The 144,179-nt window shown below is 41.1% G+C and overlaps 2 protein-coding genes across 2 annotated transcripts; both read right to left on the bottom strand.

Moving 5' to 3' along the window:
• Window positions 1-423: 423 nt before the first annotated feature.
• LOC115114719 (C-C motif chemokine 2-like) lies at window positions 424-1,501 on the bottom strand. The gene is made up of 3 exons (XM_065013595.1): window positions 1,301-1,501; window positions 974-1,088; window positions 424-758 (listed from the first exon to the last, which is right to left on the bottom strand). Exons 1-3 carry the CDS (start codon window positions 1,476-1,478, stop codon window positions 512-514), a joined length of 540 nt encoding a protein of 179 aa, XP_064869667.1. The 5' UTR covers window positions 1,479-1,501; the 3' UTR covers window positions 424-511.
• Window positions 1,502-32,195: 30,694 nt separating this feature from the next.
• On the bottom strand, window positions 32,196-115,428 carry LOC115114715 (uncharacterized). Its single transcript, XM_029643188.2, has 19 exons — window positions 115,386-115,428; window positions 110,421-110,487; window positions 110,297-110,323; window positions 109,437-109,607; window positions 106,790-106,938; window positions 106,261-106,356; window positions 106,069-106,147; window positions 105,737-105,900; window positions 88,917-89,117; window positions 85,900-85,919; window positions 81,857-81,917; window positions 75,813-75,879; window positions 75,695-75,721; window positions 75,322-75,492; window positions 73,476-73,624; window positions 71,431-71,526; window positions 71,240-71,318; window positions 70,907-71,070; window positions 32,196-33,476 (listed from the first exon to the last, which is right to left on the bottom strand). The coding sequence occupies exons 2-19, from the start codon at window positions 110,485-110,487 to the stop codon at window positions 33,111-33,113; spliced, it is 2,154 nt and encodes a 717-aa protein (XP_029499048.2). The 5' UTR covers window positions 115,386-115,428; the 3' UTR covers window positions 32,196-33,110.
• Window positions 115,429-144,179: the final 28,751 nt, after the last annotated feature.

Raw genomic sequence — 144,179 nt, 5'->3', positions numbered from 1 at the left:
ACCCTTACAAGGAAACATTATACATTATTTAGGCATACTGGCAAATAGTCAGCAAATTTAAGTGAATTTGGAAGTGAATAGAAGTGAATTTAATTGATTAATTGATAAATATATTAAGATACTCGGTAACACTTTATTTAGATAGTCCATCTGTAGATGCTCTATCATCAACATTTCAAATAGCTATTTACTAACCTTAACACTTATTCTAACCCAAACCTTAACCCTTACCCTGACCTTTATTATAAACCTAACCATTACCCTAACCGTCACCTTAGAAAGCACTTGCTTATCAAAAGATTGTTTGTTGATAGTATGTCCATCTTAAACATCTACAGATGGACTACACAAATAAATTGTGACCAGATATTCATTAAAGTGACATAAATATTGTACATTGTAAAACAATTAATTTTAAAAAAGTGTTATAAGCACAGCATTTTGAGAATGTTCAAATATTCAAAGTCAATAGTCTCATTTACTATGAGGTAACTGGAACATTCTATGTTCTTCATTGTCTTGTGGTGAGAGTCGTTGGCCATTGAGATGCAATTTTGGGGTTGTGAGCTGAAAATGTTGTTTTGTGAGGGTTGTATTTTGCTGGTTGTGCGGCGGTGGTCGTAGTAGTAGTAGTTGATGTGATGTGATGTTTTTTCAGTGTGTGAGGCTTGTTCTTATTGTCCAGGTACTGCATGGTTTTCTTTGCCCAGGGGTTGGAAGGGTCAGAGCAGATTCGTATGCCTTTCACTGTGACAAACCTGGGGGGGGGGGGGGGGGGGTAATGGTCACAACAGAGACACACAGTCAGGACTTTAACACTTTCCTTGTACTCGGTGCACCTGTATGTAATGTATATGAACGCATCATGGTGTTCTATCCCCCGTAGTGCATTTATAAAATGTTCACTGCTTGACTTGATTGAAACATTCACAGCAGCTCAAATAAACACCTATGAGAGGTTATAAGTACTTACGTCACTGCCTTGAGGTTACACATGGCTGTGTCTTGTATGTAGTAGCGCTTGATCAGGTCACGACGCACCATAGTGCCTTTCATCTCTATACAGCACGGAGTTACTGCTCCACTGGCTAGAAGCGAGAGAAGAGTTTCATCATCATCATCATCATAATCCTCCATTTACATTGTAGTTAAAACGCATTATTTTCAAGGATTTTAACATAATCATCGCCATTATCATCAATTTGAAATAAATAAATTTACTTCATATGCTAAAACAAACAGCATCTTAAGTGAAATCTGACACGATCTAATACAATGCATGATAAGAGAATACACGCACCATGAGAAGAAGAAGTGGACATCAGTAGAGTTGTGCTGAAGAGGAGCAAGAGAGAGCGGAGGCCCATCATTCTGTCTGAATCGCTCACTCTGAGAGTTTGCAGATGTGTGACTTTCACCAGAACTGCAGCTCTTTTTAAGCCCATCAACACCACAGACTCATACACAGAGAGAGACATGCCATACACAAATACTTTCCTACACTCAGACAGCATCAAAATCTGATTTCCTCCCACAGACCCCCCTAACTGTCTCCCCCCCACTCTCACTCTCTCTCATCACTGATGACAGGACAGATTTCCATTCCTGTAGCAATAGATGTCTAGTTATACTGAGAGACTGGTTTAATGCATGTGCAGAAGGAAAAACAGAGAGAAGTGCTGTTTTGGTAAGAAATGGCATGACAAAATGCATGACTGTGTCTTAGTATTGGTGTTGGTAAGAGGGTTGAATGAAAGCCCCATGTACTATAGCATTTTAGGCTCAGCACAAGGTAAGGTGAGAACACAATTTTAGGAGGTATCACACACTCAAATGGAAAATTGGGTTTGAGTGGGACGTTAAACAATTCACACCCCAACCCTGACAAACTGAAAAGATTAAGGGAGATTTAATAGTGTACAGTAGTGGTGTTAGTTTCTACTGCGGCAGATGACAAAAACTGAAACTTCCCTCACTGTGTGGGTGTCAGTGACTTACCACAACCGTAAAACAAGATGTCAGAAGTTGCCAATTACCTTTTCTCTTCATATCACCAGTTTGCAGCAGTGAAAATACATGTAATTAACTCAAATACAGTATGCTACAATTGTAGGATCTTAATTTGAGCACTTTTGTTTCAGATCATTTTTGCTGCATGGCAGGAAATGAAAACTTGCAGTGTATTCAATGTTTTAAAACTTCTTCAGGCTAGGGTCCTTTTTTCTGAATTTCCGACTGACTGACGTGCCCTAGGTAAACCGCCAGTTACACAGGCCCAGAAGCTAGGATATGCATATAATTGATACCATTGGATAGAAAACACTGATGTTTGTATAAATGTTAAAATAATGTATGAGACTATAACACAATAGATATGGTAGGAGAAAATACGAAGAAAAACCAACCCGAATTGTTTTTTTTTGAGACCCCATGCTCTTCCGATGGAACGTATAGGGTCATATCCAAATCCAGCTCCCAGATTGCAATACCTACGGCTTCCACTAGATGTCAACAGTCTTTGTTCAAAGTTTCAGGCTTGTTTCTTCCCAAATAAGGAAACATTTAGCATTTTTAGTACAGTAAGTCAGAGTTGGAAATCAGTCTGTGCGTGCGCGACTTTCCTATTGAACATACTTCTTTCCGTATGAAATATTATAGTTTAATTACGTTTTAGGTTACCTGAGGATTGATTAGAAAAATATTTTGACTTGTTTTAACAAAGTTTAGCAGTAGCTTTTTGGATTCCTTTCTCTGCATGTTGAACGAGTGGATTACACAAATCAATGGCGCCAACTAAACTGACTTTTTGGAATATAAAAAATGATTTTATCTAACAAAACGACCATACATGTTGTAGCTGGGACCCTTTCGATTGCAAATCAGAGGAAGATTTTCAAAAAGTAAGTGAATTTGAATCGCTATTTGTAATTTTATGACGCCTGTGCCGGTGGAAAAACATGTTGATATGGGACGCAGTCCACAAACAATCACATGGCATGCTTTCGCTGTAATGCCTATTGTAAATCGGACAATGCAGTTAGATGAAGAAGAGTTTAAGCTTTTAAGTACCTAATAGTTTAATATCCATAAGTTTATGATTATTTATTTGAATTGCGCGCCCTCCAATTTCACCGGGAGTTGTCGACAGGTGTCCGGCTGGCGGGACGCCTAGCCCCAAGAAGTGTTTTAAAATCCCTTTAAAAATGTCTAACTTGTTTTGCCATAACAAAACATTTAATAATTTTTATCGACATAATAATTAACATCTCCTTTTGCTGCAGGATTATTTTCCAGCTGTAGCAAACTGGCTCAAATGAAGAAACTATATCTGTACTGTTACAATATAAACCGTTTACCAATAGCTAATTTACTATTTCATAATGGTTTATCAAATCAAAGTGTGTTTGTCACATGTGCCGAATACAAGAGGTGTAGACCTTACAGTGAAATGCTTACTTACAAGCAGTTGTAAGAAAATACCCCCCAAAAGTAAGAGATAAGAATAACAAATGATTACAGAGCAGCAGTAAATAACAATAGCGGGGCTATATACTGGGGGTACCGGTAGAGAGTCAATGTGTGTGGGCACCGGTGTCGAGGTAATTGAGGTAATATGTAAATGTAGGTAGAGTATTAAAGTCACTGTGCATAGATAATAACAGAGAGTAGCAGCAGTGTTCTTTGGGGGGGGGGGGGTCAAATGGCTTGGGGGTAGAAGAGGTCATAAGGTGAATGCACCAATTTGTAAGTCGCTCTGGATAAGAGCGTCTGCTAAATGACTTAAATGTAAATGTAAATGTAAGATATTTAGGAGCCTCTTGGACCTAGACTTGGTGATCCGGTACCGCTTGCCATGCGGAAGCAGAGAGAACAGTCTATGGCTGATGTCTGATCATTTTTAGGGCCTTCCTCTGACACGGCCTGGTATAGAGGTCCTGGATGGCAGGAAGCTTGGCCCCGGTGATGTACTGGGCGTTACGCACTACTAGTGCCTTGCGGTCGGAGGCCGAGCAGTTGCCATAACAGGCAGTGATGCAACCAGCCAGGATGTTCTCGATGGTGCAGCTGTAAAACCTTTTGAGGATCTGAGGGAAATAGGTTTTGTCATGCTCTCTTCATGACTGTGTTGATGTGGTTGTTGGTGATGTAGATGCAAAGGAAGTTGAAGCTCTCAACCTGCTCCACTACAGCCCCATCGATGAGAATGGGGGTTTGCTCACTCCTCCTTTTCCTGTAGTCCACAATCATCTCCTTTGTCTTGGTCACATTGAGGGACAGGTTGTTGTCCTTGCGCCACACAGTCAGGTCTCTGACCTTCTCCCTATAGACTGTCTCATCATTGTTGGTGATAAGGCCTACCACTGTTGTGTCATCAGCAAACTTAATGAGGGTGTTGGAGACGTGCCTTTGCTGTGCAGTCATGAGTGAACAGGGAGTAAAGGAGGGGACTGAGCACACACCGCTTAGGAGCCCCCGTGTTGAGGATCAGTTTGGTGGATGTGTTGTTACCTACCATTACCACCGGGGGGGCGGCCCGTCAGGAAGTCCAGGATCCAGATGCAGAGGGAGGGGTTTAGTCCCAGGGTCCTTAGCTTAGTGATGAGCTTTGAGGGCACTATGGTGTTGAACACTGAGCTGTATGAATAGCATGAATGAATAGCATTCTCACATAGGTGTTCCTTTTGTCCGGGTGTGTAAGGTCAGTGTGGACTGCAATAGAGATTGAATCATCTGTGGATATCTTGGAGTGGTATGTAAATTGGAGTGGGTCTAGGGTTTCTGGGATAATGGTGTTGATGTAAGCCATGACCAGCCTTTCAAAGCATTTCATGGCTACAGATGTGAGTTCTGCGGGTCGGTAGTCATTTAGGCAGGTTACCTTAGTGTTCTTGGGCACAGGGACTATGGTGGTCTGCTTGAAACATGTTGGTATTACGAGGTTGAAAATGTCAGTGAAGACACTTGCCAGTTGGTCAGCGAATGCTCGGAGTACACGTCCTGACAATTTGTCTGGCCCTGAGGCCTTGTGAATGTTAACCTGTTTAACCTCTTGATTCTAGCCATCCCGGATCCGGGATCGTGAATACAGCCTCAAGCTCATTACCATAACGCAACGTTAACTATTCATGAAAATCGCAAATGAAATGAAATAAATCTATTTGCTCTCAAGCTTAGCCTTTTGTTAACCTCTTCAGTCGACCCTCTACTTTTTTGAACATTCTGTTAAAAATCGCGCAACATTTCAGCGCCCTGCTACTCATGCCAGGAATATAGTATATGCATTTGCTTAGTCTGTGTGGATAGAAAACACTCAGACGTTTAAAAAACTGGTTAAATCACTGCTGTGGCTTTACCAGAACGGCATTTACATCGAAAAGCACAGGAAAAACTGATCACTGAAAATGGGAAAATATATCCATGCGCTACTTGATCCCATTGATAAAGGTGAACCACAATTAATTGACTGAGGTTGCAGTACCTACAGCTTCCACACGGTGTCTAGAGTCTTGTCATTTCCCATCGAGTTTTTTCTTGGTCAAACACATGCAGGACACCGTATCTAATCCGGTCTAGGACCGGATATTTTCGTTGAGTTTCTAGCCGGACATTTTTCCAGACGGACAGCTAATGATCTTTACATCGCCTCCTGATGAATTTTATCGCTTATTAACGTTTACTAATACCTAAAGTTGCATTACAAACGTATTTCGAAGTGTTTTGTGAAAGTTTATCGTCGACTTTTTGAATTTTAAAAAATGACGTTACGTTTTGAAACAATGTTTTTTTCGTTTATCACACAGTCTACATATAACGATATCTAGGCTTTATATGGACCGATTTAATCGAAATAAAGACCCAAATAGTGTTTATGGGACATCTAGGAGTGCCAACAAAGAAGATGGTGAAAGGTAATGAATGTTTTCTATTTTATTGTGCGGTTTGTGTAACGCCGAAATGCTAATTATTTTGTTTACGTCCCCTGTGGGTCTTTTGGGGTGTTGCATGCTATCAGATAATAGCTTCTCATGCTTTCGCCGAAAAGCATTTTAAAAATCTGACTTGTTGCCTGGATTCACAACGAGTGTAGCTTTAATTCGATACCCTGCATGTGTATTTTAATGAACTTTTGAGTTTTAACTAATACTATTAGCATTTAGCGTAGCGCATTTGCATTTCCAGAGCTCTAGTTGGGACGCAAGCGTCCCGAGTAGAGGCAACAGGTTAACAACACTGTCATCTCAGATTTTCAAAACATGCTTTTGAACCATAGCTAAACAAGCATTTGTGTAAGAGTATTGATAGCCTAGCATAGCATTTAGCCTAGCATTCAGCATGCAACATTTTCACAAAAACAAGAAAAGCATTAAAATAAAATAATTTACCTTTGAAGAACTTCAGATGTTTCAATGAGGAGACTCTCAGTTAGATAGCAAATGTTCAGTTTTTACAAAAAGATTATTTGTGTAGACAAATCGCTCCGTTTTCTTCATCACGTTTGGGTAAGAAAAAACCCGAAAATTATGTCATTAAAACGCAAACTTTTTTCCAAATTAACTCCATAATATCGACAGAAACATGGCAAACGTTGTTTAGAATCAATCCTCAAGGTGTTTTTCACATAACTATTCGATGATAAGTCATTCGTGGCAGTTTAGGTTCTCCTCTGAAGAAATGGAACGCGCATGGACCTGGAGATTACGCAATAATTTTGACGCAGGACACCGGGCGGGTACCTGGTAAATGTAGTCTCTTATGGTCAATCTTCCAATGATATGCCTACAAATACGTCACAATGCTGCAGACACCTTGGGGAAATGACAGAAAGGGCAGGCTCATTCCTGATGCATTCACAGCCATATAAGGAGACATTGGAACACAGCGCCTTCAGAATCTGGGGCATTTCCTGTATGAAACTTCATCTTGGTTTCGCCTGTAGCATTAGTTCTGGGGCACTCACAGATAATATATTTGCAGTTTTGGAAACGTCAGAGTTTTTTCTTTCCAAAGCTGTCGATTACATGCATATTCGAGCATCTTTTCGTGACAAAATATCTTGTTTAAAACGGGAACGTTTTTTATCCAAAAATTAAAAGAGCGCCCCCTATCTCGAAGAAGTTAAAAGGTCTTACTCACATCGGCTGCGGAGAGTGTGATCACAGTCGTCCAGAACAGTTGATGCTCTAATGCATGTTTCAGTGTTAATTGCCTCAAAGCGAGCATAGAAGTTATTTAGCTCGTCTGGTAGGCTCGTGTCACGTGGGCAGCTCTCGGCTGTGATTCCCTTTGTAGTCTGTAATAGTTTGCAGGCCTTGCCACTTCCCACGAGCGTCGGAGCCTCTTCAGTACCATTCGATCTTAGTCCTGTATAGATGCTTTGCCTGTTTGATGGTTCGTCAGAGGGCAAAGCAGGATTTATTATAAGCTTCCGGGATAGAGGCTCGCTCCTTGAAAGCGGCAGCTCTACCCTTTAGCTCAGTGCGAATTTAGCCTGTAATTAGTAATCTATAAGCAGACCTTAATGTTATGTTAGCAATATGTTGAGTTTGATTACATTCCAAGCTGTTCTGCAAGGGCTTTGATAAAAAAAATCTCCGCCACAGATTCTGTCTGGCCATACAGATACTATGATGATAGGTCAACTGATGATGTTATGCACCACAATTTTGAAGAACACACTTTGAAGAACCCTTTTAAGTTCCATGTAGAATGTGTTTGGTTCCAGGTAGAACCCTTTTGGGTGCTATGTAGAACCCTTTCCACAGAGGGTTACACATGGAACCCAAAAGGGTTCTTTCTACCTTGAACCAAATAGGGTCCTACCTGGAACCAAAAAGGTTTCTCCTATGGGGACAGCCGAAGAACCTTTTTGGAACCCTTTTTTCTAAGAGTGCAAGGTGGCCAGGAAACTTTGAAAGTAAACTGACAGTGATAATTCTGGTCATAATATATATGAAAAATAAGATTATTACTAAACAGATGAATCATTGGTTATTATTAGAGTTGTGTTTTGTGTTGCTGTGGGTTTTTATCTGACAAGTGATGTAGCTACTCATCTTGTCAGCTCAAGTTATTTAGACCTCTCTGCGTGCACACATAAAGGATGGTGCTGCAGTGATACATTTTGTGTGTGTTCTTAAACTGATCCTAACGTCTTTTGTACATAATGTATCCTCCATTTCATATGACCAAAAAACAGTTTCTGGACATCAGAACAGTGATCAATAACATTGATTTGGATGACAACTTCTACTTCAACGAGTCGACAGCTCTGTACATTCTGCTAACTCCGTACCAGGCCCTAATCCATGGGATTTGAAGGAGGATGAAACAGCACAAGCAAGACGGATGAGCCGGCAACCTGACGAAACTACACTGGTGAGCAAGTAAACCACCTTTACCTTACGTTCTATTGGCGAATCATTAGACAATAAACTGGACGAGCTCTGTTTGAGACTATCCTATCGAAGGGACCAGAAGAACTGTAATATTCTATGTTTCTGGCTGAATAAGGACATGGACAATATAAAATGTACAGTTTTTTCCATGCATAGTCAAGATCGGTCGGCAGCCTTGGGTAAGAAGGGGTAGGGGTGTGTCTCTTTATTAACAACAGCTGATGCGCAAATCTCTAATGTTAAGGAAGTCTCCATTTTTTCTCGTCTAAGTTAGAATACCTCATGATAAGATGCAGACCATACTATTTAGGAAAGAGTTTTCATCTATGCTTTTCATAGCTGTCTATTTACCACCATAAACTGATGCTGGCACTAAGACTGCAATCAGTGAGCTATATAGCGCCAAAAGCAAATGCAGAAAATGCACATCCAGAAACAACGCTTCTTGTGGCCAGTGATTTTAATGCGGTGAAACAGAAATCTGTTTTACCTCATTTTTACTAGCATGTCACCTGTGCAACTAGATGCAACAAAACTCTAGATCAGCTTTACTCCACACACAGAAAAATACATGGCTCTCCCTCACGCTCCCTTTGATTCCTGCTGACAAGCCAAAACTCAAACAGGAAGTACCAGTGACACGCTCAATACAGAAGTGGTCAGATGAAATGGATGCTAAGCTATGGTACGATTCGCTAGCACATTAAATAACACTGTGGGGTTTACCACATCAGTCATGTGTTTCATTAATAAGTGCATCAATAACATCGTACCAAAAGTGACCATACGCACATTTCCCAACCCGAAGCCATGGTTTACAGGGAACATCCGCACTCAGCTAAAGGTTAGAGCTGCCGCTTTCAAGGAGCGGGAAACTAATCCGGACGCTTAAAAGGATTCCAGCTACAACTCCGACGAGCAATCAAAGAGGCAAAATGTCAATACAGGACTAAGATTGAATCCTACTATGTCGGCTCTAAAGGTCATTGGCTGTGGCAGGGCTTGCAAGATATCACGGATTACAAAGGGACACAGCTGCGAGCTGCCCAGTGACACCAGCCCATCAGACAAGCTAAATGCCTTCTAGGCAAGCTAAATGCCCATCAGACAAGCTAAATGCCTTCTAAATGCCTTCTAGGCATTTAGCAGGCAAAACTGAACCATGCATGGAGCACCAGCTGTTCTGGACGACTGTGTGATCTCGCTCTCAGTAGCCTTTAAAGTAAGACCTTTAAACAGGTTAACATTCACAAGGCCGTGGGACGAGACAGATTACTCAGAGCATGCCATAACTAGATGGCAAGTGTCTTGTCTTCACTGACATTTTTAAACTCTCCCTGACCTATTCTGTAATACCTACAGTGGGGCAAAAAAGTATTTAGTCAGCCACCAATTGTGCAAGTTCTCCCACTTAAAAATATGAGAGAGGCATGTAATTTTCATCATAGGTACACTTCAACTATGACAGACAAAATGAGAGAAATGAATTTATTTTCAAATTATGGTGGAAAATAAGTATTTGGTCAATAACAAAAGTTTATCTCAATACTTTGTTATATACCCTTTGATGGCAATGACAGAGGTCAAATGATTTCTGTAAGTCTTCACAAGGTTTTCACACACTGTTGCTGGTATTTTGGCCCATTTCTCCATGCAGATCTCCTCTAGAGCAGTGATGTTTTGGGGCTGTTGCTGGGCAACACAGACTTTCAACTCCCTCCAAAGATTTTCTATGGGGTTGAGATCTGGAGACTGGCTAGGCCACTCCAGGACCTTGAAATGCTTCTTACGAAGCCACTGCTTCGTTGCCCGGGCGGTGTGTTTGGGATCATTGTCATGCTGAACGACCCCAATCATTCTTTCCTTTACACGGATCAGTCGTCCGGGACCATTTGTAGAAAAACAGCCCCAAAGCATGATGTTTCCACCCACATGCTTCACAGTAGGTATGGTGTTCTTTGGATGCAACTCAGCATTCTTTGTCCTCCAAACACGACGAGTTGAGTTTTTACCAAAAAGTTATATTTTGGTTTCATCTGACCATATGACATTCTCCCAATCTTCTTCTGGATCATCCAAATGATCTCTAGCAAACTTCAGACGGGCCTGGACATGTACTGGCTTAAGCAGCACACGGTCCCCCTGTGTGGTTCTGGGATTTTTGCTCACCGTTCTTGTGATCATTTTGACCCCACGGGGTGAGATCTTGCGTGGAGCCCCAGATTGAGGGAGATTATTAGTCGTCTTGCATTTGTCTCCCATTTCCTAATAATAATGCTTACCTATTGCAGATTCAGTCTTCCCAGCCTGGTGCAGGTATACAATTTTGTTTCTGGTGTCCTTTGACAGCTCTTTGGTCTTGGCCATAGTGGAGTTTGGAGTGTGACTGTTTGAGGTTGTGGACAGGTGTCTTTTATACTGATAACAAGTTCAAACAGGTGCCATTAATACAGGTAACGAGTGGAGGACAGAGGAGCCTCTTAAAGAAGAAGTTACAGGTCTGTGAGAGCCAGAAATCTTGCTTGTTTGTAGGTGACCAAATACTTATTTTTCACGACACTGGTGTGGTCGTGATGTATCTGTGGTCACATGTTCTTAGGCCAGGCCCCCAGGTGTGATTCTGTAAGAACAGAAGACGCATCCGTTAGTGGAAGAGACAAGCTCGTCCTTTCCTTTACAAGAAAGGCAGTGGTGGGAGTATTGGTGATCGTTGTTGGTCAACTCAGTCATTCCATCATTTTTTGCATACAATAAGTACCAACATATTTAAAGAAGTACGTACAGGAAGATATGTAAACAGCATTCACACTTTTGATTGAGTATCCAATTCGCACTGTCAATGCAAATAAGGCAGACCATGTAGATACATACAGTGTAGGCATGTATGCATGCGTCTGTGTAGAACAGAAATAAAGGATGAGAAAAAGAGAGAGTGAAAGAGAGAGAGAAAGAGAGCGAGAGAAAGAAAGCGAGAGAAAGAGAGAAATAGAATGCAAGAAAGAAAGAAAAATAGAGAGTAAGAAAGCGAGAGCGAGAGAAAGAGACCGAAAGCACGCCTGTGAGAACAAGAGTGAAAGAGAGCAAGAGAGATCAGAGGACCGAGGTGTAGACTCACCACAAACATGTAGGCCCAGGTGAGTTCAGTGTGTAGGAGAGACTGGAACTCTATAGTCTGTTCTAACAGTCAGTGTTTGATCAAAGAAAAACTGCATGTTGCCCACACACACACACACACACACACAGGCTTCTGTTCCAAGGCTGGTGGTTGCGCTCTGGCTGAGAGACACAGAGAGTATAGCCTCGGGGCTAGTCTATGTTAATGTGCCTCCAGGCTACATTAGCTAAGTCAGATGTAACATATTACATGTGCAGAACATCTCAACTGCAATAGAATTATCGCTGGCCGTCTTGCATCATATAACAGTCTTTGTAACTGTATCTCCCTGTCTGTTCTAATTCTGTCTGTCTGGGGATTCCTATGGTGGCATAGACATTAGGAAACTGTGCATAACTTCCCCTCTATCTTTCTTGTCCTTCCCTCTCTCTATCTTTGTTGTTGTTATCAAATGTTTATTTTATTTACATTGAAAAAGGGTACAAAGAAAACAACTGAAACTGTGCACATGTGAACAAGCAGTATAACTCTTCCTGAAAATTGGAGGAGGAATAATGGTTTGAGACTGTTTTTAATGGTTCGGATTAGGCCTCTTAGTTACGGTGAAGGGAAATCTTAATGCTACAGAATACAATGACATTCTAGACAATTCTGTGCTTCCAACTTTGTGGCAACAGTTTGTTTCAGCATGACAATGCCCCCCATGCACAAAGCGAGGTCCATACAGAAATGGTTTGTTGAGCTCAGTGTGGAAGAACTTGATTGGCCTGCACAGAGCCCTGACCTCAACTCCATCCAACACCTTTGGGATGAATTGGAATGCTGACTGCGAACCAGAACACATTGTAAATAAGAATTTGTTCTTAACTGGCTTGCCTAGTTAAATAAATAAAAATTAAAAAAATATATATACTGCTTACACAGACAAGTTATATTTACATGATTTAGCTCATTCATTATTCATAATTAATTAATTAATGTTTGGTTAATGACTGACCAATACCTCACAAGGCTTCTTCTCGCCAAGCTGAGACCTTGAAACTGAGATATCCCTTTCCATTCTCCCCCAAAAATTCTGGGCGTACTGCCAAATTGCAGATACCTATAGTGAGGATTCCTCTCAGGCACGTTCAGTCAGTCACATGCATGAACACAGAAATTGGTTATTAGAAAAGCACAAATGATCATGTGTTTGTATGTGGCTTCTATGAAAAGGATCAGGATTGTTGTCACGCCCTGACCATAGAGAGCCCTCGGGGGTCCCGCTCCATGGCCAGAGCCTTCCTCTGTGCCGGTGCCCCATCTAGTTTCTGGTTTTGCGGTCGGAGTCTGCACCTTTGGGGGTGTACTGTCACGCCCTGACACAGGGGTTCTCTATGGTGTAATAGGTCAGGGTGTGACTAGAGGGGTTTCTAGGTATTATATTTCTATGTTGGTGTGTGTGTATGGTTCCCAATTGGAGGAAGCTGATAATCGTTGCCTCTAATTGGGGATCATACTTAGTGTGTCCTTTTTCCCACCTGTGATGTGGGATATTGTTTTGTTTTAGTGCCAATGTGCGCCACGTATTTCACAATTGTTATATCTTTGAAGTTTCACTATCATTAAAATGTGGAACTCTATTCACGCTGCGCCTTGGTCCAATTATTCATACAACGGTCGTTAAAAGTGTATTCATTTCGCCAATTCGGTTGAAAAACATTTCTTCAACGGAAGCTACATTTGTCCAATAGAAACTCTACTTTGCAACTGTTGGACTAACGATTACACCCTAGATCAGCTAAATGCAGGCCAGAGTGTTTAAGGCGGTATTGAATATGTCACTGCACTGTCTCTCTATGAGGTTAAATCATTGACATAATGATTTGAGCGTGTAGAAAAGATATATAGTTGTGAACACAATTTGCATGTGTGTAGCTGATGAGTTGTGAACATGAAATAATCTGTAGTTATAAATGTATTCTTAAATGTGTAGCTGATGAGTTATGAACATGAAATACTCTGTAGTTATAAACGTATTCTTAAATGTGTAACTGATGAGTTGTGAATATGAAAAAAAATGGATGTGTAGCTAAATATTTGCAAGCGATAATTGCATCTGTTCATCTGAGCATGTCAATTTCACACGCTCAGACTGTTGACAGTGCTTTAGTGCCCTACCGTGACAAAAATATTTGTAGATGTGCAAACAGCGATTTGCAAGCAAGGAGAGAGAGAAGGAGAGCAGGAGCTCTGGGATCTGGGACCTGTTTCTTCTAACCAATCAGATGAGGAATTCATAGACCAACAAACTCTGCACTTGTTGGTTGGTGACAGCTCATATTGGCTGTCAGCCACAGCCACCTGTAAATAGTGACGTGGATTACCAGGTTACTACTGACTGATTGTGCAATATCCACCAAAGAAGCCCAGCTGTTTGCTATCATGGTGGGTAAGTTTAAATGTCTAAAAATCAAATCAAACTTTATTTTTCACATGCGCCAAATACAAGTGTAGACCTTAACATGAAATGCTTACTTACAAGTCCTTAACCAACAGCGCAGTTCAAGAAGAGTTTAGAAAATATTTACCAAATTTACTAAATTAATAATAAAAAGTCTTCTTTCAATTTGAATGCACCATATTAATGGGACTAAATTCATTTCATCTTGATGTTCTGGTGCCGCACGGGCACTTTAAAGTATTGATTGGTAAATTATTTGTGGAGGAATGTAACTGTTTTCTTGGTGATTTGTGAGGTTATTTATTTGTGCTTTACAGCCACCTGTAAATAGTGACGTGCATTACCAGGTTACTACTGACTGATTGTGCAATATCCACCAAAGAAGCCCAGCTGTTTGCTATCATGGTGGGTAAGTTTAAATGTCTAAAAATCAAATCAAACTTTATTTTTCACATGCGCCAAATACAAGTGTAGACCTTAACATGAAATGCTTACTTACTACAAGTCCTTAACCAACAGTGCAGTTCAAGAAGAGTTTAGAAAATATTTACCAAATTTACTAAATTAATAATAAAAAGTAACCCAATAAAATAACAATAACAATGCTATATACAGGGGGTACCGGTACTTAGTCAATGTGCGGGGGTACAGGTTAGTCAAGGTAATTTGTACATGTATGTAGGGGTGAAGTGACTATGCATAGATAATAAACAGCGAATAGCAGCAGTGTACAAAACAAATGCAGGGGGTGTCAATGTAAATAATTTGGTGGCCATTTGATGAATTGTTCAGCAGTCTTATGGCTTGGGGGTAGAAGCTGTTAAGGAGCCTTTTGGTCCTATACTTGGCTCTCCGGTACCGCTTGCCATGCGATAGCAGAGAGAACAGTCTATGGCTTAGGTGACCGGAGTCTCTGACCATTTTTTGTGACTTTCCTCTGACACCAGGTCAGGTCCTGGATGGCTGGAAGCTTGGCCCAAGTGATGGACTGGGCCTTACGCACTACCTTCTGTAGCGCCTTACGGTCAGATGCCGAGCTGTTGCCATACCAGGCAGTGATGCAACCCGTCAGGATGCTCTCGATGGCGCAGCTGTAGAACTCTTTGAGGATGCCTCTCTATGTCTCCTGAAGGGGAAAGGGTGTTGTCATGCCCTCTTCACAACTGTCTTGGTGTGTTTGGACTATGATAGTTCGTTAGTGATGTGTTAAAACTACAGTCAGATTTTATAGCTATGCAGGAATCCCTTGTTGATAGACTAAACTAAATAGATGTTGCTTTTAAACTCTTGTAGGAATGATTCAGATGAATGACATGTTCACTTATTAGATGGTTCTCTAATGGAACGTGTTCTCACATATAAATAGGCATTTGAATATATATGGAAAATATGTTTAAAAAATATATAGTTGAGTTGGTTAAGAAGCTAAGATTTTAAGTTGGCTTTTTCTATAGAAACAGATAGTGACTTTCTCTAAGCAGTAGGAAGCAGGTTCAGTTAACCTGTTCCTTATAATGCTGATATTATTTATCAAAGTGCAGCTGCTACTACTCTTAACACTTTGGATGCCATCTACCATAGAGCCCATCATTTTGTTACAGTTGACAGTTTTGATAATCACTGCATCCTGTATGAAAAGGTTGTCTGGACTTCACTAAAGACCCATAGATATTTACATTACTCCCTTATTGGGAGTGGGATTGTAGCTTAGTGGGGTGTTCTAGGAGAGTCTATGGCTGTCTGAAGTGGTTCTCAATCAGAGGCAGGTGTTTACCGTTGTCTCTGATTGGGAACCATATTTAGGCAGCCATATTCTTTGGTTGTATTGTGGGTGATTGTCTTGATGTCCGTGTTAGATGTTAGTTGACACATGTATAGGCTGTTTTCGTTTCGTTTATTGTTTTGTAGTGTTGTTTAGATTCGTGTTACGTTTGTTTATTAAAACATGAATCGCAATCGACACGCTGCGTTTTGGTCCGACTCTCCTTCACCATTAGAAAGCCGTTACACTAGTTAGCTTAAAAATAGCTTGCCGGAGCCTCCCGCCTGTCCGGCGCCGCTGCCGGAGCCTCCCGCCTGTCCGGCGCCGCTGCCGGAGCCTCCCGCCTGTCCGGCGCCGCTGCCGGAGCCTCCCGCCTGTCCGGCGCCGCTGCCGGAGCCTCCCGCCTGTCCGGCGCCGCTGCCGGAGCCTCCCGCCTGTCCGGCGCCGTCTGAGCTACCCGTCTGCCCAGCGCCGTCTGAGCCACCCGTCTGCCCAGCGCCACCAGAACTGCCAGTCGGCCAGGATCTGCCAGTCAGCCAGGATCTGCCAGATCCGCCAGTCAGCCAGGATCTGCCAGTCAGCCAGGATCTGCCAGATCAGCCAGGATCTGCCAGATCCGCCAGTCAGCCCAGCGCCGCCTGAGCTACCAGTCTGCCCAGCGCCGCCAGTCTGCCCAGCACCACCAGATCTGCCAGTCGGCCAGGATCTGCCAGTCGGCCAGGATCTGCCAGATCCGCCAGTCAGCCAGGATCTGCCAGTCAGCCAGGATCTGCCAGATCCGCCAGTCAGCCAGGATCCGCCAGTCAGCCAGGATCTGCCAGAACCGCTAGTCAGCCAGGATCTGCCAGTCAGCCAGGATCTGCCGGAACCACCAGCCAGCCAGGATCTGGTAGATCCATCTACCTGCCTGAGCTTCCTCTCACTCCTGAGCTTCCTCTCAATCCTGAGCTTTCTCTCACTCTCGAGCTTTCTCTCACTCTCCAGCTTTCTCTCACTCGAGCTTTCTCTCACTCTCGAGCTTTCTCTCACTCCCGAGCTTTCTCTCAGTCCCGAGCTTTCTCTCAGTCCCGAGCTTCCCCTCAGTCCCGAGCTGTCCTTCAGTCCCGATCTGCTCCTCAGTCCAGTGGGGTTCTGGGTGAGGACTACTAGGCCATGGTCGGCGGCGAGGGTGGACTATCCAGGGACGCGAGGAAGAGGGACTAAGACAGTAATTGAGTGGGGTCCACGTCCCGCGCCGGAACCGCCACCATGGACAGACGCCCACCCGGACCCTCCCTATTTGTTTTGAGGTGCGTTCGGGAGTCCGCACCTTAGGGGGGGGGTTCTGTCACGCCCTGGTCGAAGTATTTTGTGTTTTTCTTCATGTTTTGGTCAGGCCAGGGTGTGACATGGGTTTTTGTATGTGGTGTGTAGCTTAGTGGGATTGTAGCTTAGTGGGGTGTTCTAGGAGAGTCTATGGCTGTCTGAAGTGGTTCTCAATCAGAGGCAGGTGTTTACCGTTGTCTCTGATTGGGAACCATATTTAGGCAGCCATATTCTTTGGTTGTATTGTGGGTGATTGTCCTGAGTGTCTTGATGTCCGTGTTAGATGTTAGTTGACACATGTATAGGCTGTTTTCGGTTTTCGTTTATTGTTTTGTAGTGGTGTTTAGATTCGTGTTACGTTTGTTTATTAAAACATGAATCGCAATCGACACGCTGCGTTTTGGTCCGACTCTCCTTCACCATTAGAAAGCCGTTACACTAGTTAGCTTAAAAATAGCTTGCAAAATAACTTGACTTAGCTAATCGACTTCGGTAGCTAGTATCTGACAACAATGTTAGAGTTATAAACACAACAATAACAATGACTTGGACAATAGCTTCCAATAACACATTACAAAGAAGAAAAAAAAAGTTTTCTACCTAGCCATAAAATAAACACATTTAAACATACTAGCCATGACAGCTAACAGTTGGGGTTTGGTGGACATTGCACATTCGGTCTCAGCGGTAACCTGGTAATGTACGTTGTGATTGACCGGTGGTTGTGCCAGACAACATGGACCATGTGAGCTGTCACCAACCAACCAGTGCAGAGTATGCTGGTGTACTGAAAGCCTCATCTGATTGGTTAGAATAGAGGTCCCACCTTCCAGAGCTCCTGCTTTCTCTCTCGCTCTCTTTGCTTGCAAATCACTTTTCACATCTACAAATCTTTTTGTCATGGTAGGGTGTTAAAGTACAACCGAAGTCTTAGCACACGAAATTGACATGCGCAGGTGTACAGATGCAATTATATCTACAAATGAGTTTTTTTTTCATGTTCACAACTAACCAGTTACAGGTTTGAGAATGTGTTTACAACTACAAATATATAAGCTCAAATCATTATAAACTTCATAAATCTCACATCAAGTTCCATTTTTATATATACCAATTTATGTGTAAAAACTGGCGCATGCATGTTTTGGGGTATATTTCTTACGTACACAACATTTAAAAATGAGGCTCCTGAATGCAGAACCTTTACCCCCACACCTTAGTGTAGGTTACCATGTCCCTTAGTTTTATGCTACTTATCATTTTATCTATACAATATCTCGCACAACTAGCTACATCTATTTGTACTACTTTACACATTTATTTTGGGATTCCACCCCTGTAAACATCATTTGCATGATGACGTGGAAGTACCAGCGCATTTGTTTCCACATTTCCTCTCCTCACCACCTCTCCTCAATTACCTTGAACCTTTTTCAAAAGGATCCAAGGAGAGGATGGAGGAGGGGACGAGAGGAGTCAAGCGAAACCAATTGAGAATCTGCCAAGGAAATACAAGTAAGATTCACCCATAGAGAATGATACAGGACTCTAGTGCCCAAAAGCCCATTTTAGCATGGGCAGCACCATTGAGGACTTTCACCATTTTAATGTAGTCAATTGGGTGGGAATTCCAATCAGATAAGGGAGAATCACATAATTCCCTCCATGTCATCAGGAGGGATCAGCCATTAATTATACTAGTGAGCAAACATTCCTTAACTACAGGTGGCAGTAAATCTCCAACCTTGGCTTTAACCGGTTTAAACAACACACTAGAGGTGGCAGTTTGCACCCTTTCAGTTTGTTTAGCAACTCAGAAGTACTAGATGAAAAAATGGACTACTTAAAAATGGAGATGGTCTCAACTGCGCTTCCATTGCGCTCAGACACACAAGGAGATCTACAGGACAGATACAAAGATGAGTCCTCTATTGTTCTCTATGGTTTCACCCTTTGTCTTTCCCGCAGGGAGGGAGGAGAGCAAGCCTAGAGTGCACCCTGGTGGCAGTGGTGCAATTCCCAATTACCCACTCCTGCCCAGTCCTTCACCTCCAAGGCCAACAAACACTGAATGGAGCAAGAGAGAGTTAAAGCAGCTTTGACTCTGTGGAAAATGTTAAAGGAGAGGTCCTCTATTTTTAAGGGTAAGACAAATAAAACACTAGTGACACTAGCATTGAGAATGTGTTTACACAATTACACAAACATACATGCTTAGTTGAATGGCCTATTTTGTCTGCAGAATTACCTTCTTAAAAAACTAAATCTATCTTATATTGACAATGAAGAGGTTATGTAAATGTGGTAGTATTGCCTCGGTGTGCTCATTAGCTAAAAGGGGTTGCCTACATGGGCAGAAATATTGCCCAGAAATGAACTCATTGGACAGAAAGGGGCACACCTACCCATGCCTATTAGCAAACACATATTGTTGGTCTAATAACTAAGGATTCTGCAGTTTCATGATTTGAAACATAGATTTGTGTTATATTACATATGAAACACAGGCAACACTGAAGCCCAAATCTGACGTAAACAATTAGCCGTTCAATTTCCACACAGCCTCTTTAAATGTGTTGCTTGTTTCAGGTCCACATCTCTGGAGGATCCAGAGGACTAGTTATCTGTCCTCCCTCAACCCAGCCCTGAGTAGACATTTCTGGATGGGGCTCCCACTGGAACCAAAAAGATCGATGCCTTTTACGAAATGAAGAGCAACAGCTGGTAATCCCTCCCTGTTTCAGTCTGTTCTCTTCCATTTGGTGCCGAATGAACATGTCTCTAGTTAGAGTTAAAAAACATCAGAACTAAGCCGTACTACAGTGGCTAATATCCTTATGAATGTGGTTGTTCTTGTGTTGTAAATCAAAGGTTTCCCTCCTCCTTTCTATGCCTGTGTAGGTGCTCAGTAGTGGGTGTTCAAAGACGCTGTGGCCCTCCCCAGACCTCTGGCAGAGTAGGGGATGAGGTCCAACGATGACAGGGTGGTGGAGAGAGTAGAGGCTGCCTTTGTGTGGGCCCACAACAGGAACACCTACCTGTTCAGCATGGGCGAGTTCTGGAGGTTCCAGGAGAGCCGCTAGGAGGAAGCCGAAGAGGGGCTACACCAGAGCTGCCGGCCTCTGGAGAGGAGTGTCCATGGACACTGATGACAGCATCAGCTGGAGAAAGACTTGAGACTTGGTGAGCTCAAGTGATAATATTGAAAAAGTGACACCCCCAGACCCCACAAGTGCCCACACCCCACCTTCTAGCAAAACATCATCTATGTGGAAGAGACTAGAGCTGTGCCTTGAGCAGAGCATCTACAAGGCCCATTTGCAGTTGGCTGATCTGATACAAATACAGTGTCTCTCACCTTAGTTTTCACCCACTGTAAGGGTTTTCCTCCTCATCGTCTGAAGAGGTGTAGCAAGGATCGGACCAAGATGTGGCGTGGTAAGTGTCCATGGTTGTTTATTTAAAAACATAAACTGAACACTCAATGAATACAAAACAATAACCGTGAACAAAACCGAAACAGTACCGTGTGGCAAACAGACACGGAAACAATCACCCACAAAACAACAGTGAAACCCAGGCTACCTAAGTATGATTCTCAATCAGAGACAACTAACGACACCTGCCTCTGATTGAGAACCATACTAGGCCGAACACAGAAAACCAACCTAGAAACACAAAACATAGAATGCCCATCCAACTCACGTCCTGACCAACTAAAACAAACAAATAACACAAGAACTAGGGTCAGAACGTGACACCCACTGGATTTGTTTAAAAGATGCAACACGCAGAAATTGCTGCGGCATTTCGCTTCTTGCTAAAATTCTAATGGTTTGCCTAATTTCAGTTTATGTGACAAAACAAGCAATGTATAGTGTAGAGACTCAAAGTACCATCTGAACTGCTGTGAAATATATTTTCAATAACCAGAAATATTGTATTTTCAGCTGTTTGAAGCTGGTGTATAAAACTGAAAGTAAAAGACGCAAAAATGAAACTCAAGAATGGAAACCATAGAAATAGCACACACAGAACATATCTTCTTAGACTTACTTTCAATGAATGACAGATCTATAATTCACATTTCTATGTGAATTTGGTCTGGTCGTCCCAAAAAGTTACATACTGCAGCTTTAAATTAAAGAGTTGGTAGTGTAACACAGTCATGTCTACTCCTTTGGGAAACGTTGAATGATCATTTCAAATGGATGTTTTCAATAAAGAGGGATTCTCTCTCTTCTGTAGTCCTGCCCTTATACCACTGGAGGGTAACATTGTCCTTTAAGGTAAAACATAGGCAAATTTGCAAATGTTGATACTAATGATTTTTGAATGTATCCTGTCCTGGGGTGTGTTTTAAAGTCCCCAAAAACATCTGAACCCTATGTTAGCCCTATTTAATTTGGAGAAAAAACAAACATTTCAACCCCTCACATCATGCTTATATGGTTTCACTCTCCTACTGTGAAGCATTTTATTATATTGTGTGTAAAAGGTAATGTTTTAAAACAAGACAGAAACACTGCAGTCTCACAACTCCTTAACAACAACATGGCCTTATGTTTGGGGCCCGATATAGCCATGTAGGACAGGTCTCACGCCCTTTTCACACTATTGTGCAAACCTGAACCAAACTGTGCTGGCTAAGGTTCATCCAGCAACCATTTATTTACTTTTGTTATGTTACCCAGTTTGCTGTCCCAGTCTCTCTCCTAATCTCTATTTTATTTAATAATTCTTAGTCAGTTAAGAACAAATTTTTATTTACAATGACGGCCTACCAAAAGGCAAAAGGCCTCCTGCGGGGACGGGGGCTGGGATTAAAAATAAAAATAAATTAAAGAACAATAAAGGACAAAACACAAATCACGGCAAGAGAGACAACACAACATTACATAAAGAGACCTAAGACAACAACACAGCATGGTAGCAACACAACATGACAACAAAATGGTGGCAACACAACATGGCAGCAGCACAACATGGTAGCAGCACAAAACAAGGTACAAACATTATTGGGCAAACACAACAGCACAAAGGGAAAGAAGGTAGAGACAACAGTACATCACACAAAACAACCACAACTGTCAATAAGAGGGTCCATGATTGAGTCTTTGAATGAGGAGATTGAGATAAAACTGTCCAGTTTGAGTGTTTGTTGCAGCTCGTTCCAGTCGTTAGCTACAGCGAACTGAAAAGACGAGCGACCCAGGGATGTGTGTACTTTGGGGACCTTTAACAGAATGTGACTGGCTGAATGGGATTTGTATGTGGAGGATGAGGGCTGCAGCAGATTTTTCAGATAGGGGGGAGTGAGGCCTAAGAGGGTTTTATAAATAAGCATCAACCAATGGGTCTTGTGACAGGTATCAGAGATGACCAGTTTACAGAAGAGTATAGAGTGCAATGATATGTCCTATAAGGAGCATTGGTGGCAAATCTGATGGCCGAATGGTAAAGAACATCTTTCTGCTCGGGAGCACCCTTACCTGCCGATCTCTAAATGATGTCTTCGTAATCTAGCGTGGGTAGGATGGTCATCTGAAGCGGGGTTAGTTTGGCAGCTGGGGTGAAAGGGGAGCGATTACAATAGAGGAAACAAAGTCTAGATTTAACTTTAGCCTGCAGCTGTCAAAGATTCTCCCGCTTCTATAAATAACTGTACACCTTAATTTTAAATCCGAACCAAACCAGACTGTCCTTTCGGAAATACAGTGAAAACCAAATATAAATGCAACGTTAAACAATTTAAAAGATTTTACAGAGTTAAAGTTCATGTAAGGGAATTAGTACATTTTAATACATTTGTGGTTACAGATACCTTTAAAAAATAAGGTAGGGGTGTGGATCAGAAAACCAGTTAGTATCTGGAGTGACACATCTCCTTCCCATAGAGTTGATCAGGCTGTTGATTATGGCCTGTGGAATGTTGTCCCACTCCTCTTCAATGGCTGTGAAAAGTTGTTGGATATTTGCGGGAACTGGAACATGCTATCGTACATGTCAATCCAGAGTATCCCAAGCATGCTCAATGGGTGACATATCAGCTAAGTATGCAGGGCATGGAAGAACTGGGACATTTTCAGCTTCCAGGAATTGTGTACAGGTCCTAGCGACACGGTGCTGTGCATTATCATAAAACATGAGGTGATGCGGCGGATGAATGGCACGACAATGGGACTCAGGATCTCGTCACGGTATCTCTGCACATTAAATTGCCATCAATAAAATGCAATTATGTTTGTTGTCCGTAGCTTATGCCTGCCTATACCATAACCCAACCGACACTCTGTTCAAAATATTGACATCAGCAAACCGCTCGCCCACCCGACGCCATCTGTAGCGTAGAGTTGAAACCTGGATTAATCCGTGAAGAGCACACTTTTCCAGAGTGCCAGTGGCCATCGGAGGTGAGCATGTGCCCACTGTTACAATGCAGAACTGCAGTCAGGTCAAGACCCTTGAGGACGACAAGCTTGCTTCCCTGAGACACTTTCTGACAATTTGTGCATAAATTCTTTAGTTATTCAAACCCATAGTTTCATCAGCTGTCTGGGTGGCTGGTCTCAGATGATCCCGCAGGTGAAGAAGCCGGGTGTGGAGGTCCTGGGTTGGCATGGTTACAGGTGGTCTGCGGGTGTGGAGGTCCTGGGTTGGCGTGGTTACAGGTGGTCTGCGGGTGTGGAGGTCCTGGGCTGGCGTGGTTACAGGTGGTCTGCGGGTGTGGAGGTCCTGGGCTGGCGTGGTTACAGGTGCTCTGCGGTTGTGAGGCCAGTTGGACGTATTGACAAATTCTTTAAAATGACTGTGTCTCTAACTGGCAATGAATGGGCGACATAAACCAAACAGAAACTGATAATTGAGCACAACTTCAAAATTGAATTTCAATTAAGTTCAATTCCTCTGTCCTGCAGCGCACACCCGGAAAAATACACATATTTGTTTGTTACTACTTGTCAGTATTACTTACTAAAACTGTTTTTAAAAGGTTTTAATTCTAAGAGAAATTTAGACTACAATTAGGGTGTGGGAATATTAGGATTACCTTGCTCTTACTGTAGTTCTGTTGCCTATTCCCTACCGCTCATGTTGTACATTGCCAGAGTAGTGCAGTGGTCTAAGACACTGCATCCCAGTGCAAACTGAATTGCTACAGATGCTGGTTCAATACCTGTCTGGCTGTGACCGGGAGACCCATGAGGTGATGGTAGGCTTTTTATTTCTCTCCCACTATAAACAGAAATAAAACATTCTAAATAAAAAACTGCCTTAATTTACAAATTAGTAACAATGTCTCACCCCATGTTCAAGAAGGGCCTTTTTCTCGCTCACTTCACATAATTTGAAAACAAAATAATGTCCAAAATATTGTTATTTTTAAAACAAAGCTATTATTGTTATTATTATAATTCAGTCATTTAGAATGATATAAAAGCCCCTTAGATATTCTCACAGATATATTATTTACCCTGTTTTGCAGAAGCATAGCAGGCTGTGAATTCTTTAAACAACGTTTTTAACAGGACAATATACAGTGGGGAGAACAAATATTTGATACACTGCCGATTTTGCAGGTTTTCCTACTTACAAAGCATGTAGAGGTCTGTAATTTTTTATCATAGGTACACTTCAACTGTGAGAGACGGAATCTAAAACAAAAATCCAGAAAATCAAATTGTATGATTTTTAACCTCTCTAGGGTATGTGGGACACTAGCGTCCCATCTGGCCAACATCCAGTGAGGTTGCAGAGCGCCAAATTCAATTACAGAAATGCTCATTATAAAAATTCAGAAAACAAAACATATTTTACATAGGTTTAAAGATTAAATTCTTGTTAAACCAACCACAGTGTCAAATTTATAAAATGCTTTTCGGCGAAAGCATACCTAGCCCAGAACATACTTAGCCCAGAACATAGCCCAGTTGACAAATTATTACAAACAGCAACCAGCCAAGCAGAAGCGTTACAAAACTCAGAAATATAGATACAATTAATCCCTTACCTTTGATGATCTTCATATGGTGGCAATCAGAAGACATTAATTTACTCAATAAATGTTCATTTTGTTCGATGAAGTCTCTTTATATCCAAAAACCTCAGTTTTGTTAACGCGTTTTCTTCAGTAATCCACAGGCTCAAACTCAGTCAAAACAATTAGACAAAAAAAATCCTAATTGTATCTGTAAAGTTCATAGAAACATGTCAAACAATATTTATATTCAATCAGGTTGTTTTTTTTTAGCCTAAATGATCTATAATATTTCAACTGGACAATAACGTTGTCAATATAAAAGGTAAACAAGAAATGCACATGCGCCTGAAAAAACTCTGCGTCACGTTAGGGTCCACTTGTTCAGACTGGTCTTACTCCCTCATTTATAAGAATACAAGCCTGAAACGATTTCTAAAGACTGTTGACATCTAGAGGAAGGCATAGGAACTGCATGGAGTCCTAAATCAATGGATACTATAATGGCATTGAATAGAAAACTACAAAACCACAAAAAAAAACGACTTCCTGAATGGATTTTTCTCAGGTTTTCGCATGCTAAATCAGTTCTGTTATACTCACAGACACTATTTTAACAGTTTTGGAAACGTTAGAGTGTTTTCTATCCAAATCTACCAGTTCCATGCATATCATATATTCTGGGCCCGAGTAGCAGGCCTTTTAATTTGGGCATGCTTTTCATCCAAAACTTTGAATGCTGCCCCCTACCCTAGAGAGGTTAAGTAATTAATTTGCATTTTATTGTATGACATAAGTATTTGATACATCAGAAAAGCTGAACTTAATATTTGGTACAGAAACCTTTGTTTGCAATTACAGAGATCATACATTTCCTGTAGTTCTTGACCAGGTTTGCACACACTGCAGCAGGGATTTTGGCCCACTCCACAGACCTTCTCCAGATCCTTCAAGTTTTGGGGCTGTCGCTGGGCAATACGGACTTTCAGCTCCCTCCAAAGATGTTCTATTGGGTTCAGGTCTGGGCTAGGCCACTCCAGGACCTTGAGATGTTTCTTACGGAGCCACTCCTTAGTTGCCCTGGCTGTGTGTTTCAGGTCGTTGTCATGCTGGAAGACCCAGCCACGACCCATCTTCAATGCTCTTACTGAGGGAAGGAGGTTGTTGGCCTAGATCTCGCGATACATGGCCCCATCCATCCTTCCCACAATACGGTGCAGTCGTCCTATCCCTGTTGCAGAAAAGCATCCCCAAAGAATGATGATTCCACCTCCATGCTTCACGGTTGGGATGGTGTTCTTGGGGTTGTACTCATCCTTCTTCTTCCTCCAAACACGGCGAGTGGAGTTTAGACCAAAAGCTCTATTTTTGTCTCATCAGACCACATGACCTTCTCCCATTCCTCCTCTGGATCATCCAGATGGTCATTGGCAAACTTCAGAGGGGCCTGGACATGCGCTGGCTTGAGCAGGGGGACCTTGCGTGCGCTGCAGGATTTTAATCCATGATGGCGTAGTGTGTTACTAATGGTTTTCTTTGAGACTGTGGTCCCAGCTCTCTTCAGGTCATTGACCAGGTCCTGCCGTGTAGTTCTGGGCTGATCCCTCACCTTCCTCATGATCATTGATGCCCCACGAGGTGAGATCTTGCATGGAGCCCCAGACCGAGGGTGATTGACCGTCATCTTGAACTTCTTCAATTTTCTAATAATTGCGCCAACAGTTGTTCCCTTCTCACCAAGCTGCTTATCTATTGTCCTGTAGCCCATCCCAGCCTTGTGCAGGTCTACAATTGTATCCCTGATGTCCTTACACAGCTCTCTGGTCTTGGCCATTGTGGAGAGGTTGGAGTCTGTTTGATTGAGTGTGTGGACAGGTGTCTTTTATACAGGTAACGAGATCAAACAGGTGCAGTTAATACAGGTAATGAGTGGAGAACAGGAGGGCTTCTTAAAGAAAAACGAACAGGTCTGTGAGAGCCGGAATTCTTACTGGTTGGTAGGTGATGAAAATACTTATGTCATGATATAAAATGCAAATTAATTACTTAAAAATCATACAATGTGATTTTCTGGATGTTTGTTTTAGATTCCGTCTCTCACAATTGAAGTGTAACTATGATAAAGTAGGTACACTTCAGGAAGGAAAACCTGCAAAATCGGCAGTGTATCAAATACTTGTTCTCCCCACTGTATATTGGTCATATTGGTCATGACTCCCGAGTAGCTCACAATGGGATTGCCTTGCAGTTATCCAGCTTTATCCACTGAGATAGTGGTAGGCACACGCGGTTCAAGGCATGAGGGCAGGAGGCACCTGACTGGCTGCATAGCAGCACACAGAAGACGGACCTACCCCATGGAGAAGGGAGGATGAAGGGGGAAGTGGACTCCCACCCCGCCCCACTGGGTAGCACAGAGCAACACTTTAAGGGGCATGACATTAACCTTTTATAACTAGGGGGCATTATTTTCATTTTTGGATAAAAAACATTCCCGTTTTAAACGGGATATTTTGTCACGACAAGATGCTCAACTATGCATATAATTGACAGCTTTGGATAGAAAACACTCTGACGTTTCCAAAACTGCAAAGATATTGTATGTGAGTGCAACAGAACTGATGTTACAGGCGAAACCCAAATTAAAATACAATCAGGAAGTGCCGGATTTTTTAAAACCACCTCATGCCAATGACTCCTTATATGGCTGTGAATGAGCTACGAATGAGCTTACGTTTTCTACGTATTCCCCAAGGTGTCCACGGTATTGTGACGTCTTTTTACGCATTTATGTTGAAGAATAGCCGTAAGGGACCACGTTTAGCAAGTGGTCACATGATGGCTCCGGCAGAAAATCTTGCGTAAAGTACACAAGTAGCCATTTTTCCAATCGCTTCTTATGAGAAACCAATTGTCCCGACGGATATATTATCGAATATATATGTGAAAAATATTATGGAGCTAATTTGGAAAAAAGTTTGGCGTTGTAGAGACTGCATTTTCCGGTCGATTTCTCAGCCAAACGTGAAGAACAAACGGAGCTATTTCGACTACAAAAATAATATTTTGGGAAAAAAGGAACATTTGCTATCTAACTGGGAGTCTCCTGAGTGAAAACATCTGAAGTTCTTCAAAGGTAAATTATTTAATTTGATTGCTTTTCTTATTTTCGTGAAAATGTTGCCTGATGCTAGCAGAACCTAGTTGAAGACATACCCAAATCTAACTGCCTGTAGCTCAGGCCCAGAACCAAGGATATACATATTCTTGGTTTCATTTGAAAGAAAACACGCTGAAGTTTGTGTAAATGTGAATTGAATGTAGAAGAATATACCACAATAGATCTGGTTTAGATAATACAATGAAAAAAACATACATTTTACATTTTATTGTTGTCTTATCATCTTTGAAATGAACAAGACAAAACAAACATTCAGATAGGATGATGGAGACAATTTCAGTGAAAAACATAAGAGGGCAACAGTACTTGTGCAATGTTTCAGAATGATAACTTCCAAAATGAGTGTGCTACATGACATTTATCATGAAGTCACCCAGGTGTCCCACACAAGTAGCCCAAATGTACCCAAGTGGCCAAATTGGTGAAGTTATACATTTTGAATGGAATAACTATATACAAAATACCAAAATGGTATTCTAACACACCCCCCCAAAAAATGGAGAAAAAACATGAAAAAAATATATATACATTTACAAAATAACACTTTCAATCTTTGGAAGACCCTCAGTCCTCTACACAATATTGTGCTGCTGATGCCAGGTGCCATAGCAGTCTCTTTCTGCTGTAAAGCAGAGGGTCACCAAGCATGTGGTGCAGGTGATGGGGACTTCATTTTGCAAAGAACACAGCGACGCCTCCATGCTGTGCCCTTTTGGCCCTGAGGCACATCCATGCCTGCAGAAATACATTTGGGCAGATGAACACCACTTGTGGCAGGAGCAGAAGGGACAGAAGTAGAGGGGCCAGAACGTGGTGCAGTGGTGCTGTGGTGCTGTAGCCATCAAGCTCCTTGATGAGCAGCTCTCTGAAGGCTAGCAGTGAGATGGGGGCTTTCCACAGCTCTTAGCCATTTCCTTGTGTAGGATGAATGCATTCACCACAGCAATGTCGATGAAATGATAGAAGAAGGTCTTGTACCATTTCATCGTCTTATGGAGAACATTGTAATAGCCTATCAGAGCATCTGACAGGTCCCCACCTTCCATGCTCTTGTTGTAGTCCTTTATTGCAGTTGGAATGGGGATATTTTTTGCGGTCCATGCCCCAGTAGCGCTGAGACACAAGGTATAATAAACATATATATATAGAGTACTTGGAACATAAGGTTGAATATATTATTATAGACCTGCTAGATCTACTGTCTCATTTATATTATGACAGACCACCTAGATCTACTGTCTATTTTATATTATGACATTTCAGCTAGATCTACTGTCTCTATTATATTATGACAGACCAGCTAGATCTATTGTCTTTATTATATTACAACAGACCAGCTGTATCTACTGTCTCCATTTCACTTTGGCCATTGTTGTGGGCCTGCCCTCCACTCAACAGCCTCAAATAGGCTATTTCATGTGGGGGTGGGGTGGAGCGGCAGACACACGCATCTCGGCCATGCTCCCTCTAATCCACAATATGTATATATACACACACACAAACATAGGCTATGGGTCATACACATACATACAAACATACCCCCACCCACAATGTATAGCCAACATGTACTTTTCACATTTCATTACATGTTAATATATATCTTCTAAAATTTAAAAAAATCTAATAATATTTTATATTATTAATTTCAAACAATGGCATTAGCATGAGAAGAACTTACCAGTCCAAAACGATGTCCCCTCCGTTCAAAAACTATTCTTCCATTTGGGAATCATAGCTATGCTAGCTAAATTAATCGTCCTCCAACAATCTCTGTCTCACTTTCCCGATCAAATTCTTCTAAAATTGTGTGTACATCTGTATATCTAGACTTAGATTTAGCTTTCCCTGACTTAGTCGCCATACTGATTGATGTACAAACAGCTGAAGATGCACTTTACCAAAATATTGCTGTGCGTAACATGCGCGGCTCCTTCCAGTATGAATCTTCAATGGCAAATTACCCTCTTTACGCCGGAGTTTACTACATGGGTTGGTCTTCCAACACATAACCATTACATATTGCCATTTACCTCAGATCATTGGCTATTGACCAAGCTAGATTTCAAGACGATCCCTGGTCATTGGGTTAAAATACAGTCAATCAACGAAACAGCGGTCATATCATTGGTGCACAATGATGTCATTACTTGTTGTCTTCAAATCGGTTTCTTTCAGTCAATATGTCCTGCGAAATGACCCATCACGTTTGGTTCTGTTACAAACAACCAGTTGACTATAATGAAACCAAACATGACTGGAAAAGTCACGTTTAGTGTGTGTATTTACATTGAATGTGTCGTTGAAAATTGAATGAGACGGAATTCACGACACAAGCGGTTCACAAAATGTTTTGTGTTAGGCTATAAAAATGTATTTTATCAAACAAAAGACCATTCATTGTGTAACAATGAGCATTGTGATTGCAAACCGAGGAAGATCATCAAAGGTAAACAATTTATTTTATTGCAATTTGTGATTTTGTTACGCCTGTGCTGGTTGAAATAGTTTTTTATGGGGCTCTGTCCTCAGATAATCACATCGTATTCTTTCGCAGTAAATCCTTTTTTAAATCTGACAAAGCAGTTGGATTAGCAAGATTCTAGGCTTTCGAAACATGTGAGACACTTGTATTTTCATGAATGTTTAATATTACTATTTATGTAGCGATCACCGTATGTTGTCGAATTTAATCCCGCTAACGGGTTCGGTGCGCAGAGAGGTTAAGACTGTTTAAAAAATTAGCCAAGCGATTGAGAAACTCTTAAACCCCAATTAATTATACAAGCAAAATCCAGAATGACATTGCTCAGTGATTCATATTGGTTTTATCACTCAAAATGAGAACCCTCAACTTTACTTATATGTGACAGGGGGCGGTATTTTCACATCCGGTTGAAATGCATGCCCAAATTCAACTCCATGCTACTCATCCCCAGAAGATAAGATATGCATATAGTAGGTTTGGATAGAAAACGCTCTGAAGTTTCTAAAACTGTTTGAATCATGTCTGTGAGTATAACAGAACCTATTTACCAGGTGAAACCCAGAGGACAAACCTTTCAGATTTTTTTGGGGAGGTCACTCTCTTTTCAATACGTTTTCATTGGGAATACAGATTTCTAAGGGACCTTCTTGCAGTTCCTACCGCTTCCACTCTATGTCACCAGTCTTTAGAAATTGGTTTAGGTTTTTCCTTTGTGTAATGAAGAAGTACAGCCATCTTGAACGAGGGTAACTTGAAGTGTACTGTTAGATAGAGGCGCGTGACCAGTGTTGTAACTTTAATGTGTTAGAGTTCATGTTTAAGTTTATTCTTTGAGCTGTTTCTGTAAAGATATTTCTTTAGATTTATTTGCATATGTAATTGTATTGGGTTGTGTTGAATTACGCTTTTTGACTTCAAGTCCCAGAATGCCTTGCGAGATGAATGAGTGATAACACGCCAATTATGTGCAGGTGCTAGTGATTGTAGCTGACTTTCCGACAGCGTCTTACCTGCATTGCTCTGTACCAAAACAATTGTTGTTAAATGTAACGTGAACAAGTATTCTTACTAAAAGAAGCTTTCGTATCAAACCCGACGTCCCGAGTCATTACTTTGAAGTTAGTTAATCTAAAAACCAGAAAGCATGCTACAGTTTGTTTTCCTCCTGTATTGAACACAGATCATCCCGTCTTCAATGTTATCGATGATTTACTTGAAAAAATACCTAAAGTTGTATTACAAAAGTAGTTTGTAATGTTTTGGCAAAGTTTACAGGTGACTTTTGAGATATTTTGTAGTCACGTTGCGCAAGTTGGAAAAGGTGTTTTTCTGGGTCAAACGCGCCAAATAAATAATAATAAATTTTGGATATATATTGACGGAATTAATCGAACAAAAGGGCCATTTGTGATGTTTATGGGACATATTGGAGTGCCAACAAAAGAAGCTCATCAAAGGTAAGGCATGAATTATATTGTAATGCCCAGGTTGTAGTGGAGGAAGGAGTCAGACGCAGGAGACAGAGAGTTCAGAGTAGCGCTACTTCTTTATTCACCAACCAGGTGAAAACAGACGCCACTCAAAACAAGTGCCCCAAAACACAGGGGAACTAAACAGTCCCGAAAATAACTCCCGTACATGAACAACCGTGACTTACAGGCGTGTACACAAGTACACATAAAACAATCCCGCACACCCAGTAGGCGGGCCGGCTGGCTAATAAAGCCCAACTAGTAAACCTAATTAACAACAGGTGTAACTAATAAACAGACGAGGGAGAGAAAAATATCAGTGGCAGCTAGTAGGCCGGTGACGACGACCACCGAGCGCCACCCGAACGGGAAGGGGAGCCACCTTTGGTAGGAGTCGTGACATATATTTTTATTTCTGCGTTTTGTGTAGCGCCTGCAGGGTTGAAATATGCTTTTCTCCCTTTGTTTATTATGGTGCTATCCTCAGATAATAGCATCGTTTGCTTTCGCCGAAAAGCCTTTTTGAAATCTGACATGTTGGCTGGATTCACAACAAGTCTAGCTTTAATTTGTTATCTTGCATGTGTGATTTAATGAAAGTTTGATTTTTATAGTAATTTATTTGAATTTTGCGCTCTGCATTTTCCCTGGCTTTTGGCCAGCTAGCATCCCACATATCCCAGAGAGGTTAATTAACACACATCAATACTGGCAGAATGTACATTTATATTAACATACACTATATTCATGTCATAATTAACCCAATTAACTCTCTTATCGGGGTTATAATTATCCCAATGCATTTTTTGCCTAAATCATTATACATTTAGCAGTGTAGACCTCAATCAACCTGAAACCCCACCATAACAATTTCAGACAAGACTAAATCAATTACGGGCACAGTTGACGCCCCCCCATCCACCGGCACTCAATCTTCTGGCATTTCTTCATTTTCTTCTTCAGATAGCTTCACAGTTCAAAGTGGATGGCCCATGACAATGTCCCAATTTGAATGTCTCACCTGAACCCAACCACAACTCATTATGTCTTGTCCATTTGCCAACCAGTATACCAGCAATATGAGAGAAGTTTGGAAGGGATCTTTCTCCATGCTCCCTCCACGTGGACTTCTGTTGCACTCCTGAGAGAAAAGACAGTCGATAACTTCAACTTGATGCTTTACACCGGTTGCTGGCTCAGACTCAGGTCTCTCGATAGAAGTGGTGCAGGACAAGGCCGTAGTGAATGCCATTTCTTCAGCCGGTTTCGAGGGGGTTTTGAGGTCCATACCGTTTTTGGTTAAATTGTCCCTGCTATTGCTCAAGACACCATCTGCAGTAACCTTTGGAGAGATAGCATATCAGAACAACAGTTTAGTTCAGTACATTTCTGATTCAGGAAATCCAGACAAGTTTCAAGAAATCCAAACAAATGATCTACTGCATGACAAATTATTACTACTACCAATTGTCCTAATGCAAATCTCTAAAGCACATGTCAACGAAAAAATAACATAACATTATGTTGTTGAAACAATGTTTCAAATTTTTCTTAACTGACTTACCTAGTTAGATAGAGGTTAACAGGAACAATCTAAGGTGAAACAGCTATTACATATGTTGTTGGTCAGTGGTCTTGAAATGATGCTAAGATAATCTTACATGATTATGGTTATGGAAAAGAGAGACCAGTCATATAATAAGGGAGTGAATTGTTAGACTCGGTGGCGAGATACATGTTGTCGTGTCTAAACAATTAATGATATGAGTACAGTGGGCTTATTGTTATCATGTTTTGTTTGTAGTTAGAACCTTTTGGTTTCCGATTATGATATTAGTATAGTGAATGCTAAAGCAATTGGCATTTATCTTCCAGGAGAATGGGGGTAGTCATGTTCTCTCTCTTTGAAACGTTTTCGGAGGCTATGGTCTTGGTAGAGCAGTGAGTGAAATTCTGCAGTGTAGTTAGTATAAAGGTATCCAGATTAGGCCGTAAACTAAGAAATGAAATACGGCCTGGCCATTTTTGTTTGTTTTTGCCATATGATTTACCACACACACACCAGCACACACACACACCAGCACACACACACACAACTTACTGGTTATGATATGGGTTAGTGGCGAGGTATTTGAAAGACACACACACATTGACCTCGCGAATGATTTTGATAAGAAATGTAATTGAAGAAACGTACTGTAAACGTGGGATACGAAATGTATGAAATGTTTGACTGGATCAGTCTAAAACTTCGCACATACACTGCTGCCATCTAGTTGCCAACTTCTAAATTGTGCCTGGGCTGGAATAATAGATTATGGCCTTTCTCTTTCATTTCAAAGATGATGGTACAAAAAATATATTTTACCAGATTTAATGTGTTATATTCTCCTACATTCATTTCACATTTCCACAAACTTCAAAGTGTTTATTTTCAAATGGAATGCATATACAGTATATATACAGTGGAGAGAACAAGTATTTGAAACACTGCCGATTTTGCAGGATTTCCTACTTACAAAGCATGTAGAGGTCTGTAATTTTTTATCATAGGTACACTTCTGTGAGAGACGGAATCTGTGAGAGACGGAATCTAAAACAAAAATCTAAAACAAAAACCCAGAAAATTGTATGATTTTTAAGTAATTAATTTGCAATTTATTAATTGACACAAGTATTTGATCACCTACCAACCAGAAAGAATTCCAGCTCTCACAGACCTGTTAGTTTTTCTTTAAGAAGCCCACCTGTTCTCCACTCATTACCTGTATTAACTGCACCTGTTTGAACTCGTTACCCATGTAAAAGACACCTGTCCACAAATTCAATCAAACAGACTCCAACCTCTCCACAAAGGTCAAGACCAGAGAGCTGTGTAAGGACATCAGGGATACAATTGTAGACCTGCACATGGCTGGGATGGGCTATAGGACAATAGACATGCAGCTTGGTGAGAAGGCAACAACTGTTGGTGCAATTATTAGAAAATGGAAGAAGTTCAAGATGACGGTCCATCACCCTCGGTCTGGTGCTCCATGCAAGATCTCACCTCATGGGGCATCAATGATCATGAGGAAGGTGAGGGATCAATCCAGAACTACACGGCAGGACCTGGTCAATGACCTGAAGAGAGCTGGGACCACAATCTCAAAGAAAACCATTAGTAACACACTACGCCATCATGGATTAAAATCCTGCAGATCACGCAAGGTCCCCCTGCTCAGGCCAGCACATGTCCAGGCCCGTCTGAAGTTTGCCAGTGACCATCTGGATGATCCAGAGGAGGAATGGGAGAAGGTCATGTGGTCTGATGAGACAAAAATAGAGCTTTTTGGTCGAAACTCCACTCACCGTGTTTGGAGGAAGAAAAAGGATGAGTACAGCCCCAAGAACACCATCCCAACCGTGAAGCATGGAGATGGAAACATCATTCTTTGGGGATGGTTTTCTGCAAAGGGGACAGGATGACTGCACCGTATTGAGGGGAGGATGGATGGGGCCATGTATCACGAGATTCCCTCAGTAAGAGCATTGAAGATGGGTCGTGGCTGGGTCTTCCATCATGACAACGACCAGAAACACACAGCTAAGGCAACTAAGGAGTGGCTCCGTAAGAAGCATATCAAGGTCCTGGAGTGGCCTAGCCAGTCTCCAGCCTGAACCCAATAGAAAATCTTTGGTAGGGAGCTGAACATCCGTATTGCCCAGTGACAGCCCTGAAACCTGAAGGATCTGGAGAAGGTCTGTTTGGAGGAGTGGGCCAAATTCCCTGCTGCAGTGTGTGCAAACCTGGTCAAGAGCTACAGGAAATGTACGAGCTCTGAAATCGCAAACAAAGGTTTCTGTACCAAATATTAAGTTCTGCTTTTCTGATGTATCAAATACTTATGTCATGCAATAAAATGCTAATTACTTACTTAAAAATCATACAATGTGATTTTCTGGATTTTTGTTTTAGATTCCGTCTCTCACAGTTGAAGTGTACCTATGATACAAATTACAGACCTCTACATGATTTGTAAGTAGGAAAACCTCCAAAATCGGCAGTGTATCAAATACTTGTTCTCCCCACTGTATATATGTTATAACATTTCCTACCGAGCCGTGATACCCGTAGATTACGGATTGCCTTTGCAGATCGCTCATCATCTTCATTCATCAGTGAGTCAATGGCTTGAACAGTCATTGACTCACACACTCATTGAAAAGGGTGATGAAGAGATGGAGTCACAATCCATGCCAGGCACACCTGTGAGCTCTGGACCTCCACCTCCGACAGGCAGAGTCAACATACAGTACGTGGCGGGTTCATCAGGTTTTCGGTTTACCCTTTTATTTCGAGGGCCACCCGGACCGTTATGGCAAGGGCCACCCGGACCGTTATGCTGTTCTGCTATTCCAAGGATGTGTAACTGAAGAGAGATACCACGAGTGGGCACAGAATACATAGCCTTCCCACCGTGGCCATCTATTTCAACACCATTTTGCGCTGCTCTGGTTTCTCGCCCTCTAGAAACAGAAATAAATCATTCTAAATTACTGGCTTTATTTACAATTTAGTGAGAATGTCTCACCCCATGTTCAAGAATTGCCTTTTCTCACTCACTCTTAGGTTAAATGAAAACGAAATCTCCAAAATATTGTTACTTTATAAACAAAGAGATTATTATTATTATTAATTCATTTAGAATTGTATAAATGCCCCTTATATATTCTCAGATATTCTCACAGATCCTAATATAAAATGCCCCTTAGATATTAATATAGAATCCTCAAATGTAATTATTGGCGGAGAGTCAAGTAATTGAAAAAAACATTTTTAGATATACTGTTAAAAATGGTGTAGGTCTTCTTGATTTAAAGAGTAAATTGAAGTTAGAAGCAAAAGCCTACAACGTCTATGTATGGGTTGTTTAAGTTGCATATCATTATATTCCCAGTATTACTTTATCAAATCTCTAGTAATCGATTATACACACATACAATTTCTTATTCATTTTTTCATGTCTTCACGGAATCAATATAAACCTAGGAAGTCTTAGGTTCTCACATGAATGATTCACTCTATTTCCAAGGACTCTTCATCCATATACTCCCAGCAGAGCCCAAAAACATTAGTTTCTCGGACGCTGCCCTATGGGAATAATGCTCAAAGGTTCTCTAGTCTTCCAGAAATTATAGAATAAGATCTAGCCCTTAATAATTCCACCCGTGATATTCTATGATGGACAGTGTTGGACGGAACACAAAGACAACGTTATATCAAAACGTATTATCCAAATTTCAATCATTTTATTTAGCAAATATCTATATCTTATTATGTAAATGTAAGATTAACACATATCTACCCTCACACACTCTCATATCACATTCACAGAAAACACAAACAAAAAACACAGAGGGGGATGAGACAGACAAGGCAAAACCGTTTAGAGATGTTTTTAGATTTCATAACCCTGTCTATATTTACAGGGAAACCCATACCTTTGTCAAAATATTGCCTAATTAGTGGTCCCACAACGGGGTATTGTATCCACACTGGGTTATCGCCTAATGCGATTACTATGGTATTGATTATTTGATGTCTATCTGTCACGTTCTGACCCTAGTTCTTGTGTTATTTGTTTGTTTTAGTTGGTCAGGACGTGAGTTGGGTGGGCATTGTATGTTTTGTGTTTCTAGGTTGGTTTTCTGTGTTCGGCCTAGTATGGTTCTCAATCAGAGGCAGGTGTCGTTAGTTGAGAATCATACTTAGGTAGCCTGGGTTTCCCTGTTGCTTTGTGGGTGTTTGTTTCCGTGTCTGTGTTTGTTCACCACACAGTACTGTTTCGGTTTTGTCATTTCACGTATTCGTTTATTGTTTTTGTATTTCATAGTGTTCAGTGTTTTTGTTATTAAAAACGATATGGACACTAACCACGCTGCGTTTTGGTCCGATCCCTGCTGCACCTCCTCTTCAGACAAAGAGGAGGAAAACCCTTACACTATCCAAACGTGCAAAACTACCCACTGAGTACCCATGTCTCCCATCTAATTGTGTAACAACGTAACAAAAAACCCAAACTTTCCATCATATTTTCTCAGCACCAGGAATAACAAAACACTTACAATAATAACCCTGGGCATACCTGTTTACCTCATTTATCAAACATTTCATCAAAACATTACAGGTTATAATTAGACTTCGCAGGGGCCAGTCTGCATTCAGGTGTCACCGGGCGTGTGCCGAATACAACAGTTGTAGACCTTACAGTGAAATGCTTACTCACAGGCTCTAACCAATAGGGCAAAAAAGGTATTAGGTGAACAATAGGTAGGTAAAGAAATAAAACAACAGTAAAAAGACAAGCTATATACAGTAGCGAGGCTACATACAGACACAGGTTAGTCAGGCTGATTGAGGTAGTATATACATGTAGATATGGTTAAAGTGACAATGCATATATGATGAACAGAGAGTAGCAGTAGCGTAAAAGAGGGGTTGGCGGGTAGTGGGTGGGACACAATACAGATAGCCCGGTTAGCCACTGTGCAGGAGCACTGGTTGGTCGGCCAAATTGAGGTAGTATGTACATGAATGTATAGTTAGTGACTATGCATATATGATAAAAAGAGAGTAGCATCAGCCTAAAAGGAAGGGTTGGGGTGGGAGGGGCACACAATGCAAATAGTCCAGGTAGCCATTTGATTACCTGTTCAGGAGTCTTATGGCTTGGCGGTAAAAACTGTTGAGAAGCCTTTTTGTCCTAGACTTGGCTCTCCGGTACCGCCTGCCTTGCGGTAGTAGAGAGAAGAGTCTATGACTGGGGTGGCTGGGGTCTTTGACAATTTTTGGGCCTTCCTCTGACACCGCCTGGTGTAGAGGTCCTGGAGGGCAGGCAGTTTAGCCCCAGTGATGTACTAGGCCATACACACTACCCTCTGTAGTACCTTGCGGTCAGAGGCTGAGCAGTTGCCATACCAGGCATTGATGTAACCAGTCAGGATGCTCTCGATGTTGCATCTGTAGAACCTTTTGAGGATCTCAGGACCCATGCTAAATCTTTTTAGTTTCCTGAGGGGGAATAGGCTTTGTCATGCCCTCTTGACGACTGTCTTGGTGTGTTTGGACCATTCTAGTTTGTTGCTGATGTGGACACCAAGGAACTTGAAGCTCTCAACCTGCTCCACTACAGCCCCGTCGATGAGAATGTGGGAGTGTTCGGTCCTCCTTTTCCTGTAGTCCACAATAATCTCCTTAGTCTTGGTTACGTTGAGGTATAGGTTGTTATTCTGGCACCACCCGGCCAGGTCTCGGACTTCCTCCCTATAGGCTGTCTCGTCATTGTTGGTGATCAGGCCTACCACTGTTGTGTTGTCTGCAAACTTAATGATGGTGTTGGCGTCGTGTCTGGCCATGCAGTCGTGAGTGAACAGGGAGAACAGGAGGGGACTGAGCACGCGCCCCTGGGGAGCTCCAGTGTTGAGGATCAGCGTGGCAGATGTGTTGCTGCATACCCTCACCACCTGGGGGCGGCCCGTCAGGAAGTCCAGGATCCAGTTGCAGAGGGAGGTGTTTAGTCCCAGGATGCTTAGCTTAGTGATGTGCTTTGAGGGTACTATGGTGTTGAACGCTAAGCTGTAGTCAATGAATAGCATTCTCACATAAGTGAGAATGCTCTGGACCCTCGTTCCCACAAACCTCACCAGTCCTACTGTGATCAATTCGGTACCACAGATTTGAACTTTTGGTTTCCCGCAACTGGCTAATGAACAATTATGCCCAAGGATATCTCACTTAACTTCTTCGAGATAGGGGGCGCTCTTTTAATTTTTGGATAAAAAAACATTCCCGTTTTAAACAAGATATTTTGTCACGAAAAGTATGCATGTAATTGGCAGCTTTGGAAAGAAAAAACTCTGATGTTTCCAAAACTGCAAAGATATTATCTGTGAGTGCCCCAGAACTAATGCTACAGGCGAAACCAAGATGAAGTTTCATACAGGAAATGGTCCAGATTTTGAATGCCCTGTGGTCCAATGTCTCCTTATATGACTGTGAATGTGCCAGGAATGAGCCTGCACTTTCTGTCGTTTCCCCAAGGTGTCTGCAGCATTGTGACGTATTTGTAGGCATATCATTGGAAGATTGACCATAAGAGACTACATTTACCAGGTGTCCGCCCGGTGTCCTGCCTTCGAAATTATTGCGTAATCTCCAGGTCCACGCGCGTTTCATTTTCTTCAGAGGAGAAACCAAACTGCCACGAATGATTTATCATCGATAGATATGTGAAAAACACCTTGAGGATTGATTCTAAACAACGTTTGCCATGTTTCTGTCGATATTATGGAGTTAATTTGGAAAAAGGTTTGCGTTGTAATGACTTAATTTTCGGGTTTTTTCTTACCCAAACGTGATGAACAAAACGGAGCGATTTGTCCTACACAAATAATCTTTTTGGAAAAACTGAACATTTACTATCTAACTGAGAGTCTCCTCATTGAAAACATTTGAAGTTGTTCAAAGGTAAATGATTTTATTTGAATGCTTTTCTTGTTTTTGTGAAAATGTTGCATGCTGAATGCTAGGCTTAATGCTATGCTAGGCTATCAATACTCTTACACAAATGCTTGTTTAGCTATGGTTCAAAAGCATATTTTGAAAATCTGAGATGACAGTGTTGTTAACAAAAGGCTAAGCTTGAGAGCAAATATATTTATTTCATTTGCGATTTTCATGAATAGTTAACGTTGCGTTATGGTAATGAGCTTGAGGCTATAAATAGGATCCTGGATACGGGATTGCTCGTCGCAACAGGTTAAGAACACTCTTATCAACTCTACTCAATCCTGCTAGTCACCTCAGCTATGGCCCTCTTAAGGAAGACCTCGTTCTGAGCGTACCCTCAACAAAGGCTTTTATTTAATTTATTTTTATTCATAATTTCATCACTTATTGATAGATTGTCCAAGCCTACCTCTCTCAGTACTCTGTCCAGATCTGGTATCCACCCGTGCCCCCTACCTTTCAGATCATAGGCAGGTGCAGCTGCTCAATAATAAATGTGGTTTACCCTGAGATCCCAATTTCTGATCCCCTGTGGACAGTTTACCCTGATCTTCAGGAGCAGTAAACAGGTGAAGTTGCAGATCTCATCTTTGTTGCCAAAAATGTTGTGGAAATTCAGTACTGAGAGATACTTGGTAATTTCTTTAAAAAACATCTTTATTTAATATCGATTCAATATTGCAATCATGAAAACCGCAGCCCAACAGTCTTGACTGTTAGGCTGAGACCCTACCCTTTTATATAGCTGATAACCAGAACGCTTGGTTCCACCCCTCCAATATGGATTGGGGGGCACCATAACCCACTTTGGGTTCATCCTCTGGTCATCTGGTGCTGTCTCCCAGATGCCAGGATAATAAGAAATACTGAGGCCTTTCTTCTGTTCCTCCAAGATCTCTATCTCGGTTACAAGCACCCCACATCCTATCCATGGAATACATCTCCCACAATGCACCACTGATCAAAGAATGGAATGTGTCTGTAAAGGTTTATCAACCTCTAGTAAAACCCATTTCCTCCGACGCCCAGACTAGCTGCAGTAAGCTAGAGTGGACAGCATAATAACTCAGCCTTAGCAGGCCAGTCTTACTCTTAGTTAAATATATTATTGTTTACTATTAATATCAAACCAATTCAGGTAAGTAGGTACATTTTTCTATCCCACGGGTTCGTCAGGTCGTCTGTTCACCCTGACATTTCCATTCCTCTTCTGACAACAGAACTTCACCAACTGTTCACCAGGCACAGCAGATTGTGTTGTGCAACCAGTGGTGGAAAAAGTACATTTTCATACTTGAGTAATAGTGAAGATACCTTCATAGAAAATGACTCAAGTAAAAGTGAAAGTCACCCAGTACAATATTACTTGAGTAAAAGTCTAAAAGTATTTGGTTTGAAATATACTAAAGTATCAAAAGTAAAAGTCTAAATAATTTCAACTTCCTTATATTAAGCAAACCAGATGGCACCATTAATGTATTATTTATTTATGGATAGCCAGGGGTACACTCCAACACTCAGACATCATTTACAGATAGCCAGGGGTACACTCCAACACTCAGACATCATTTTCAAACGAAGGATTAGTATGCCAGATCAGAGGCAGTAGAGATGACCAGGGATGTTCTTTTGATAAGTGTGTGAATTGGATCATTTTCCTGTCAAAATGTAACAAGTACTTTTGGGTGTCAGGGAAAATGTATGACGTAAAAAGTACAATATCTTCTTTAAGAATGTAGTGAAGTAAAAGTAAAAGTGGCCATAAATATAAATAGTAAAATACAAATACCCCCCCAAAAACTACTTAAGTAGTACTTTAAAGCATTTTTACTTTAAATGAAATCATCTCCAAAATATTGTTAATTTTTAAACATAGCGATTATCATTATTACTATTGTTAATTATATAAAAACCCCTCTCACAGATCAGATTTGCCCTAACAAAAAAATGCCCTTTAAATATTAATTTAGAATCCTCCAAACCTCTTATGCTTTTAGTGCTATAGCCTACTCCCGACTGTCACGTTGTATCATGCCCTATTTTCCTTTCCATCCTAATGGGAACCCTGAGGGTTTTGTTTTTAGTTTTTCTTGGAATAGAAACACCATAATATTAAATCAAATTAATTAAGCTAAATATCTTAAAATCAAACCCATATACTATGTTCTTACAAAAAGGTTTGAATTGCTCTAGTAATACCAATATTGAAGACACTTATCAAATTAATAACAGACTTTCAGCATGTTTATAGGGAAGGATATTCAACAAGCACGGCACTTAAATAAATGACTGATGATTGGCTGAGAATAATTGATAAGTTTGTGGGAGATGTTTTGTTCGACTTCAGTGGGGCTTTTGAAATGATCGATCATAGTCTGCGGCTAGAAAAATGTATGTGTTATGGCTTTATATCCCCTGCTATATTGTGTGTCAATAGTTACCTGTCTAATAGAACACAGTGGGTGTTCTTTAATGGAAGCTGTCTAGGCCCCTTACTTATTTCAATCTTTACTAATGACATGCTTTGAGTAATGTCAGTGTGTCTATGTATACGGATGACTATACATGTCAGCTACTACAGTGAGTGAATTCACTGCAACACTTAACAAAGAGCTGCATTTAGTGTCAGAATGGGTGGCAATGAATAAGTTAGTCCTAAATATTTCAAAAACTAAAAGCATTGTGTTTGGGACAAATCATTCACTAAACCCTAAACCTTATTCTAATAAATAATGTGGAAATTGAGCAATTTCAGGTGAGTAAATTGCTTTGAGTAATCCTCGATTGTGAACTGTCATGGTCAAAACATGTTGATACAACAGAAGCTAAGATGGGGAGAAATCTGTCCATAATAAAGCACTGCACTGCCTTTTTAAGAACACTATCAACAAGTTAGGTCCTACAGGCCCTAGTTTTGTCGCACCTGGACTACTCTTCAGTCGTGTGGACAGGTGCCACAAAGAGGGACAGAAGGAAATTACAATTGTCTCAGAACAGGGCAACACGGCTGGGCCTTAAATGTACACGGAGAGCTAACATCAATAATATGCATGTAAATCTCTCATGGCTGACAGTGGTGGAGAGATTGACTTCATTGGTATTTGTTTTCGCAAGAAGTGTTGACATCCTGAATGCACCGAGGTGTCTGTTTAAACTACTAGCACACAGCTCGTACACCCATGCATACCCCACAAGACATGCCACCAGAGGTCTCTTCACAATCCCCAAGTCAAGAACAGACTATGGGAGGCGCACAGTACTATGTAGAGAAATGGCTAAATGGAACTCTGTTCCACATCAGGTAACTGATACAAGCAGTAGAATCAGATTAAAATACACCTTATGGAATAGCGGGGACTGTGAAGAGACAAACACACAGACACATGATAAGACAACCCTACACACACTTACACATGGATTTTCTATTGTAGATATGTGGTAGTAGAGTAGTGGCCTGAGGGAGCACACTTAGTGTGTTGTGAAATGTAATACCATGTAATATTTTGTAATGTAATTTAATATTTTAATTTGTATATAACTGCCTTAAGATTGCTGGACCCCAGGAAGAGTAGCTGATGGGGACCCTTAATAAATACAAACAAGGCAAATCACCTGAATGGGATGGTATTCCTCCTGATTTTGGAATCAATTAGGTCCACTATTGCTCAAAATTACTAACACAGCCATTCACAAAAGGTTCATTTGGGGAGATGCGAATACAGAAAAAAATTACGATTCTATATTAAAAAAATGGCAGGGATTCCCACCTCAATCAGCCTGACTAACCGGTGTCTGTATGTATCCTCTCTACTTTTATAGCCTCTCTACTGTATATATATAGCCTGTCTTTTTACTGTTTTATTTCTTTACCGACCTATTGTTCACCTAATACCTTTTTTGCACTACTGGTTAGAGCCTGTAAGTAAGCATTTCACTGTAAGGTCTACAACTGTTGTATTTGGCACACGTGACAAATAAACTTTGATTTGATTTGACCCATGTCCTCACTATCGCCCCCTGGCGTTGATAAACAAAGATATTAAACTGTTTCCAAAATGTTGCCATCCCGTCTCGAGACTTTCTTACCCTTTTGGTCCACACGGACCAAAGCGGGTTTGCTAATAAAACTTTTATCATCGGATAACCTCCTTCGACTAGTAGATATCTGAAATGAATCATCAGAAACATTCGCTCCTTGGGCTGTTTTATCTCCTAATGCAGAAAAGTTTTTTGATAGACTAAAATGGTCATATCTCAGGTCTGTCTTGGAACATATGGGAATTGGTTTCAATTTCATTAATATTTATTAACATACTATATGCCAATAGTTATAGCCATAGTTATAACAAGCTATATCTGATCTGCTCCATTCAGAATCACTAGAAGACAAAGCAGTGAAGACATCAAAACTATTACAAATGTGAAACTCTTCAAAGTAGCCACCCTTTGCCTTGATGACAGCTTTGCACACTCTTGGCATTCTCCAAATCAGCTTCATGAGGTAGTCAACTGGAATGAATTTCAATTGCCAGGTGTCCCCTGTTAAAAGTTCATTTGTGGAATTTATTTCCTTCTTAATGTGTTTGAGCCAATCAGCTGTGTTGTGACAAGGTAGGGGTGGTATACAGAAGACAGCCCTATTTGATAAAAGACAAAGTCCATATTATGGCAAGAACAGCTCAAATAAGCAATGAGAAATGACAGTCCATCATTACTTTAAAACATGAAGGTCAGTCAATCCGGAAAATGTCAAGAACTTTGAAAGTTTCTTCATCAAGTGCTATCATGAAACTGGCTCTCATGAGGACCGCCACAGGAAAGGAAGACCCAGAGTTACCTCTGCTGCAGAGGATAAATTCATTAGCATTACCAGACTCAGGTTGCAGTCCATATAAATGCTTCACAGACACATCCCAACATCAACTGTTCAGAGGAGACTGCGTGAATAAGCCTTCATGGTCAAATTGCTGCAAAGCAACCACTACTAAAGGACACCAATAATAAGAAGAGACTTGCTTGGGCCAAGAAACACGAGCAATGGACATTAGACCAGTGGAAATCTGGATTTTTGAAAGAACCCATATTGAATCATGTACTAACCAAAACAGTGGGGGACTGTTCTGGTTAGTACATGATTCAATATGGGTTCTTTCATAGTTTTGATGTCTTCACTATTATTCTTCAATGTAGAAAATAGTACAAATTAAGAAAAACCTTGGAATGAATAGGTGTGTCCTAACTTTTGACAGTACTGTATATATTCATATTTTTTCCTTCTTTGATTTCAGATCCACAGGGAAGGGGTGGTATGGGGAGGGTTTTCTGGGGGACTGGGATGGGCACCAGAATGAGGCTTCTTCACATTTAAGAATCTTACTTGATATGCAACACGTAATCCTTTTAGTTTCTTTTCTTTTACATACTAAACATATTCTAAAACAATTATAAACTCTGTAATGTACTGTATTTATCTGCCTTTTTTTTCTTTGTGAGTGGCAGCCCACAGGTAAATATTAAGTGATTATATAATTATATGAATTTGTATATATCAAAAGTCCCTCCGGAACTTTCATTACGCACACCTGTCCCCTATTCCCACTGATTAGTAATTGTATAAGTGTGCCCTTTGTTGACCATGTTGCTGTTGATTATTGTTACTATGTCCGTTGGTGCGTGTGAGTGCCTGTGCTGTGTGTTTTGGCTTTCGTGCCATTGAGGATTTGCGCAGATGATTACATGTCCCGTCCCGTGTGTTAATCATTGTGCGCATGTGTTCTTTTTTCGAGGTACTCCTCTCTCTTTTGTTTGGGCTTCAACCCTGTGTTTTTGTATAGTGTTTGTTTGGTCTTCCTCCCGTGCCTTTACATGGCACGCTGTAATTTGGGTACAATTTTTAAAAACTATTACGCATTCCTGCATCTGTCTCCTGGGTTATTCATACCGAAGTGACAGTATATTATACCTGTAACCCCCCACCCCCAATGAAAATAAAGGACAAAAAAGGTCACAAAAATAAAGGATGTTTGCGAAAAATACATTTGTACACATTTCTGTTTTATCAATGATATTCAAAATCAGCAGTGAAAATGCGAGCAAGTTTAAGTTTGTTCCACCTGAGCCAGTCTGACAAGTCAGAGACCACTATATTGACACACCAAATCTGTTTGATGGATCCTTTTGATTTAGTTTGGAAAGTAATCAGATTACATTACTGCGTTTGGATAATCCAAACGTTACGGATTACAATTTTGGACAGGTATTGTAACTGTACGGGTGTCAGGTAACCTAGCGGTTAGAGCATTGGGCCAGTAAATTGAAAGTCACTGGATTGAATAACCGGGCCAACAAGGTGAAAAATCTGGCATCTGGCATAAAACAACACATTTCAAATCACCTATCTGGTGTATGTGACAATAAAACATAAACATTTAGACAGTAACCTACCCAAGCCTGGCCTCCATTTCCTCAAGGGATATTGGTCTTTGATAACCAAGTTAATTGATTGTGTGTGTTCAAATTGCAGCCTTTTGATTCAAGACATGTCTGAATACAGTGAGGAATACCCAGACAGAGGGCCTGTCCCAAATAACACCCTACTCCCTATTTAGAGGACCACTTTTGACCAGGGCCTAATAGTGCTCTGGTCACAAGTAGTGCACTGTTGAACACTCATTTCCCAACCACATCATGAAAAGTTGTTCGCACCAGAATCCTACTTCAGATGCAAATCAAATTGTTATTGTCTACGTCATCGTAGATATCATTGTAGGACTGAGTACTTAGCGAGCCAGCGAGGCAATGTAAAATATCACAAAAAGAGCTTGATAGAATAAACCAGAATAATAATATCCCACTAGGCACACATTGGTTGAATCAACATTGTTTCCACGTAATTGAATTTAAATGAAGTTGAAACAACATGGAATAGGTGTTGAATTGACATCTGTGCCCAGTGGGTTACTTGTTGAGCATAGCTATAGCCATCAATATGGTGTGTTTTCATGATCATCATTCACTCACTGATAAGTTTGTCAAAGTCCCAACATCAGTGTATATCTGGATCTGCTCCAGGGCTTTTTGCCTTCAATTGCAATTGAACTTTGAGCTCCCAATTATTTTGTCAGGATGTTAGATGGGCTGAAATTCGTGAATTCATTTAAAGGTGAATGATATTGAATGGTGTCGAAACCATTTAATTTAGCTGAACATCATTGTTCTTGCTGACTTTTCCTGTTAGAAATGTTCGATAGAAAATGAGCTATAGTATAAAACATATGCAATAATGTAACAGGGGCTCCTGAGTGACACAGCGGTCTAAGGCACTGCATGTCAGTGCTAGAGGTGTCACTACAAACCCTGGTTTGAACCCGGGCTGTATCACAACTGACTGTGATTGGGAGTCCCATAGGGCTGCGCACAATTGGCCAGCATGGTCTGGGTTAGGGGAAGGTTTGGCCGGGGTAGGCCGTCATTATAAAATAAGAATTTGTTCAACTGATTTGCCAAGTTAAATAAAGGTTAAATAAAAAAAATAAAGAAACAGCAACATGAATTTACAGTGACTGTCTCCACTTGACAATAAACCATTTCTCTAGCTCTCCCTCATGTTTACTATTCCTGAAGATCTATGTGTCCATTTTGTTGTGCAGACAAACTCTCCATTGTGTTACACATATCAGTGTTGTACAGTAGTTGTTGCCTGCAGCCTCCTCAAATGTCAAAGATAACAAAACTGCCCAGACAACAAGGACATTCATATTCTTAACATTGTTCTACAGTGCTGATCAAATGAGGGTAGAATATCCGGCCTCCCTCGTTGCATCTGAAAATGTTCTCAATAACTGCTAATTTTGTAACAAAATTTTGCGATTAAAGAAATGCACTTTATAGTTCACCCAAATTATATACTGACGTTTTGTTCATTCATGTCCATTTTCATTCCATATATTTTTTAAACAGTTTAATTTCAAATGCCAAACCACATTTTCTCATGAATCAAGAATAAATAAAAAAAATTGCACAATGTGGAATGATTCTAATCCTAAAACAATATATTGTATTGCCAAGCACGAAGCCCAGCACTTCTCTTTGAGGTGCAAGACTATTAATAAATGTTCTTAACATGTAATCCATTCTTATTAATTACATCAAAGGGATCAAGTGCATGAAAACAAAATCCCTTTCCAAGCAAACAAAAACAACAAGGACAAATGAACCACCCACTATTGTCACTATAACAGCAGACAGGAATTTGTTTTCGTGGTTTGAAATTGAACACCTTTTTCTTCACAATATTTAGCTGGTTGTCATGGGAGCTTTCGTTGAGGCATTGTTTCATGAACATTTAAAATCCCTTCTTTGAAAAGCTTATAGCAAGTATCTGGGTCATCCTGACCTGATGCTGATACTGGCTTGAATAGATTAAATAATGCATTCACATTAACAATACCATTCAGATGAACAATGCCAACCATTGAAGTTGGGGATCCAACCAGAGGGGAATTTTTTCACCGTAAGGCTTCTACACTGCTGTTGACATAAGATGACCGTTTATGACAACTGGCAAAACTGCAATGACTAAAGGAATGGCTAAAACCGTTTTTGCCCATTCCACTTCACGAGAAATGGCAGTTTTCAAATGTTCATCAATTGGCTTGTCATTCTATAGCTGACATCATTTCAACATCCCTTTAATCCTCAAGCTACCGACGGGTCATTTTGACCCAAGAAGCGTATATATTTTGATCATAGCCCAAAGGTGGTTTATTAAATTCTTCAAATTTCTCATGACTTTGTCAATCAACTTGTTCTTAACAAATCTATATAATTGTATAGTGTTTCTGTATCAAGTACTTTGGGGTCATTTTTACCCCAGCACAAAACACACTAATTCAGCCGATAGCCATTTGATAAAAAGGAACTTCATTTGCATCAAGGTTTTTCTGGAGACAACCTTTAATTACAAGTTATCCATTGCACCAGAGGGTGAAGGGCGACATGTATCAGTAAGAATTCACAGATATACAGTGCATTCGGGATATATATTCAGACCCCTTGATTTTTTCCACATTGTTACGTTACAGCCTTTTACAAAAAAATATCAAATAAATTCCTCAATCTACGCACAATACCCCATAATGACAAAGCGAAAACTGTTTTTTATACATTTGGGCTAATAAAGAAAAATGTAAATACAGAAATACCTTATTTACATAAGTATTCAGACCCTTTGCTATGAGACTCGAAATTGAGCTCAGATAAATCCTGTTTCCATTGATCATCCTTGACATGTTTCTACAACTTGGAGTCCACCTGTGGTAAATTAAATGAATTGGAAATTATTTGGAAAGGCACACACCTGTCTATATAAAGGTCCAACAGTTGACAGTGCATTTTTTTTAGCAAAAACCAAGCCATGAGGTCGAAGGAATTGTCCTTAGAGCTCAAAGACAGAATTGTGTCAAGTTATGGATCTCGGGAAGGGTACCAAAAAATTTCTACAGCATTGAAGGTTCCCAAGAACACAGTGGCCTCCATAATTCTTAAATGGAAGGAGTATGGAACCATCAAGACTCTTCCAAGAGCTGGCCGCCCAGCCAAACTGAGCAATCGAGGGAGAAGGGTCTTGGTCAGGGAGGTGACCAAGAACCCAATGGTCATTCTGACAAAGCTCCAGAGTTGGAGAGAGTCCTCTGTGGAGATGGGAGAACCTTCCAGAAGGACAACCAACTCTGCAGCACTCTATCAATCAAGCCTTTATGGTAGAGTGGACTGACAGATGCTACTCCTCAGTAAAAGGCAATTGAAAGCCCAGTAGGAGTTTGGCAGAAGGCACCTAAAGACTATCAGACCATGATAAACAAGATTCTCGGGTTTGATGAAACCAAGATTGAACACTTTGGCCTGTATGTCAAGCGTCACATCTGGAGGAAACCTGTACCATCCCTATGGTGAAGCATGATGGTGGCAGCATAATGCAATGGGGATGATTTTCAGCAGCAGGGACAGGGAGACTAGTCAGGATTGAGGGATAGATGAACGGAGAAAAGTAGAGAGAGATCATTGATGAAAACCAGCTCGATAGTGCTCAGGACCTCAGACTGGGGCGAAGGGTAATCTTCCAACAGGACACAGACCAAAATCACACAGCCAAGACAATGCAGGAGTGGCTTGGGACAAGTTTCTGAATGTCTTTGAGGGGCCCAGGCAGAGTCTGGACTTGAACCTGATCAAACATGTCTGGAAAGACCTGAAAATACACCACCGTTCAAAAGTTTGGGGTCACTGAGAAACGCCCTTGATTTTGAAAGAAAAGCAAAACAATTGTGCATTAACATAACATAAAATTGATCAGAAATACAGTGTAGACATTGTTAATGTTGTAAATTACTATTGTAGCTGGAAACAGCAGATTTCTTATGGAATATCTACACAGGCGTACAGAGGCCCATTATCAGCAACCATCACTCCTGCCTTCCAATGGCACGTTGTGTTAGCTAATCCAAGTTTTTCATTTTAAAAGGCTAATTGATCATTGGAAAACCCTTTTTGCAATTATGTTAGCACAGCTGAAAACTGTTGTTCTGAATGAAGAAGCAATAAAACTGGCCTTCTTTAGACTACTTGAGTGTCCGGCGCATCAGCATTTGTGGGTTCAATTGCAGTCTCAAAATGGCCAGAAACAAAGAACTTTCTTCTGAAACTCCTCAGTCTACACTTGATCTGAGAAATGAAAGCTATTCAATGCGAGAAATTGTAAAAAAACTGAAGATCTGATACAGCGCTGTGTACTACTCCCTTCACAGAACAGCGCAAACTGGCCCTAACCAGAATAGAAAGAGGAGTGGGAGGCCCCAGTGCACAACTGAGCAAGAGGACAAGTACATTATTGTGTCTAGTTTGAGAAACAGATGCCTCACAAGTCCTCAACTGGCAGCATCATTAAATAGTACCCGCAACCACCAGTCTCAACATCAACAGTGAAATGGCGACTCTGGGATGTTGGCCTTCTAGGCAGAGTTGCAAAGAAAAAGGCATATCTCAGACTGGCCAATAAAAATAAAAGATTAAGATGGGCAAAATAACAGACCCTGGATAGAGGAACTCTGCCTAGAAGGCCAACATCCCGGAGTTGCCTCTTCACTTACATTGGAGTCATCAAAACTCGTTTTTCAACCACTCCACAAATATCTTGTTAACAAACTATAGTTTTGGCAAGTGGGTTAGGACATCTACTTTGTGCATGACACGTCATTTTTCCAACAATTGTTTACAGACAGATTATTTCACTGTATCACAATTCCAGTGGGTCAGAAGTTTACATACACTAAGTTGACTGTGCCTTTAAACAGCTTGGAAAATGGCTTTAGAAGCTTCTGATAGGCTAATTGACATCAGTTAATTGGAGTTGCACCTGTGGATGTATTTCAAGGCCTACCTTCAAACTCAGTGCCTTTTTGCTTGATATCATGGGAAAATCAAATGAAATCAGCCAAGACCTCACAAAAAAATTGAGACCTCCACAAGTCTGGTTCATCCTTGGGAGCAAAAAGCCAGACTTACGGTTTGCAACTGCAAATGGGGACAAAGGTTGTACTTTTTGGAGAAATGTCCTCTGGTCTGATGAAACAAAAATAGAACTGTTTGGCCATAATGACCATTGTTATGTTTGGAGGAAAAGGGGGAGGCTTGCAAGAACACCATCCCAACTGTGAAGCACTGGGGTGGCAGCATCATGTTGTGGGGCATCATGAGTGTCTCGACTTCCCCCAAAGTCGGCTCCTCTCCTTGTTCGGGCAGCGTTCAACGTCAAAGGCTTTCTAGCCATAGCGGCTCCATTTTTCAGGTATCCATTTGGTTTGTCTTGTTCCCTGCACACCTGGTTTTCATTCCCCAATCAATTCATATGAATGTATTCCTCTGTTCCCCATCATGTCTTTGTGTAGGATCGTTTGTGTTACGTGTATTTTTATACGCGCATTACTTTTTGGCTATGTTCCATGTTTTGTGCACATTTATTATTTTGTATTTTGTGCTGTCATTTTGACCAGAATTAAAAAGTGCACCTGTTCACTACATTCTGCACCTGTCTTCACCTCCAATACACACTCCTAACAATGAGGTAGGAAAATTACGTGGATATATTGAAGCAACATCTCAAGACATCAGTCAGGAAGTTAAAGCTTGGTCGCAAATGGGTCTTCCAAATGGACAATGACCCCAAGCATACTTACTAAGTTGTGGCAAAATGGCTTAAGGACAACAAAGTCAAGGTATTGGAGTGGCCATCACAAAGCCCTGACCTCAGTCCTATGGAAAACTTGTGGGCAGAACTGAAAAAGCGTGTGTGAGCAAGGAGGCCTACAAACCTGACTCAGTCACACCAGCTCTGACAGGAGGAATGGGCCAAAATATACCCAACGTATTGTGGGAAGCTTGTGAAAGGCTAGCCGAAACGTTTGACCCAAGTTAAACAATTTAAAGGCAATGCTACCAAATACTAATTGAGTGTATGTAAACTTCTGACCCACTGGGAATGTGATGAAAGAAATAAAAGCTGAAATAAATCATTCTGTCTACCGTTATTCTGACCTTTCACATTCTTAAAATGAAGTGGTAAGATAGGTCAGGAATTGCCAGGAAAAACTGAGTTTAAATGTAATTGGCTGCGGTGTATGTAAACCTCCGACTTCAACTGTAGATATTCCATTCAAAATCAGCAGTTTCCAGCTACAATAATAATTTACAACTACAATAATAATTTACAACATTAACAATGTCTACACTGTATTTCTGATCAATTTGATGTTATTGTAAAAATGGAAACATTTTTAAATTTCATTTAAAAAACAAGGACATTTCTAAGCGAGCCCAAACGTTTGAACGGCAGTGCAGGAAGTGCAGCGATGCGTCCCATCCAACATGACAGAACTTGAGAGGATCTGCAGAGAAGGGAGAATCTCCCCAAATACAGTTTTGCCAAGCTTGTCGTGTCATACCCAAGAAATCCCAAGGCTTTAATTACAGCCAAAAGTGTTTAAACTAATTACTGAATAAAGGGTCTGAATACTTATGCAAATGTTATATTTCAGTTTTGTATTTTTTATCAATTTGCTAAAATGCCTACAAACCTGTTTTTGCTTCGTCATTATGGGGTATTGTGTGTAGATCGATGAGGAAAATAAACAATTTAATCCATTTTAGAATAAGGGTTGTAACATAACAAAATGTGGAAAAACCGAATGGGTCTGAATACTTTCTGAATGTACTGTAGCTCCCCATGTAATTACCTAAAATTTTACTTTTATATACCACGCATCGTAAGTACAAAACCAACAATATCTTGTTTTGTTTAAACAGTGGGGAGAACAAGTATTTGATACACTGCTGATTTTGCAGGTTTTCCTACTTACAAAGCATGTAGAGGTCTGTCATTTTTATCATAGGTACACTTCAACTGTGAGAGACGGAATCTATAACAAACATCCAGAAAATCACATTGTATGATTTTTAAGTAATTCATTTGCATTTGTTCTCCCCACTGTATAAAAATCTCCCAATAACGATTTGATAGAAACGCAATACAGAACTCAGATATACAGCTCTCTTTGTTGATTCAGAGCATTAGTGTGTATACTCCGAAAAGTAGCTATTCTAGGGGACATGCGTCTTTATTTGAATCCAAGTTTCTCTGGATACATAACATTAAGTTATACAGATCATCAGATGGAGGTAGAACTGTATCAGTGATTTTGACCAGATAAACAGATCAACTGCAGAGAAGGAGCACCTTATGTACTGACCTATGGTTATAACTAGGTAAGACCGTGTACAAAATCAACACGACCTTAGCTATACAGTGGGGCAAAAAAGTATTTAGTCAGCCACCAATTGTGCAAGTTCTCCCACTTAAAAAGATGAGAGCGGCCTGTAATTGTCGTCATAGGTTACACTTCAACTATGACAGACAGAATTATTTTTTTTAAATCCATTATGGTGGAAAATAAGTATTTGGTCACCTACAAACAAGCAAAACTTCTGGCTTTCACAGACCTGTAACTTATTCTATAAGAGGCTCCTCTGTCCTCCACTCATTACCTGTATTAATGTAAATGTAAATGTTAATGGCACCTGTTTGAACTTGTTCTCCGTATAAAAGACACCTGTCCACAACCTCAAACAGTCACACTCCAAACTCCACTATGGCCTAGACCAAAGAGCTGTCAAAGGACACCAGAAACAAAATTGTAGACCTGCACCAGGCTGGGAAGACTGAATCTGCAATAGGTAAGCAGCTTGGTTTGAAGAAATCAACTGTGGGAGCAATTATTAGGAAATGGAAGACATACAAGATCACTGATGATCTCCCTCGATCTGGGGCTCCACGCAAGATCTCACCCCGTGGGGTCAAACTGATCACAAGAATGGTGAGCAAAAATCCCAGAACCACATGGGGGGACCTAGTGAATGACCTGCAGAGAGCTGGGACCAAAGTAACAAAGCCTACCATCAGTAACACACTACGCCGCCAGGGACTCAAATCCTGCAGTGCCAGACGTGTCCCCCTGCTTAAGCCAGTACATGTCCAGGCCCGTCTGAAGTTTGCTAGAGAGCATTTGAATGATCCAGAAGAAGATTGGGAGAATGTCATATGGTCAGATGAAACCAAAATATAACTTTTTGGTAAAAACTCAGCATTCTTTGTCCTCCAAACACGATGAGTTAAGTTGCATCCAAAGAACACCATACCTACTGTGAAGCAAGGGGGTGGAAACATCATGCTTTGGGGCTGTTTTTCTGCAAAGGGACCAGGACTACTGATCCGTGTAAAGGAAAGAATGGGGCCATGTATCGTGAGATTTTGAGTGAAAACCTTCCATCAGCAAGGGCATTGAAGATGAAACGTGGCTGGGTTTTTCAGCATGACAATGATCCCAAACACACCGCCCGGGCAACGAAGGAGTGGCTTCGTAAGAAGCATTTCAAGATCCTGGAGTGGCCTAGCCAGTCTCCAGATCTCAACCCCATAGAAAATCTTTGGAGGGAGTTGAAAGTCCATGTTGCCCAGCAACAGCCCCAAAACATCACTGCTCTAGAGGAGATCTGCATGGAGGAATGGGCCAAAATACCAGCAACGGTGTGTGAGAACCTTGTGAAAACATTTGACCTCTGTCATTGCCAACAAAGGGTATATAACAAAGTATTGAGATAAACTTTTGTTATTGACCAAATAATTATTTTCCACCATAATTTGCAAATAAATTCATTAAAAAATCCTACAAATGTGATTTTCTGGATTCTTTTTTAAATTTTGTCTGTCATAGTTGAAGTGTACCTATGATGAAAATGACAGGCCTCTCTCATCTTTAAGTGGGAGAACTTGCACAATTGGTGGCTGACTAAATACTTTTTTTGCCCCACTGTATGCTTAGTTGCAGTCAAACCAGCTCATAAATGTCTGTCAATGTTATGAATACTTAGAACTGTAATACACAAACCAGCTACCCTCTGAATGGATACATAGTTTGCATTGGTGTGGATTCTCAGAAAAAGTACATTTCTACTGAAAAGGTTATATAAATACCAGAATTCTTATAATATCCTACAATATTGTATATGTGCAACATATTTTGGCATTGTGGATGCTATGCTATTATTTGGTTTGAACTGACTGAGAGGATTCGAGGGTGCTTTCTGAAAAATGCTGCAATAGCACCCACCACACCCATTGTTTCACCAACAGTGATGCTGGTGCTGGCTGTGCAGTAAGTAAATAAAGAAAACTAAGCAATCTCTTAAGTCAATGTCTCTCAGGATCACTTTTTGGAGTGAATTTAATGACTTTGTGTCAATAAAATTAAGTATATTTAGAATTTGTGTACTACCCTTTTAAATGGCAGTTGTTTTTACCAGATAAATATCAAAACATTCATATTTACTTACATTCTGAAAACTAAATTATACGTTAAATTAGCCTTGTACTTCCATGGAAATAATATAGATTGTACTTTGGAAAAAAACGGCACTTTATATAAAGGAACATTTTATGTTTCTTTTAGGAAATCTAGCTAAAATAAGTACTATTTATTTCAGACAACATGAATTACATGTCTAAATAATGATGTTTTAATAAGATTGTATTTTTCTATGATTGTTGCTTTCTCCAATAGTTTCTCCTTTGGGTAAATTTGACCCCAGTTGGTAATTGGCGCATGTAAAATAGCTTGAGGGTTAAGGGAGACATGGCAATGCACTTCAGGTAAGGCGTTACTCAGACACTAAACCATCAGCAGTATCCAGGCCAGGGCCATGAGGCCCAGAGAGGAGTTCGTTGTGGAGGCTCCCGACGGTGGCAGGGCTGTGGATGAGCTGCCCTGGGTTGTCACCACCCGGCCGTTGACTGGCTTTTTGTTTCTGAAGACGTTGGTCATCAAGTCAGAGGTGGAGTTGTGGTCAATGTGCAATGTTGTGCTGAATAGATCAATCTGAGTGGAAAAGGTTAATTAATTACTGGATCATAGACGTAAGTATGACATCAGGGTGGCCCAATGGTTTACCCACTGTCAGTTCAACATCTAGTTTCAGATCTGCAAAGTAACGTGAAATCAACTAAACTTTGAGGCAAATAGCTCTCCAAATAAATAGATCACAAAAACAACTTTAATGCATATCATTGCATTGGATCAAAAAAATACACATTTCTGAAATGTGTGTACAGAGGCCATATCTTAATTTGATCATCCTGTTGTTGCAGGATCCTTCCTGCAGAGTAAAACATGCAAACTTGTACGGTCTTCAATATTTTAAAAGGCTTATAAAGTTTAATTTCCACTTAAACATTTCAGAGTTGATTTTCCTTAAAGAAAATGTACCAACCCCTATACAAAATGTATAATTCATATAACAATGAATACTTCCAGTTGATGCAGGACTATTTTCCTGCTGTGCGAAACTTGCTCAAATCAGGATACAGGATCTGTATGTTCATGACTTCTTGCCAATTAATAAAGTAAATCACATAGACCAGGTTTCCATCCAACCTAAAGTACATGTCAGAAATATTGTTTCACGGCAGAAAAATTGGTCAGCAAACTTTCCAAATATCAATAAAACATAATATGTTTGCCTCTTAAAGGGAGTGCTCCTAATCTCAGTTTGTTACCTGTATAAAAGACACCTGCCCACAGAAGCAATCAATCAGATTTCAAACTCTCCACTATGGCCAAGACCAAAGAGCTCCCCAAGGATGTCAGGGACAAGATTGTAGACCTACACAAGGCTGGAATGGGCTACAAGACCATTGCCAAGCAGCTTGGTGAGAAGCTGACAACAGTTGGTGCGATTATTCGCAAATGGACGAAACACAAAAGAACTGTCGATCTCCCTCGGCCTGGGGTTCCATGCAAGATCTCACCTTGTGGAGTTCCAATGTTCATGAGAACGGTGCGGAATCAGTCCAGAACTACACGGGAGGATCTTGTCAATGATTTCAAGTCAGCTGGGACCGTAGTCATCAAGAAACAATTGGTAACACACTACACCTTGAAGGACTGAAATCCTGCAGCACCTGCAAGGTCCCCCTGCTCAAGAAAGCACATATACATGCCCGTCTGAAGTTGGCCAATGAACATCTGAATGATTCAGAGGACAACTGGGTGAAAGTTTTGTGGTCAGATGAGACCAAAGTGGAGCTCTTTGGCATCAACTCAACTCACCGTGTTTGGAGGAGGAGTAATGCTGCCTATGACCAAGAACACCATCCCCACAGTCAAGCATGGAGGTGGAAACATTATGCTTTGGGGGTCTTTTTCTGCTAAGGGGACAGGACAACTTCACCGCATCAAATGGACGATGGACGGGGCCCATGTACTGTCAAATCTTGGGTGAGAACCTCCTTCCCTCAGCCAGGGCATTGAAAATGGGTCGTGGATGGGTATTCCAGCATGACAATGACCCCAAACACATGGCCAAGGCAACAAAGGAGTGGCTCAAGAAGAAGCACAATAAGGTCCTGGAGTGTCCTAGCCAGTCTCCAGACCTTAATCCCAAAGAAAATCTGTGGAGGGGGCTGAAGGTTCGAGTTGCCAAACATCAGCCTCGAAACCTTAATGACTTGGAGAATATCTGCAAAGAGGAGTGGGACAAAATCCCTCCTGAGATGTGTGCCAACCTGGTGGCCATCTACAAGAAACGTCTGACCTCTGCGATTGGCAAAAAGCGTTCCAATTCGTCCCAAAGGAGTTTGATGGGGTTGAGGTCAGGGCTCTGTGCAGGCCAGTCAAGTTCTTCCACACCGATCTTGGAAAACCATCCCTGTATGGACCTCACTTTGTGCATGGGGACATTGACATGAAAGGGCCTTCCCTACATAAGGGACGCAAATGACATTTGCTGTATGATCTCCATATTGCAAATGTACGGTCCCTTACTAGACATCCGCAAATGTTTTTAAAATTCGCCGTGCCGCAGGGTCAAATTTTCCGGGAAGTTGTCAAATCAAGTCTCTTTGACATTTGGTTTCCATTTTATAAAATGGGTCATTTTTCCTCTGTCCCAGTAAATTCCACCAGATGGTGAATGACTTCTTATTGCAAATGTACAAAACATCACCAATCATGACCATGGCCATTTCTCGAAGACGATGGCCAAAAGACTTCGAAGACAAAACTTGGTGAGCATAGGTTTGGCCTAATGAGCTATTAGCCAAGAAACATTATTTTGAGTTAAGGCTATTTTTCTGGGATTAAAGGGTTAGGGTTAGGGTTAAAAAAACGAAAATAGACCGCTAGTTTGACTGCTTCACGTCAAAGTATATGAACCTACAATGTCAGGAAAAAAGAACCAGCCATTTATCTATCGTAATTTACGAGAAACCGTACAATTGGTGATGGTCAAAGTAATGTGTTTAACCAAAAAAAGTTACAGATCCAGTAGCGGTGTGTTCAGACGAAACTGTTAACTTCTTGCTCCTACCCTCTACTTTTTTGAACATTTTGTTAAAAATCGCGCAACATTTCAGCGCCCTGCTACTCATGCCAGGAATATAGTACGTTCATATGGTTAGAATGTGTGTATAGGAAACCCTCGGACGTTTTTAAAACTGGTTAAATCACGACTGTGGCTATTACATAACGTGCGTTACATCGGAAAGCGCAGGAAAACCTGATCACAGAAAATGGAAATAAATATCATTGTGCCACTTCAAGCAATTGTTAACAGTGAGCCGAATTAGATAAGACCGAGCATTCAACTCCCACAGCATCCCCATGCAGTCGAGTATCTTGTGAATTTAATCCTCTTTGATTCTTGGTTGAACCGAAAGAGGGGCACGACGTACCTCCGGTCTCCGCCCAGATCATTCCGGAAGAGCTCTCTCCTGAAATTTTTTCCAAGACGACAGCTAATGATATGTACATCGCCTACGGATGATTTTTATCGCTTATTAACGTTTACTAATACCTAAAGTAGCATTACAAACGTATTTCAAGTGTTTTGTGAAAGTTTATCGTCTACTTTTTGAATTTTAAAAATGACGTTACGTTGTGAAATCGCTGTTTTTTTCGTTTATCACACAGTCTACATATAACGATATCTTGGCTTTATATGGCCCGATTTAATCGAAATAAAGACCCAATAGTGTTTATGGGACATCTAGGAGTGCCAACAAAGAAGATGGTGAAAGGTAATGACTGTTTTCTATTTTATTGTGCGGTTTGTGTAACGCCGAAATGCTAATTATTTTGTTTACGTCCCCTGCTGTGCTTTTCTGTTGTAGTGTATTGGTGCATGCTATCAGATAATAGCTTCTCATGCTGTCGCCGAAAAGCATTTTAAAAATCTGACTTGTTGCCTGGATTCACAACGAGTGTAGCTTTAATTTGATACCCTGCATGTGTATTTTAATGAACTTTTGAGTTTTAACTAATACTATTAGCATTTAGCGTAGCGCATTTGCATTTCCAGAGCTCTAGTTGGGACGCAAGCGTCCCAGGTAGAGGTAAGAGGTTTTAAGGTGGGTTTCGGAGCTCTACAAGCTTTCTGTGATTTTCTGAAATCACACACACTCATTCAACCCTCAGTCAGTCAGTTCTTAATGTAAAGACTTCAGATTAAAAATTCTGTAAGAGCCTACCCCAAGGAGGATGTGTCCACTTTCAGCTCCCTGTGTCAACCGGAAGTGCCTTAAATTGGGGTAATATGGGCTGTTTCGAAGGGTTAAAAAGGTCAGATCTTTCCTAAACTTCATATGTGTGATTAGGAAACCTTCATGAACTGTAAATCAGTCATTTCTCCCAATAGATGTCCAAGAGAAAAAAAACACACACACACACAGCAAGGATGAAGTGACACAGTGTGGGGCTTACAGACACACAGAGCCTGTAATGGTTACCTTCGTTCGAACTATCAAAGCACCGTCAGACCTAGAGCTCCAAAACTTTAGAAACCTGTTCTAGAGCTCAAGTCGATAGTGCACAGTGAATTATGTGGCTCTAGAAGGTTCTCAGACGGAGAAACAGCCTCGCACATTTGGAATATCTTCAATTAATTTTGACCAATAGCGAAAATAACAACATTTAGAAAAGTCCCAAAGTCGCAAGACTAGGTGCATCGAAACGGCCTTGGCCCATAGAGACAGACCCTAACGTTTCTGTCCGATAGCTCATTCAAGACCCTCGTAGCAAAGCCCGGAAAAAGTGGATTTTCAGCACCAATTAAGCTGTCTGCTCGGGCGCCGAATAACCTATCGAGCCGAAACTCGGGATTCTGGGTCGCCACAGCTACGCCTACACATAATGTCAGAACTGGATTCTCAGCTAAAATGTAACTATGTGTGTTATGTTTTATTATGGTATACACAGAAGGCAGGCACTGTGAATTTTGGGCTTGCCCTGAAATATGTGATAGTTGGCTTCTAACCAGGTTGGACAAAGTGGGTTTGGTGTTAGTTTGGTGTCAGAATGATATCTTATTGACTGATGGACGCTGACTTGCTGGCTGACTTTTGTACATTTGCAATAAGTTTAAACAGTGACAAAACATCACCAAAGGGACATGATGAAATCAACACAAAGAGTGATGGAGAGGAACCACTATAACTGCCCGGCCATCCCGAGTTCATCGGGCCAGTTAATTTTGCATTTCTGAGCATGTCAAATTCGTGATGGTAATGCCCATTGAAACATATTGCAAATGGACAGCAGTGAGCCTGGTGAATGGAACCGGCTACCAGGAGCAAATTTTGAAACAGTTTTGAATGCCTTTAGGAGGGTGCAAGGGGTCCACGGCTGGGTAGGAAGCACCCCCCACCTGTGCCCTGGTCATTTTGGACGTTTTTTTTTTCATCGTTAAAAAAAATACCCACTTCTCCCTCATCATACATGACAAATAGACCTTCTAGGTTGATTCATGCATGACAAATATACCTTCTAGGTTGATTCATGGCTTAACATTACCTTACCCAAACATTTGCCACAAAGCTGGAAGCACAGAATTGTCTAGAATGTCATTGTAATATACTGTATAATAGTATATGCCATTTAGCAGATGCTTTTATCCAAAGTGACTTACAGTGGCTTGCGAAAGTATTCACCCCTCTTGGCATTTTTCCTATTTTGTTGTATCATTTGATTTACACAAAATGTCTACCACTTTGAAGATGCGAAATATATTTTATTGTGAAACAAACAAGAAATAAGACCAAAAAAATGTAACTTGAGTATGCATAACTACCCACCCCCCCAAAGTCAATACCTTGCAGAGCCACCTTTTGCAGCAAATACAGCTGCAAGTCTCTTGGGGTATGTCTCTATAAGCTTGGCACATCTAGCCACTGGGATTTTTGCCCATTCTTCAAGGCAAAAGTGCTCCAGATCCGTCTAGTTGGATGTGTTCCGCAGGTGTACAGCAATCTTTAAGTCATACCACAGATTCTCAATTGGATTGAGGTCTGGGATTTGACTAGGCCCTAACAAGACATTTAAATGTTTCCCCTTAAACAACTCGAGTGTTGCTTTAGCAGTATGCTTAGGGTCATTGTTCTGCTGGAAGGTGAACCTCCATTCCAGTCTAAAATTTCTGGAAGACTGAAACAGGTTTCCCTCAAGAATTTCCCTGTATTTAGCGCCATCCATCATTCCTTCCATTTTGACCAGTTTCCCGGATCCTGCCGATGATTAACATCCCCACAGCATGATGCTGCCGCCACCATGCTTCACTGTGGGGATGTGTTCTCGGGGTGATGAGGTGTTGGGTTTGCGTCAGAAATAATGTTTTCCTTGACTGCCAAAAGCTAAATTTTAGTCTCATCTGACGGGAGTACCTTCTTCCATATGTTTGGGGAGTCTCCCACATGCCTTTTGGTGAACACCAAACGTGTTAGCTTATTTTTTTCTTGAAGCAATGGCTTTTTTCTGGCCACTCTTCTGTAAAGCCAAGCTCTGTGGAGTGTATGGCTTAAAGTGATCCAATGGACAGATACTCCAATCTCCGCTATGGAGCTTTGCAGCTCCTTCAGGGTTATCGTTGGTCTCTTTGTTGCCTCTCTGATTAATAATGCCCTCCTTGCCTGGTCCGGGAGTTTTGGTGGGTGGCCCTCTCTTGGCAGGTTTGCTGTGATGCTATATTCTTTTTAAAAAATGTAATAATGGATTTAATGGTGCTCTGTGGGATGTTCAAAGTTTCAGATATTTTTTTAAAGCCCAACCATGATCTGTACTTCTCCTGTGGTGGTTCATTTCTTTACTATCAAATGAGGAGAGACAAACTTATCACACAAGCCATAGTTACACTTAAACTAAATATTTAATAGTGAGAGCTTTGCAATAGCAATGGCTTGTCAACGAAACATCGTCTCTTTGATGATTCGTTGAGAGAGGCGAGACAAAAGTACAAAGGTCCACAGATGTTTTGAACAGGTCACAAGATAAGACGTTTTAAATGAGAATTGAGTATCCCGTAGCCAGATAGCATTCGCTATAAATTATCATTCAGTTTGGCCCCTAAGACGAGGTTCCAAACTCGTACCTGGTACTTCTTTGCACAAAAATACCAACTCATCCAATGGCATAAATCAATTGTCAACTCCAGATACTCCCATCTCAAGTAAAACTACTTCTTGACCCCACTCCTGGACGAGCTCACTGAGGGTAGTGAGCGTCTAGGTCATACACTATCCCAGGATAAGTGCAACATCAGAGATGACATACAATGGTTCCAGACACTACCACACACATCCCCAATGCCAAAGGAGGGAGTGACTGGCGCACAGACATTGTGGAGACAAGTAATTGGTTCCCCATTAATCACGCCATCCCTTCACATGGTTTACAAATAGGTAGACACATTCACATATGAAGACAATGTTCCCTCCTGTCCTCTTCCCTTTCTGATATTCTGCATAGCACCAGGGACATGTGAAAGATAAGTCTGACCTCTCCCCTCTCTGGGCCCCAGGTGACTGAGCCCCAGCTGAGGGAAGACATGCAACTGCCAACACCAGAGTCCGAAGGGATACATTCTAATAACAAGTATATCACATAAGCATATTATGCAGATAAGACATCTTAATTTTCTGTTACACAACTAATTCTGATTCTCCTGCCACACTCCACAACTTTGTCCCTGACCTTTTTGGAGAGCTCCATGGTCTTCATAGTGCCGCTTGCTTGGTGGTGCCCATTGCTTGGTGGTGTTGCAGGCTCTGGAGCCTTTCAGAACAGGTGTATATATACTGAGATCATGTGACAGATCATGTGACACACAGGTGGACTTTATTTAACTAATAATGTGACTTCTGGAGGTAATTGGTTGCACCAGATCTTATTTAGGGGATTTTTAGCAAAGGGGCTGAATACATATGCACACACCACTTTTCCGTATTTTTTTTATTTTTTAAATAGGTAATTTTTTTCATTTCACTTTACCAATATGGACTATTTTGTGCATTTCCATTACATGAAATCCAAATAAAAATCCATTTAAATTACAGGCTGTAATGGAAGAAATAGGAAAAACGCCAAGGGGGTGAACACTTTTGCAAGGCACTGTACAGTCATCAAAATCAAATCAAATCAAATTTTATTTGTCACATACACATGGTTAGCAGATGTTAATGCGAGTGTAGCGAAATGCTTGTGCTTCTAGTTCCGACAATGCAGTGATAACCAACAAGTAATCTAACTAACAATTCCAAAACTACTGTCTTATACACAGTGTAAGGGGATAAGGAATATGTACATAAGGATATATGAATGAGTGATGGTACAGAGCAGCATACAGTAGATGGTATCGAGTACAGTATATACATATGAGATGAGTATGTAGACAAAGTAAACAAAGTGGCATAGTTAAAGTGGCTAGTGACATAAGAATGCAGTCGATGATCTAGAGTACAGTATATACATATGCATATGAGATGAATAGTGTAGGGTAAGTAACATTATATAAGGTAGCATTGTTTAAAGTGGCTAGTGATATATTTACATCATTTCCCATCAATTCCCATTATTAAAGTGGCTGGAGTTGGGTCAGTGTCAATGACAGTGTGTTGGCAGCAGCCACTCAATGTTAGTGATTGCTGTTTAACAGTCTGATGGCCTTGAGATAGAAGCTGTTTTTCAGTCTCTCGGTCCCAGCTTTGATGCACCTGTACTGACCTCGCCTTCTGGATGATAGCGGGGTGAACAGGCAGTGGTTTGGGTGGTTGATGTCCTTGATGATCTTTATGGCCTTCCTGTAACATCGGGTGGTGTAGGTGTCCTGGAGGGCAGGTAGTTTGCCCCCGGTGATGCGTTGTGCAGACCTCACTACCCTCTGGAGAGCCTTACGGTTGAGGGCGGAGCAGTTGCCGTACCAGGCGGTGATACAGCCCGCCAGGATGCTCTCGATTGTGCATCTGTAGAAGTTTGTGAGTGCTTTTGGTGACAAGCCGAATTTCTTCAGCCTCCTGAGGTTGAAGAGGCGCTGCTGCGCCTTCTTCACGACGCTGTCAGTGTGAGTGGACCAATTCAGTTTGTCTGTGATGTGTATGCCGAGGAACTTAAAACTTGCTACCCTCTCCACTACTGATCCATCGATGTGGATAGGGGGTGTTCCTCTGCTGTTTCCTGAAGTCCACAATCATCTCCTTAGTTTTGTTGACGTTGAGTGTGAGGTTATTTTCCTGACACCACACTCCGAGGGCCCTCACCTCCTCCCTGTAGGCCGTCTCGTCGTTGTTGGTAATCAAGCCTACCACTGTTGTGTCGTCCGCAAACTTGATGATTGAGTTGGAGGCGTGCATGGCCACGCAGTCGTGGGTGAACAGGGAGTACAGGAGAGGGCTCAGAACGCACCCTTGTGGGGCCCCGTGTTGAGGATCAGCGGGGAGGAGATGTTGTTGCCTACCCTCACCACCTGTGGGCGGCCCGTCAGGAAGTCCAGTACCCAGTTGCACAGGGCGGGGTCGAGACCCAGGGTCTCGAGCTTGATGACGAGCTTGGAGGGTACTATGGTATTGAATGCCGAGCTGTAGTCGATGAACAGCATTCTCACATAGGTATTCCTCTTGTCCAGGTGGGTTAGGGCAGTGTGCAGTGTGGTTGAGATTGCATCGTCTGTGGACCTATTTGGGCGGTAAGCAAATTGGAGTGGGTCTAGGGTGTCAGGTAGGGTGGAGGTGATATGGTCCTTGACTAGTCTCTCAAAGCACTTCATGATGACGGAAGTGAGTGCTACGGGGCGGTAGTCGTTTAGCTCAGTTACCTTAGCTTTCTTGGGAACAGGAACAATGGTGGCCCTCTTGAAGCATGTGGGAACAGCAGACTGGTATAGGGATTGATTGAATATGTCCGTAAACACACCGGCCAGCTGGTCTGCGCATGCTCTGAGGGCGCGGCTGGGGATGCCGTCTGGGCCTGCAGCCTTGCGAGGGTTAACACGTTTAAATGTCTTACTCACCTCGGCTGCAGTGAAGGAGAGACTGCATATTTTCGTTGCAGGCAGTGTCAGTGGCACTGTATTGTCCTCAAAGCGGGCAAAAAGTGATTTAGTCTGCCTGGGAGCAAGACATCCTGGTCCGTGACTGGGCTGGGTTTCTTCTTGTAGTCCGTGATTGACTGTAGACCCTGCCACATGCCTCTTGTGTCTGAGCCATTGAATTGAGATTCCACTTTGTCTCTGTACTGACGCTTAGCTTGTTTAATAGCCTTGCGGAGGGAATAGCTGCATTGTTTATATTCGGACATATTACCAGACACCTTGCCCTGATTAAAAGCAGTGGTTCGCGCTTTCAGTTTCACGCGAATGCTGCCATCAATCCACGGTTTCTGGTTTGGGAATGTTTTTATCGTTGCTATGGGAACGACATCTTCGACGCACGTTCTAATGAACTCGCACACCGAATCAGCGTATTCGTCAATATTTCCATCTGACGCAATACGAAACATGTCCCAGTCCACGTGATGGAAGCAGTCTTGGAGTGTGGAGTCAGCTTGGTCTGACCAGCGTTGGACAGACCTCAGCGTGGGAGCCTCTTGTTTAAGTTTCTGCCTGTAGGCAGGGATCAGCAAAATGGAGTCGTGGTCAGCTTTTCCGAAAGGGGGCGGGGCAGGGCCTTATATGCGTCGCGGAAGTTAGAGTAACAATGATCCAAGGTTTTACCACCCCTGGTTGCGCAATCGATATGCTGGTAAAATTTAGGGAGTCTTGTTTTCAGATTAGCTTTGTTAAAATCCCCAGCTACAATGAATGCAGCCTCCGGATAAATGGTTTCCAGTTTGCAAAGAGTTAAATAAAGTTCGTTCAGAGCCATCGATGTGTCTGCTTGGGGGATATATACGGCTGTGATTATAATCGAGGAGAATTCTCTTGGAAGATAATGCGGTCTACATTTGATTGTGAGGAATTCTAAATCAGGTGAACAGAAGGATTTGAGTTCCTGTATGTTTCCTTCATCACACCATGTCTCGTTAGTCATGAGGCATACGCCCCGCCACTCTTCTTACCAGAAAGATGTTTGTTTCTGTCGGCGCGATGCGTGGAGAAACCCGTTGGCTGCACCGCCTCGGATTGCGTCTTCCCAGTTAGCCATGTTTCTGTGAAGCAGAGAACGTTGCAGTCTCTGATGTCCCTCTGGAATGCTACTCTTGCTCGGATTTCGTCAACCTTGTTGTCAAGAGACTGGACATTGGCAAGAAGAATGCTGGGGAGTGCTGCGCGATGTGCCCTTTTTCGGGAGTCTGACCAGAACACCGCCTCGTTTCCCTCTTTTTCGGAGTCGTTTCCTTGGGTCGCTGCATGCGATCCATTCCGTTGTCCTGTTTGTAAGGCAGAACACCGGATCCGCGTCGCGGAAAACATATTCTTGGTCGTACTGATGGTGAGTTGGCGCTGATCTTATATTCAGTAGTTCTTCTCGACTGTATGTAATGAAACCTAAGATGACCTGGGGTACTAATGTAAGAAATAACACGTAAAAAAACAAAAAACTGCATAGTTTCCTAGGAACGCGAAGCGAGGCGGCCATCTCAGTCGGCGCCGGAAGTCATGAAAGCATACATTTTACAAATGAGTGGTCAAGGGACATGAACCCACTACCCTAATATTACAAGAACCATGTTCTACCAACTGATTTACAGTACAAAGGACCAGTAGCGTTAAAACTTCCCTTCGCTGGAACTAAGGGGCCTAGCCCTTACCATGAAAAACAGCCCCAGACCACTATATCCTTCCTTTTTGGCTCTGTCCGGGGGTATCATCGGATGGGGCCACATTGTCTCCTGACCCCTCCTGTCTCAGCCTCCAGTATTTATGCTGCAGTAGTTTATGTGTCGGGGCCTAGGGACAGTTTGTTATATCAGGAGTACTTCTCCTGTCCTATCCGGTGTCCTGTGTGAATTTAAGTATGCTCTCTCTAATTCTCTCTTTCTCTCTTTCTTTCTCTCTCTCGGAGGACCTGAGCCCTAGGACCATGCCTCAGGACTACCTGGCATGATGACTCCTTGCTGTCCCCAGTCCACCTGGCCGTGTTGCTGCTCCAGTTTCAACTGTTCTGCCTGTGATTATTATTATTTGACCATGCTGGTCATTTATGAACATTTGAACATCTTGGCCATGTTCTGTTATAATCTCCACCCGGCACAGCCAGAAGAGGACTGGCCACCCCACATAGCCTGGTTCCTCTCTAGGTTTCTTCCTAGGTTTTGGCCTTTCTAGGGAGTTTTTCCTAGCCACCGTGCTTCTACACCTGCATTGCTTGCTGTTTGGGGTTTTAGGCTGGGTTTCTGTACAGCACTTTGAGATATCAGCTGATGTACGAAGGGCTATATAAATATATTTGATTTGATTTTGATTTGATATTCCTCCATCACCAAACTTTACATTTAGTACAATGCATTGGGGAAAGTAGCGTTCTCCTGGCATCGCCAAACCTAGATTAGTCTATCGGAATGACAGATGATGAACCATGATTCATGACTCCGGAGAACACTTTTCCGCTGCTCAAGAGTCCAATGGCGGAAAGCTTTACACCACTACAGCCGACGCTTGGCATTGCACATGGTGATCTTAGGTTTGTGTGTGGCTGCTCGAATGGAAACCCATTTTATGAAGCTCCAGATGAAAAGTTATTGTGCTGACGTTGCTTTCAGAGACAGTTTGGAACTCGGTAGTGAGTGTTACAACCAGATGATTTTTACGTGCTACTCGCTGCAGCACTCGGCAGTCCTGTTCTGTGACCTTGGGTGGCTGAGCCATTGTTGCTCCTAGACATTTCCACTTCACAATAATTGCACTCACAGTTGACCGGGCATCTCTAGCAGGGCAGAAAATTGATGAACTGACTTGTTGGAAAGGTGGCATCCTATGACGGTGCCACATTAAAAGTCACTGAGCTCTTCAGTAAGGCCCTTCTACTGCCAATGTTTGTTTTTGGAGATTGCATGGCTGTGTGCTCAATTTTATACACCTGTCAGCAACGGGTGTGGCTGAAGTAGCCGAAGGGGTGTCCAAATACTTTTTTATATATAGTGTATACAGTATATGTATACACAGTTCCTTCAGAAAGTATTCAGATCCCTTGACTTTTTCCACATTTTGTTACGTTACAGCCTTAAAAACATAATCCTCGAGATGTTCCTACAACTTGATTGGAGTGATTTGGAAAGGCACACACCTGTCTATATTAGGTCCCAGAGTTGACAATGCATGTCAGAGCAAAACCAAGCCATGAGGTCGAAGGAATTGTCTGTAGGGCTCTGGCATAGGATTGTGTCGAGGCACAGATCTGGGGCAGGGTACCAAAACATTTCTGCAATATTGACGGTCCCCAAGAACACAGAACCTTCCAGAAGGATAACCATCTCTGCAGCACTCCACCAATCAGGCCTTTATGGTAGAGTGGTCAGATCGAAACCAATCCCCAGTAAAAGGCACATGACAGCCTGCTTGGAGTTTGCCACAAGGCACCTAAAGACTTTGGCCTGAATGCCAAGTGTCACGTCCGGAGGAAATCTGGCACCACGCCTAAGATGAAGCATGGTGGTGGCAGCATCATAGTGTGTGGATGTTTTTCAGCGGCAGGGGCTGATATATATTCAGGATTGAGACAAAGATGAACGAAGCAATGTACAAAGAGATTCTTGATGATAACCTGCTCCACAGCGCTCAGGACCACAGAATGGGATGAAGGTTCACCTTCCAACAGGACAACAACCCTAAGCACACAACCAAGACAATGCAGGAAAGACTTTGGGACATGTCTCTGAATGTCTTTGAGTGGCCCAGCCAGAGCCCGGACTCAAACCTGATCGAACATCTCTGGAGAGACCTGAAAATAGCTGTGCAGCAAAGATCCCCATCCAACCTGAAAGAGCTTGAGAGGATCTGCAGAGAAGAATGGGAGAAACTCCCCAAATACAGGTGTGACGAGCTTGTAGCATCATGCCTAAGAAGACTCGATGCTGTAATCACTGCCACTGGTGCTTTAACAAAGTACTGAGTAAATGTGATATTTCCGTTTTTCTAATTATTTAAAAAAATATATTTCTGTATTGTGTAGATTGATGAGAGGAAAAAAACATTTCAAAATGTAAGCCTGTAACTTAACAAAATGTGGAAAAAGTCAAGGGGTCTGAATAATTTCCAAAGGCACCGTATATATATATTTTTTTAATTTGATTTTTTTAAACAATTCTAGGATGCATAAATGTTATTCAGTTTATTGTGAAATTGTTTCACAAACTCACCAAGTCCTGGCTGACTTTGATAGGGTCCTTGAACACGGTCCAAACCACAGCCTCGTTGCAATTTGGAGTAGTCAGTGATCCATTGTAACGGTAGTATTTGGTACGGTCCACCCCTTCCAGGAGCTCATCCAATGAAATAGCATGAGTAATGTTCACAATATCATCTTAACGAAGGAAGAAAGAAAAAATGTATAATAAAATCATATGCTACTGAAATTGAACAATAAAATAACTCATTTTGAATTCAAAGAGAAAAACAAATCCCTCTTCCAAACTGTATTTTGAGGAAGTAGTTCTTGATCAAATCATAACCAGTCAAATCTCTCCTTTCACCTTTTAGTGTGATGTTGGCCAAGTAGGATGTCAGGGTATTCCAGGCTGCTGGTGAACCAGTCACATTGCCTGGTACGGGCTGTTGCAAAAACATTACTTTAATAACAAAAAACAGCAATAAAACATTGAAATGCCTAATCTACTGTGGAAAAATGGATGCCATTTCTAGGAAGGTTAAAGCATCCTCTCACCTCTATGAAGAAGCCAAGAGCAGCGAGTCCCGTGCTGTCTGCAACGGCCGTGGTCGTGTTACCGTTGTGCGAAGACTTGACATTTACTATGTGCAACTGAAAGGTGAAGCATAACAGTAAAAAGTTATCTGAATCCATTGGGAAATTCAAACGTTGTAATGATACATTTAAAAAGGTAGATTACAATCTGCCATTTTTACAGCTTTTCAAAGGTAATTTAAATTAATGATATATATGCCCCCTGATTCTTAAGGAATAGAACTTATAAATGCCTCATAAGTTCAGGTCAACCGTCAGACTATTGCACTATCTATGAAAATCTGAGAGTGGTTACATTTACCCATTAGTCAGTTTTCTAGTAAACCAAGTTGCGTGGGAGGGGGATAATTCAGACTGTACTAAGCCTAAACAAATAACTTGACATTGATCCATGGCAGTATGGTATATGTACATCAGTGGAGGCTCCTCAGAGATGGAAGGGGAAGACCATCTTCCTCAGTGAATTTCATGAAAATAAAAAGAGTGAAAGATATTAAAAGTTATCCTTTTTAGATAAAACTATACTCAATACAGTATATTCACATCACCAAATAATTGATTAAAACACACAGTTTTTCAATGCAGGTCTACATTAGCCTCAACAGCACTCTTTATGGTAGTACCAGGGTGTAGCCAAAGGACAGCTAGTTTTCCTCCTCCAGTTTTCACCTCCTTCTAGAGACATGCACAGTAATTATGAGAACTCCTGGATGATGTCCTCCAACCTATCAGAGCTCTTGCTCTGACATGTTGTCCACCCAATAAATGGATCAGAGAATTAATCTCGTACTGAAAGCATACGCTACATCTAGCTAACGCTGCAGTGCATAACATGCGGGGAGTAGTTTACTCAAAGAGAGAGAAAGACAATAGTTGAACAGCTTTGAAAAAATACATTTCTTCAAAAATGAAGGAGAAGAAAGAGAGAGCGCGAGCAAGCTAGCTATTTAAAAAAATGTTCACATTCACTTTCACTTAGCTAGCAAATGCAGCTAGCTCGTTAAATCTACTCAAACAGAGAGGGATGTAATGTTAGCTAGCTGGCTATGGCTATCCAACACTGGAACTCTTCCAAGTCAAGGTAAGCTTTTGGTTTGATTAATTTATTGTAACTGCTAAACTGCTTTCTGACTGTACACTGTACTGCATGATTGCATGATTGCAGCAGGTTTACTAATGTTTTAGTTCTAGTAGCTATGCTGACTATGACATTAGCTAATATGGTGACAACGATGTAGGCTGTGTGTAGTGGTTTAGCGGTTATGATATGAAGGTTTTTCTTGGAAAGTTTTTTTCGCCTGGTTACAGACAGCTGATGTGTTGTCCACTGAAGTCCATAAGCGAATAGAAAAGGTGAGTGGAGGAGAGCACTTAGATGTGCGAAGGAATTATACAATGAGCAAATGAGTCATGCTGTTTATGTGGCTGCTTTGAAAGTGAACTGTGTTTATGTGTGATCAGGGGTGTATTTATACTGCCGATTCTGTTTTTAAAAAATGCTTCAGAAGCAAACAGAATGAAACAGGGCAAAAAATACCTGAATTTGTCCAATAGAAACTCTCGTTTGCAACTTTTGGACTAAGGATTACACCCTAGATCAGCTATATGCAGGCAAGAGTGTGCAAGGCAGTATTGAATGTGTCACTGTCTGTCACATCTCAACATTTTCTCTCAACCTGTGTACCTACTGTACGTTGTAAACACTTTATTCATAGGGTAGATTGTAGCAACCTCATGATGTGTATAGGGAACAATCGAGTATCATGTAGTAGCCTAAACCTATTGTGTTTACATTGAGCTTGGTGAATGGAATATAAATGACGGTCATCCAATATGCTATAATAGAAATAAGGCCATGCTCATATTTTTTTTTAATCGTCCTCCCTCATCTTAAATGGCACCATCAGTATAAGAAGTGTGTGTGTGGGGGGGGTGAATGAGGGGACACTTCTGGAGAAAGGTAGAGAATCAGAACGCAGCAATGTCGTGTTGAACCTTCCAAATACCTCCATGGGGTAGCGGGTTCCATCCACTGCGTGCTCCGACCCAGGTACTGAGGTACCATTCCCCCAGTGGAGGTGAAAGTGCAGGCTGTCATAGGTCTCAGACAGGGCCCCGCCTGCAATCTGGACTCCACTCGTCAGCTTGACTTTGACTGAAAGAAAGAAAACACCAACAAAACGAGAGGAATTAGTTCAATTTCGAACAAATTCCATGTTTGGTACATACAGTGCATTTGGAAAGTATTCAGAACCCTTGACTTTTTCCACATTTAGTTAGTTACAGCCTTATTCTAAAAGATAATACATTTTTTAAAAGTCCTCATCAAGCTACACACACTACCCATAATGACAAAGTGAAAACCGCTTTTTTGAATTTTGCAAATGTATTAAAAATTAAAAACTGAAATACCCTATTTACATACGTATTCAGACCCTTTGATATGAGACTCGAAATTGAGCTCAGGTGCATCCTGTTTCCATTGAGCATCATTGAGATGTTTCTACAAATTGAATGGTGTACACCTGTGGTAATTTCAATTGATTGGACATGATGTGGAAAGGCACACACCTGTCTATATAAGGTGCCACAGTTGACAGTGCATGTTGACAGTGCACGGTTGACAAACCAAGCCATGAGGTCGATGGAAATTGTCATAGAGCTCCGGGACAGGATTGTGTCGAGGCACAGATCTGAGGAAGGGTACCAAAAAATGTCTATAGCAGTGAAGGTCCCGAAGAACACTGTGGCCTCCATCGTTCTTAAAAGGAGGAAGTTTGGAACCACCAAGATTCTTCCTAGAGCTGGGTGCTCAGCCAAACTGGGCAATCAGGGGAAAAGGGCCTAGGTCAGGGAGGTGACCAAGAATCCGATGGTCACTCTGACAGAGCTCCAGAGTTATTTTGTGGAAATGGGAGAACCTTCCAGAAGGACAACCATCTCTGATGCACTCCACCAATCAGGCCTTTATGTTGGAGTGGCCAAACGGAAGCCACTCCTCAGTAAAAGGCACATGGCAGCCCAAAAGGCACCTAAAGACTGTCAGACAATGAGAAATATGATTCTATGGACTAATGAAACCAAGATTGAACTCTTTGGCCTGAATGCCAAGCGTCACAACTGGAGGAAACCTGACACCATCCCTATGGTGAAACATGGTGGTGGCCGCATCATGCTTTGGGATGCGGTAGGGACCGGGAGAATAGTCAGGATTGTGGGAAAGATTAATGGAGCAAAGTACAGAGAGATCCTTGATGAAAACCTGTCAGAGTTATCAGGATCTTAGACTGGGGGCTATGGTTCACCTTCCAACAGGACAACGACCCTAAGCACACAGTCAAGACAACGCAGGAGTAGACAAGTCTCTGAATGTCCTTGAGTGGCACAGCCAGAGCCTAGACTTGACCCGATCTAATATCGCACCCCCATCGCACCCCCATCCAACCTGACAGAGCTTGAGAGTAACTGCAGAGAAGAACACCACAAATACAGGTGTGCCAAACTTGTAGCGTCATACCCAAGAAGACTCGAGGCTGTAATCGCTGCCAAAGGTGCGTCAAGAAAGTACTGAGTAAATGGTCTGAATACTTATGTAAATGTGATATTTCCCTATTGTTTTTTTTATACATTTGCAAAAATGTCTGTTTATTATGGGATATTGTGTAGATTGATAAGAGTAAAAAACTATTTAATCAATTTTAGAATAAGGCTGTAATGTAAGAAAATTTAGAAAAAGTCAAGGGGTCTGAATATTTTCCCGAATGCACTATTTGTACCAAACCAGGAATGTTCCTCAAGTGGGGACTTTCAGTCTATCGATTGAGAGGCAAGGCATCCATCCATTCTCCTCACCAGTTTTGCCAGTGTTCTTGATCTTGTTCATTGTATAATTGTCTCCGTATTTGGTGAAGGTGAAGGCAGTCAGGGTTTCATCGCCCACTGCTGATGCAGAGTCGATGTTGATGGGAGACTGTCGCAATCCATTGCAATGTTCTGAGGCAATGGTGGACCAAGTGGTGTCATCTTAACATGTAATCAATCATACCACGGTGTCAATGTATCATATGTTAATAAGGGTCACATTATATGCTAACACATTAATTCTATAGTCTGTTATCCACTGCTATCACAATAATAATAATTTCAATAATAATTTCAAAGCAAATGCTTCATGTACAATTTGTGAATAAAAACACTGTAACCAGTGGGTAAAACAAATACTTACCACAGCTAGGATCATGGTAACACCACGCTGATAAAAAGGGAAAAAGTTTTGCAAAGTGTCACAAAAATAATAGTAGAAGACAGTCACAGGGCAACAAAATAATATAATAATCACTTACAACCGCCTGCAGCACTGATTGCAGTGAGGACAAATAGAGCTGCATTGATAACCACAAGTCCATTCATCTGAAAGCAAGGAAAAGGCAATTATAAATGAAGCCGGACGTCCATTTGACTTTTATTTCAATATCCACGGACGCACAGTTTTGATCCATTATGGACCAGCCTTGATTTCAATGTCCACAAAAACATAGACGTCTGTGATTGGTTCAGATTTGGTCCCGTCCGGACCAGCCTTGATTTGACGCAAACATAGACGTCTATGTTTGTGGACGTTGCGGACATTATGGATGCTAAAATCAAGGCCATCTGTGGACGTTGCGGATATTATGGATGCTAAAATCAAAGCCATCTGTGGACGTTGCGGACATTATGGATGCTAAAATCAAAGCCATCTGTGGACGTTGCGGACATTATGGATGCTAAAATCAAAGCCATCTGTGGACGTTGCGGACATTATGGATGCTAAAATCAAAGCCATCTGTGGATGTTGCGGACATTATGGATGCTAAAATCAAAGCCATCTGTGGATGTTGCGGACATTATGGATGCTAAAATCAAAGCCATCTGTGGATGTTGCAGACATTATGGATGCTAAAATCAAAGCCATCTGTGGATGTTGAAATCAAGTCCAGGGTGGACTGACCCAATTACTGTACTAACTCTTTAAAAACAGACATTTATGATTGGTTCAGATTTGGTCAACCAAATTTGGTCTTGATCGGGGGTGGAGCTCATTAGTATAATACGCAGTGTACTTTGCAAGTGTTTATCTTACATTTACATTTTGGGCATTTAGCAGACTCTCTTAACGAGAGCGACTTACAGTCAGTGCATTCAACGGTAATGCTTCATTTAAGAGGTCCTTATTACAGTGCAATTACCCATTTACATCATACTGTTCAGGAAGGAGACGCGTTCTGTCTCTAAGAGATGAACGTACTTTGGTGCGAAAAGAGCAAATCAATCGCAGAACAACATGAAGATCCTGGAGCAAACAAGTACAACACTATCTTTTTACCTTTATTTAACTAGGCAAGTCAGTTAAGAACAAATTCTTATTTTCAATGACGGCCTAGGAACAGTGGGTTAACTGCCTGTTCAGGGGCAGAACGACAGATTTGTACCTTGTCAGCTCGGGGGTTTGAACTTGCAACCTTTCGGTTACTGGCCCAACGCGTATCCTGCGTTGGCAAATTGTGCTGTTAAGACACTGATGCCCTTTGCAACCACCTACCTATGTGAGAGTGGATTCTCAGCCCCCACAAGCATGAAAACTAAATAAAGGCACAGACTGTGTGTGGGAAATGATTCAAGCCTGAGACTCTCTCCAATACAAACCAACATTGCAGAGTTATTTGCATCCATTCAAGCACACCCTTCTCATTAACCTGTGGTGAGTTTTTCACACTTTTCCATGAGCAAATTAAGTTTTATATGTAAGATGGCTAAATAAAGAGAAAAATGATTGATTATTATTATTATATTATTTGTGTCTTGGTCCTATAAGAGCTCTTTGTCACTTCCCACAAGCCGGGTTGTGACAAAAACTCACACTCATTCTTATGTTTATAAATGTATCGTATAGTGTGTGTGTGTGGCAGGCTTATAAGGATGGCAAAAAACAACATTTGAGAGAGTGCTGACCCTTGTGCTGACCCTCGTGCTGACCCTCGTACGCAGCCGGAGGTTGAATGTTTGAAGGGGTACGGGACCATAAAAAGTTTGGGAACCACTGTATTATATGGACATGTCGATTGACCGATCTAACAATGGAACTATGTGTCCTCAAAGATTCTAACCAATGAGAGGGCAGATACACAACTCTTCCTCTCCGCTACAGTTCAAAACCCCTCGTTGCCTCACTGGGTGAAGAAACACTAAGATTTAGAAGCAAAGCAAATAGATTTAACATTGATTAAACAATTAAAATACACAGACAGCCCCCAATTTCTAATTTAACAGATTAACTAGGATTTTTAAACATTTTGGGCATTCTTTTAATGTTTTATTGTAATACATGATGACTTCTGTTTAATATAAAGCATTGTATAAATGTCATGTAGATGGCTATACCTATGTGTTATAAAAGCCAATCTAATTACATATTAGGCTATATTCAGGGGCGGACTGGGACAAGTTCAGCCCTGGCATTTCAGCCAAGTATTCCCCTTCCTAACTGCTTTACATTCCCAAAGACCAACCTGAAATGTTTCCTTAGCAAAATATTCCAAGATTTTCATAAAACAGCCACACGTGGTCTTTTGTTTCTGCATGACCAAATATTCCGCGAGGTAAAAGAGTAGGCTACATGCGCTTCAATTAGTTGGTTTGGTGCCGTGGGAGTAGGGGTGTAGTGCTGGAGTTTATAGACACTCAGCCACTTCTCACAATGGTGCTCTTTTAGTAAAGTTAGATCAATGCTGAATCAATTGTCTTAGAAGATCAGATAAAGATTAATTAGTGTTCTATATAACATAACCCAATATAAAAGCATAGTAGCATTGTATAACGTTACTGTTACATCAAAAACACCACATTAGTAATTTCTTATGAGCTTTTATGAGGATTAGCTGTGTAGTCCCCCCAAAAAATTATTATGTGGCCAAAACTCAACAGCACACGTCACTAGACAGATTTAGCTTGGATTGAAACAGAATACAGGAAGGCTATAGTTTGTTAGCACCATCTGCTCTAATTTATCATCACAAAAAAGTAATTGAAGGCCCCCTGTTACTTACACACACATGAAGTAATGCTAATGACACAACATTAACAACTATAGTTGTATAGACATTTTACCAGTGACCAGTGAAACATAGTCCTCTTTTCAACCTTCTCATGTTTAAGACTAATACAACATGTAAAAACACCACTGGAGATACAACTCACCACTATAACTGGGCCTTTGTTGCCTCCTTGTTGTGCAGTCTGAATCTTCTCTGCTTTCACTCTGTCTGTCTGTCTGTCTGTCTGTCTGTCTGTCTGTCTGTCTGTCTGTCTGTCTGTCTGTCTGTCTGTCTGTCTGTCTGTCTGTCTGTCTGTCTGTCTGTCTGTCTGTCTGTCTGTCTGTCTGTCTGTCTGTCTGTCTGTCTGTCTGTCTGTCTGTCTGTCTGTCTGTCTGTCTGTCACTCCTAAGTGTTGCTGTTACATAATATAGCCAACATATTGGTAAGGGAAATTAATTTCAGTAAAGTGACAGATAAAACATTTTGAATAAGAATGGCCACTCCACCACTTCTACCCTGTCTGTCAGCTCTGAACACATTATAACCCTCAATATTGATATGATTCCAGAATGTCCCCTGAGATCCAAGTTTCAGTCAATAGAAGAATGTGCGGTTTTGTCTGCATAGCCCAGATCTTGATGTATTTCACTTTAGCAAGTAAGCCCCTAATGTTCAGATGTATCAACCCAAGTTCTTTACGAAGTTACATGTTGTCTCCAACTCAAATGACAACACCCCTGTCAGTATAGACAACAGTACGACGATAACGCTTAGCGAGGATGGGAGGTATTACCTGAGAGGGGCTTGGTCTGTATCTGAGTCAATATCTTAATGTGAAGAGAGGGTCCATGATCATTTGATTTATGCATTATGACATTTTATTGATTGTTTGTTCTCGCATTTTCATTCCAGCACATGCTGAATAAATTTACTCACCAAGGGTGAGGCTAAGGAATAGCCAACTCTCAGTGTCCTTCCTTCTGCCAAAACATCTTACCGTGGTTCACCTGTTCACCAATTTTCTCCTCCTGGCCTAACCAGTCACCCAAGTGCCCACACTCATTTTCAAAAATGATTCTGTAACTGTTACTGAGAATGTGGTTGTAGTTAAATTGTTCTGTTTTTTTTGTGTCAGAAAATGACCACTGCCAGTTTGATGCTATTTGAAAAAGGCAAGTGGCAGATAGGAGCAATCACAAATATGTCAAAAAGTACTACTGCAATCTTGTTTGTAATTCCATTCTGCAATATTATTTTAATTGGAAATACAACTTTTGAATGTGACAAGTTTTTAAGGTGAAAGTAGCGAAAGGAAATGTATTTAAGGCTAAAAATAGGCCATAGAAACAATTAATCCCCCCAAAATAAGTATTTTTAACATCAGGAAAAGTATTTTAAATGTCCAAAAACAATGTTTTTCCAACATTCGGAATAGACGCCTTTTAAATTTTAATTCAGAACTGAACATGTACGTGATTTTATGTCTAGAAAATAGATATTTTCAACATAATTTGGCTCCCTGGGAGATGATGAAAATGCAAAGCAACGTAATTGTCTACATAGGCAAAAATAATTCCATAATTTATCAAGGGTATATACGACTGTATGAGTAGCTACAACAAGGGGTGGGAAATGCCCAGTGGTGGAAAAAGTACCTAATTGTCATACTTGAGTTAAATATACTAATAGAAAATGACTCAAGTAAACGTGAGTCACCCAGTAAAGTACTACTTGAGTAAAAATATACTTAAGTATCAAAAGTAAATACAATTTCTAAAATATACTTAAGTATCAAAAGTAAATGTAATTAAGCAATTAAGCAAACCAGATTGCGCAATTTCATTTTTAATTGACAGCTCAGACATAATTTACAAACGAAGCATGTGTTTAGTGAGTCCGCCAGATCAGAGGCAGTAGGGATGATCAGAGATGTTCTCTTGATAAGTGTGTGAATTAGACCATTTTCCTGCCCTGCTAAGCAGCTAAGTAACGAGTAATTTCGTATTCATTCCTTTACACTTGTGTGTATAAGGTAGTTGTTGTGTAATTGTTAAGTTATATTACTTGTTAGATATTACTGCATGCTCAGAACTAGAAGCACAAGCATTTCGCTACGCTTGCATTAACACCTACTAACCATGTGTATGTGACAAATACATTTGATTTGATTTAATTTAATTTTGGGTGTCAGGGAAAATGTATGGAGTTAAAAGTACATAATTTTCTTTGGGAATGTAGTGAAATTAAAGTAAAAGTTGTCAATAATATAAATAGGAAAGTACAGATACCCTCCAAAAAAGACTTAAGTAGTACTTTAAAGTATTTTTACATAAGTACTTTACACCACTGGAAATGCCATTCCTAATGTGACCATAAAGCAATGAATGAAGGTGTGAAAAAGGTATGCTAAACCTTATTCTTACTCCAATTCCATTGCATTACATTGAGCCATTGGATGTCCCCTTTAGCCTTGTAAGGAAAACGCTTTGACACTCAGACTCTGCTGTCTAAATGTGAAAACGTCTCCTGTAGAAATACTATACAGTATTGAAAACATTTGGAACTTAACTTTCATATAAACAAGAAATAATTGTCCTAATACGAAAGATACACTTACTATACACAGTTTAGGAAAGTTGCACCCCGCTGTATTCTCAAGAACACCGCCTCCAACTGAAACTTTACTTCATCCCCTCCAATTTCTGCTTCAAACGTCTCCAAGGGAGCATAACTGGATGGGAAGCTTTGTACCTCGGCTGTGGGGAGTGATTTTCTTTCTCCTGCGGGTACAACCACGATGCAACTTTGCTAAACTGCAAACAGTAAGTGTATCTCGTTTCAAAACGTTAAAATAGAGCGTTGGGATTGTAGTTTACATGTAGCCAGCTTTCCTCCATACCATCAGCTGAGAACCCAGGACCAGGACCGGATGTAAGCCCCCTTGGGTTCTCTAGAGCAGGGCTTGCACGTTTTGTTTTTTGTCCTAGCACTATATCGTGCGCCCAGGGGGGGCCCCAGGACCAAGTTTGGGAAACCCTGCTGCAGAGCTAAGGTAGACTAATTCCTTAGACTCGAGACCCCAACCTCACACTCTCTGCAATGCATGCCTTGGTAAAATACTAGGCAGCATGAAAACAAACAAAAGAATCAAGCCACTGCTTTCCCATCACATGATTTGGCAAAAATGCAGTGAAACAGATCTACCATATCAGCCTAATCAATGAGATGTGCGCGACTTCAAACATGTCATATCTTAAAAGCAGGGCATATTGTGCCATAAATGTCTGTTTGCGTCAATGCCAGAATCATCTTACCTTGAAGTTGCACCTGTCTTCACTTCTCCGTCCTGTATGCTCAGCCTCTGATGCTCTCACTCTATTTATTTAGTTGCACACCTCAACAAGGTAAGCTAAACACGCCTCCTTTATTCTCCCGGATGGAGGGTTTCAAGTTGTAGGTTCAAAGTTGTGTAGTACTGTAACAAGAACGCCCATTTGACAAGACAGAAAGTTACGTGACTTTTGCCAGGAAAGCTTTTCAGTTCCTATGGCAATAACAGTATTTCAAGACTAAATGGGACCTTAAGAAAAGTGAAACAGTGCAGCTTTAACCAACTCCAAAATCTTGACTTCAGAGTAGTCCTCATAGTGACCCAGTCAACCTAAATAAAGTGACATGATTTGACAGTAGGCTATTTGGGCTGAAGTTCATAACAGTATTTTAAACAATACAGCTGCAAAATACATCCATAATGGCACTTTATTTACAACCTGACTTAGAGACAAACTAAATAGATGAATATAGATGAGGGGAATATCTTCACATCTTTGACTCCCTATTGGATATAAGCATGTTTGCTCTCTACACACGAAAAAGTGTTGTTAATTCTTCTTTCACATTCTATGGTAAACGATGACCACAGTCTGTGTCTTGCCCGCACTGTTGCATGCAATCAATAGAAATCATGCAACTTCGATTTGCTTTCCTTCCCAGCGAACACATTTAATTCCTTGGAAGTTGTGCGCTCGTGTGTTTTTGGATTTCACATTGGTTGTGGGAATGAAATTAGTAAAACTGGGAAGTTTTTTATAAACATTCTGAGAACAAAAGTGAATATTTCACCTGTTCTGGGAACATTTATTTTTAGGTTGCAGGGAAAACATTTTATTCTGGTTCTTTCAAAGTTTTCCTGGCAGGTTTAATTAACACTGGAAATGGAAATGATAGGTTATTTTGAGGTTTTTGAATAAAACCTTCACTGAATGTTTCAATAAGACTTAATAACACTGTTAGCTTATTTTGGATGAAACTTTCTTGAACTCCAAGCATAGATAGGACACATGGAATGAATTTCCTTGGCATTACTCATGCAAACACATATCTGTTTTATTGTGACATGGCATCTGTGAGATTCTGTATAATCTTCTGTTCTCTATCCATGAAAATTAGTCAGGATGGAGCTATTATGCTATGTTTTTCCCCTCATACAAAGCATTTCATTTTAGTCTATTCAAACAGACCACATTTCAAAGGTAACAAGCACTCATTATGATCAGTGGTGTAAAGTACTTAAGTAAAAATACTTGAATATACTACTTAAGTAGTTTTTTGGGGTATCTGTACTTTACTATTTATATTTTTGACAACTTTTACTTTTACTTCACTACATTCCTAAAGAAGACTATGTACTTTTTACTCCATACATTTACCCTGACACCCAAAAGTACTAGTTACATTTTGAATGCTTAGCAGGATAGGAAAATGGTCAAATTCACACACTTATCAAGAGAACATCCCTGGTCATCGCTACTGCCTCTGATCCTGCAGACTCTCTAAGCACATGCTTCGTTGGTAAATGATGTCTGAGTGTTGGAGTGTGCCCCTGGCTATCCGTAAATTTAAAAAACAAGAAAACGGTGCTGTCTGGTTTGCTTAATATAAGGAATTAGAAATGATTTATACTTTTACTTTTGATATTAAACTATATTTAAAACCAAATACTTTTTACTGGGTGACTTTCACTTTTACTTGAGTCATTTTCTATTAAGGTACCTTTACTTTTACTCAAGTACGACAATTGGGTACTTTTCCCAGCAATGATTATGATTAGGTGTGGCCAATTAGGAGGCGCGGTGAATACAACTGAACAAACAAAAGAATATAGAGCAGGGGCATCAAACACATTCCATGGAGGGCCTTAATGTGTTACACCCTGATCTGTTTCACCTGTCATTGTGCTTGTCTCCACCCCCCTCCAGGTGTCACCCATCTTCCCCATTATCCTCAATTTATTTATAGCTGTGTTCTCTGTTTGTCTGTTGCCAGTTTGTCTTGTCAAGCTTATCAGTGTGGTTTTCCATGCTCCTGTTTGCCTAGTCTCTGTTTTCTAGCCCTCCTGGTTTTGATCTGTTCTGCCTGCTCTGACACTGAGCCCGCCTGCCTGACATTTCAGAATGCCCTGACATTGAGCCTGCCTGCCCCCCTGTACCTTTCAGACTCTGATCTGGTTAATGAACTTCTGCCTGTCATCGACCTGCCTATTGCCACCCCCTTGTATTTTAATAAATATCAGAGACTCAAACCATCTGCCTAATGTGTCTGCGTCTGGGTCTCGCCCTGTGTCGTTATATAATGCCTACTGGTTTTTGTTTTTTCCTTTCAATTAAGCCCTAGACAACCAGGTGAGGGGAGTTCCTTACTAATGAGTGACTTTAAAACTAGTTAGGGATAAGCGGGACGCAAATGTCTCAACTGGCCAATTGCCAGGGAAAATGCAGAGCGCCAGATTCAAATAAAATACTATAAAATACAAACTTTCATTAAATCACACATGTAAGATACTCAATTAAAGCTACACTCGTTGTGAATCCAGCCAACATGTCAGATTTTTAAAATGCTTTTCGGCGAAAGCATAAGAAGCTATTATCTTATAGCCTGCACCATCTGCACCAGCAGTAAACAAAGGGGTTAGCATATTTCAACCCTGCAGGCGCTATACAAAACGCTGAAATAGAAAATAAAACATGCATTACCTTTGACAAGCTTCTTTTGTTGGCAATCCAATGTGTCCCATAAACATCACAATTGGTCCTTTTGTTCGATTAATTCCGTCGATATACAGTACATCCAAAATGTCAATTTATAAAGCGCGTTTGATCCAGAAAAAAACAGCTTACAAAAAACGTAACGTCACTACAAAATATTTCAAAAGTTGCCTATGAACTTTGCCAAGATATTTCAAACTACTTTTGTAATACAACTTTAGGTATTTTTAAACGTTAATAATAACCGATCAAATTGTAGACGGGGCAATCTGTGTTCAATACAGGAATGAAAACAAATCAGCGCCACTTTTCACGTCTGCGCAACTCACAAAAGTGTACCCAGTTCCTAGTTGGCCTACTTCTTCATTGCACAAAGGAATAACCTCAACCAAATTCCAAAGACTGGTGACATCCAGTGGAAGCGGTAGGAACTGAAAACAGGTTCCTAAGAAATATCCCTTAGCAATGACATGTCAGGGAACAGAGAGGGGCAAAAAAATAATTCTGAACAGTTAGTCCTCTGGGTTTTGCCTTCTGCATAAGTTCTGTTATACTTACATACATGATTCAAACAGTTTTAGAAACTTCAGGGGTTTTTCTATCCAAATCTATGAATAATATGCATATCTTATATTCTTGGCATGAGTAGCAGGAAGTTGAAATTGGGCACACTATTTATCCAAAAGTGAAAATTCTGCCCCCTAGCCCCAAGAGGTTAACGTTCTCTGAACTATATGAGAACATTACCAATGACAAACCAGTTGGAGAACATTCCTAGAAAATTACAACAATTGAAACAAATGTAACTTTTTCAACTTCTGGGAAACCTGTTAAAGTAATGATACACCACGAAAAAAAATGTACACTGAGAATTTTCCAAACCCAAGCAACTATTCTGCACTATTCCCAGAATGTCCTGGGAAGGTTCTATGCTAAATAAGCTGTAAGAAACATGGTTCTCAGAACATTAGGTGCTAGCTGGGTTGTCTCTCCACCTTTTCCATTACAACCTACACCACTCACTGATATAAACTGTGGGGAGAATTGAAATAACATATTGAAATAGAAACAAGGAAACTCAGGCGAACACCATTATATGCCAAGTGAATCAATCATCCCTGAGGTTTAAAAAAAATGGTTCTCGGCTAAAATTTGTAGATCCTAATGAAGATGCATGTCAATGGTGGGGACCCAGATGTCATAAGCAATGTGTCACATTTGTTGTCGGAAGGAGACCAAGGCGCAGCGTGAGTAGAGTTCCACATAATTTTAATAAATCAAAACTCACTGAACAAACCAACAAAACACAATACAAAATCGTGCTGACAGGCAACTACACATAGTCAAGATCCCACAACACAAATGAGGAAAATGGTTACCTAAATATGATCCCCAATCAGAGACAACGATAAACAGCTGTCTCTGATTGGGAACCATATCAGGCCAACATAGACATACAAAAACCCTAGACATACAAAAACTAGAGTACCCATCCTAGTCACACCCTGACCTAACCAAAATATATAGAAAAACAGAGATATCTAAGGTCAGGGCATGACACCATGGCAAAATGTGTAGAATTGCAGGAAATTAACTTTAACGGTCGACTTTAGGCACAAAAAACGGTCCAACTTCTCCTCTTTCTCAATATTTTTTATGTGCCGAATTGCAGGAAATTTGCTTTAAAAATGCTAAAATTCTTCTCAGATTCATGATAAAAAGTTTAGAATAGCATTATAAAAACTGCAGTTACTTTAAAACTGCAACATTTTCTCTTTGCCCCACGGCGAAATGTAATAGAATTGCAGGAAATGCGTTATAAAATCTGCGGATGACTCCCCGGAACACCATCTACTGTTCCTCCACCCCAATATCTACACCATAATTCCACATTTGGTACATCTTCCTCCTGCAGACCAAGTCCCTCTAGTTATCAGGACTGGAAATATAAATCCAATGGATGATGATAATGATTATTATTATACCATACAAAATAATGACATAATCCACCATAGTATCATTTATTTCAGCTAAAGTATACAGATTGCAGTCTAAAAAATGAATAATAATTTGAAAATAAATCTGGGGATGACAAAGGACAATCAAAACAAGAATTAGATTTGATTTTCAAAATTCCATGTATTGGCTGTTTTAGTTTTTGAAAGCAATATTTTTTCTTGGCTTATTGTATTGGAGGTGATTGGATCATTTAAACAACAACACAAATACATGATGCTACAAATACATTTCATACATTTCCAATGTTCATAACCCCTCCATCGTTCAATAGCCTGCATGCACACACACATCCACTATTTGTTTGCTGTTGTATTTGTGCTGTTGCCAGTGTCTTCTGTCTGTGTTGGCCGTTTTGCCTTAACATTTTTGCTTCTTTTTTTTATTCCAGACCCCTGACCCCAGAGGAGGCCTTCTGTCTCTTGCCAGGCTGCCATTGCAAATAAGACTTTATTCTTAATTGACTTGCCTGGCTAAATAAAGGTTAAATAAATAATAAAACCTCCAAATGCAGTTATCTTGCTCTGTCTTGTGTTCACCCATCCATTTCTTCCCATCACTTTCTTTAATATCATCATAGAGGTACATTGTTTGTTCAAATAGTTTTCACACTATTTTATAAAAATTCTCAAACTCATTGTTATACTCACTACATATAGTGATTACGTCTTTCTTTGAATTAAGAAGTAATTGTTTGGAGAAAGTCAGTTGCTCTCCTGGCAGTTACAATAATTAAAATGTCAGTCTATTGACTCCTATTAGCCTTTCACATTATCTTGCCTACCAATCCTGCTCTGAGCTGGCTCAGCTATTTCACATTCACATTGTCCTTTCCAGCATGGTTCCAGCATACATAACCAGACCAGTGCAAAACAGCTTCATTCAGCTCCGCACAGCATGGTTCAGTAGTGAGAAAATGTACAAATGTGACGTCGCACGCGAACGGGGCAGAGGGCGGACGTTACTACTTCACAGGAGAGGCATTTGAAACATTAAATATATATGTTTTAATCAAAACGCATCTTTTTTGGTAGAAATGCCTTCTTGAACATGTGAACTTTTACTGTGGAAAGAATTCATCATCTGGTTGATGCCTAGTGGGAAGGATATGATGAAAGTGTGTCAGTCTGCCATGATGAATCATAATCAATAGATATGCAGGTCAGACTCTACAGTTAAATAGTTTGCTAGCTGTTGTGTATAGTAACTGAAGACTTTACTCAGTAACAAAAGGTCCAGGCAGAGAGGTAAGTTTTAACATGGCTTTACTCACATCCATCTTATCATTCTCCCAGTCTGCATTGCTTCACCTCTTTATCCATACAAGTAATTCAGCTTGACCTTTCTAACAGTGACACCTTGTGGTGAACATATTAAGTGAAAACAACATCTACCCTTACCTTAAAACAAAGCACATTTCTGAAATGTGTGTACATACGCCGTATCTTTTGATCATCCTGTTGTTGCAGGAATTGTTTAAAAATATTTCTATGTTGTCATTTCCCTTCTTGTGTAATCCCTTACAAAGCTCATGTTGGGTACTATATTTCTGAATCATTGCTTTAAAAATGTTTCAAAAGCAGAATGGAGCATTAAAATATGTTTGGATATACAGTACCAGTCAAAAGTTTGGACACACCTACTCATTGAAGGGTTTTTCTTTATATTTACTATTTTCTACATTGTAGAATAATACTGAGACATCAAAACTATGAAATAAAGAGAAGAATTGAAGCAACTCCCCAAATACAGTATGCCAAGCTTGTAGTGTCATACCCAAGAAGACTCAATTCTGTTATCGCTGCCAGGTGATTCAACAAAGTACGGAGTAAAGGGTCTGAATACTTATGTAAATGTGATATTTCCATTTTTAATTTGTAATATATTATCAAACATTTCCAAAAACCTATTTTTGCAATGTTATTATGGGGTATTATGTGTAGATTGATGAGGGAAAAAAACAATGTAATCAATTTTAGAATAAGGCTGTAATGTAACAAAATGAGGAACAAGTCAAGGATTTCTGAACACTTTCCGAAGGCACTGTATATTAGTTTGTTATTGTCTGCAAATTGACTGTACTTCTGTTTTGGTATTTCATTTTATATTTTTTGATAATATTAATTACATGTCTAAATAATGATGTTTTGATACGAAATAAGTTTATATTTTACTATGATTGTTGTTTTTTTCCAATAGTTTCTCCATGGGGTCAAAATGACCCATGTGGTAATCAATGTACAGTATTTAGCTTTAGGGTTAATGGAGACATGGAAGTGCGCTTCAGGTGAGGCATTACTTGCCGACACTAAACCCTCAGCAGCATCCAGGCCAGGGCCATAAGGCCCAGAGAGGAGCACTTTGTGGAGGCTCCTGACACTGGCGGGGCTGTGGTTGGGCTGCTCTGGGTCGTCACCATCCTGCCGTTGACAGGCTGGATGTTCCTGAAGACATTGGTCATCAAGGCAGAGGTGGAGTTGTGGTCAATGTGCACTGTTGTACTGAAGAGATCAATCTGAGGGGAGAAGCTTAATTAATTGCAGATTGGATCATAGACATAAGTGTGACATCAAGCTGGCCCAATGGCTTTACCCACTGGGCACAGACATCAGTTCAACATCTAATTTTATTTGAGATGCCAAGTAACGTGAAATCAACTAAACTTTGTGGCAAATTGCTCTCCAAGTAAATAAATAAATCACCCCCAAAAAAACTTTGAGGCATGTAATTGCATTTTGATTAAAAGTTAGATTAAAACCAGACAAATTCCTGAAATGTGTGTACAGTTGAAGTCGGAAGTTTACATACACTTAGGTTGGAGTCATTAAAACTCATTTTTCAACCACTCCACAAAATTTCTTCTAGCGGGACAACTTCCGTTGAAACTCTTTATTATATATCTATATCTATACACATGTAAATGAACAACAATATTCATATTAATTTCAATTCAAATAAATAATCATTCATATTATGGGAGTTAAACATTTATGTACATATGTGTCTTATATCGGCTGAAAGATTAAATTCTTATGCATTAGGGGGCGCTATTAAAACTTTTGGATGAAAAATGTTCCCGTTTTAAACAAGATATTTTGTCATGAAAAGATGCTCGAGTATGCATATAATTGACAGCTTTAGAAAGAAAACACTCTGACGTTTCCAAAACTGCAAAGATATTGTCTGTGAGTGCCACAGAACTGATGTTACAGGCGAAACCCAGATAAAAATCCTTCCAGGAAGTGCCGCATTTTTTGAAACCGCCTCATGCCAATGACTCCTTATATGGCTGTGAATGAGCTACAAATGAGCTTACGTTTTCCACGTATTCCCCAAGGTGTCTACAGCATTGTGACGTCTTTTTAGACATTTCCATTGAAGAATGGCCATAAGGGACCATATATAGCATGTGGTCACATGGTGTCTCCCGCAGAAAATCTCGCGTAAAATACTGAGGTAGCCATTTTTCCAATCGCTTATTATGAGAAACCAATTGCCTCGACGGATATATTATCGAATATATATGCTAAAAACACTTTGAGGATGGATCCTAAACAACATTTGCCGTGTTTCTGTCGATACTATGGAGCAAATTTTGAAAAAAGTTTGGCGTTATAGTTGCAGCATTTTCCGGTCGATTTCCCAGCCAAGCATGATGAAGAAACGGGAGCCATTTCGCCTAAAAAAATAATATTTTTTGGAAAAAAGGAACATTTGCTTTCTAACTGGGAGTCTCCTGAGTGAAAGCATCTGAAGTTCTTCAAAGGTAAATGATTTAATTTGGTTGCTTTTCTTATTTTTGTGAAAATGTTGCCTGCTGCCAGCAGAGCCTAGCATAGCATTATGCCATGATAAACTTACACAAATGCTTGTCTAGCGTTGGCTGTAACGCATATTTTGAAAATCTGAGATGACAGTGTTGTTCAGAGTAATCCACTCTGAAAATCTACCCCTAAACTTTGTTTCAACAATTCAAAATGTTCTATTTACCCCTCAGATACCTTAAAATGTAATCAAACTATAATATTTCTTACAGAAAGAAGAATGTTCAATAGGAAACCGATTTTAGCAGGTGTGTCCTGTCTTCTGTTGGGGATTAATCAGAATTAGTTGGGTAACATAGATAAGATGTTTTATTTTCATTATATGCTTGTGAGTTACTTCTCATCAGAATGTATTTTGTTGTACTATAGTGGTGGCCATTTGCAATCATCTGTTCTCTGTCAGGGTTAAGTTACTTGGGCCGCAGAGAGGGGAGAGGTCAAGCTTGTCATCATGTGTAAACGTATATTTTAAACCATGTGAAGGGATGATTGATGGGGAACCAATTATCTCTTGGCTCCACAATGTCTGTGTGCCAGTCACTCCCTACTTTTCTCACCGGGGAGAGGAGGATGACAGTGTCTGGAACCATTCTATGTTCCCTCTCTCGTTGCCCTTATCTTGACCTAAAGGCTCACTTTCCTCTCCGTGAGCTTGGGATGGGAGTGTCTAAGATGACAATTGATATATATCATTGGGTGGGGGTAATGTCTTGGTACCATTTTGTACCAAGGACGAGATAAGAGCTTTTTTTAGGAGACCAAACTGAACGATAATTTATAGCCAATGCTGTCTGGCTAGGGGGTACTCCTCTCTGAAGTAAAGTCATGTTGTCTAGGGGGGGTGGATCTTTGCAATAAAAGATCCCAGTTGCCATTATATTGACGACTCTCAACTTTTCATTAGAGATACTGAAATGTTGAAAGTCAAAATGCTATTGCAAAAGCTTAATTATTATTAAAGGTGAAGATTAAGCATAACTCTGACTGGTGTGTGATTTGCTCTCTCATCATTTGGTAATTAAGGAAATTTCCACGACATTTGGCGACGAGGATGGGATGTGAATCTTCACTCGGTGACCGCTCCTGATGACCTAGGTAATCGTGCACAAGGGATCCCTCAAACTCGGGATCTCAGGGAGACCACACTTCGGGAACGGAGCAGATGGACCAACCTAAGATCGGAGAGGCAGCGAGCTGAGTGGATACCACATCCCGAACATAGGAAAAAAAAGGAAAAAAAAGAGGTGAGGTGAGCAAACCACACTTGAAGTTGAGTTGGATAGGACTGACACTGAATTGATCACAGTGGGGATTGGTGCGGTCTGTGGGGTGAGGGCCAGGGAACTGTGTATTCTGTGTGAAACATGGCACTTGGTGAAGCACTATTGGAAGAAGGACCTCATTCTGTGTGTCTGTGTGATTGTCTAAGTGACCCTCAGAGGTGGTGAATTCCAATTATTTTAAATGTGCTAGCCAGGTATGCCCTTGGTTACTCTGTGTGAGTATTTTGTTTTGTAGGAGCGTTCTGTGTGGGTGCGGTAGGTTGACTCTGTGTGGGTAACCTTTTTTATGTTCTGATGTTCTGTGTGGACATCTGACCAGTTCTGTGTGGGTGATCAGTAAAATTCTGTGTGAAGTACTTAAGGAATTCCTGTTGTAACACTTTGCGCGAGTGCAAAGAACCAGGCATTCCGGACCCTCCTACTGGAGCCTTGAAGGTTATGGTAGATAAATGGGGTAGGGATATTCTGGAACAGGTACTTCTATGGCATAGAGAGGGTGGTTTTCCTTTGACAGGGACACTAAGTGTGACGCTGTTAGATGAGGTAAGACAGAGATTGGTAGAGAAGGAAGGTAAACTAGGAAAAAAGGATCAAATTGACTGGGTGAAATTCAGGAAATGGGAAAGGGAAGCTGACAAATGGAAGAAAAGACAGGACACATTTCGGGGAAAACCCTGTCAGAATATGATAGTTCAGACTGAGGAAGGAGAAAAGAAGGGGAAAGATGAAACAGTGAGAAGGAATAGGAAGGATGATGATGACAGAGACTGTCCCCCTCCCTAATGTACTCCTCAAACTCTCTACCCAGTGTTGCCGGACCTCCCTCCTCCTCCTCAGGCGCCTCCTGCTGATCCGCTGGATGCAAGACCACTACAACCTGCAGCCCCACCCCCTGTCACTCCCAACACCACGGTGATTGATCGTCTGGCACGGAGCCTGGCTGAAGTCCTGACAGGGTCTGGAGTGACTCCGGCCAGTCTCACTGGAGGCGCAGTGGGGGGGCACGCCAGAAGGGAAAAAAATCAACAATCCTTTTCTCAAGGCTCCTCCACTCAGCTCCAGTGAGGAAAGTGAGGACGGAGGGGCACCCCAGCTGACTCACCCGTTGAAGGACCGTCTATGGGCCAGGACGGAGAGGCGTGTCTCTACCCCCTTCCCATACGACCCAGCATCAGACATGTATCATCAATACCCTCTGATGGCCTGTCCTAACCCTCAGCCTCGACCTGATGATGCTAATGCTGCTGCCGCTGCAGCATGGAACCCCATTGTGTATGTCCAGAGGACGTGGAGACATGATGAAATCAAAAACATTGTAGAGGACCTACCAGACCCAAGTAAGGACGCTGTGAAATATTCAGCAGAAATGAGGGTATTGGTGGGTCAGTACAAACCATCTGCTGCTGAGATAGCCCATATCTGTAAAAAGAAACTGGGACTCAGGTTGGCGGATGTACGGGGACAGTTTGATTGCAACTACCTGTGGGCTGAGAATGGCGCATATTAGGACCAGATAACAGCGCTGCTAGCCAGGATTGTGGAGATGTATCCAACTAAAACTGACTGGACTGCTATCAGAGAATGCACTATGAAGAAAGATGAGGGCCTGGAGGCTTTCAGAAAGAGACTTGAGACCTGTTTCAGGCTACACAGTGGTATCAGACCAAACGAACATGCATATGGGGATCTGCTGAAAGACGCCCTGGTGAGGGGTCTGACACCGGGCCTGGAGAAAGCTGTGAGGACTACCTGCATCAGTTGGGAGACTGAGCCATTAGCAACGGTGGTACAGCACTGCAAGCATGCTGAGAGACAACAGAGTACTCAGAAGGAAGAAAAAATAAAGGCAGAAAAAGTAAAGACACAAAAACTACAGGCTGCTCAGATGACGTTTTACCAGGGAGCAGCCCCAGCAGGGCCCGGAACGAGGGGGTGGAGTGCACAGGTACTACAACTGTGGGAAGCCGGGTCATTTTGCTGCTGACTGCTCTGAGCCAACGAATCCACAGAGGAACAAAGGCAGGGGCGGACCGAGAAGAGGGGCCCGAGAGGAGGGGGCAAGAGGAGAAGGAAAAGGAGCACATGCATGGACAGCCCCATTCCAACAACAGCCGTGGCAGCCACCTCCCAACCAATGGCAGGTCGGGCCACCTCATGGGGTCCAGCAACAGCAACAGTGGGGACCACAAGGAGTCCCTCCAGGCAGAGGACAAACTGGAGCCTGGCAGACGGGGCCGCCGGCACAGACGACCCTGTACAATCCAGGACAGGGGGAGGAGTATTGACATGATGAGAAGACAGGGACAGTTGTGCTAAAATCCTCAGAGCAACAAGAGCATTTGATTTTAAAGTGTCACACCCTTCCGAGAGTAGAGCCAACAGTGGAGGCTTGCGTCAATGTTGAGTCATTAATATTTCTTGTTGATACTGGGGCTGCTATGTCTGTCATTAACTGCAAGGCTATGATAAAACCTCCCATGTCTAATGAAATAGTCAAAACTGTAGGGGCTTCAGGCCTCCCACTCAGAGAGCAGGTAACTATGCCTCTGCCTGTCTCCTTTTGTGAGGAGAAGTGTCAACATCAATTTCTCTACTCTGACCACTGTCCTGTCAATCTGATGGGCAGGGACCTCCTGTGTAAACTTGGCATCAACATAACATGTGGCTGAACCGGTTTAACTGTTATTCATGAGGAAGAGGAGGAAGTGGGGGAGCAATTGATGTTAATGTCTGAGTGTTGTGACTAGTATTATGCATGGGATGTTGATGATGAGGTGCCCAATATTGCTCGTGTTTTCTCAATGGCCAAAACCCATTGGGGCCACGAGGGCAGTTTCATATCTGAAGCAGGCTTACATTGCACCTCCCATTTTTCACCATTGACAAGAGATATCCATTATGAGAAACAATGGCTGTGTGATACATTACAGAATGAGTCAGTGCAGTGTGAGGGTTTATACTGTAGCAGTGATTTCTGTGCTTTAGGGGTTAATCTAACCCCTGCGCAGAAAGAGCTCTACCTGTTTGAGGATAGCGCACCACATGTGTCCCTGGCAAAATCAGACAGAGTAGAATGGGTGGATACTGTAATTTGGATGAAATGCTTGGTTGATGCTACAGACTGGGAGATGCGCCCTGATGGGTCAACTTATTCACCCAGCACACTGACAAGTTGTTACCCACTCAGCTGGGGAACACCAACTGAGAGGGGTGTGCATGGTGTTGATCAGGTTTCTTTTTCTACTAATATCATGTTGTTGAGTGAAGACTCACCCCTCCTGAGAGGGGTCCCTGAATGCCTATGGGCAAGGGACAAGTATGATTTTGGGAGAATAAAGGGAGCTGAGCCAATGGTAGTCACTCCTAAAGATACCAGGCGCCCATCTAGAGCACAGTATCCACTCAGTAGGGAGGCAATAGCAGGTATTACACCTGTTCATGCATCCTTGTTAGCTAATGGTGCTTTAATTCCCTGTCCAGAATCACCCTGTAACACCCCTATCTTGCCTGTTAGAAAACCTTCAGGTGATTGGAGATTTGTCCAGGACTTAAGGCCTGTGAACGATGCAGTTTTTGCCCGTGCCCCGGTGGTTCCTAATGTTACTACACTGTTGGGGGCGGTACCACCCACAGCAGAGTGGTTCTCTGTGATTGATTTGACAAATGCATTTTTCAGTATTCCAGTGGCACCAGAATCTCAGTTCTGGTTTGCTTTCACATTTCTAGGAAAGCGATTTACTTCGATTTACTTTCTAAACCTTTTAACCTCTTTGTTTGTGAGAAAAATGGTTTTATGTCATCTGTTTTAACACAGGAACATGGAGGAAAGCAGCGCACAGTTGGGTATTATTCCAAACAGCTGGACAGTGTGGCCAGAGGTCTGGTTTGTTGTTTGAGAGCTGTGGCTGCTGTTACTGAAGCTGTGTTGGCTTGTGCAGACATTGTTGCCATGTGTGAACTCACTGTACACGTTCCTCATGCTGTACATGCTCTTATTTCACAGGCAAAGACGGCCCATCTAACACCAGCTCGACTGCTCCATTATCAGAATGTTCTTCTGACAATGTGTCATGTGACCCTGAAGAGGTGCACCGTGTTAAATCCTGCTATTTTGTTGCCCACCGAGGATGATGGAGAGCCGCACGACTGTGCTGAACTGTTGGAGCTGGTGTCTAAACCAAGGTCGGATTTAACTGATGTCCCTTTGCAAAATGCACATTTGGAACTGTTTGTAGATGGCTCTGCTCAGCGTTCTGAGAAAGGAGAACCATTGGTTGCGTATGCGGTTACTACTGCCTCAACCACACTGGAAAGTGCTAAATTACCCTCCCACCTTTCTGCTCAAGCAGCAGAACTCTTTGCACTCACTAGAGCTTGCATATTAGCTAAAGGCCAGTCTGCTACAATCTATACAGATAGCAGATATGCCTTTGGTGTGGTACATGATTTTGGTACTCTGTGGAAACAGTGCGGCTTCCTGACCTCCTCTGGTAAGGCGATCTCTCATTCAAAACTTGTTGATAACTTGCTAAAAGCTATTTTGCTCCCTTCTGAAATTGCTGTTTGTAAGTGCCTTGCTCATGCTAACTCTTCCGACCCTGTCTCCAAAGGTAATGCTATGGCTGACTTGGCAGCTAAGGCAGCAGCTGTCTCCTTGGAGGCCCCTGTGTTACAGATGGTTTTACCTCCTGATAATAACCTCTTCTCTCCCACTGATATCTCTGACTTGCAATCCTCTGTAGGTCCTGTTGAGTTGAGGAAGTGGAAACGACTATGTACATATGACCAGGTGCAGAAACTCTGGCTGGGCCCGGCTGGGCTACCAGTCTTACCACGTTCATGTTTCCCCTACTTAGCTAAGTTGTCACATGGAAGGGATCATGTGTCAAAGGGGGGAGTTGTTGACTTTGTAAATACATTTTGGTTTGCACCTGGGTTTTCTGTGTTTGCTGAACAATTTTGTGCAAAATGTGTGATTTGTATGACTAACAACATGGGAAGAGGGATTCCCATGCCACTGTCGGCTCATCCGACCCCTGAAGGACCATTTGAACACATAATGATGGATTTTATTGAACTCTCTCCTTGTCAAGGTTACAAATATTGTCTGGTGATAGTGGATGCCTTCTCCAAGTGGGTAGAGGCATTCCCATATCGACATTCCACTGCTATGGCAGTAGCCAAGAATCTCCTTAGGGAGATCATCCCAAGGTGGGGGTTACCATCTAAATTAACCAGCGACAATGGCTCCCACTTTGTAAACCTAGTGATACAGAACTTGTCTGAGAGTCTGCAGATAGACCTCAGGACCCATTGTAGCTATAGGCCGCAATCCGGTGGTTTAATTGAACGCGCTAATCAAACCCTGAAATCTATGATGGTGAAGCTTATGGCAGAGACGGGGCTTTCTTGGGTCACTGTGATCCCCCTGGCTCTGATGTACATACGAGGGAGGCCCCACAGAACCACGGGATTGGCTCCTCATGAGGTTCTGACAGGTAGACCAATGAGGATGATTAATTCTCCCTTCCCACACAACAAGCTGACACTGATGGGCTGTGACGATGACATGGTAAGTTATTGTACTGCTCTAAACAATGTTCTGAAGGCTATTTTCCCCAGGGTGAAAGCGGCTCTACCCCAGCCACTGGTGGGGATCCTGCACAAACTGCAACCAGGTGACTGGGTGGTGGTGAAAGACCTGAGACGAAAGCATTGGAACCAGCAGATGTGGACTGGACCATACCAGGTGATGCTGATTGCCCCCACTGCTGTTCGCGTAGCTGAGAGGTCTACTTGGATCCATGCCAATCACTGCAGGAAGGTGCCATACTGCCCACCAGAACCTGAGGATGGAGGACCAGAGATGCCGGAAGTCACCGACTAGATGGGAGGATCAGGCCCAGACTCTACGCATCATGTTTCTTGCTCTGGTCTTGAGCCTTCTCATTACAGTTGCCATATGGACAGTGACTCAAGGACAACCGGTCCTGGAAAGACAACATGGTATGGACTGATAACCGTTGAGTCCCACTGCGGGACTTAAATAACAGCCACTCCAGCTCGAGCCAACGGCAGGCTCAGGACAGGAGTCCAGCAAACAATAGCCACTCCCATATCGAAAGAAGAAGAAGGTCAATGCATCCACTGGATGAGCATCACAGTAGGAATAATGAGGGAAACACTTGGTGGTCACTGCTTAACTATACAGTAAAGACTGAACTGATGTTAGGAAATACCTCCTGTTATGTATGTAGCTTGTTTCCACATTCAGCAATCTCCCCATTCTTACAGTATTCAGTAGAGTTCAGCATTAATGACACTATGTGCACTAGAGGTGCTCTTGTCAAATGAGAACACAGGGGGTCAACCTTCACTAGGTAGAACACTGAGGGATAAATGCATTAATGGTAATTTGTTATCAACAAAATATTTACGGGGGGGATTTGATTGTTCACATTGGTGTAGTAGAATCATCTTAGAACCTAGATCCCGTGTACCAGAACCTATTCAAGTCCAACCCCGGCGAACCCCATTTAGGACCTGTCATTTTCACAACCCAAGCAATATTTCCATACCACAATTGAATGAATCCTATCTGGGAATGTCAACATGTGTCAATTATAGTGTTTTCCCAATAGGATGTAGCTGGAAGAAGGGAACATGCAGCTCTGGATACCCCATTAAACTGAGGGTGGGACACACCATTATTGATGCTGAAACTTACGATCGTTCTCCTCATCAATTTGTCTCGGCAACATTTACTGATCATTATTGGATCTGTGGTGATAAACCCTATCTCTACCTACCCACAAATGGGACAGGGTGCTGTATTTTTGGTAAACTAAACATCTCCCTTGTGGTAATGCATAAAACTAATTCCTCTATTCCAAGCAGGTTAAGACTAATTAAGAGGGACATCTCACAATACAATAATGTCCCTAGTGCCTCTCGACGATCCTCGAAATTGGAAAAGTTCTGGCGTGGTTTAATCCCCTGGTATGGGGCATCAGAGAATGCATATGAGTTGGATAGGCTAGGATATCGTTTGGAATCCCTGGTAAATTTGACCACTGCAGTGTTTTCTATGATAAGACCAAAATTACAAGACACTCAACTCATGGCAACACAAAATAGGGTGGCACTTGACATGTTGCTAGCATGTGAAGGAGGGGTGTGTAAAATTATAGGAGATCACTGTTGTACATTTATACCCCAGGGAGATGACAGTTTGACTATTGTAGTGGAACATTTGAAAGAGCTTAGGGGTGTAAGTCGCTCTGGATAAGAGCGTCTGCTAAATGACTTAAATGTAAATGTAAATGTTATCGAAAGTGAACACCAGCCTGACATCAACTGGAATCCGTAAGGATGGGTTCAGTCAGTGTTTGGTGCTTGGGCTGCGACCATTTTCCACTGGTTCATCTATGGTCTAATATTACTGATTGCTCTGTTGCTAATTATCATTTGTGTGAAGAAATTGTTTAATAAAGTGATTGATGTTGTTCTTACTATGCCCTTGCTTGCAAATGAAGTAGGTGTAGATGAGGAATCTGAGATTGATGGACAACAATCAGGTGAACACAGTGAAATATTCTCACTGAACAGAGTTCACTGTATATGAATGATTTCCCTGACCTATTCCCTATTCCTGACTATATCTCTGATAGTGCGGAACCCAATTCTAAGCATGAGTACTTAGAGGGATGACTGTCCTGTAGGTTGTAATGAGGCCTGCGTTTAGACACTGGTTCTCTTGTAATTTTGGGAGCATTTATATGTTTTGTTATTTTTATTATTACTCAACAAATGTATTAGTCTATATGATTAAACAGGTGCAAGTCTGTATTATGGTATAAACATTGTACATTCAGTTTCTGAAGGGTGAATACTTATATTGAAGGGATTTGATTCTTTATTATCTTTCAATTTTGATTATGGATTTTTAAATTGTATTATATACTCTGCAACTACTGTTAGTAAGGTGCCATGTTACTATTCTGATTCTTCAGAAGGGACTTGGTCCCCTGAGAGGGGCATGTTGGGGATTAATCAGAATTAGTTGGGTAACATAGATAAGATGTTTTATTTTCATTATATGCTTGTGAGTTACTTCTCATAAGAATGTATTTTGTTGTACTATAGTGGTGGCCATTTGCAGTCATCTGTTCTCTGTCAGGGTTAAGTTACTTGGGCCGCAGAGAGGGGAGCGGTCAAGCTTGTCATCATGTGTAAACTTATTTTTAAACCATGTGAAGGGATGATTGATGGGGAACCAATTATCTCTTGGCTCCACAATGTCTGTGTGCCAGTCACTCCCTACTTTTCTCATCGGGGAGAGGAGGATGGCAGTGTCTGGAACCATTCTATATTCCCTCTCTCGTGGCCCTATCTTGACCTAAAGGCTCACTTTCCTCTCCGTGAGCTTGTCCAGAATTAGTTGTATTTGGGATGGGAGTGTCTAAGATGACAATTGATATATATCATTTGGTGGGGGTAATGTCTTGGTACCATTTTGTACCAAGGACAGGATAAGAGCTTTGTTTAGGAGACCAAACTGAACGATAATTTATAGCCAATGCTGTCTGGCTAGGGGGAACTCCTCTCTGAAGTAAAGTCTTTCTTTGTGTAAGTTCCTAAGTCCTGTGGTTTGTCATGTCGTCTGGGGGGGGGGGGGTGGATCTTTGATATAAAAGATCCCAGTTGCCATTATGTTGACGACTCTCAACTTTTCATTAGAGATACTGAAATGTTGAAAGTCAAAATGCTATTGCAAAAGCTTAATTATTATTAAAGGTGAAGATTAATCATAACTCTGACTGGTGTGTGATTTGCTCTCTCATCATTTGGTAATTAAGGAAATTTCCACGACACTTCATTATCTTGCCTTTCTAAGAGGATGGTCCCTCAAAAAAAATGTCTGGTTGGTTTTTCTTTGGATTTTCTCCATATCGATATACCATATCTACTATGTTATATTCTCTTACATTATTATAACATTTCCACAACCTTCAAAGGGTTTTCTTTCCAATTATATGCATATCCTGGCTTCAGGGCCTGAGCTACATGCAGTTTACTTGGGCTCGTCATGCAGACAGGAAGAGGAGTTTTAACAGGAAGAGAAGTTTTAACAAATTATAGTTTTGGCAAGACGGTTAGGACATCTACTTTGTGCATGACACACGTAATTTTTCCAACAATTGTTTACAGACAGATTATTTCACTTATAATTCACTGTATCACAATTCTGGTTGGTCAGAAGTTTACATAAGTTATAACTTAGTTTACTAAGTTGACTGTGCCTTTAAACAGCTTGGAAAATTCCTGAAAATTATGTCATGTATTTAGAAGCTTCTGATAGGCTAATTGACATCATTTAAGTCAATTGGAGGTGTAGCTGTGGATGTATTTCAAGGCCTACCTTCAAACAAAATGCCTATTTGCTTGACAACATGGGAAAATACCACATCAAAATCATAGGTACCACGTTCATCTGTACAAACAATAGTACGCAAGTATAAACACCATGGGACCACGCAGCTGTCAAACCACTCAGGAAGGAGACGCGTTCTGTCTCCTAGAGATGAATGTACTTTATTGCAAAAAGTGCAAACCAATCCGAGAACAACAGCAAAGGACTTTGTGAAGATGCTGGAGGAAACCGGTACAAAAGTATCGATATAATGGCTTAAGGACAACAACTTCAAGGTATTGGAGTGGCCATCACAAAGCCCTGACCTCAATCCTACAGAACATTTGTGGGCAGAACTGAAAAAGCATGTGCGAGCAAGGAGGACTACAAACCTGACTCCATTACGCTGGCTCTGTCAGGAGGAATGGGCCAAAATTCACCCAACTTATTGTGGGAAGCTTGTGGAAGGCTACCAGAAAAATTTGACCCAAGTGAAACAATTTAAAGGCAAGGCTACCAAGTACTAATTGACCCACTGGGAATGTGATGAAAGAAATAAAAGCTGAAATAAATCATTCTCTCTACTATTATTCTGACATTTCACATTCTTAACATAAAGTGGTGATCCTAACTGACCTAAAAAAAAAGGGAATTTTTACTCGGACTAAATGTCAGGAAATGTGAAAAAACTGAGCTGAAATGTATTTATCTATGTTGTATGTACACTTTCGACTTAAACTGTATGTTCATGAGTTTTTGCAGAGCCAGTTAGTACATCACATATGAATTATATTTTGTTGTACTACCCCAGTGGATATTACATCTTCTCCCTTACTGTGTAATCTGTTACAATCCAGCTAGGGCATAACGTTCTGATAACCATATGTTTCTTAGATCTTGGCAAGTGTCACGACTTCTGCCGAATTCGTTGCCTCTCCTTGTGCGGGCGGTGCTCAACGGTCGACGTCACCGGCCTTTTAGCCATCATTGATCCGTTTTTCATTTTCCATTGGTTTTGTCTTGTCTTCCCACACACCTGTTTTCAATCCCATTCATTACCTGTTGTGTATTTAACCCTCTGTTTCCCCTCATGTCTTTGTCAGAGATTGTTTTATGTCAAGTGTTGTTTTATGTTGTATAGGTGCGCGACGGGTCCTCGTACCCATGTTCGTTTGTCTATGTACATATTTAGTGTTTGGAGCATGTTAAGTGGACTTATATTAAAAGACTCCATTTACACTCCGTTTGACTCTCCTGCGCCTGACTTCCCTGCCACCTATACACACGACTCTGACAGCAAGAGTGTGGTTGTCCTATGATTATTTTACATACAAACTTCCCACAACTTTCTGGGAATAGTGCATTTGGAACATTCTCAGCACATTTAAGGAACCTTTATTTTCTTGGTATTTCATTACTTTAACAGAATGTTTGTTAAAAGTTCAAACATGGTTACATGTCATTTACATTTTGGTCATGTTCTAGGAACGTTCTCCAACTGGTTTGACATTAGGAATGTTCTCAAATAATTCAGAGAATGTTAAGGCAAAAAAAATGCTCTTTACCTGACTCTTTTCAAAGATGTCTAGAAATGCAGACATGTGTGCTCTTCTAAGAAGCAATCACTCCCCCATTGCTGACTACAAACTATCTATAAATGGGCTAATAACTCACTAACTAACAAAGGATATTAACAAATGTGCACAGGTTGCTACATGTTGCTCTCACTTTGATCTCAAAACAAGCACATCGACTCACAACCGCTCATGCTGTAAAAACAGTCCCATTCAAAGTAAATGGCACAGATCCATATATGGCATTGGTCGATTTTCATGTAGGCCTACTGCAGCTTTGATTGGTTATGGCGCACCAGACCGCACCTAGAGTATGGGCCTGAGTCGTGCCTGTCAATGCAATAGAATTCTACTCTGATGCCTTCTGCCTACACGGAACAGGTTGTCTTGCTCCCAGGCAGACTAAATAACTTTTTTGCCCGCTTTGAGGACAATACAGTGCCACTGACACGGCCCGCAACTAAAACATGCGGACTCTCCTTCACTGCAGCCGACGTGAGGAAAACATTTAAACGTGTCAACCCTCGCAAGGCTGCAAGCCCAGATGGCATCCCCAGCCGTGCCCTCAGAGCATGCGCAGACCAGCTGGCGGGTGTGTTTACGGACATATCCAATCAATCCCTATCCCAGTCTGTTGTTCCCACATGCTTCAAGAGGGCCACCATTGTTCCTGTTCCCAAGAAAGCTAAGGTAACTGAGCTAAACGACTACCTCCCCGTAGCACTCACTTCCGTCATCATGAAGTGCTTTGAGAGACTAGTCAAGGACCATATCACCTCCACCCTACCTGACACCCTAGACCCACTCCAATTTGCTTACCGCCCAAATAGGTCCACAGACGATGCAATCTCAACCACACTGCACACTGCCCTAACCCATCTGGACAAGAGGAATACCTATGTGAGAATGCTGTTCATCGACTACAGCTCGGCATTTAACACCATAGTGCCCTCCAAGCTCGTCATCAAGCTCGAGACCCTGGGTCTCGACCCCGCCCTGTGCAACTGGGTACTGGACTTCCTGACGGGCCGCCCCCAGGTGGTGAGGGCAGGCAACAACATCTCCACCCCGCTGATCCTCAACGTTCTGAGCCCTCTCCTGTACTCCCTGTTCACCCACGACTGCGTGGCCACGCACGCCTCCAACTCAATCATCAAGTTTGCGGACGACACAACAGTGGTAGGCTTGATTACCAACAACGACGAGACGGCCTACAGGGAGGAGGTGAGGGCCCTCGGAGTGTGGTGTCAGAAAAATAACCTCACACTCAACGTCAACAAAACTAAGGAGATGATTGTGGACTTCAGGAAACAGCAGAGGGAACACCCCCCTATCCACATCGATGGAACAGTAGTGGAGAGGGTAGTACGTTTTAAGTTCCTCGGCGTACACATCACAGACAAACTGAATTGGTCCACCCACACAGACAGCATCGTGAAGAAGGCGCAGCAGTGCCTCTTCAACCTCAGGAGGCTGAAGAAATTCGGCTTGTCACCAAAAGCACTCACAAACTTCTACAGATGCACAATCGAGAGCATCCTGTCGGGCTGTATCACTGCCTGGTACGGCAACTGCTCCGCCCACAACCGTAAGGCTCTCCAGAGGGTAGTGAGGTCTGCACAACGCATCACCGGGGGCAAACTACCTGCCCTCCAGGACACCTACACCACCCGATGTCACAAGAAGGCCATAAAGATCATCAAGGACAACAACCACCCGAGCCACTGCCTGTTCACCCCGCTATCATCCAGAAGGCGAGGTCAGTACAGGTGCATCAAAGCAGGGTCCAAGAGACTGAAAAACAGCTTCTATCTCAAGGCCATCAGACTGTTAAACAGCCACCACTAACATTGAGTGGCTGCTGCCAACACACTAACTCAACTCCAGCCACTTTAATAATGGGAATTGATGGGAAATTATGTAAAATATATCACTAGCCACTTTAAACAATGCTACCTAATATAATGTTTACATACCCTACATTATTCATCTCATATGTATACGTATATACTGTACTGTATATCATCTACTGCATCCTTATGTAATACATGTATCACTAGCCACTTTAACTATGCCACTTTGTTTACATGCTCATCTCATATGTATATACTGCACTCAATACCATCTACTGTATCTTGCCTATGCCGCTCTGTACCATCACTCATTCATATATCTTTATGTACATATTCTTTATCCCCATACACTTGTGTCTATAAGGTAGTAGTTTTGGAATTGTTAGCTACATTACTTGTTGGTTATTACTGCATTGTCGGAACTAGAAGCACAAGCATTTCGCTACACTCGCATTAACATCTGCTAACCATGTGTATGTGACAAATAAAATGTGATTTGATTTGAAATTTGATTTGATTTGATTACAACAAAATATTTTGCATAGTTTATTTTCCATACTAAGTCTTGCATAGTTCGTTATGTTTCGGTATGTTGTATTGAAAGTGGCTAATATTGCGTTGATTCTATCACAATTCCCACAGTAAAGGGAAACGTTGATAATGTTAACTAAAGGGAAAACATTAGAAAGTTGAGTGAAGTTCAATCTCGTGCTGCTCTGCACATGCTGATATTTCTTCTGGGCAGCAGTCCCCAAGGGAACCTTGTGGTCTAGACACATCATTAAAAGAAACCTCTTATGTTCCTTGGACAGAGCACCTATGCATCACACCCAAAAGTGAGAAAATCACTGTTCAACTGTGCAAATATTGAAAATGAGGTTATATGATAACACATAAGGGTTAATCTTATAAGCATTTTCTAAGTACATTTATTAATGGTTAATAACTGGATGTAAATATTGGCTCAATATTTTGCAAACACTGACCAGTTATTGCACTATTTTGACCAATTCAATATAACTTTTTATTGGTTTATAATGCATTTACAAATGATTCAACAATTGTCAATAACATAATTATAACCCCTTTATAAACTCTTTACAAGGGGAACCTTATTTTAAAGTGTTACCGATATGGGATTATAGTCCATGGTGTTGAGTTTATGGTATAATTGTTGTACAAACTCACCAAGTCCTGGCTGACTTTGATAGGGTCCTTGAACACAGTCCAAACCACAGCCTCGTTGCAATTTGGAGTGGTCAGGGAGCCAAGGTAACGATAGTATTTGCTACGGTCCACCCCTTCCAGGAGCTCATCCAATGAAATAGCGTGAGTAATGTTCACAATATCATCTTGAGGAAGAGAGAAAGAAAAAACGTATTCTAAAATCATATGCTACTGAAATTGAAGAAGAAAATTACTCATTTTGAATTAATAGAGAAAAAAATCATTACAAACTTTATTTTGAGAAAGTAGTTCTTGATCAAATCAGAACCAGTTAGTTAAATCTCTCCTCTCACCTTTTAGTGTGATGTTGGCCAAGTAGGATGTCAGAGTATTCCAGGCTGCTGGTGAACCAGTTGCATTACTCGGCATGGCCTGTTTGAAAAACAAAGACTTTAGTCATCAAAAACAGCAATAAAACATTAAAATGCCTAATCTACTGTGGAAAAATGAATGCCATTTCTATGAAGGTTAAAGCATCCTCTCACCTCTATGAAGAAGCCAAGAGCAGCGAGTCCCGTGCTGTCTGCAACGGCCGTGGTCGTGTTACCATTGAGTGAAGACTTGGCATTTACTATGTGCAACTGAAAGGTGAAGCATAACAGTTGATCTAAAAAGTTATCTGAATCCATTGGGAAATTCAAACGTTGGAATAATACATTTAAAAAGGTAGACTACAATCGGCCATAATATACAGATCTTCAAAGGTCACTAAGACCTTGATATTGACCCATTGCAGTGTGGTATATTTGCATTAGAATAAAAATTCACCACATGTAACATGGGCTACATTCAGATTCTCTTCTTTTCGCCCGAAGTACACTCATACATTTCTCCTCATGAATTTAAAAGGACCACAGGAAGAGTAGCTGCTGCTTCAGCAAAAGCTAATGGTGATTCAAATAAACAAACAAATGTAATGGACTAGTGTTTGGAATATGGTGGAAACTCCCTCCAGCCTTGCATGCTCCAATCCATGAAGGGTGGTGGGGTGGGTTGCGTTGAACCTTTCCATACCTCCATGGGGTAGCGGGTTCCATCCACTGTGTGCTCCGACCCAGGTACTGAGGTGCCATTCCCCCAGTGGAGGTGAAACTGCAGGCTGTCATAGGCCTCAGACAGTGCCCCACCTGTAACCTGGACACCACTCGTGAGTGTCACTTTGACTGGAAGAAAGAGAGGAGGAACAAAAAGAGAGGAATTGGTTACATTTCGAACATTAAGGTTCCTGGTTTGGTACATACAGTACAAGTCAAAAGTTTGAACACACTTACTCATTCCAGTTTTTATTTTATTTTCTACATTGTTGGATAATAGTAAAGACATGAAAACTATGAAATAACACAATCATGTAGTAACCAAAAAAGGGATAAACAAATCAATATATATTTCATATTTGAGATTCTTCAAAGTAGCCACCCTTTGCCTTGATGACAGCTATGCCCACTCTTGGCCTTCTTTCAAACTGCTTCATGAGGTTGTCACCTGGAATGTATTTCAATGAACAGGTGTGGACTTTATTTCCTTCTTAATGCGTTTGAGCCAATCGGTTGGGTTGTGACCGGGTAGAGGTCCAATACAAAAGATAGCCATATTTGGTCAAATACGAAGTCCATATTGTGGCAAGAACAGCTCAAATAAGCAAAGAGAAATGTCAGTCCATCATTACTTTAAGACATGAAGGTCAGTCAATCCGGAAAATTTCAAGAATTTTGAAGTTTTCTTCAAGTGCAGTTGCAAAAACCATCAAGCTCTATTATAAAACTCGCTCTCATGAGGACCGCCACAGGAAAGGAAGACCCAGAGTTACCTCTACTGCAGAGGATAAATTCATTAGAGTTATCAGACTCAGATTGCAGTCCAAATAAATGCTTCACAGAGTTCACATGTCAAAATGTATTGTTCAGAGGAGACTACGTGAATAAGGCCTTTATGGTCGAATTGCTGCAAAGATACCACTACTAAAGGACAACAATAATAAGAAGAGACTTGCTTGGGCCAAGAACCACGAACAATTGACCGGTGGAAATCTGTCCTTTGGTCTGATGACTCCAAATTTGAGATTTTTGGTTCCAACCGCTGTGTCTTCGTGAGACGCAGAGTAGGTGAACAGATGGTCTCTTCATGTGTTGTTCCCACCGTGAAGCATGGAGGAGGAGGTGTTATGGTGTGGGGGTGCTTTGCTGGTGACACTGTCTGTGATTTAAGGCACACTACCACGGCATTCTGCAGCAATATGCCATCCCATTTGATTTGCGCTTAGTGGGACTATCACTTCAAATCAAATCAAATCAAATTTATTTATATAGCCCTTCGTACATCAGCTGATATCTCAAAGTGCTGTACAGAAACCCAGCCTAAAACCCCAAACAGCAAACAGTGCAGGTGTAAAAGCACAAAAATCACTTGTTTTTCAACAGGACAATAACCCAAAACACACCTCCAGGCTGTGTAAGGGCTATTTGTCCAAGAAGTAGAGTGATGGAGTGCTGCATCAGATGACCTGGCCTTCACAATCACCCAACCTCAACCCAATTGAGATGGTTTGGGATCAGTTGGACTGCAGAGTGAAGGAAAGCAGCCAACAAGTGATCAGCATATGTGGGAACTCCTTCAAGACTGCTGGAAAAGCATTCCAGGTGACTACTTCATGAAGCTGGTTGAGATAATGCCAAGAGTGTGCAAAGCTGTCATCAAGTCAAAGAGTGGCTTCTGTGAAGAATCTTAAACATAAATTATATTTTTCTTTGATTATGACTTTTTTTGGTTAGAACATGATTCCATATGTTTTATTTCATAGTTATGAGGTCAACACTTATTCTACAATATAGAAAATAGTAAAAATAAAGAAAAACCCTTGAATGAGTAGGCGTGTCCAAACTTTTGACTGGTACTGTACATTATCCTCAAGTGGGACTGTGTATGGATTGCAGTGGTGTAAAGTACTTAAATAAAAAATACTTTTAAGTACTGTTTTAGTAGTTTTTTGGGGTCTGTTTTTGGGTCTGTAAAGTCTGTATTTAACTTGACTATTTATATTATTTTTTACAACTTTTACTCCACTACATTCCTAATGAAAATAATGTACTTTTACTTACATTTTCCCTGACACCCAAAAGTACTTGTTACATTTTGTATACTTAGCAGGACAGGAAAATTGTCTAATTCACGCACTTATCAAGAGAACATCCCTGGTCACCTCTGATCTGGCAGACTCACTAAACACAAATGTTTCCTTTATGAATTTTGTCTGAGTGTTGAACTGTTCCCCTGGCAATCCGTAAATTAAAAAAATAATAATAATTGTGTTGTCTGGTTCTTAATATAAGACATTTTAAATGATTTATACTTTAAAACTAAATACTTGTAGACTTTACTTTACTACATTTACATTACATTTAAGTCATTTAGCAGACGCTCTTATCCAGAGCGACTTACAAATTGGTGCATTCACCTTATGACCTCCAGTGGAACAGTAGTGCATCTAAATCTTTTCAGGGGGAGGGGGGGTGAGAGGGATTAGTAGTTTACTGGGTGACTTTCACTTTTACTTGTGTCATTTTCTATTATTAAGGTATCTTTAATTTTACTCAACTATGAAAATTGGATACTTTTTCCACCACTGATGGATTGAGAAGGCAAGGCATTCATTCAATCTCCTCACCAGTTTCGCCAGTGTTCTTGATATTCTTCATTGAAGAGTTGTCTCCGTATTTGGTGAAGTTGAATTCAGCCAGGTTTGCGTCGCCCACTGCCGACGCGGAGATGATGTTGATGGGAGACTGACGGGATCCGTTGCAATGTTCACTGGCAATGGTGGACCAGGTGGTGTCATCTTAACATGGAATCAATCATACAATGGTTTCAATATAACATTGTTTTATAAGTGTCATATAATATGCTAATATATAAATTCTATAGTCTCTTATCCACTGCCATTACAATCACTTCAAGCAAATACTTAATGTACAATTTGTGAATAAAAATTACACTGAGTACACAAAACATTAACACCTGCTTTTTCCATGACAAAGACTGACCAGGTGAATCCAGGTGAAAGCTTATTTATAGCACTTGTTAAAATCGCTTCAATCAGTGTAGATGGGGGGAAGAGACAGGTTAAAGAAGGAAGATACAGGTTAAAGAAGGTTTATTATGCCTTGTGACAATTGAGATTGTGTATCATTCAGTGGGTGAATCGGCAAGACAAAAGATTGAAGTGCCTTCAAACAGGGTATGGTAATACGTGACAGGAGCACCGGCTTGTGTCAAGAACTGCAAAGCTGTTTTTCATGCTCAACAGTTTTCCATGTGTATCAAGAATGTTCCACCACCCAAAGGACATCCAGCCAACTTGACACAACTGAGTCAACATGGGCCAGCATCCCTGTGGAATGCTTTCGACACCTTGTAGAGTCCATGCCCCGATGAATTGAGGCTGTCCAACTCAATATTAAGAAGGTGTTCCTAATGTTTTGTATACTCAGTGTACACTGTAACCATGGGGTTAAAATCAATACTTACTACAACTAGGATCATGGTAACACCACACTGTTCAAATTGAAAAGGGGAAAAGTTATGCAAAGAGTCACAAAATGTATAGCAGAAGACAGTCACAGGCCAACAAAATAATAAAATAATCGCTTACAAACTTCTGCAGCACTGTATGTAGTGCGGACAAGGATAGTCGCAATGATAACCACAAGTCGATTCATCTGAAAGCGAGATGAAGGCAATTATGAATGGAGAGCCCACTGAGCAGCGACTGACGCTGGACGTCCATGGACGTTAAAAAGTTGTTCAAATTTGGTCAGTCCGCCCTGGCTTTGATTTTAACATCTTCAAATGCAGATTTTTGGTCCGGTACGGACCGGCCTTGACTTCAACGTCACAACGTCCACAAAGATAGATGTTTATGATTGGTTCAGATCTGTACCGGTCCGAACCGGCCTTGATTTGACCTAAAAGTAGACGTCTACATTTCACATGTTCGGGAATCTACTGTACTCCACTATACTTTACTATACTACATCCTGGCGGGCTGTATCACCGCCTGGTACGGCAACTGCTCCGCCCTCAACCGTAAGGCTCTCCAGAGGGTAGTGAGGTCTGCACAACGCATCACCGGGGGCAAACTACCTGCCCTCCAGGACACCTACACCACCCGATGTTACAGGAAGGCCATAAAGATCATCAAGGACATCAACCACCCGAACCACTGCCTGTTCACCCCGCTATCATCCAGAAGGCGAGGTCAGTACAGGTGCATCAAAGCTGGGACCGAGAGACTGAAAAACAGCTTCTATCTCAAGGCCATCAGACTGTTAAACAGCAATCACTAACATTGAGTGGCTGCTGCCAACACACTGTCATTGACACTGACCCAACTCCAGCCACTTTAATAATGGGAATTGATGGGAAATGATGTAAATATATCACTAGCCACTTTAAACAATGCTACCTTATATAATGTTACTTACCCTACATTATTCATCTCATATGCATATGTATATACTGTACTCTAGATCATCGACTGCATTCTTATGTCACTAGCCACTTTAACTATGCCACTTTGTTTACTTTGTCTACATACTCATCTCATATGTATATACTGTACTCGATACCATCTACTGTATGCTGCTCTGTACCATCACTCATTCATATATCCTTATGTACATATTCCTTATCCCCTTACACTGTGTATAAGACAGTAGTTTTGGAATTGTTAGTTAGATTACTTGTTGGTTATCACTGCATTGTCGGAACTAGAAGCACAAGCATTTCGCTACACTCGCATTAACATCTGCTAACCATGTGTATGTGACAAATAAAATTTGATTTGATTTGATTTGATATGCTCTACTGTACTGTACTGTGCTGTACTATGCTTTCTAAACTTCTATGATTGGTTCAGATTTGGTCCAGACTGACCAAATTTGGTCTTGTTTAGTAGTGAAGCTCATTAGTATAATACCCAGTGTGCTTTGCAAGTGTTCCTTTTACATTTACATCTTGGTAATTTAGCAGACACGTTATCCAGAGTGACTTACAGTCATTGCATTCAAGTAAGGTAGATAAACAACCACATTTTAACGGCTTGCTGGGAGCCTGAACCTCTCACCTTGAACTCAAAAGGGCATTGGATAACATGAATGAAGGCAAATCACCTGGTTGTGATGGTATTCCTCCTGAGGTCTATTTAAAATTTTGGAACCAATTAGGTCCACTGTTAGTTGAAATGATAAACATAGCCGTTCACAAAGGTTCATTTGAAATGGATGTAAATACAGCACTAATTTCGCTTTCATAAAAAAAGGTAAGGAGGCCAACAAGTGCTCTCACTATCGCCCTTTAACTTTGATAGACACAGATATTAAACTATGTTCTCAAATCATGCCGTCCCGTCTCAAAACTCAAAACCCAAATTGGTACATCCGAACCAAAGCGGGTTTGTAAAAAACGATTATCCCCGATAATCTCTGTTGTCTATTACATATCTAACATGCTTCATCAGAAACCAAAGCTCCTTGGGCAGTTCTCTCTCTCAATGCAGAAAAAGCTTTTGATGAATTAGAATGTTCACATCTTTGGTCAGTTTTGGAACGTACAGTATGGGACATGGCTCCAATTTCATTGATATGATTACAATACTGTATGCCAATCCCTCAGCCATAGTAATAACAGGCAATACCTGCTCTGTTCTGTTCCAAATAACTAGAAGTAGCAGGAAAGGTCATCCCATCTCACCCCTGTTTTTTTATTGTCTATGGAACCGCTGGCCTAGGCAAATTTGACAATTGAAAGAAATTACACTAATATCTCTCAATTCTGCAGATCACATCATCTCATTATACAGCGATGATATCTTACTTTATCTAGACAATATATCTCAATCCCACCCAAACGCTGTTTCAAATTCAGTTCCATCTCAAGTTATAAAATAAATCCAACCAAATCTGCCCTACTGTCTCTTAATTAAGACCCAGATAGAGGACTACATTTCTACTTTAAATATTTGGGAATAGATATATTTCCTTCCTTAGATACAATCATTGCTAGAAACTTTTACAATTCTCTCCATGGGACGGTTGAGCTAACATGAGCTAATGTGATTAGCATGAGGTTGTAAGAAACATCTGATATGGGCAGAAAGCTTAAATTATTGTTAATCTAACTACACTGTCCAATTTACAGTAGATATTACAGTGAAAGAATATCATGCTATTGTTTGAGGAGAGTGCACAGTTATGAACTTAAAAATGTATTAAATAACGAATTAGGCACATTTGGGCAGAAATACAATGGTTCATTGGATCAGTCTAAAACTTTGCACATACACTACTGCCATCTAGTGGCCAAATTCTAAATGGTGCCTAAACTGGAATAATAAATTGTGGCCTTTCTCTTGCATTTCAAAGAGGATAGAAAAAATCTGATAAAAAAACATTGTTTCCCTTTGTATTATACCAGATCTTTTACCAGATCCAATGTGTTGTATTTTCCTAAATTTGTTTCAAATTTGCATAAAGTTCAAAGTGTTTCCTTTAAAACGGTATAAGAATATGCATATCCTTGCTTCAGGTCCTGAGCTACAGGCAGTTAAATTTGGGTATGTCATTTTAGGTGAATATTGAAACAAAGGGTCCGATCCTTAAATGGGTTTTTAATCTAACTGCACTGTCCAATTTACAGTAGCTATTACAGTGAAAATACACCTTGCTATTTTTTCAGGAGAGTGCACAACAACAAAAAACATTTATCACGGCAACTGGTTTGATACATTCACCTCTGAAAGTAAATAATGTACTTACATTCAATAATCTTACTCTGATTTGTCATCCTGAGGGTCCCAGAGATAAATTGTAGCATAGTTTTGTTAGATAAAATACATGTTTATATTCCAATGTAGGAACTGGGTTCTGGAGTTTGAACCCCTGCTGCCAGCATCCCGGATTCGCCTCTTCACTGTTGACGTTGAGACTGGTGTTTTGGAGGTTACTATTTAATGAGGCTGCCAGTTGAGGACTTGTGAGGTGTCTGTTTCTCAAACTAGACACTCTAATATACCTGTCCTCTTGCTCAGTTGTGCACCGGGGCCTCCCACCACTCTTTCTATTCTGGTTAGATCCAGTTTGCACTGTTCCGTGAAGGGAGTAGTACACAGCGTTGAATGAGATCTTCAGTTTCTTGGCAATTTCTCGGAACAAGAATAGACTGACGAGTTTCAGAAGAAAGGTCTTTGTTTCTGGCCATTTTGAGCCTGTAATTGAACCCACAAATGCTGACGCTCTAGATACTCAACAAGTGTAATGGAGGCCAGGTTTATTGCTTCTTTAATCAGAAAAACAGTTTTCAGATGTGCTAACGTAATTGCGAAAGGCCTTATAAAATTTATCAACTTGGATTAGCTAACACAACATACATTGGAACACAGGAGTGATGGTTGCTGATAATGAGCCTCGGTTCGCCTATGTAGATATTCCATAAACAAATCAGCCGTTTCCAGCTACAATAGTCATTTACAACAGTAACAATGTCTACACTGTATTTCTGATCAATTTGATGTTATTTTAAACGGACAAAAAAATGTGCTTTTCTTTCAAAAACAAGGACATTTCTAAGTGACCCCAAGCTTTTGAACGGTAGTATGTTTTCAGTATATACCGAACAATAATATAAATGAAACATTCAAAGTGGAAATTACAAACTTTAGAAGCCTTTTTAAACCTCAAATACACTACAAAGGTTTCAATCTCCTGCAACAGGGTGATCAAATTTAGATCCTGTCCGTAAAATCACATCATGGCCCCATTTCCATCACCTAATCATGCCCCTCATTCCATATTGGCAAATAACACTCCTCACCTCTCCACCTGATAGCTGATGTGTGGTGTGCGTTCTGGCACAGATGGTTGCCGTGCATCACCCAAGTGGGTGCTACACATTTATGGTGGATGAGGTGAGTTTGCCCCCCATTACAACACTTTGAGCAGCTGGAAAGGCAATATATAAATGCAATCAATTAAAATGATTTAGTTATTATAGCAAGTTAAGCGTATTATAGTAGGTATAACTCAGCAGAGCCTGTGTTACAAAGGCCAAAATGTGGTTCTGGCACTTTAAGAGCTGCTAATGCTCCTATGACTTAATGGGCATGTACTGTACCTCCGCCCAGGCATTGCTGACGCATGCCAGCTCTTACAACGCCTTGATAGGTATTTTATGTATCAGCTATCCACATCAATGACACAGTAGTACCCAATCATTGGTTGATGCATGCCACGTCTTAGCAGGGGAACATGGCCACAATGTTTGTCGGGAAAGGCTGGCATCAAAACTCCACCTTCACCTGTTGTTGGGTATCTTCCAGCAAAACTCAATTAATTGTTTTAGATTCCTTCGTGTATCCCAGCAGCAAACGTGAGTAAATATATATATTTTTTGACTGTTTTCCCTGATGTGGCTCTAAATGGCATAAATGCATTAAAACAGATGTTACTTCTTAGCCCAGCCTAGTCAATGAGATGTGTGCCACCTCAAACATGTCATATAGTAAAAGCAGGGTATATTGTGCCATAAATGTCTGTTTGCATGAATGCCAGACTCATCTTACCTTGAAGCTGCACCTGTCTTCACCTCTCCGTCCTGTGCACTCAGCCTCCCATCCTCCCTCATTTTATTCAGTCGTACACCTCAACTAGAAACGATAAACACGCCTCCTTTTTTCAATAGGCTTGGGGGGTTTCAAGTTGTGTAATACTGTAAAAAGAACACCCATTTGAAAAGCAGAAAGTTAGGTGAGGTTTGCCAGGAAAGATATGCAGTACCTAATGAAAGACTAACTTGGACCTTAAGAAATTTTTTATGAAAATCAAAATATTGACTTCAGAGTAGTCCTCATTTATTTTTATTTTACTAGGCAAGTCAGTTCAGAACAAATTCTTATTTACAGGGGCGGCCTAGGAACAGCAGGTTAACTGCCTTGTTCAGGGGCAGAACTACAGCTTTTTCCTTGTCAGCTCGGTGATTCGGTCTAGCAACCTTTCGGTTACTAGTCCAACGCTCTAACCACTAGGCTACCTGCCGCCCCTCATAGTGACACAACCAGTCAACCTAGATAAAGTGACATGATTTAACAGTAGGCTATTTGGAATACAGTTCAGCATAGTGTTTTAAACAGTACAATTGCTCCAGACAAAATACATCTAAAATGGCACTTTATTTGCAACCTGACTGAATAGATGAACATATAGATTGGGGGAATCTGGATAAAAGCATGTTCTTTCTTCAGAAGAAAAACTGTCCAGCTTCAAAAGAAGCATTCTTTCCGGCCCTCACTAGAACTCAAACTCTGGTTACGTCTCTGCCTGTAGAAAATGTTATGCTGAAGTACTGAAATTCCCACGGAAGAACATTGTTTCTTAACGTTCTCTGAACTATTTTAGGACATTCCCAATGTCGAACCAGTTGCAGAATGTTCCTAGAATACTACCAAAATTGAAATAAAATTGAAATGTGAACTTTTATGAAACCTTCTGTTAAAGTAATGAAATACCCCCAAAAATGTATTTATTTTGTGCTGAGAATGTTCCAAAGCCAAGCATCTATCCTGCACCGTTCCAAGATATTTGTTGGAAGGTTGTACTCAAAATAACTACAGGACAACAACGCTCTCACCAAGCTCTGATAAATATATGGTTCTCAGAATGTTATGCGCTAGCTGGGTAGTCTCTCCACCTTTCCCATTGAAGTACAACCTGCACAACTCACTGATATGAACTGTGGGGAGAATTGAAAGAACATGTTGAGATAGAAACAAGGAAACCCAGGCGGACACCATTATATGCCAAGTGAATCAATCATCCCTGAGGTTTTCATGAGAAAAATATATTGGCTGAGATTTGTAGATCCTATTGAAGATGCATGTCGATGCATACTGGTAATTCATCGTATTATTGAAGATCCATTGTAATAATGTGAGTCGCCATCAGAGCAGAGAGTCAACCCCTCCAGTACAGTGTGTTAGAAACAAAACAAAGTGCATTGTTATGTCGCCTCCTGTACTCCCTGCATACCTACTAAAGTGTGGCCTCACAGTTCCAACTCCTTCATCAAGTTCACTGACGACACAACAGTAGTATGACTGATTACCAACAACGAGCTCGACGGCCTGCACGGAGGAGGTAGGCACTCTCACGGCGTTGTGCCAGGTACAGTAAACAACCTCTCCTTCAACATCAGCAAAACATAGGAGCTGATTGTGCACTTCAAGAGGAACCAGGCTAGGCACCCCCCCATCCTCATCAACGGGGTCAGTGTGAAGATGGTTAAAAACGTCAAGTTCCTCGGCGTACACATCTCTGAAGAGATAAAATGGTCAAAACACACAAACACCTTGGCGAAGAAGGTTTGACGGCGACTCTTCAACCTCAGGATGCTGAAGAAATTTGCATAACTATTCATCCCCCCAAACTCAATACTTTGTAGAGACACCTTTTGCAGTAATTAGAGCTGCAAGTCTTTTGGGGTATGTCTCTATAAGCTTGGCACATCTAGCCACTGGGTGTTTTGCCCATTCTTCATGGCAAAACTGCTCCAGCTCCCTCAGGTTTGATGGGTTCCACTGGTGTACAGCAATCTTTAAGTCACACCACAGATTCTCAATTGGTTTGAGGTCTGGGCTTTGACTTGGCCATTCCAAGACATTTAAATGTTTCCCCGTAAACCACTCGAGTGTTGCTTTAGCAGTATGCTTAGGGTCATTGTCCTGCTGGAAGTTGAACCTCTGTCCCAGTTCCAAATCTCTGGAAGACTGAAACAGGTTTCCCTCAAGAATGTCCTTGTATTTAGCGCCATCCATCATTCCTTCAATTCTGACCAGTTTCCCAGTCGGTGCCGATGAAAAACATCCCCACATCATGATGCTGCCACCACCATGCTTCACTGTGGGATTGGTGTTCTCAGGGTGATGAGAGGTGTTGGGTTTGCGCCAGACATAGCATTTTCCTTGATGGCCAAAATGCTCAGATTTAGTCTCATCTGACCAGAGTACATTCTTTCATATATTTGGGGAGCCTCCCACATGACTTTTGGCAAACAACAAATGGGTTTTCTTATATATTTTTTCTTTAAGCATTGGCTTTTTTTCTGGCCATACTTCCATAAAGTCCAGCTCTGTGGAGTGTACAGCTTAAAGTGGTACTATGGACAGATAATTCAATCTCCGCTGTGGAGCTTTGCAGCTCCTTCAGGGTTATCTTTGGTCTCTTTGTTGCCTCTGATTAATGCCCTCCTTGCCTGGTCCTTGAGGTTTGTTGTGGTGCCATATTCTTTCCATTTTTTTAATAATGGATTTAATGGTGCTCCGTGGGATGTTCAAAGTTTCTTGGTGCCCCTTGCTTAGTAGTGTTGCAGACTCTGGGGCCGTTCAGAACAGGTGTATGTATACTGAGATCATGTAACAGATCATGTGACATTTAGATTGCACACAGATGACTTTATTTAACTAATTATGTCACTTCTGAAGGTAATTGGTTCCACCAGATCTTATTTAGGGGCTTCATAGCAAAGGGGTGGATACATATTCACCCACCACTTTTACATAAAATAATAATAATTGAAACAAGTAATTCTTTTCATTTCCCTTCACCAATTTGGATTATTTTGTGTATTGCCATTACATGAAATGAAAAATGCCAAGGGGGTGAATACTTTTGCAAGGCACTGTAGCTCTGACACCTATGTCGCACCAGGTTGTTGCAGGAAGGCCAAGAAGATCATCAGGGACCCCCTTCCTACACCCACCTCCCCTCTACTGCTCTTTCTATGGACCCCCGTCCCCCCTCTCTCTGTCATCGGACATTTACCCTTCACCCAACCCAATGGCCAAGACCAGAGAGCTGTGTAAGGACATCAGGGATACAATTGTAGACCTGCACAAGGCTGGGATGGGCTACAGGACAATAGGTAAGCAGCTTGGTGAGAAGGCAACATCTGTTGGCACAATTATTAGAAAATGGAAGAAGTTCAAGATGACGGTCCATCACCCTCGGTCTAGGGCTTCATGCAAGATCTCACCTCGTGGGGCATCAATGATCATGAGGAAGGTGAGGGATCAGCCCAGAACTACACGGCAGGACCTGGTCAATGACCTGAAGAGAGCTGGGACCACAGTCTCAAAGAAAACCATTAGTAACACACTACGCAGTCATGGATTAAAACCCTGCAGCGCACGCAAGGTCCCCCTGCTCAAACCAGCGCATGTCCAGGTCCTGCTGAAGTTTGCCAATGACCATCTGGATGATCCAGAGGAGGAATGGGAGAAGGTCATGTGGTCTGATGAGACAACAATAGAGGTTTTTGGTCTAAACTCCACTTGCTGTGTTTGGAGGAAGAAGAAGGATGAGTTCAACCCCAAGAACACCATTCCAACCGTGAAGCATAGAGGTGGAAACATAATTCTTTGGGGATGCTTTTCTGCAAAGGGGACAGGACGACTGCACCGTATTGAGGGGAGGATGGATTGGGCCATGTATCCTGAGATCTTGGCCAACAACCTCCTTCCCTCAGTAAGAGCATTGAAGATGGGTCGTGGCTGGGTTTTCCAGCATGACAACGAACCAAATTCTTGTTATCCCCACTGTATGTAAACTTCCGACTTCAACTGTAAATAGCCTTTCCAGACTCTGAAGTCAGGAGGATTTCAAGTTAGATGTCAGTCAGACTACCCGTGTCATGCTCTACTTCTCAAATGTGACTCAACACAATGTGACAGATCGAGATCAAGATTTAGATAAGGGTTTGTGGAGCAGGAAGGCGGTAACGATGCATTTTTTAAACTTATGACAACCGGCATTCGTCAACACCTGTCCTTTGATGTTAGATTGTCAGTCTCTAAAGTGAAAATACATTCCATGTCAATTATTATCAAGTTTATCTGCTTTCTAGGAGACTGTGGGTGTGTTTCTGTTAGTGGAATTCTAAATTCCTATATGTTTTGTAGCCAAAACCAAATTCGCACTCTTTCTATTTCATTAATGAGTTGTAAGTTCATTAATTATGCATGAAGTAGATCGAGACCAGTCTTAAAAGCCAGGTAACAGCATTTATTTCAGGAGAGTACTCCCACATACACATATTTCCAAAGGTTATAAACTGAAAATGACGTCAGCGTTTTCTAAACGTTCTATCTCTTTTCACCAGTAGAGAGGCCCTATAGCTCTCGAGCCTTCGCTCCACGCCTGAAGTCAAGGTCAGTCAGTATAAATCAGCATTCTAGACAGTCTGGAGATAGTCCGTTCCTGCCACCTGGAGATTGTACAAATGAATGAACTAAGGAACAGACCTTCATTGTTACTAAACTCCTGACTACATTATATACAATTGGGAATGGGAGCAAGAGAGAAAATTCATATGTACAGTACATTATAGCATTTGGACTAGTCAGTTCTGATTGGAATGTATACATAATTAGTCATTTCAACCATAATTTCCTCCAACAGTTTCATGTGATAAGTATCAAATCAAATCAAATGTATTTATATAGCCCTTCGTACATCAGCTGATATCTCAAAGTGCTGTACAGAAACCCAGCCTAAAAACCCAAACAGCAAGCAATGCAGGTGTAGAAGCACAGTGTCTAGGAAAAACTCCCTAGAAAGGCCAAAACCTAGGAAGAATTCTAGAGAGGAACCAGGCTATGTGGGGTGGCCAGTCCTCTTCTGGCTGTGCCGGGTGGAGATTATAACAGAACATGGCCAAGATGTTCAAATGTTCATAAATGACCCGCATGGTCAAATAATAATCACAGGCAGAACAGTTGAAACTGAAGCAGCAGCACGGCCAGGTGGACTGGGGACAGCAAGGAGTCCTCATGCCCGGCAGTCCCGAGGCATGGTCCGAGGGCTCAGGTCCTCCGAGAGAGAGAAAGAAAGAGAGAAAGAGAGAATTAGAGAGAGCATACTTAAATTCACACAGGACACCGGATAGGACAGGAGAAGTACTCCAGATATAACAAACTGACCCTAGGTCCCGACACATAAATTACTGCAGCATAAATACTGGAGGCTGAGACAGGAGGGGTCAGGAGACACTGTGGCCCCATCCGATGACACCCCCGGACAGGGCCAAACAGGAAGGATATAACCCCACCCACTTTGCAAAGCACAACCCCCACACCACTAGAGGGATATCTTCAACCACCAACTTACCATCCTGAGACAAGGCCGAGTATAGCCCACAAAGATCTCCGCCACGGCACAACCCAAGGGGAGGCGCCAACCCAAACATCATTTCACTTACAGCAATGCCAAGAAATCTGAACACAAGCTGCAGTAGCATCAATGCAAGGCTGTGCAGTCAAACTGTACTGTACAGTATGTTACACTTGTTCCCAGTCTGTAAACTGCTTTGTGTGAATGACAAGTGCTTCAGATTGAGAGCTCAAATAAGTCTAAGGTAATTTTTACTCCACATCTAACTTGCTATGTTGTTCTTTGTTCAAATGAGTGTGAAAATTTGGTACAGCTTCCTCCTGACAGCAGACAAAGTCCCTCTAGTTACACCAAATCACTCCAATTACTCTCATGTCCATGAATCATGTGGAATTCTTTATCAATTTACCCTCATTGGAGCATTTAGAGCAGGCTCAACCCTTCAGGTCCTTGCTTCACCTGGTTACCATCAAAGAATAAATGAATTGCCCCAGAACTCTGAGATCTGTGGTGCCACATTTGCCTGGGGGTGGTTCAAGTTGTGGGTTCAAAGTTGAGTGGTACTGTAAAAACAACACCCAACTGAAACCCAATTTGCCGCCCAATTGCCGTTGACCTTAATGTGCCCAGGACCAGTGGATCCAAAATAGCCCCATGAAATCAAAGATCCACCACCAAATTTAAAAGTAGTTTATTAAGTCACTAAAAGTCAACATTTTGCAATGGCCATCTCAGTCTCCAGACATGAAAACCTGTGGTTTGAATCAAATAGGGCAGTCCACAAACGCAGAGAAATGATATCAAAGATCTAAAAAGATTCTGTATGGAGGAATGGTCTAAGCCCACTGGGTGCAGACATCAGTTCAACATCTAGTTTTCATTCACATTTGGCTGATTTGTCAACTAACATGAATTTAACGTGAAATAAACAAAATGTCAACATGTAATTGAATTTAGGTTAAAATAAATGTGATGAAAAAAAGACTAAATTCCCTTGTTGATTACTTTTTGCAAATCCAATCAGTTTTCATGTTGATTCAATGTCATCACATTAACTTATTTCAGGTAAGGAATCACATTAATATATTTCTGGTAAGGTACACACTGATTGCAGTCTGGCCTTTGGAAATTATTCTGGGCGTGACAAAGAACAATTAAATAGAACAATTAGATTTGATTTTCAAACTTCTTGGGACGTCCCACTTCTGACATCATCTCAATGAAATTGAAATATAAAAGGTTAAGGTAACGGTAAGGTTAGGTAAGGGTTCATGTTGGGGTTGGGTTTAGGCTAGGGGTTCATTAAGATTAGGGTTAGGGTTTATAGTGGGGACATCCCAAGGAACTTTTTTTTTTAATTTTGTGATCACCAGCTAGCCTTTAAAATGAAAAGAGGTAAAGAGGGTTAATGAAAAGACAGAAAAAGACGCAGGTCAATGTTAATTGTGATGAATCTTGCTCTGGAGGCAGAACTTAGCGATTTACGCTAGTTGGTCCAGCTGCAAAGTCAAAATTGGCTATATTGTAAAGATGCATGTAAACAAAAATGACCTTTTGGGACTTAATTTAATGTTAGGGTTAGGTATTAGAGGTGTGGTTAAAGTTGGGGTTAAGGTTAGGATTGGGTTAGATTTTTTGGACTTTGTGGCTTGGTCAGCTAGTGACCACTATGCAGAGCTACCTCCAGAACAAGAATCATGACGAAAAACGCTAACCTGTGAACGAGAGAATGATGAATTTTTTTCATTTCACTTCACCAATTTGGACTTTTTTGTGTATTGCTATTACATGAAATCGAAATAAAAGCCATTTAAATTACAGGTTGCAACAAAATAGGAAAAATGCCAAGGGGGTGAATACTTTTGCAAGCCACTGTAGCTCTGATACCTATGTCGCACCAGGTTGTTGCAGGAAGGCCAAGAAGATCATCAGGGACCCCCTTCCTACACCCCCCTCCCATCTACTGCTCTTTCTATGGACCCGCGCCCCCCTCTCTCTGTCATCAGACATTTACCCTTCACCCAACCCAATGGTCATTTATCATTGCTACAGTTGTTAATACAGTGCCTTGCGAAAGTATTCGGCCCCCTTGAATTTTGTGACCTTTTGCCACATTTCAGGCTTCAAACATAAAGATATAAAACTGTATTTTTTGTGAAGAATCAACAACAAGTGGGACACAATCATGAAGTGGAACAATATTTATTGGATATTTCAAACTTTTTTAACAATCAAAAACTGAAAAATTGGGCGTGCAAAATGATTCAGCCCCTTTACTTTCAGTGCAGCAAACTCTCTCCAGAAGTTCAGTGAGGATCTCTGAATGATCCAATGTTGACCTAAATGACTAATGATGATAAATACAATCCACCTGTGTGTAATCAAGTCTCCGTATAAATGCACCTGCACTGTGATAGTCTCAGAGGTCCGTTAAAAGCGCAGAGAGCATCATGAAGAACAAGGAACACACCAGGCAGGTCCGAGATACTGTTGTGAAGAAGTTTAAAGCCAGATTTGGATACACAAAGATTTCCCAAGCTTTAAACATCCCAAGGAGCACTGTGCAAGCGATAATATTGAAATGGAAGGAGTATCCGACCACTGCAAATCTACCAAGACCTGGCCGTCCCTCTAAACTTTCAGCTCATACAAGGAGAAGACTGATCAGAGATGCAGCCAAGAGGCCCATGATCACTCTGGATGAACTGCAGAGATCTACAGCTGAGGTGGGAGACTCTGTCCATAGGACAACAATCAGTCGTATATTGCACAAATCTGGCCTTTATGGAAGAGTGGCAAGAAGAAAGCCATTTCTTAAAGATATCCATAAAAATTGTCGTTTAAAGTTTGCCACAAGCCACCTGGGAGACACACCAAACATGTGGAAGAAGGTGCTCTGGTCAGATGAAACCAAAATTGAACTTTTTGGCAACAATGCAAAACGTTATGTTTGGCGTAAAAGCAACACAGCTTATCACCCTGAACACACCATCCCCACTGTCAAACATGGTGGTGGCAGCATCATGGTTTGGGCCTGCTTTTCTTCAGCAGGGACAGGGAAGATGGTTAAAATTGATGGGAAGATGGATGGAGCCAAATACAGGACCATTCTGGAAGAAAACCTGATGGAGTCTGCAAAAGACCTGAGACTGGGACGGAGATTTGTCTTCCAACAAGACAATGATCCAAAATATAAAGCAAAATCTACAATGGAATGGTTCAAAAATGAACATATCCAGGTGTTAGAATGGCCAAGTCAATGTCCAGACCTGAATCCAATCGAGAATCTGTGGAAAGAACTGAAAACTGCTGTTCACAAATGTTCTCCATCCAACCTCACTGAGCTCGAGCTGTTTTGCAAGGAGGAATGGGAACAATTTTCAGTCTCTCGATGTGCAAAACTGATCGAGACATACCCCAAGCGACTTACAGCTGTAATCGCAGCAAAAGGTGGCGCTACAAAGTATTAACTTAAGGGGGCTGAATAATTTTGCACGCCCAATTTTTCAGTTTTTGATTTGTTAAAAAAGTTTGAAATATCCAATAAATGTTGTTCCACTTCATGATTGTGTCCCACTTGTTGTTGATTCTTCACAAAAAAATACAATTTTATGTATTTATGTTTGAAGCCTGAAATGTGGCAAAAGGTCGCAAAGTTCAAGGGGGCCAAATACTTTCGCAAGGCACTGTATGTATTATTTACATTTTTTTTATTCACATTGTCCTGCAATGTTGGAGTTCTGAGATTAAGAATTTCACTGTACACTGTAATTACATCTGCAACCCTGTACATGTGACTATTAAACTTTATAATCTCTAAGCAATGCAGATGCATCAGTCACCCACTTTCCAAATTCCCCGATTTAAAGGACATTTTGGCTCCCTTGTTAGTCATTATTTTCATACTAACAAGGTGTCAGTGACTAATTAGCTGTAACTAAAATGTACTACAGTATTTAATCATTGGTTGAAAAATACGTCGTTTAATATGTTAGGGTTGCGTCAATCGAATCTGGTATCAGGATAAATATGACAATGAGTCACCGCATTGTATGCTATGTATTTTTTATTAGTTAAGCAATTTTCGTATATTCGGGCTCTCTGTCACACCTCGCAGGGCAAAACAGAGAACTGACTTGTTCCTGTCAAAGATATTATAATATACTCTTGACAGAAGTAGTTCCTGCTTCCGAGCCGGCCTGTCAGAGTAGAGACTGGGCGTGGTTTAAACTCACTCAGCCTATCGTTGATTGTTGGCGCCCGAGCTGGTCCCAGCCCCCTAAGCGCTTCAGCGGTCAGTCGTTGTAGTTGTGTAGATTGTCTATGCGCTCACACACTCAATACAGTTATCTCACACCTGGTTCCTGTTATCTAACAAAAGACCGTTTGTTCCCGCAACACTATGTTCTGAATGTGCCCCCACAACTCATTGCACAGTTCCTGTCTTCATGTTATTCTGTATTTTTCCATCATGAGAAAGGCCCATGGCCCATGGCCCTGAAACTGTTAACAATGTCTCAAGTCAGCTATGTTGCATAACACATACATCCACACAAGCCAACAGCAGATAATATTCAATCACATATATGGTAATGGGCTATAGTGCATAACACAGAATCCTCACAAGTAACAAAGATGGCTGTCAAATAAACCAGAGAACGATGTCACCATACTTGAGAGGTATGATTGATAAATTCAATGTAGTTGTGTTATTCTGTTGGCTATAGTGACTTTTCGTGTGCCCGTGCTGTAGCCTGGCTGACTCGGTACACAGTGAGGGAGAGCTGTGACACACTGGTCTGGACAAGAGTCCCTTGTTAGTGCAGTATTCATGCAGAAGTTGGCTTGAGCTTTGATTGGTTTTCTCAAACGTAAAAACATTTTCCTGGGGTATTGACCTCTCGTTTGGATTTGAAAATCCAACAGTTGTATTGGAAGGGGGTGGAAGGGGGTGCCTTCCACGCCAGTTTACATACACTTAAGTTGGTATCATTAAAACTCGCTTTTCAACCACTCCACAAATTTCTTGTTAACAAACTACAGTTTTTGCAAGTCGGTTAGGACATCTACTTTGGGCATGACTCAAGTAATTGTAATCCAACAATTGATTACAGACAGATTATTTCATTTATAATTCACTGTATCGCAATTCCAGTGGGTCAGAAGTTTACATAGACTAAGTTGACTGTGACTTTAAACAGCTTGGAAAATTCCAGAAAATGATGTCATGGCTCTAGAAGCTTCTGATGGGCTAATTGACATCATTTGAGCCAATTGGAGGTGTACCTGTGGATGTATTTCAAGGCCTACGGGAAAATCAAAAGAAATAAGCCAAGACCTCAGAAAAAAAATTGTAGACCTCCACAAGTCTGGTTCATCCTTGGGAGCAATTTCCAAATGCCTGAATTTACCACATTCGTCTGTACAAACAATATTATGCAAGTACAAACACCATGGGACCACGCAGCCGTCACACCGCTCAGGAAGGAGATGCGTTCTGTCTCCTAGAGATGAACGTACTTTGGTGTGAAAAGTGCAAATCAACCTTGTGAAGATGCTGGAGGAAACAGGTACAAAATTATATCCACAGTAAAACGAGTTCAGTATGGACATAACCTGAAAGACCGCTCAGCAAGGAAGAAGCCACTGCTCCATAACTGCCATAAAAAAAAGCCAGACTACGGTTTGCAACTGCACATGGGGACAAAGCTTATACTTTTTGGAGAAATGTCCTCTGGTCTGATGAAACAAAAATAGAACTGTTTGGCCATAATGACCATCGTTATGCTCGGAGGAAAAATGGGGAGGCTAGCAAACCGAAGAACACCATCCCATCCGTGAAGCTCGGGGGTTGCAGCATCATGTTGTGTGTGTGCTTTGCTGCAGGAGGCTCTGGCGCACTTCACAAAATAGATGGCATCATGAGGACGGATTATTATAATTATGTGGATATATTGAAGCAACATCTCAAGCCATCAGTCATGAATTTAAAGCTTGGTCACAAATGGGTCTTCCAAATGGACAATGACCCCAAGCATACAAGTTGTGGCAAAATGGCTTAAGGACAACAAAGTCAGGGTATTGGAGTGGTAATCACAAAGCCCTGACCTCAATCCTATAGAGAATTTTGTGGGCAGAACTAAAAAAGAATTTGCAAGCAAGGATCCTACAACCTGACTCAGTTAAACCAGCTCTGTCAGGAGGAATGGGCCAAAATTCACCCAACCTATTGTGGAAGGCTATTCGAAACATTTGACCCAAGTTAAACAATTTAAAGGCAATGCTACCAAATACTAATTGAGTGTATGTAAACTTTTGACCCACTGGGAATGTGATGAAAGAAATAAAAAAAGCTGAAATAAATCATTCTCTCTACTATTATTCTGACATTTCACATTCTTAAAATAAAGTGGTAATCTTGACTGACCGAAGACAAATACTTGTTCTCCCCACTGTATGTAAACTTCCGACTTCAACTGTAAATAGCCTTTCCAGACTCTGAAGTCAGGAGGATTTCAAGTTAGATGTCAGTCAGACTACCCGTGTCATGCTCTACTTCTCAAATGTGACTCAACACAATGTGACAGATCGAGATCAAGATTTAGATAAGGGTTTGTGGAGCAGGAAGGCGGTAACGATGCATTTTTTAAACTTATGACAACCGGCATTCGTCAACACCTGTTCTCTTTGATGTTAGATTGTCAGTCTCTAATGTGAAAATACATTCCAAGTCAATTATTATCAAGTTGATCTGCTTTCTGGGAGACTGTGGGTGTGTTTCATGTGATAAGTACAAGCGTCATTTTACTTACAGCACTGCCAAGAAATCTGAACACAAACTGCACTAATTCACAGTCTGTAAACTGTTTTGTGTGAATGACAAGTGCTTCAGATTGAGAGCTCAAATAAGTCTAAGCTAATTTTTACTCCACATCTAAATTGCTATGTTGTTCTTTGTTCAAATGAGTGTGAAAATGTGGTACAGCTTCCTCCTGACAGCAGACAAAGTCCCTCTAGTTACACCAAATCAATCCAATTACTCTCATGTCCATGAATCATGTGGAATTCTTGCCACATTTGCCTGGGTGTGGATCAAGTTGTGGGTTCAAAGTTGTGTGGTACTGTAAAAACAACACCCAACTGAAACCCCATTTGCCGCCCAATTGCCGTTGACCTTAATGTGCCCAGGACCAGTGGATCCAAAATAGCCCCATGAAATCAAAGATCCACCACCAAATTTAAAAGTAGTTTATTAAGTCACTAAAAATCTACATTTTGCAATGGCCATCTCAGTCTCCAGACATGAACCCCATTGAAAACCTATGGTTTGAATTGAATAGGGCAGTCCACAAATGCAGAGAAATGATATCAAAGATCTAAAAAGATTCTGTATGGAGGAATGGTCTAAGCCCACTGGGTTCAGACATCAGTTCAACGTCTAGTTTTCATTCACATTTGGCTGATTTGTCAACTAACATGAATTTAACGTGAAATAAACAAAATGTCAACATGTAATTGAATTTAGGTTAAAATAAATGTAATGAAAAAAATACTAAATTCCCTTGTTGATTACTTTTTGCAAAACCAATCAGTTTTCATGTTGATTCAATGTCATCACATTAACTTTTTTCAGGTAGAGAATCATCACATTATTGCCTATATTGTAAAATTGGCTATATTGTAAAGATGCATGTAAACAAAAATGAGCTTTTGGGACTTAATTTAACGTTAGGGTTAGGTATTAGCAGTGTGGTTAAAGTTGGGGTAAAGGTTAGGATTGGGTTAGATTTTTTGGACTTTGTGGCTTGATAATTTCAACTAAGCTAACATGTGGAATTGTTGTGAGACGGTCATACCATAGGTCATACCATAGGTCATACCATAGATCAATTAACTATTTGATTTGGAACATTTATCAAATAAATGTTCCACTACAGCCCACAGAAAGTTGTTGAATAACACTTTCATAAAATGGCAAAAAAGACAGTCAAAAAATGATATGGTTTTGAAGTGTCTCTCCTATATCTAGGAGATATAAGAAAATATTGTTAGATTTTTTGACACATATTCAAACCCTTCTTTTGTTGACACAAAACTACATCCGTACCTCCAATAATTTTTATGGGTTATAGTGTGGTCATATTAGTTTGTAGCCCAAACGGTGGATTGAGATGCAGTGGATTGAGATGCGGCCCATGCTGTGGATTGAGATGCGGCCCATGCTGTGGATTGAGATGCGGCCCATGCTGTGGATTGAGATGCGGCCCATGCTGTGGATTGAGATGCGGCCCATGCTGTGGATTGAGATGCGGCCCATGCTGTGGATTGAGATGCGGCCCATGCTGTGGATTGAGATGCGGCCCATGCTGTGGGTTGAGATGTGGCCCATGCTGTGGGTGCATCAATAATAGTGTTGAGCGATTGGTGTTTTTTGAGGTCAGTTCGGTTTCAGGTTCACTTTTTTTTATTTTTATATCACGGTTTCCGATTTCGGTTTCGATATTTGCTTCTTTTTTTACAATAATTGCACAATGCATTGGTAGTGACTTCCCATTACTGCTTCACATTTCACATTACTTTAATAACATATTTGTTTTATTTGATTACTTATTTCATTCCAAGTCATCATCTCTATAAAGTTACTTCCTATACTGTCTGCCAAAATCAGTATTTTAGTATTACTAAATAAGGTATATGTCACGTTCGTCATAACGAGGAGGCCAAGGCGCAGCGTGATATGAATACATTCTTTTTTATTTAAGCGAAGAACACTAAACAAAATAACACCATGACCGTGAGACAAGTGCTGACATGCAACTACACAGACAATAACCCACAAAACCAAAATGGAAAATGACAACCTAAATAGGATCCCCAATCAGAAATAACGATAAACAGCTGTCTCTGATTGGGAACACAATAGACCTACAAATATACCTAGACAATACCAAAACCCCATAGAAGTACAAAAACCCTAGACAAGACAAAAATACACTTACCACCCTCGTCACACCCTGACCTAACCAAAATAATAAAGAAAACAAAGAAAACTAAGGTCAGGGCGTGACAGTATACCTTTATGACTGCTGAATACCAACTATCAGTAACTTATAGTAGATCATGTATTTTCAGGTAGAGATACCTCGCAAAGCAACTACTCTATCTCTGTCATTGCTAGCTCTCTCTTCTCCATTTATGTCTGCTCCAAACAGACTAGACAAATCAGCAGGTGCACAATTGATTATGGTCATTGTAAAATGTTTAAATAAAATATTTTCTGAGCTAAACTATTTAGAATATTGTCCTGTTGGAAACTACAACCCCCTAATATATCACACGGAGATCGGATTTATCTCTACAGAAACTGTGTATCCAAGTCACTGAAAAAAGGAACAAAATGGAATTCAAAAAATGAACAAAATGAGTTCTTTAAAAACAGAAAAAGACCAGGTACATCGCTCAGCACTAGTCAATAGAATGTTAAGCACATTAAATTTGAAGTTATGCAGATCTGAAGACATAAGGTACACTGTGGTTAGTTGTGTAAGATACCACCACCCTGTTGTGTTTTTCAGAGTACCTGACGCACACATACGGAACAGCCCACAGGGCACAAACTGATTTAATCAATGTTTGTTTCAACCTAATTTGTCCACATATTGTGACGTGGAATCTACGTACAAAAAAACATTTGATTGAAAAAAAGCTATCAACTGTTGTTTTGATGGTGAAATTTCAACCACAGGATCATGTCATCATCAGTTTCGTAAACAACTGGTGAAGACTAACACTGAAATACTAACTTGCGGGTTCTTTTCTGATTAAAAAGGTCATATTTATTCATCTTGATTTGTGTTTGGTTGTCAAATTATTACTAGTATTATTTTTTTGTATGCCCAGCTCACCAGGCCCCTTGCAGCGGTGTAAAGTACTTCAGTAAAAAATAGTTTAGGGAACAACTGAATGCATTCAACTGAAATGTGTCTTTCGCATTTAACCCAACCCCTCTGAATCAGAGAGGTGCAGGGGCTGCCATAATCGACATCCATGTCTTCGGCGAACAGTGGGTAACTATCTTGCTCAGGGGCAATGTAAATTACTACTTAAGTAGTTTTTTGGGGTATCTGTACTTTACTATTGATATTTTTGACAACTTTGACTTTTACTTCACTACATTCCTAAAGAAAATGATGTACTTTTTACTCCATACATTTTCCCTGACACCCAAACAAACTTGTTACATTTTGAATGCTTAGCAGGACAGACAAATTGTGGGGAAACACTACTTGCTAGATTGTAAAATAGCCTATGGCTTTAGTCAAAGTTATGTAACATTCAACCTCAAAATGAGTAACACCTCAATGGCCACATTGTAACTATAACTTTCTTGTTATATAATAATATAATAAAAATAGCATGCATAGATCATTGCAGGTCTGTGGAGATTTTCACAATTGCTGTAATGATCTGCACAGAAACTCAAATGACGTTGATCACTTGTACCATGCACTTTTAAATGTAATCTCAACTGCAATCTAAATCATTTGGTTCTGCTATTAGATGAAGCACAATCTGTTGTATATATAAACCAAACATCTGACATTGAATTCATGTGACATTTTTCCATTGGAATTGAGTTGTGTTTTTAGATAGTTGAAAGCATAGTGATAGACATTGGACATTCAACTAACTTTTGGCTGTCTATGAGTAGGTGAATATGCTCAGTGGGAGAACACAGGTGTCCATGAACAGACACCTGTGCGAGCAATGAATCTCTATTGCTCGTGTGTTCCACTGAAGAGTATGCAGGTGGAGTACAGTACGCAAGTCAGACTCGTGACCACAAAGCCAGATGACGCGCAGCAGATCAAGGATCAGATAAAATACTAATATCAGTGATTGGTATGTAGATAAAGGCAGGAGATAGATGGGTCACCTCAGATGAATACTCTGAGGTGTTGAAAAACAAGGTGTAGCTCAAATTACAGTTTGAGTTAACGCCACACCTGAAAATTAGCCAATATGTGATTGGTTATAGTATCCTAGTTATTTGACGCTAGTTCCTAAAGATGTTTTCTTTGTGTGGCTGAAATGTCTTCTGGAATATGTGAACTTTCCGGTGCCTTAATTACAAACTCGTATGTGATCTGTAAATATGAATAAAAATTTAAAATGTTGAGCATAGTTTAGGCAATGAGAAAGCACTGAGCTATATTTGGAGAAAGACACGATTCTTCCTAGGTAGTAATGATTGGCTGAGCTTATGGAGAGGCTGTACATGACGAGAGATGAGTTCTGATTGGTCTGTCATGTCACAGGCTTCTGTCTAACAGAATGCGGCTTCCCAGGTCAGTCAGGTTTGTAAGTCACAAAATATTAATAAAAAAAGACTAAATAAATAACACAATTACTGAGCAACAGTGTAGGCAAAGAAAAGGGAAATTATATTATTTTATACTAATACATTTGCTCAGAGATAAGGATTTTGTTTAACAAGTAATACTTTTTTCTCAGAAAGGGTCAATTATTGGCACCAGTGTTTTCAATACCTCACCTTGCGAGGTAGGTAGCACGGAAGCCGAAATAACAAAGCAGAGGACATTGGAACAATAACCTACAAGACAATGGTGAGCAAAGGGCACATATATACAATTACTAATCAGGGGAATTGGAATCAGATGTGCATAATGAGACAGTTCAGTGACGCCTAGAGGCCGGTGACGTAGACCTCCGGAACGGAATAGGATTCCGTGACACTGTCAAAGGATTTGCCGACAGAAGCTAGTGTCAGGCGTGTGCGTACTTGTGCTGAAGTCAGGTGCAGGAGAGCAGAGAATTGTGAACGGGCGCACACTTTATTTCGGCAGGAGAAATATACAGACGGACGCAATTGCGTCCAAAACCTCCAGCCAACAAGGCAAAGTGTATAATGCGCAAAACAGTCACAACACATCAAATGTATACAAAACAGGCTTCGTGAAATAACACGGGAAAAATGCACACAAGCCTAGTGCGTTCAAAAACACTTAACACACAAACAATCTTCCAGAGACATGTTATTATTATAAAGACAGAAAAATAAAATATAATAAAAAAATAGACATGTAAAAGTTTGATCACAAAGGAATATTAGTGGGAATATAGCCATATTATAAACAATAGAAAGGAGAAGGCAATATATTTGAAAAGCCTAAAATTTAAAAGTACTTTGAGATGAAGCTGCCCCAGTGTGTGGATTTTCTTCGTATCTATTTGTCTAATTCTTTAGATTTGATGGGAGAAAGAAAACAAATAGGTGACCAGAAAATATATACATATAGGAGAAAATCAGCCTGAATCAGGACACTAGAACTTGTTTAATTAAATATTCCTAATTCATACGCACTGTGCATCTCAAATGGTTCCTTAGAGATTGCAACCCCTCAGAACTTTTTGCGGGGACAATGTTCATTCCACCTGGACCTATTGACCCAGCTGTGGATACATACTACAGTCTGTGTAAATACCTATCCAAGCTAGAGGCCTATATCCCCTGTCAAGAATAACTTTACCTGCTCTGAGAAACAAGGCCTTAATTCTCCAGAATGCCACCTCTATAGTCATCCGGACAAGAGAGGTGCTGTTATTGTACAAGACTACACAGTCTATCAGACTGAAGTACTCAGGCAACTAAATTATCAGATGTTCTGTAAGCGACTCCATACAAACCCCACAAAACAGCATTAGCCTGTAATCTAACAGACTATTGGTGCTTAAAAACAGCTCCATGTCGGTAACCTGCAGTCCCTAAAATACAGTTGAATTATCTAAATGCCCAAAGGGACAGGACAAATCGTTGCGATATCAGACCAGGTTTGGCAGAAGGAATGAAGATCTTTGCTTGGCTTCAAATGCCCTGATTGATAAATATACCCCTATGTGTTGTGACAGTTTTGTTTACCAAATACCCCACAATTAGACATTAGTTAAACTTCTTCCTCAGTGGAATGGCCTCAGGGAAACAAGTGGCAGCACACATAATGGTCAAGAGACACTGATTACTACTCTTTGCTTTGGGCAAAGGATCAACACAGTCCACCAGAACCCTGCTGAAAGGTTCATCAAATGCAGGAATAGGCTGCAAAGGTGGAACCAGCACAACTTGGTTTGGTTTACCCGTCTACTGACAAACTCGATAGGACTTACAGTAAGCCACAACATCCTGTTTCAGACCAGGCCAGAAAAAGGACTAGAGTTCCACATAATACAAAGGAACATCATCTCCACACCTTGTACTAATACACTGTAACCAGTTGCTGAAGTGTCATACAAAGGCAAAACACACTCCAAAATGAAGGATTGAACCGCCCCAGTGTCTTGCAGTATCTTCACCGGCTTAATACTTCTTGCGTCGAGCCATCCCGGATCCGGGATCGTGAATACAGCCTCAAGCTCATTACCATAATGCAACGTTAACTATTCATGAAAATCGCAAATGAAATGAAATAAATATGCTAGCTCTCAAGCTTAGCCTTTTGTTAACAACACTGTCATCTCAGATTTTCAAAAATATGCTTCTCAACCATAGCAAAACAAGCATTTGTGTAACAGCATTTAGCGTTAGCATAGCATTTAGCGTTAACATTCAGCAGGCAACATTTTTACAAAAAACAGAAAACCATTCAAATAAAATCATTTAACTTTGAAGAACTTCTGATGTTTTCAATGAGGAGACTCTCAGATAGCAAATGTTCAGTTTTTCCTGAAAGATTATTTGTTTAGGAGAAATCGCTCCATTTTGTGCGTCACGTTTAGCTAAGAAAAAAAAATGTATCCAGGATTGTGTAAATCTATCAGCAAGCTCATCAGCATAACACAACGTTAACTATTCATGAAAATCGCAAATGAAATGAAATCAATATGCTAGCTCTCAAGCTTAGCCTTTTGTTAACAACACTGTTATCTCAGATTTTCAAAAATATGCTTCTCAACCATAGCAGAACAAGCATTTGTGTAACAGTATTGATAGCTAGCGTTAGCATTTAGCGTTAGCATTTAGCGTTAGCATTTAGCGTTAGCATTTAGCGTTAGCATTCAGCAGGCAACATTTTCACAAAAACCAGTAAACCATTCAAATAAAATAATTTACCTTTGAAGAACTTCGGATGTTTTCAATGAGGAGACTCAGTTAGATAGCAAATGTTCAGTTTTTCCTGAAAGATTATTTGTGCAGGAGAAATCAGTCCGTTTTCTGCGTCATGTTTGGCTACCAAAAAAAAACGAAAATTCATTCATCCAAACGCCAAACTTTCTTCCACATTAACTCCATAATATCGACTGAAACATGGTAAACGTTGTTTAGAATCAATCCTCAAGGTGTTTTTCACATATCTCTTCATGATATATCATTCCTGGAAGTCTCCTCTCTGTCTCAATCACATGGATGAATGCGAGCAGCTTGGAGATTACGCAACAATTTCAACAAAGGACACCGGGCGGACCCCTGGTAAATGTAGTCTCTTATGGCCAATCTTCCAATGATATGCCTACAAATACGTCACAATGCTGCAGACAACTTGGAGAAACGATAGAAAGGGCAGGCTAATTCGTGGCGCTTTCACAGCCATATAAGGAGACAATGAAAAACAGAGCGTCAAAAATCCTGCTCATTTCCTGTTTAAAGTTTCATCTTGGTTTCGCCTGTAGCATCAGTTCTGGGGCACTCACAGATAATATCTTTGCTGTTTTGGAAACGTCAGAGTGTTTTCTTTCCGAAGCTGCCAATTATATGCATAGTCGAGCATCTTTTCGTGACAAAATATTGCGCTTAAAACGGGCACGTTTTTTTATCCAATAATGACATAGCGCCCCCATAGGTTGAAGAGGTTAAAAGTGTCGCCACTCTGCAGAGACACGAACCCATCTGAAACAAAGGGTTCATACGCACCTGATACCCCAGTCCAAAACCAAAGACTTAGTGGGCTAGAGTAATCCCACAAGAAGAATCTGCTTTTTTGTGCTCTAATTTTTATGTTTCAATTTAGGAAACTGAGACAATGTGTCTTTCACAGAAGTAATCACAAACTGGCGGATAAAAAATTATATATATCTATGGGCGCTGTAGAAAAGGACTGAAACCTTGTAGCAGGGTGGGACTTCTCTGGATTGCTGTTTGTGTAAAGATATCTACTGGATATCTTTATTTGTGAAGGTAGTTTTATCTGTCAACAAACTCATCTGCAAGAACTGCAGCTTTCTCAGGAGTGAGATCCTTGTGCCCATAAATGTAGGTCGAAACCCTTTCATGAAATCAATTCTTGAACTGCTCGAGAAGTATGAGTGTCTTTAAATCCTCAAGGTCCTTGACCTCTTGAGAACCACACCACTGACAAAAATGCATGCTTGTTCCCTTGCAAACTCAACATGGCTTTGTTATCGTCTTTCGTAATTTATGGAACTGTCGTCTGTATGCTTCTGGGACTAACACATACACCCGAAGGATAGCAGCTTTAACAGTGTTGTCACGCCCTGACCTTAGCTATCTTTGTTTTCTTTATTGTTTTGGTTAGGGTGTGACGAGGGTGGTATGTGTGTTTTTGTCTAGGGTTTTTTCGTAGTCTAGGTGTTTATATGTCTATGGTTGCCTGGATTGGTTCTCAATCAGAGGCAGCTGTTTATCGTTGTCTCTGATTGGGAACCATATTTAGGTAGCCATATTCCTTGGTTTATCTGTGGGTTATTGTCTATGTATAGTTGCCTGTGTCAGCACTAGTGTTTATAGCTTCACGTTCATTTTATTGTTGTGTTCTTTTAAGTTTTCTTAGTTTAATAAAGAGGAATGTATTCTCATCACGCTGCGCCTTGGTCTCCTCGTTACGACGAACGTGACAAGTGTCATAATTTGAGCTCTGGTCAAGAGCTTTTCTCACGAGAACACTTTGAAGGAGCAGTGACCAAATCTCTCACGGCCATTTTAAGGATGTGGCAATCCGCTCAAACAAAGTAAAATATACAACCACCTCTTTTTCGTTGAAAGGCGGCACAAGCCAGCTGTTCAGACCAAAAACAAAACTCAGTTGAGGGTGCAGGATGGCCTGACTGGATACGTCATGCTTCCAATTCCATCTCTCTTAAATCGAATGGCATGCTCATGTTCCTGATCTTGTTTGTCTGCACGCTCATCACATCTTTCCCTGTGCTGTAACTCAAGTGTGTTGTGCCAATCGCTCCTCACATTCTCTAGCCTTCTGCAAAAGCTTTAATTTATGTTGCTCCAACTATGCCTTTAGTTCTAACTCCCTCAGTTTCACATCTATGGGACTTACCACACTACCCGTAGCAGCTTTCATCAGCCCCTCTGTCCGAGAGGAATGTCTCCTCCACCAAAACAGTACCGATCAACTTAGCCATAAGTGAAGAGTGGAGAGTAAAGTGAAGAGCAACACTTACAGGATGCAGTTCTACTACATTGTATAAAACATTAAAAAAATCCACATTAGAAAGGATTACCTATATATACACTGACCAGCTCATGATATAGACAGAAGCGTGCTACATGGCAGACTAATTCAAACTCATCTCTCGGCATGTCCAGCCCACTCATTATCTCAGTCAATTATGGCTAGCGGGAAGGCTAACCAACTACTCTCGTAGTATTCGTATTTACCAGATGGCATACAAGTTTGTTATTAAGAAACATGAAAGTTACATGTTCAAAAAGGCATTTCTGCCCAAAACAATGCATAGATTAAAAAAATTATAATTTAAATTTACTTTCAAATGGCTCTCCTGTGAAGTGAAACAAGTCACAAATGACAGCATTAATATTTACTTTAAAATTCTGAACTACTAAATGATACTTTAATCAAATGGTAAATTAGCTTGTGTAATTTTTTATTTTTGCTAAAGTAGTATTTTATTTCAGATTACATTAATTACATTCCTAAATAATTATGTTTTGAAAATAAATAAGTTAAAATTTAACTTCCAAATAGTTTCTCCTTGAGGTCAAGATGACCCCTGATATTGATATGTTGGTAGATTGAGGGTTAATGGAGATATGGCAGTGCACTTCAGGTGAGGCGTTACTCACCGTCACTAAACCCTAAGCAGGGAAGTGCAGGAGAGTGGAGCAGCAGGTAGCCTAATGGTTAGAGCATTGGACTAGCATCTGAAAGTTTGCAAGATTGAATCCCTTAACTGACAAGGTAAAAATCTGTCATTCTGCCCCTGAACAAGGCAGTTAACCCACTGTTCCTAGGCCGTCATTGAAAAAAAGAATTTGTTCTTAACTGACTTGCCTAGTAAAATAAAGGTAAAATAAAAAAATTTAAAAATTAAAAAATTGTGCACGAGGACATTGTCATGCTAAAACAGGAAAGAGCCTTCCCCAAGCTGTTGTCACAACGTTGGAAGCACAGATTAATCTACAATGTCATTGTATGTGGTAGCATTAAGATTTCCCTTCACTGAATCTAAGGGGCCTAGCCCGAACCATGAAAAAGAGACCCAGACCATTATTCCTCCTGCACCAAACTTTACTCCTGGTATCCGCAAAAAGCAGATTCGTCTGTCGGACTGCGAGACGGTGAAGCGTGATTCATCACATCAGGGAATACGTTTCCACTGCTCCAGAGTCCAATGGCGGCGAGCTTTACACCACGCCAGCCGACGCTTGGCATTGCGCATGGTGGTCTTAGGCTGCCTGGTGTTATATAAATAATCTAATATCAAGCATTACTAGCAGACCAAAGCTCTGGTTAAACCGGATGCCCTCAGATAATTCTGGGCGCAGTGCCCTCAGTCAAGTCTAGAGCCTGTGTGCAATAACATGATTATCCGAAGGACACACAGCTGCCATCACGCAAATATTACTCCCCTGTAACTACAAAGATCAGCCTGCAACACTAACGAGTTTAGAGTGCCAAACTATCTCACTGACATTGAACCCTTCATGCACTCCTGCATAAACAGGAAACACCTGAGCCTAAAGCAGACATTACCAGTCCCTATCTTACGTTCCTTGACACACAAACATCTCATGAAGCACTGTATACTCACACTCTACCCCCCTCTACTGGTCGGGTGCCAACAGCAGAGGACTCTGCTCTGCACCAATGGGGCGCCCGCTCTGGCTAGAGCAGGCCCGCCTCCAACTCTTCAGGACCAGTCAGAAGACCAACACGACGAGACTCCACCTACATTATTCTGTGTATACATTCTGTTGTAAACTCTGGCTGGGCAGCCTAATTATTCTGACTCCTCACAGAGTCACATTGCTTAGGTCCGTGCACGGTAAACGGCAGGACAAGATATCTTTGACCAATAAACTGCCTTTTTGATACACCTGATTCCACTCTGTCCAGCGTCGTTGTTTTGCATTCCCTCTCCAGTATGAAACACTAACACTGGCCTATTTCATAAAGCTCCCGACGAACAGTTCTTGAGCTGACGTTGCTTCCAGAGGCAGTTTGGAATTTGGTAGTGAGTGTTGCAACCGAGGATAGACGATATTTATGCTCTGAGCTGTGAAGTACCCTGAAATCAATTCTGTTGCATGAATTTTCCTGCATGGCAGGAAATGCAAACTTTTAATTTGAGGTTTAAAAAGGCTTTGTAATTCCCACGTAAAATGTATACTTTATTTTCCATAACAAATATATGTAGTAACCCCTATAAAAAATTCCATTAATTATAATCCACATAACAATTTTTCCTGTTGCAATATTATTGTCCTACTGTGTGAAATTAGCTTAAATTATGATACATGATCTGTTTGTTCAGGACTTCTTGCAGAGCCAATTAATACATCACAATCTCTTTTGTTGGACCACCCCAGATGAAAGATCCCGTTGGGTAATATTTCTGGGTAATATTGGGAATAATTACTTTTATAATGTTTCCAAAGCAGAATGGATAAGGAATGTACTCTGCATTTATAGGATATTTGAATTTAGTCCATATTTCATATCGGAGCCCATGTTATTTTTCCTGCTAAGTAGAAATGGTGTTCTGTTTATTGTGAAATTGTTGCAGAAATGGCTAACTTTGATACGGTCCTTGAACACGGTCCAAACCACAGCCTCATTGCAATTTGGAGTGGTCAGTGACCCAATTTAACGGTGGTAATTTATTTGGTATGATGAAATAGGATGAGTAATGTTCACACAATCATCTTGAGGAAGAGAGAGAAATGTACACTAAAATCAAATGCTACTAAAATGGAACAAGAAAATGACTCATTTTGAATTCAAAGAGAAGAACGAATCCAAATCCAAACGTTATTTTGAGAAACGATTTAATGGTCATAATAGAACCAGTCAAATCTCTGCTCACACCTTTTAGTGTGATGTTTAGCCCGCCACTATTGGACTCTGCAACAGTGGAAACGCATTCTCTTGAGTGATGAATCATGTTTCACCATTTGGCAGTCTGATGGACGAATCTGTCATGTTATGTCTTGTCCCTGTGCTTTCTCTTCTCTTCGTTTCCCCCTGCTGGTCGTATTAGGTTACTATCTCTCTCTCGCTCTATCGTTCCGTTCCTGCTCCCAGCTGTTCCCCATTCTCCTAACGACCTCGTTTACTCTCTCACACCTGTCTCCTCTTTTGCCCTCTGATTAAGTCTCTATTTCTCTCTCTGTTTCTGCTTCTGTCCTTGTCGGATTCTTGTTTGCTTTGCCCTTGTTCCGTCCTGTCGTAATCTGCCTCTTCATCAGATGCTGCGTGTGAGCAGGTGTCTCTGTCCTCTACGGCCCGCGCCTACCCAGAGGGACCTGCAGTCTGTTGCCGCTAGCCCTGCAATTCTCCTCTACTACTAGAAGGAGGACTCTCCTGCAAAGATAAAGGATTTATGTTTTCCCTGTTTGGACATCTCCTGTAAAGATTGAGGATTTATGTTTTCCCTGTTTGGACATTAAAAGACTCTGTTTCTGTTGAATCGCTGTTGGGTCCTCACTCACCTGCATAACATAATCTGGGTTTGGCGGATGCCAGGAGAGCGCTACCTGCCCCAATGCATAGTGCCAATTGTAAAGTTTGGTGGAGGAGGAATAATGGAATGAGGCTGTTTTTCATGGTTCGGGCTAGGCCCCTTAGTTACAGTGAAGGGAAATCCTAACGCTACAGCATACAATGACATTCAAAACTATTCTGTGCTTCCAACTTTGTGGTAACAGTTTGGGGAATGCCTCTTTCCTGTTTCAGCATGACAATGCCCCTGTGCACAAAGCAAGGTCCATATAGAAAATGGTTTGTCAAGATTGGTGTGGAAGAACTTGACTGGACTGCACAGAGCCTTAACCTCAACCCCATCGAACACCTTTGGGATGAATTGGAAGGCTGACTGCGAGCCAGGCCTAAAGGGCCCAACATCAGTGCCCAAACACACCAATGCTATTGTGGCTGAATGGAAGTAAGTACCCGCAGCGATGTTCCAATTTTTGGGTCGGCAGATAGCCTAGTGGTTAGAGTGTTGGACTAGTAACGGCAAGATTGAATACCTGAGCTGACAAAGTAAAAAATCTGTTGTTCTGCCCCTGAACAAGGCAGTTAACCCATTGTTCCTAGGCTGTCATTGAAAATAAGAATTTGTTCTTAACTGACTTGTCTAGTTAAATAAAGGTAAAATAATCTAATAGGAATCCTTCCTAGATGAGTGGAGGCTGTTATAATGTAGCAGCAAAGGGGGGACCACCTCAATATTAATGCCCTTGATTTTGGAATGACATCTTAGACGAGCAGGTGTCCACACACTTTTGTTCGTGTTGTGTATGATTTATATTAATTTGTGGATGTCCATCGCCCATTTTGTATGATATTTATGAATTTCCAAAACGTACAATGTGTTACGAATTTGCTAAACATATGATACAAAATGTGAGATATTTGATCAATTATAGGCAGGTGGCTAAAGTTAGCCAGGTTAGGGGTTACGATTAGGGTTAGGGGAAGGGTTAGCTAACATGCTAAGTATTAGCAAAGTAGCTAAAAAGTAATAAGTAAATGATAAGTTGCTAAAATGCCAAAGTTGTCCATGATGAGATTTGAACTCACAGCCTTTGGGTTGCTCGACATTCGCATTATCCAGTACATCCGCCCCATCCAGCCAACGTTCGTTTTTACCTTAAGTAACCATCTGTCTAAAGTAAACATACCAAATGTGACATACTAAATGTGGTGTTTCTGATTCACATACAGAATACTACGAAATGCTCTGAGACCAGCCTGACTGAATAGATCAATATAGATTGGGGGAATCTCTTCACACTCCTTGAATCCTTTTGGATAAAATAATGTTTGTTCTCTTCAGAAAAAAACTGCCCAGCTTCAAAGGAAGCATTCCTTCCTGTGTTGTAGCTTGGCTGACAAAAGTCACATAGTACACAGCAATGGAGAGCTGGGCTGTTCCGCACACATGTGGGCACAAACTGATTGAATCAACGTTGTTTCAACATCATTTTTCAATGTTTTGTGGAAACTACTAATTGGATTTGGGAAAAAAATAACAATGTACACTGATGTTATGAGGGTGAAATTTCAACCACAGGACCATTTCATCATCAAATCAAATTGTATTTGTCACATGCTTCGTAAACAACCGGTGTAGACTAACAGCGCTAACTGACGGGTCATATTTTCCAATGCAGAAAAAAATAACAATAGTGAGACGAGGAATAAATACACTGTGAATATCGAATAATGATAAAAACATCTCTATATACAGGGAGTACCAGTACTGAGTCGATATGCGGAGTTATTGAGGTTATTGAGGTAGGTGTATACTGTACATATAGTAGGGGTAAAGTTTCTAGACAACAGGATAGATAAGACGGTATCAGCAGTGTGTGTGTGTGTGTGTGTGTGTGTGTGTGTGTGTGTGTGTGTGGCATCAGAATGCATGCATGTGCTTGCAATGTGTGTGTGGGCATATCTAGTGTGTGTATGTGTACAGTGTGTTCGGAAAATATTCAGACCCCTTGACATTTTACACATTTTGTTACGTTACAGCCTTATTCTAAAATGTATTAAAATGTATTAGTTTTCCACCCTTATCAATCTACACACAACACCCCATAATGACAAAGCAAAAAATATTTTGTTTTTATTTTTGCAAATGTATAATAAATGTACAACTGAAATATCACATTTACATAAGTGTAAAGCCTTGAGTCTTCTTGGGTATGTCGTTACAAGCTTGGCACACCTGTATTTGGGGAGTTTCTCCCATTCTTCTCTGTAGATCCTCTCAAGCTCTCAGGTTGGAAGGGGAGCATTGCTTCACAGCTTTAAGAGGCCACTGTGGTCTTGGGGACCTACAATGCTGCAGTCATTTTTTGGTACCCTTCCCCAGATCTGTGCCTCGACACAATCCTGAAACAGGATGCAGCTGAACTCAATTTCGCCTCTCATACCAAAGGGTCTGAATGCTTAAGTAAATGTGGTATTTCCATTTTTTGTTTTTTATACATTTGCAAACATTTCTAAATAAAACTATTTTTACTTTCATTTTGGGGTGTAGATTATGGGGTATTGTGTGTAGATTGATGAGTTTAAAAAAAAAATGTATTTAAATCCATTTCAGAATAAGGCTCTAACATAGCAAAATGTGGAAAAAGTCAATGGGTCTGAATATTTTCAGAATGCACTGTATGTTGGGGTGTCAGTGTAATTATGTGTGAGTGTGTGGTTAGAGTCCAGTGTGTGTGCGCATAGAGTCAGTGTCAATGGAGGTAGTCTGGGTAGCCATTTGATTAGCTATTTAGCAGTCTTGTTTAGCATTATTACTGCTTGGGGGCAGAAGCTCTTCAGGGTCCTGTTAGTTCCAGACTTAATGCACTGGTACTGGTTGCCCTGTGGAAGCAAAGAGAACAGTCTGTGGCTTGGGTGGCTTCTTTGAGAAAATGTTGGGACTTCCTCTGAACGCCTGGTGTAGTGATTATGGATGGCAGGGAGCTCGGCCCCAGTGATGTACGGGGGCAGAGCTAATTGTAACCAAATTTCAACAAAGGCAAAGCTTGTATAAGATATGCTGAATTAGATTTTCAACGTTATATCCTCTATTAGAAAACAACAATAAGATGGGCAGCACTTCCTACTGGAGAATTTATCTATCTACAGCTAACCTTTGTTCTCTCATCCAAGGTTTTAACTTGTTATGGCTGCAATCCCGATTATCGGGATAAGTGTCATCAACAACCGCTGAATAGCATAGCGCTA

Source organism: Oncorhynchus nerka, linkage group LG9b, assembly GCF_034236695.1.
Source record: "Oncorhynchus nerka isolate Pitt River linkage group LG9b, Oner_Uvic_2.0, whole genome shotgun sequence".
NCBI classification, from domain to species: Eukaryota; Metazoa; Chordata; class Actinopteri; order Salmoniformes; family Salmonidae; genus Oncorhynchus; species Oncorhynchus nerka.
This window is presented reverse-complemented; position numbering and strand designations above follow the sequence as displayed.

Excerpts from the sequence above, each read along its gene's own strand:
- LOC115114719 (XM_065013595.1), bottom strand. The coding sequence starts at position 1,478 with ATGTCTCTCTCTGTGTATGAGTCTGTGGTGTTGATGGGCTTAAAAAGA. Across the intron at positions 1,089-1,300 it reads GTCCACTTCTTCTTCTCATG|CCAGTGGAGCAGTAACTCCG; the intron begins GTGCGTGTATTC and ends TCTCGCTTCTAG. Across the intron at positions 759-973 it reads TGTAACCTCAAGGCAGTGAC|GTTTGTCACAGTGAAAGGCA; the intron begins GTAAGTACTTAT and ends CCCCCCCCCCAG.
- LOC115114715 (XM_029643188.2), bottom strand. The coding sequence starts at position 110,487 with ATGAATCGACTTGTGGTTATCATTGCGACTATCCTTGTCCGCACTACA. Across the intron at positions 89,118-105,736 it reads TCAAAGTCAGCCAGGACTTG|ATTGATCTCTTCAGTACAAC; the intron begins GTGAGTTTGTAC and ends TTCTCCCCTCAG. Across the intron at positions 71,527-73,475 it reads GAACCCGCTACCCCATGGAG|TTGCACATAGTAAATGTCAA; the intron begins GTATTTGGAAGG and ends TTCACCTTTCAG.